Here is a 143,361-nt window from a genome sequence, read left to right on the forward strand (position 1 = left end):
CTTACTTGTAAAAGTGGTTGAAAAGTGCTCTGCCCTGAGATCATCTTGAATGTAGTAGCTCGATGAGAACATGTTAAATTAATTTGCCTGAATTTAGATGACTACCCTTTGACCATTGTACACAGACTTGTGTATTGTAAATGCATATCATCGACATGATCGATATCATACCTCGGGTCAGTAATCCAGTCTTCCCGTTGACGTTTCTAAGGGTCCAAATATCCAATCTCACGCAATTTCCCAGACACTCACCTGCCTAACTAAAGTCTAAGTGTACTTCTCCATCGCTACAAATGGTTAAAATTAACTTAAAACGTGTTGTCGCGTAAACTATCAAAATATTTTCACTCACTCGTTGCATTTGCAAATGCCAAGCACGCCCCCCCGCATGGGATTGTGGGATATACTACTATTTTTTTTTTGCACCATGGTCCGAGCACACGATTGGACAGAATCCAATTTCATGCTTGTATTTTTATGCAAAATGGGTCTCATTTTATTTTTTTTAACCAGTTAAAATTGTTTTTTGTTTTCAGATGTGAGTTTCAAAATTGGATATATAATACACGGACGGTCCCTAAATTTTAGTATTTGTTTAATTAAATTTCTTGAATGTAATCTCAATAGACTATTTTCTTCTTTGCGAAACGTTTTATTTGACTGCATTGCTTCTAGCACATGTTGATGTTTTGATGTCCAACCAGCAGCCATGTCAATTTAATGGTCACGTCAAATCACTGGTAGTGCTGGTCGAGCGATGTCAACTATATTAGGAGAGGGACTGTTTTAAAGTTCAACCGCGATGGTCCTTTGTGATGTCAGCATCGACTGTCCGCTTATTGATTGGTCTGAACAAACCACTTCAGTGCAGCAATGTTCTTGGGGTACCTAGTGTGAATCAAACTCATGCCACAGCATCTGGGTTCAAAGGGCCGCTCCAGAAAATATTATTTGTTGAAGCCATATCTCTTGTTCACTAAGGATTATTGAGAATAGCAAACATGAAAAGAACAAATAATAAGCAAAGGTGTGTCCCTGTAAGGAGTTTATTTTTGGAGCAATGATGAAACTGAATTAGAATCTTATAAATCACTAGCAATGTTTCATAAACTGATAATATGTCACCTGAACACAGAATCATTAAGAAACCCCCCCCCCCAAAAAAACCTACTGTACAGCTCAATGTTGTGAGGGTGAAAAACAACAATGACGCTTGAGTTCTGTAAAAACATTTAAAAGCATTATCAAGTATTTGTACTGTCACAAATATATTCATAAATTCATTTAAATGACATATTCAATATAATGCTTTGAAACTTTTGTGGAACAAATTTTGCGTCCCATGAAGGTGTCCAATCATATGAGAGTCCACACAAGTCCAGAAATACAGTACACACACACACACGCACGCACGCACACACACACACACACCACACGCACGCACACAGGTACTTTACATTCTAAGGTCTACACACTCAAATTGGAGACCATGTGCAAACATGCACATACAACAATTCACAAGTTCAGAAAATAGTAGAGAACATACAATAATCAATGCACGGATATGATATGGCAATGTGAGGACTTCAATGCACTCAGTACAGGTGCATCTCAATAAGAGAAAAAAAAAAAAAAAAGAGTATCATAGAAAAGCTTTTGGGTTGTTCAACGCAAAAACGGAAACGTATTGATTCACTATCACAGAGTGTATTATTCATTTATGAAATAATAATTTGCTCATTTTGATGATTATAGCTTAAAGCCACAAATTTAGCATCTCAAGGAATTTGACAATCAACATGATTGTTAATACTAGGGATGTTTGATACCACTTATTTCAGACCGATACCAAAAGCTGATACCATTTTTTTTTTTTTTGCTTTAAGTATCAATGGCTGGTCTCGGCATCCTTCATTAGTACCCAATACCTTGAAATAAGGCTAGTATCGGCACAATACCGATACATGGTATCGGTCCTCGCCCATCCCTAGTTAATAAAGAAATTAGGTAGGAATTGGCCTTCTAGAAAGTAATTTCTATCTATTTAATTACTGTAATATGATTTTCAGTTTTTCAATTGAACTACAGTACTGAAAAAAAAAATTGTCATAATTTATTGAAATGAATTTGTAGCTTCCAAGCTATGGGCATGATTCCTTCTAGACCGCGAATACAGATTTCAACCAAGCATAATTGTTTGCTTTTGTGTCAGTCCCTCTTTGGTTCTGGCCTCTAGAAGCAAATAGAAGTCATTAAATGACACGATTAACGAAATCTACAACCAATGTCTGGCATTCAGTATGTACAACAATAATTTTAAGTGCCATAATCCCAGTTTAAAACAAAAGGAGGAAAAAAGTTAAACCTGGACATTGGACATTTTTTTTTTTTTTTTTAAAGAAATGAGGCAGCAAGTGAAACCACATTGTGGACCAAATGCATTATGCACCAAAATGTGTTTTTTTTTCCATCCGATCTACAGTTAATGGAATTCAAACACCATTTAAAAAGGTCTTGAGTTGTAGCGTCTCCTCCACGGACAACCTGTCGTGGTAGAAGCTCAGTCCAGTCAGCAGTTCCACGTCACGGACACGGGCCGTGTGCAGCTGCATCCAGTCTTTGGTCCACGTCAAATCCGAGCCGGTCTGCGGATGAACGGGAAGGTGCCACATTTTAGAGGAGGAGCCAATGAGGCGTCTTAGCCACGCGTCGGCGTTACTCACGGCGCAGCTCTCGGTGTAGTCAGCTCTGTGTGGCAGGATGAAGGACTTGACGTTGAGGGGGCCTTCGCAGTTCCCAGGGCCAAAAGTGGAATTTTTACAACTGGTCAAGATCAGGAAAAAATGCGTGGGCATGGGGACCTCATTCCTGGAGAAATAGCAGATCATCATTTCTGGAAGTCATGTCGCAGTCGTCTTTTCTGGTCATCAAAACGATACAACAAATGTGTGATCAACTTACGGCGCAAGGGTCTTGAAGGCGTCAACTTTTCCATTATAATCTTCATCAAATATTGGACCGCTCATGATGTTGACTCCATTCAACTGCTCTGAATACTTTGGAAGCAGGATATCATGGAAATAGTTCCAAACCTCTGATGTAAGAGGAAAACACACAGGATGTTATGTACGCTCATTAGCATCTTTAATCTTTTATGCAACCTCATGACAGCAATTATTTTTTTCTTATATTAACATTTTCTAACATATATAGAGAGTGAGATGAAAAACATCCAAATTCAATCATTTGTGTCAAATGACACTATATAGTATTTTATCCGTAACAGCATACCGCATATCATTTTTTCCTTACACGCCACCACAATGGTTTTGAAATTCAACAGTCATGATTGATGTGGCATGCTTTGGGTCATTCCCTTCCTGAAGTCTGTACAGTACGTCAATCCCATATTATGCCCATTTCAAATCCATTGTGTTGTATCAAGGCAAAAATAAAACTCTCACTGTCCAAACCCTTCAGGAACTAGCACACACAGATATTTCATTGGTAACATTGCTCTGTTGTTTTGCTTTGTTTGAATTGAGTTGAGACAGTCGTCATTTTCTGACATGTAGGAACCCGAAGCAGCCACTTGAGTGCAGAATCTGCAAGCTAATTTCACCAGTGAGGCCCCAAACATGCAAAGCCATCCTATGGGAGTGAGTCAGTTTCCCATTGTAGCGGGTGGTCCCTTCCTGCTGTATTAATCACACAGCACACATGTTTCAAAAAAAGCATGTGGCTCACCTTGATTGCACATGAGTGCAAATAATAGGAGACATGAAGGATTCATTTAGGAAAATCCTGATATGACTTCCAGGGAGCTATTGGTTTCATGATTAGGTGTTTGGACAGTTAAGATGAAACACAGTGGATAAATGTAAACATTTAGAAGGCATTCACATAAACAAAAAAAAACACACACACAAAAAAAACGGATCTGTTTGCAGTCCCACATACCAAATAGATACCTCACCTTTAAATGTGGGGAACATTGGCACCAGGTTGCTTGTGATGAGTGAGTCGGCCGCACCTTCTTTGACATTCAAATCTTTTGGAAACAAGAAGGAATAGATGCAAAAAATCATTAGTATTATACACGACAGTCAGCACTTAAATATTAGTGGTTCGGCATCCGTGAAATGCCAAGAAAAAAATTGAAAAAAAAAAGACTTATTTTGTGCTAAGGTATTGCTTTGGTGCATCTTAATGCCAAGAAATCGTGAAATGATTTTAAGGGGCTTCATTGAGCCAAAAGTAGTCCTTTGCTGCCATCTTCTGGCAACAATTACTCACAGATTTTTGCTGTTTGCGGCAGACCTCGGTCTCGGTCTGGTTTTGCTCTTTTAACAAGTGAATTTATTTTGACCTTTTGTAACCTTTTGACTGCAAATATCCAACTGTTGAATATTTCAGTAGCCTGTCTGAATACTTTTTGTGAGTAGTGTATGCGCTATGTTACAAGAACGGCAGGTGATTGCTACTTGAGGCTAAGCATAAGTGACAGTGAATGCACATTGGATTCCATGCAGGCTTCAACAAGATTATTCTTATTTTACAACAAAAGATTGAACGCACAATTGCCACAGTAACGGCAGTGTTTCTTTTTCCAAGAAAATACAGTCCTGAAACATGTCAGCTTCAATTCAGGGGACGAGGAGCTGTGACCAGGACGCGTGCGCACACACATACTCACTAGGGGGGTACAGCAGGCCCCGGGTGTTGTCACTGGCGCACATCTGGCTGGTGGCCGCTGGTATGCGGACGTCGGTGCGAAGACACGCCTCCAGAGATGGGTCCAAGGCTTTCACTGTGGCCTGAAAGAGCGCTGAGGTCAGACGTCAGAGTTCATTTTCAGGACACGAGCCCACACTCGGTGGCTCGCCGACGACTGCGTGTCGCGCTGTTTACACTTTCAACATATTGATAAAGGTGAACTAAATATAACGTTCGGACTATGTCGGGGCGGAGAGAGGCCCGCCGCGGCCCCACCATTTGAACCCCCGATGAACCATTAAAAGTATGCAAGTCACCATGACAACGAGAGAATTTACCTTCCCCCGTTGCTAGCCAGTATACCATCGGTATGATTTCAAGCTATTATTTCCGGATCAAATGATCGCACATGTGGATTGCAAAGTGTCAGAAAGCAACTAATCACTCCCCAGACAGCGGATATAACATTACCGCCATTTAAATTGTCACTTGACCGGAATAGAAACAACTGCGAGTTGCATTTCATCGCACTGCCGATGTAAACAAGAAGCACGGAGGCCCAAAATATCACATGGAATGCTCGCCGAATGAGTAGCTCGTCGCTGTGCCATTGCTACATGGGCGCTATGTGCAAAATGTTCGAAGCTCCCTCTATAGTCTACTCCTTGACGGGGGTCCCCACTCGATGGGGTTCGAAACAACATTGCAACAACACGCAAGCAAGCTTGGAAGTGACAAGCCCAGTGGTAAACACTGTAAAGACCTTTCAAGTTTTCCTTGATATTCTAATTTACTGTAATAATGCACTTGTTTGCTCTATGTAATAAGTGAATGGAAAAAAAACACCAAACACACAATGAGGAAACGGTACTTGGGCCAACAGCATCGTGGAGATGACTAAGTGGAGCCTAGAGGAGGAATTCAAACGGGTCAAGTCCAACCCACATCCAAAGCCACATCACCACTAACCGAGGCTATGTTTAGGGATGAAAGACTCACCAGTTTCGGGATGGTATACGACACCCAGAGAGCCATGTGGCGGTCTTGGCTGTAGCCTGTCATGTAGTTGGACTGGTGAAGCAGACAAAAGGTTGCGTCCGGCAGGACCACGCCGGGCACGCCGAAAGGATGGTGGAGGCGACGCAAGCTAGATTTGACCGCTACGATGGAAAAGGCAAACATTAAGACTTCAAGATTCGCATACCAAACTTGGAGATATCCACTTGTCATCCCGCATAGGGCATCGGTTTTCTCATGCCGTTCTGCAAATGTGTGCATTTCCTCATGTTGCGGCTGGGGTGTTTATTTATTCAGAGATGACCAGGCGTCTAACGGGCTAAGGCATTTATTAAGGGGAAACCTTTATTTAAATACAATTGTATTTTTAAATAAAACATCTTTGATATTTTCCCACAATTAAATAATTCTTCTTTATTAATAAGTACAGTAATATATATATATATATATATATATATATATTGTACTTCATACGATCGGAAAATATCGTATGAAGTACAGTAATCCTCCCCCCAATGCAGATTCCAGGTCACTCTATTTCCCTGATTTTTTTTTTTTGTACAATTTATATAACTACCATATTTGTTTTAAGTGGATGATATACCCCAGTGATTAACTGAGGCCACGATTGAAAGAATAAGAGTAAGTTACCCAATGCACAAAATGTTTGAAATAAAACTGCCAACTGTATTTACACACACACACACACACATAAATTTTGGGCTGTGGATTACAAGATGCAATAACAACATTTTGACTCCCCCCCCCCAAAAAAAAAAAAATAACATAAGGGTTTGGCTCCCATTCATTTGGAAAAACACGATTATATTGACTTCCTTGAGTACAAGGGAACTTTAGCCTTCGGGAAAACAAAAAAGGGCCAAACTGTAGCCACAAAGCTGAACTACTAAAATAAAAAGTCTAAAAATACAACCCACGCTGGCACTCCGAACTATGAATACACTCCTAGCGTGCAAACCACACATACGAGTTATCCTTTATGATGTCATCAAACTTGCATTAATGTAAAAGGGAAAAATCAAAAGACACTTACTGGCATTTGGACTCATGTATGCCGCGTCCATGTTTACACCCTAAAAGGATAATACCGTTGAAATATATCGCACAGTGTAAATGACATGACGTAAATGGTGTGGTTCATTCATTGAAGATATCACAGCTTCGCATGTGGAGTGTAAGGAAACAAAGTTTACCCTTCCGCCTTCCCCGAGTGGCTTGCACGTGCAGTTGAGGTTGACCGGGTGGGAGTCAGCGGCCTCACAGGGGGTATCGTGGGAGAGCTGCGCAGGGTGGACAGGGAAGTGGATGGGATGCTTGAGGAGGTGGTTGAGACTGCCGTGTGTACCGTTGTTCGGAGCGGGTGGGATGCCGAGAAGATCTGGAGTGAGGGCGTGGAGAACATGAGGAGATATTGCAAATGACTCGACAACGCTTCATGCATTTTTTTTTTTTTTTATGATGCAGACCAAGAGAGCCTTGGAACCATCCAAATTAAGTCAACTCAAGGTTATGCAGCACATCTGGTCAAGGTAATTATCAAAAGTCATGTAGAAAAAAAAAATTTTTTTTAATTATTTTGTTTGTGTGTGTATATATATATGTATATATATTTTCCATCCATACATCATAAGATATAATACTTGACAAGAGGGTAAATAATAACAATAATTCCTGGAGTAACAAAAAATATTTAACAGATGGTTGTGGAAAAAAATTGTTTGCCTCATGAAGGTTCCATTTCGAACACTTCATTTGCTTCTTTGACCAAAAGTGTTTAAACGCTACTATATACTGGTATTGTTTTCTTGAAATATGTTTCAAATACAATTCAACACAAAACAATCCTGTTCATTCCACTTACCACACATGAGGTTATACAATTCAATATTCTCAAAAGGAGGCACAATCGTGTCACTCTTAAATCCCGGACCATAACCAATGAAGATTGCCTGGGGGAAAAAAACAAATGTGTTCACATTTGAATTGGTTAATCATTTAAAAAAACAAAAAAAAAAACACTACCGGTATAATATTACAATGGAGATCAAATGAGCAGCGGATTCCAGTTCCAGGAAAGCCTAAACATTGCTTCCTTAAATCCTATGTGACTGATGGCTTCTCATATATCAGCATCAGTATCCTTGACTTGAACCTGATACATTTCATTTGCTTCTTTTTAAACAGGATATTTATGCTTAGTGATGAACAACCTGCTTTTGTCTCACCTGCATGTTGGTGAAAAGGTTATCGGAGCCATGGAAACCGCCCGTACAGTACTTGATTTCCTTGTGGTTTCTGCGCACAAAGAAATGAAAATGTGATGAATGCGTAGATATATTCAGTATATACTATATTCAGTCATACACAAAAGAATAGGGAAGCGTGAAGCTGCCAATGTGGAGTAAACGTTTTTGGCTAGCAAATACGTTTGCATGCTAAATGCTAAAAACAAAGCTTCCCCCCCCCCCCCTATGATTCCACCTTTTTTTTTTTTTTTTTTTTTAGCATTTGGCCTACATTATACCAATATGTTCAGCCATTCATTCAAATGTTGCCTGACGTTCAAATTTCAAATGAACCTAAATTCCCCTGATGACTTACAGCGCTGCCTGCCAGCCTTCTTTCATATACAGGTGTGCTCTCTCTATCCTCACATTGTTGGCAAAGTGAAAGCGTTTGGGGAGGTTCTCTTTAAGGTACGGCCTCATTGGCTGCTCGGGAATCCTGCACTTCAAAACAGACACAGAGCGGGCGGCTTGTTTGACACGGAGCGAAGCAAGCGGATAATCTTTCATCCGCTCGGATCAATAGAAGTTCAAGTCGCGTTTGGAATTCGCCGCATACCGACAGGTTCTTCACCAGGCCTTCGTAGTCGACTGCGGGAGAGAAACAAAAGGGACGTTCGGCGTGAGGGAAAGGTCGGGGCTCCCGCTGGAAGCGTGCTAGGGACGGCAGGGCGTTGGGTGATAGGAACTCACAGGAAAAGAAGTCGTCTGGCAGGCGGCTGGGTCTGATACGAGCGGCCGCGCCTTGTATGATCGTGAAGTCGCCGGTGTTGTTCTGGTAGGAAGACGCAAACGCTGCCCTGTCGCACGTTGCTTCTTCCATGCCTGGGAAAACACATATATTGGAGTACTGCATTTAATATTAAGACGTAAGCACTGCCGGGTAAGTCGCTTTTAAAGAGGAAATCAACCCAAACATATATATTTTTTTTAAGAATGTCTTCCCAGCAGGCCCACGAGTTGAAACACGGCATTCGGATTAATATTGTGTTTGTAGAACATGAGTTAAGCAGCAAAATCCACCCCTTTTTAGCCATCTCAGGGGGCGGCCATTTTGTCACTTCTGAAAAGGACATCACAGTTGCTCGGCTAGCGGCCAATCACGGCTCAGCTTCACTAAACAGGTCGGCCGCGATTGGTCGTTACCTGAGCCCTGAGCAGTTGTGATGTCATTTTCAGCCGACAGAAGTGACAAAACGGCCGCCCCGGGGGATGGCTAAAAACGTGTGGATTAACTCTTATTCCACAAACGCAATATTTATCAGAATGCCTTGTTTCACGTAGTGAGCTTGCATAGAACATATTCTTGAAAAAAAATATAATTTAGGTTGTCTTCCCCTTTAAGTATTTGATGGATAAAATGTATACAAAGTAATCGAACATTTAAAAAAAAACTGGCATTTTACACTCAGTTTACTTATCTCTCATAATTTCAACATATGACCATACAGCTGGGAGCTTTTTCCTCAGTTCACACAGCCATTTTTTGATCCCCCTTCGGCTTGTGCCCAGTTTCTTTGTGACAAGCGCGTTGACTCAACCAAGTCAAACATTTGGAAGGCCAACGGAAGCCTCAGAGCCATCTGCGCCTACTGGCTTTCTCTCGACTGGGAAACCACAGAGACTTCAGACGAGCTGAGATGGCACCGCGCCGGCTTTGCGACATCTAACTTTCGATCACGGGTGAGCCTTTGGTGACATTTGTGTTATTTCAGAGTCATTCATTTCGGCTGCTCCAAGCAAACCTCCCGCAAGCCTTGCCAAGAGTGTTCTCCACTCACCGTGATCTGATACGATGATTAGGTTGACACACTGGTGCAAGTTCCTCTGCATCAAACCGTCCAGTAACATCCCCATAATCCGGTCCACGTTCTTTAAGGCATCGATGAGCTGGGCCACAAATTCAAAGTGTTGAAATGAATCGATTTAAATCGACAAGTAGTCTTTTGGGAAGACTTGCTACAGATAGTCGATTAGGCTATCTCCCACTAGTCTCAACCAAGCATGCCTTTGTCAACTTTTTTTTTTTCTCTGACCCGTTGAGATAAAAGCCTTACTTGGCTGCTTTCTGGTCCGTAGCGATGCCCTGATGAGTCGGGCTCGTCCAGGTACAAAGTATAAAAGTCAGGTCTAAAAATAACAAAAAAAAAAAAAAAAGGAGAAAAAATAAATAAATAACACTCAGCAGCGCAGCGTGGCAGCCGAGTGGGACTTTGCAAAGATCATGCGATAAATACCGGTCTCCTTGCGCTAAATCCAGCCACTCAAACAGCGTCGACACTCTGCTCTCGAAGGTGGTGCTTCTGTACGGAGAAACGAGCGATATTATGTCATATGACCTCATGTCGTAAAAACAAACATACATGCGTGTACGCGCATGACATATGTCTCAAAGTGCTCAGGTTTTAAGCAAGCTACTGTGGCAAAAATCAAGCAAGTCAAGTGGAGTGCCCAGTAAATTTCACGTTCCCAATAATATAAAATGCAATATAATAATATTTATGAATTAACGGTTAGGTTCAGCAGCAGGTAGATTTTTTTCCGGAAACGTCAGCTATAAATTACAACGCCTGCTAAAATCGATAGTGCGCGAGCTTTTATGGGTCAAACTTAAAAATAAAGCAGGAAAATATCTAAAAAACCTGAAAATAGAAATTAAAAAAAAAAAAATCAGCATCAAAAACACATAAGGCATCTCTGACTCAAATTGGCTGTTGAAAACTAACATGATCTGCGTCTTCTCAGTAATGAATACCACAAAGTAACAATATTTGAATTAAAAATCATTTAGTTGGACTCAAGTCAAGTCATGTGACTTGAGTCTCCTCCCTCTACCTCATAGTGTGAACAGCGCTACTTATCTTACTTATCATAGAGTTTGTAGAAATCTGGGAAGCTGCCATTGATGGCCACATCCGAGCCGGGCCAGAAGAAGGTTCCCGTTTTTAATTTGTGCCGCATGGCAGTGATCCAGACCTGGAGAGAAGCGACAAACGGACATGACGTTACGAGGAAGACATCAAAAGAAATGAAGCATCGTCACCGCTTTAACTTTAACTTGACAAGAATAAAACATCTAATCAGTCATTCCTCCACAGATGTTCTTTGCCGTGACAACGCCATTGTGCGGAGCAACGCATTCCTGCAGATGAAGTCACTCCAACGCTCGCAACCCAGGCCAAAATAAAGAAAAACGCATTCCCGCCGCCTCATTATTTAATGAAAGCTACTAAAATGCAGTGTGCAGCCCAAACATACTATCAACCTTTCTTATAATATACAGCACAGCACGTGTGGAATCGAGCATGAAGCGCGCACATTTTTACTTACCGGCTCTCCTTGGTACCATTTCGAGTTGTATTTCTCCTCAGTTTTCAAGCTATAGAATAAATTCTGGGTTATGTCGTACATCTTGTTGTCAACTATCCCGTGGGACTCTGGGTAAAGGCCCTGGAGCAAGAAAATAATCGGAGTCAATGCCTCTGCTATTCCCGTCAAACAAACAAATATCGCGTTCATTTTACAACCACCAATAATTATACAACAAATTTATTTGAACTCATTCGCTGCCATTGACGAATTTACACGTCTTTTCCCAGTGCAGCCATTCAATCCCAGGAACTTATTTATATATTTTTTTCAAACTTTAAGGCAAAAGAGAGTCTGAAAATGTCTGGCAGTGAATGAGTTCAGAAAGTGCCAGGCATTGTAGAATTAACGCCAAGACATCGGGCCATTCTGGTCCTGAACTGCTTTGGAAGTGCAAGTCGATGCGGGTGAGCATTCCATCTCCCCGTAATATAATACATGAATTACTTCCCCCTAATTTAAAACAAGTCACCCTTGACTTGCAGAACCTGTGAGTGCCAAAGTGTCTTAAGTATTCACAAGTAATAACCAAGTAATAATATACTGTACCATAATGCATTCCTTATTATGTATAAGATTCATTTTTTTTAAATGCTATAATGGCCATCTCCAGTGTAATAAAATGTCTCTCAGTCGAGTAAGGCCAAACAGACAAATTAAATAGGTGGAACCGTTATGGTTCGCTCGCATTCATACATTTAGAGAACTTAAATTATTTTAAAATGAATCCATTTTAGAAGGAGGGACCACGCCGAGTACCTGGAGAAAAACACGGGGAGAAATCATACAACTCCACATACAGTCGAGCCCAAAATCGCTCCGACCAGAATTATTCACGCCCACTCCTGTTTATCATGCATACAGTATGCTAGTGGAAGCCGAGCTGCACTGTGTTTGTTTACGGATTAGTTGTGTGGCAAGAGCGTGAAGAAGGCACACAATTCATCCGTAAACAAAACACGGTAAAAATAACAAGGTGCAGCCAATACTCACGGTGACAATTGAGTAGTGGTTTGGGAAAGTCTTTGTTGGATATACTGGCCTCAAATGTGATGCGGTTGTACCCAAGGCTCCTGCAACACAGTGGCCTCATCAGGACCTTTCCGGAACCACAAGACGCCACAGAAATGCAACTTTGGGGTCACTTACGCAACTTGCTGATGACGGGCATGTGGCTGCCGTGATCTTTCACATACGTCGCCCGGAAACCGTCCAAGGACACCAGGATGAGGGGCGACCTGGTGAAACTGAGCAGGAGGCGGCGGGACGAGTGAGACGCTTCCAAATACTCAATATGTCAGTCGCGAGGAAGCACAAAGCGGCTCCCTGAGGCGCCGAAAGGAGATGCAAAACGCAACCGTGTCAACCGTTGAGGACTCAGCTGGTTTCTTTGATCGTCAAAGAGGCGCACATTTTCCTTGTCATATTCCTTTGAAATCGTAGCTCAATGTTATGTTGTTGATCAGCAGAGTAAAGCAATAACCAGGAACCACAACTATGTGTGTCCAACGGGGTGTGACATTCATTTACGATTACATTATGCTAACATCCTCAGTTCGCCCCAAGAAAATGTCAATGATTTGCTAAGCCACGAACATTTGGTTGACATAAGCCGGGCCGTTTTTGCATAACTGCTTCACACAAATGCAGATAAAAAGCACATCATGAGGACATTTTTTTTTTTTTTTATAAAGCCTCATACAACTCGTGAGCAAGAAGGTGGCACGGCCAAAAATAATTTCATTTAGTGCTGGCGGTTCCTTTTTTCCATGTTGTAATGAGTCTGGGACAACACACAACCTACACACAAATACATGCCTGAGTCATTCGACGGGGTGTCCACATAGACAGTTATTTTTCCACACTGGCAAAAAAAATACTTCCACCACAGAAGATCACTTTTTTTTTTTTTTAAATAAGAGGCAAGAAGACGGAACTTCCAGGCAGCGACAGACAATTCTTTTTTGTTCTCCAGAGCCTCAAGCTGAGAACAGACCGCTGGGGACAATGGTGGCCACTCACTCACCATTCATGTGGGCGACACCAGTCAATGGCATTATTTACAGAAGCACAACACGGTCAACGACTTTATTTGGGAAGAAGGGGCTCAAATTGGAATAGTGGTGGAAATGGCATTTTTAAAATAAGGGAAATTATACTTTATGATAGGGCTGTGCAATTAATTGGAATTCAATGATAATTATGATTATTACACTCCACAATTACAAAATTGGCATAATCGTAAAAAAAACTATTTTGTAATATATTCATATCCAACGTTTGTTTAAACAAGGAAATCCTACTTGAATTGATATGTTTGCACCTTTTTAAAATTTTATAACTCATTTCATACATTTTGTTTGGTCCAAAAGGAACTTACCATACATAATTATAGTTTTTCAAAGAAATGGATTTGTCTTTATATTTTTTTACATTTTATTTTCATTACATTTTCTTGTTTTGTACCCCAAAAAAAATGATCGTTTGAATAATCGTGATTTCAATTATTACCAAAATAATCATAGTTAATCTTTTTCCCCCCCCCCCATAATCGAGCAGCTTTATAATATTGCACTTTATAAAAACATTGCTATAATTATGTAAATGGTTGGATATCGGTCTTGTATGCGCATATGTTAAATAACCAAAAAGTAATAGTGCTACCTTGGTGGACACTTTGTCTGTTGACTTTCCACGGAGACAACCTGCTGCAGCCAGTGCACAGCATCATCTGAGGGGGGGGGGGGGGGGGGGGGGGGGGAGAAAAAAAAAAAAAAAAACATCATTGGGAAGAAGGCTCACACTAAAGCCGAGCGGGGTCACGTTCATTTGTCGACAACATGCCATAATTCATCACTTTTGAATTCATCTGAGACCTTGTATGCACTGCTGCTGTTTTTTTTTTTTTTTTTTCAGCAACAGAGTTCAAATGGACTCAGCAGTTAACTCTCGACATGACTTAAAAGCAGTGACAAACTAGAACTGAGAGGCATCTATTTGAGGAAATGTGGTAAGTGGGTGCAATATTATCTATTCTATACTAAGGCTGTATCTTTTCAAATCTTTCTAAGCTCTGACTGATATCTCTACTTCCTGTGTTCACTTTGTATATTCAATACTGAATCAAGCAGTAAGGAAATAATGTTGAGTACATCAATTTGCTGTCGGCATGGAATTAAATCTTAGATTTGTGTAATGGGTCAATGAAGACTCTACATTGTCAATATGGTTGTTTGCCTATTATGTGCCCCGTGATTGGCTGGCTCACATTTCAGAGTATGCCCCGCCCCTTGCCTAAAGTCAGCTTGGATTGGCTCTTAATGAGCACAAGTGGTATGGAAAATGTTTTTTTTGTTTTTTTTTTTTCGTACTGAGCAGCCGGACTATTTCTTATCTCGAAGGATGTTCTATTTCCTATTTTTGGTTATCAACACACAGTCAAAAATGTTCCTCTTGTGTGATCACAAAAAAAACAAAGCCAAAGAAAAAGTCACGTATTATCTACGTTTTGGACGATGCCACTTTGGATGTTCCGCCGTTCTTAGCTATTTCTTTGAATATTATGCGACTCCAACCCTAGATTTTTCAAAAGGCTGGCAATCGCCTCTCAGCAGGTTGGCTTCTGGCTGGAAATCTTTCGTAGCGTGTCGCTGAGACCAGAAGTGCGGTTTGGCCTTAAAACGGCCTACTTGTGTCTGTGGAGTCAAGTTCCTGTGGTGGAAGCTAGGTGAGGGGAAAGCCCCACTCTCTCTCGAAAGAGAATCAATGAAAGCTCTTTTCCCCCCCCCCCCCCCTTCCAGTCATTCGTTGTGTCAATGAGCAACGGACAAGACCCAAAAAAGATGCTCTCATCCGTCTCGTGGCAAAATAAAGCGGCGGTGAAGTCGAATTTCTTCCATATGGTTTCCATGCCACGCTAAATCGGAAATATAAAGTAAATACATACGGGTGGTGCCACAAGAGAGAAGGAACCCCACCCAGGACGGGGGACAGCTGCACACAGCTGAGCTCAGATTTGGACCGGAGCCTTTTTTGACAACAGCTCTTCTCTAAGCACATTCTAAACCTGCCACCGTCTCATTTGACGCAAATGTATTCACGACACACTGCTCCGGCTTTCGACACAAAGTGACAAATGTCGGGTGTCACCACACTGTCTCGGAACTGTCTTTTGTGGTGCTTGAATTACTCACAGTGGGTTTTGTTCAATAGGGGGACTTTCTAGGAGAACAAAACCCAAAAGGGTTTGTTCCATTTGAAAGTTGCACAATCCGCCGCATGCTTCAGATTCCCGACATTGATTAGAAGCCATAAGACAAGAGGACATTTTTTTTTTTTTAAACTGCTCAAAGAGGCAAACGTAAAGTAAAGTGGAAACTATCTTGAAGACATTCAGAGTTTCGACCAATGCAGTCAAACCTACCGTCTTTGGGACGTCGGTGCGGCAATATCAGTGCAAGGAGGATTATGAGTAAGCAGATAAAGAGAACCTGCGAAAAAAAAAAATAGATTTAGTCACAAAATGGAGACCGTTTGAATTTTGTATGATCATTTTCATTTTCGCACCAGGCAAGTCTAGTTTACAATGGTTGGGAATTTGGCAGAGTGTGTTTTCCATGACACGCCCCCGCCGTACCTGACAATTTTGGTGAGACAAAAAAAACTTGACTTTAGACCGGGTGAAACCAGGTCTAAGTTGTGGTGTCATGCGATTTTTGTGGATATCATCATATTTCATTCATGAATATCGCATATCATTATTATTGAATTTACTCATAGAAGCAAACATTTATGTTAAGATGGAGTAAAAGTCTGAAAAAACAAAAACCTATCATTTATTTTCCTGCTCAACTTGGAGTTTCTAATCAGTCCCCTCTTCTCTCGCAAACGATTTTCAAATGTTCACTTTTGGCCTCCTGTAATTGGAAGGCTGCGCCTTCTTTAGATGGATGGCTGGTAGCGGGGGTGGGGCTTTATAATTACAGGGGATTTTCACCGATCAGTTTATAGAATCAGGGAGGGTCCTTAAGGTTTGTCACCGCTGCGCTCCGCACCACATCAGGCTTGTAGAGGCTCTTGTGGAAAAAAGCTCATTGTAAAGAACAAATAGAAGCATAAACAGGCCTGTAAATGCCACATCTATTTTTAGCCAAAAATATTCAATTTCATTTTCAAGTTGCGTCGATCCAATATCAATTTAGACTACTTTTGTGTATTTTTCCAATTCCCTTCATCTCAAAACAATAGCATGAAAATCTGTTGAATTACTCCTTTTGTGAGTTTGCACAAGAAAAAAAAAAATCCACATTTTTTTTGTTTTTTTAGTATTTACAAGGGTGACTCATTGTTTACAAGGCAGAGTAAGCACAGACATACAGTTTAATGTGCAATACCCAGACAGATCATGTTGTCTCGTTTTGGAATCTCCTGACTGCTGTTCTTCAAATAATCAAAAGTCACACTGAACTGCCACAAAAAATATCCACATATGTGCAAAAAAATACCGTAGTAGAGCTTTCAAATTGTATCTCCTAGTTTACTGCCTTTTTTTTCAGATGGTCTGCACACATTGGAGGGCTCTGTAAACTGTTATGTCCTCCATGTCCTTACACAAATAATTTCTTCTGATAAGTGTTCAGTTCAAAGTCTTTGGGAATAATCGGCCACTAAAGAACTATTTTAAAGCGAGCTGGGATTCCGTGACAGGTATGAAAATATGCTGTGGTCAGGGTGTCTGTCTTGGTATTTTGAGTTTTACAGCTACACAGGCGGATAATGAAGAAGTGTAAAGTGGCGCCTCGGGAATGCCCTTTAGCCCTCTTGGCGGTCTGTGAAAGTAAACAGGCTGTCTGGTGGAAAACGTACTTGATACACTATCAATCGCATTTTTTTCAGGTCTTGTGGGCATTTGGTGGGATTTAATTGTCAAAGTGGGCAGTATAGTTGGAAACACACTGATGTCATCTTAAAGAGGAAGTCAACCCAAACATATTTTTTTCCAAGAATATGTTCTATGCAGCCCCACTAGTTGAAACAAGGCAATATGATTAATATGAAATATAACATACTTATATCATTCTAATTATTATTATAGTATATAATAAGTTTTTTTGTGACTTTAAGTCACAATATTAGCTCAAAACAGGACTATTGAGACATTTGAAGCTAGCTCCAAAAACATTAACCTTGAATACACAAACAGCCATCCTGAGCTCCTCCTACTTACTACTCCTTGCTAAAAAAAACAAATAGTCAACATGCATTTAGTTAAACAGTAATGAATGTAAAGCTTGTACAAGCTTCAGTAAAATAACGTAGTGTGTGTACAATGGATGAGAGGTGTTCTGGCTGGTACTAAAAACTGCCATGACTGAAATATTTCCTAGCGGATCGGCGCAGGGCTTTTCCACGCCACGACAATGAGGCGGCCATGGCAGACCAAAGCGCCGGCTGTTAGGTCAGAAAAAAAAAAAAAAAAAAAAAAAAAAACCCAAGCGGTTGACAATGAGGCACTCTAAACTCATGGCCATGCCAGCAGACTAGCAAAAGGGAAGCTTTAATTTTGGGGTGTTGGCATAGGCAGCTAGCTAGCTAGCTGCATGTTGCAATTGGACCAGCCAGGACATGTTTTGTTAGTGGTAGAGTAGTATAAACTTTGCAGCAGATTTATTTGTTCACTCTCTAAATTGCTTTGTAAACGATGTTTGTGCATTTCCCCCCAATGTTTTGAAAAAGAATACACTTGACAGATGTAATGGGAGCACGGAAGAAAAACAGTTTTTTCCCTCATTGTGTGTTTAACATATGCTCGCCTGCTTTTGATACCAGTCTTGAAAAGTTTCAGGAATTCTTTTCGCTGAAGCTCATCTACAACAGCGCAGTTTAACACAGCCCAGTGTTACAATTACTAACAGATGCATGGTGGCTGTTAAGGAAACAGCAGATTGGAGTCTGAAGTTTGCCCACACATGTCTCCAATTAAAACGGTCCGGTGCCATTTTGCCGCATTTAGCTTGGAAACCGTCGCAAAGGTGCTCAAAGGAGGCACACGCTGACAATTTGGGCTCCAGCGTGTCCAACCATCTATTTTAAACTGAATTGGTGCATTCAACTGTGTACACAGCCAAAGCCAGCGATGTATAGTCGGTCTTGAAAATATAAACAAGACTGTATTTACAAATTACAATGCATACAGTTTATCCAAAACCTTACCCGCATCCCAGATTTAGCCTGCCTATGAATATTTTGGGTTCGTTTTCATTCCACCAAGGGTAAACAACATATGTTGCTATTTTTGACACTCTAGACTTAAAACCTCAGAGGATGAAAATCAAATGCCCAAATATAACAAGATGTTTACAAAAATCCACTCAGACAGATTACTCTGTTTCAAATGACCTTGTGTACATGGCCAACTCTGTCCTTCCAGTGACCTCAGTGTTTCTTGAAAGCCTCTCTCATTAAACAGCAGTGACTTTATGTACACCTCCTAAAAAGGTCCACAATTCTGTCTTTACAAAATATAATACTATACACTTATCTTAAGCGAAGATTTAACGGTGGGTTTTATTATTTTGTCTGTACTTTGCGCTGCAAAAAAATAAGAGAGATCTTGTGCAAAATGTGGTGTATGATGTGTTTCCTGTCTTTCACTGCAGAAGACACACAAAAAGTCATGGAAGAAAAAAAAAGGTTATCCTTTCACCTGAAACTTCACTCTTCAGTATCCTGACCTGCATTTCACCAGGAGCTGGAAAAAGACCCTCAGCACTCACCCACACTAGCTTCTTTGACCCTTCAAGCATGGTGGGAGGAAGACACTCCTGTCTACTGGGCTGTCTCTTGACATTAGTGTGAAAACATTTAGTTTCCATGTTGACACACACACATACAGTTTAAATAAACCGCGGCTGTTAAACTTGTTTCCATCACGGTTCACATCACGGACATGGTCATAACCGTGAAACTCAGATCTTCATTAATTATCATACATCAATATGTGATGAACCCTGAATTCAGTTATCAACGTTTACCAAGAAATGGATGCAGAGGTAAATTTGAAATCAGAAAGAAAAATAGTGGTCGTGGTACTTTCAAGCACTACAAACAAATGATGTTCAATTTGGAGTGCAACCGAAATGCTGAAATAGAATGGAGCAATCGCCCTCAAAAGTTGGTCGCAATGCTATGCTGTGAAAAACTTTTTTCTTTTTTTTTTTTTAGATTTATAGATCGAGGGAGACTGCAATTGAATGAGGTGGATGTGTGTATTTTGCAAAACATACCCCACAGATGATTTTACAACGCTTGCTGTTCTGCGGTGTCTGCCGCTGACTTTCCGGCTCCGACGCGACAAACGGGGATGTCACTGTATTTTCCTCTCCCTGCTTGTACGCTCCTTCCATGGCGCTCGGCTGTTCCACGCAGAGGCGCTCCAGTCCCAGTGGCAGACAGACACAGCGAGTGTGTTAAAAAAAACACACACACACACTTTTGGAGTGCGGATGTGGCCATGTGTGTGAGCGTAGCGCCGCCTTCTTCTTACGAATGCAAACTTTTTCAAAGCTGAGGGGAGCGACGCAAAGTGGGAAGTTCCACAATTTAAACGGCGGAAAAAAAAAAGTATAGTCACGCATGAAGTTTCCTTAATTTGGAGTTTTAACCATCGGATGATTCACTTTTGCCAGGGCAAGCATTCAAGTGAACTAACATCCTGTAATACAAAGGGCGTTTAAATTTGGTCGCCCTCTTGTGGTTAGACTGGAGTACTGCTATCCCTTGAATCCAGATGAAATGACTCAAAGGCAAATCTCTCAACAGTATATCAGCTTTAAGAGTTGTGGAAAACATCATCAGTTCAAAGCGAGATTTTTCTTATCTAACAGTTTACCTCTCCTAATAATTAAAACACAAAGTTACACGAGTAGATCAATTGCAACTAGTCCGCTTATGCCATTACAGTACAGCGCTTGTAATGGTATTGTCGTGTGAATCAAAGCATCCACTAGATGGCAGTGTTGCCATAGCATAATGCTAAATTCACTTTCCACCCTCCCGAGTGTTTTCACAGTGATAAAGGAAGGTCAGTGAGAAGAACACATTAACTAAATGACGTCACAAGCAGATATAAGCAGTCAGCCGGGTTTCCTTTCCACGTCTTCCCGAGTCACGTGATATCGTGTTGGAACTCCCGCTCTTTGACCTTTGACTTAGTTGACACAAACATCTGGTCATCTGCTCGCACTCAATGTTTATGTTTGCCCTTCTGTAAATGTGTTTTTCTATGTGCGTAATAATGTGCAACCAAATGCACGTCCATGTTATGATTAAAACCGCAAAAGGTTAGGTGAGGATATCCACGCATGCATTTCCACGGTGTGTGATTGTCACAATGTGGGTGGGGGACCCACCACTGTTTGGCATGTACATAAGCAGAGTGCTCCTCTCACGGTTGCCCTCTGTTCAGCCAAGCAACATATGACCTCTCATGTGGATGGTACACATGCAGCACTTCCTGTTCTCATGACGTGTGTGACTCACTTCGGTTAAACCTTTCGTTTGAAAGCAAACCATTTAAGTCCATTCGAAACGATGAGCCTCGTTACAGTAGCCTGACTCTCTAAAGTTGATTAGTCTCTTTAGATTGAGAAGTGGACCCTGACTGAGCCCCGATTTTTAAATAATGCACCTGCAAGAGCAGCCAAAAGGTGTGCTTAAAGAATTCATCAGCTGGCAGTTCCAGTCACATCGCCCCCATGAGACTCAGTGTAGTCACTTGTAAATCTGCCATGAATTATTCAGTCCACGTGTGACAAACCCCAGCACGCTATATTGAAAGTTTCTGTCAGCATTGGATTGGTAGACGAGCTGGATGTCACGGCGCTTTTGTTGTCTTTGAATAATCGTAAGATTCGCATACAAACTTTTTCCACAACTGGGAGAGGAATCTATCCTCATCTACTGAATTGCACAAGTACAGAATGTGAATTGCACACTTTTTGACATATGATGCTTGAGATGCAAAACAGTCAACATGATGTCACATACATTACCTGCACTGTTACTCGAGTAGTTGTGCATTGTGAAGAAAAATTTGCAGTTTTCTAGTTTCTCAAAGATCGTTGCTTAATGTTATTTTTCTTAAAATTAAAAGTATTAATTTAGTGACGGCAATAAGCACCCATTCAAAGTACCGATACATTGTGTCCAATGCAAATAATGATATCAGACTAGTGGCTATAGTTTAAGTAAATGTACGTTTGTACTGTACTGCAGTTTAGAAAGAAAGAGAGAGAGTTTTAAGCGGAAGTCAACGCAAACATTTTTTTTCAAGAATATTTTATATGCAAGCACACTAGGTGAAACAGGGCATGCTGGTGAATATTGCATTTGTGGAATAAGAGTTAATCCACCCGTTTTTGAGCCATCTCTGGGGCGGCCATTTTGTCACTTCTGTCGACTGAAAATGACATCACGACTGCTCACAACGACCAATCACGGCTCAGATTCAGAAAACAGGTCAGCCGTGATTGGTCGTTGTAAGCAGTCGTGATGTCATTTTCAGTGGACAGAAGACAAACTGGCCGCCCCCAGAGATGGCTAAAAAAAAAAAAAGAGTGCATTTTGCTGCTTAATTTATATTCCACAAACGTAAAATTAATCAGAATGCCGTATTTCAACTAGTGGGCCTGCTGGGAACATATTCTTGAAAAAAATGGGTTGACTTCCGCTTTAAAGAGGATATAAATGTGCCTGTGGCAGCATAAGTGACTATTCGCGACATAACCTAAGCCAGGCCTAAATACATCAACTTTATAAAAGCCGCTAGAGTCGAGATAGTGTAATGGCCTCCAGCTATAAAGAGCTGCAATAAAACGATATGACTCTTTCTAATATAGTAAACATTTTATTCACAGTATGTTCTACAGCAGCCGACAGTCGTTAAACTCGAATCTAATAATTCAAATGTTCTCTGAAGCCGAGCTGGGAAGTGACGAAGTAGAAACACATTGTTACAGTGCACCCAATATTTTTGCAGGTGTCAGTACTTTACTCCGGTATTTATTTCTCGGGTGACTTTTGACTCCGTACATTTGAAAACGTGACAGAGTGGCGTGCGGCCTGGCGCCTTCCAACATCTCGAAACAAATGTATACATGCTGTGTAAAATTGTAAATGTATCCATGTAGGAGTTATGGGCTCCGTCTGTGGATGCAAACACAGTCAGCAGAGGTATATATTGTCTCATGACGCCTGCCAGCCACGCTCACAGTCATCCACTGTTTTTTTTTTTTTTTCAACCCTTTCATGCACAGCGGTCACTACAGTGGACAGCTATTTAAAAGTTGCTTTCGCCTATATTAATTAATCAAAAAATATATTTATATTTCAAATAATTACATCAAATCATAATTAATGCTTGAAAGGGTTAAAATATTTTTTAAAAATTTTAATTAATATCGGCGAAAGCAACTTTTAAATAGCTGTCCACTGTAGTGACCACTGTGCATGAAAGGGTTCAACCGGACCACTTTCTGTTCTTTTCTGAAATGACCAGTGAACCGCGAATGAGTATTGAAATGGGGTACACACGCACAGATAATCGATGACTGTGATTATCTGCCACTTGCTTTCTTCCAGAAGACAAGCGCAGGTGTAGCATGGCTAATAATTAAGCGGAGCAGCGACGGAGTCATGAAGGCAGAGCAAAAGAGTCTTTTAATTGAATGTCAGCGGCAAGCTGCGGGCGCCGTTGAAGCTGAAGGGCACCCTTTCCCAGGATGCTTTGCAACTCGGGAGTTAAGACTCATGGACGGATGGAGTGAGGGACTTTGATGGCTCCTTGTCTCAGCGGCTTTGCCTTAAGGATGTCCTCGTACTGTATTATGTCGTTACATAATGTGCTCTCCAGCCGTATTTGAGTCGGTCCTCGAAACCTCCGGCGCCGACGACGACCGCAAAACGAAACGTGACGCGCACGTATGAACAACTCAATATGGACGTCATGTGACCAAGGCCGCAGCTTGCTGAGCATTTGCGAACAGGAAGTCTTCAGAGATAAGTGGGGTGAAGCGGAGAGAGACTGGAAGAGTCACAGAAAGGCACTGCTTCAGGAACGGCTCCTGATTTTGTCCCAGACTTGTCAACCTTGCCCCGATCCGGTCTCAAAAGTCTTCAGGAAGTTCATCGTGACATGATTTTGGCTCTGATGCTGTGTCAGCAATAAAACAGATGAGTCAAGGATGAGAGCCCTGACAATATGATGACAAATTTTCACAATGTTTGGCAGGCACAGTGGGGTGGGGGCTTTCAAAGCTTCTGTTGTCATCAAAGTGTCATGGATTAAGCAATGTATTGATTGGGCGGGTGCCTACGGAAATCCAGCATTTGATTGGAGGATTTGGGCGAGCTCAGGCACAGTTGACTTGACTGACCTGGTTGTTGGAGTCACAGCTATTTCTGGCATGGCTCATTGTGTGGAAGTTAAGATATTGAATAATAGAAAATCCTGATGTAAAGAAATTTTTTTTTTCAATGAAAATAAGACAATAGACACATTCATTACCAAAGTTCATTATAACAGCTTCATATTTGGCCTAACCTACTGGCATAATTTTTTACTGATATAGTTCACATAAAAAATAGTTTTTAGGCATTCATGTGTCATTTCCAGCTAAACCATAACCGTTGAACAAATCATTTCAAAACCCCACCTTTACGGTACTAATGCCCTCACATGCGAGCCACAGTCGCCAAAGCACTTTCAGCCTTTTATTGAAGGGGATAAACAGTCAAATGCAAAATGAGAACACTTGCAAGGAGCTGCTGTAGGCCACAGCTCACAAGCCAGACTCTCACAACGAACTACAGTGCACAGCATTGCAAGTCAACTTTTTTTTTTTTTTTATGTTTTTTTTTTTAATTGGCAGGAATGGAAAATGTGAGCACAAAACAACTGCACCTGCACTTTGGCTTCAAAGTCACCAACGTGAACTGACAGATTGGGTGAAGTGCACTGCTGCCATCTGGTGGCCGAGTGCCTGAAGCTTACTCGTATGTCCCCATTTTTGCTCGCAACTCAAAGCACAAAACAAAATTAAATTTACTTGTAAGTCAAGGTATACTGTACTCAAGTCACTTCTGCAATCAACTGCTAAATTTGTGAGAAAGAATGGTTAAAAAACAAAAACAAAAACAAACGACCGAGTCTGAGCATTTAACACAATAAAACTGACTTCACACCAGTGTTTGAAATGTGGATTATTTTCCTTTCTGGTCACATGTGCCACACGGGGTGGGGAGTAGGTGGAGGCAGGGCCGAGATGCAAGGTGGGGGGTAGTGCTGAACGGACAGCTCCCGCCTCATAAAGTATAACGCGGAGCTCGCCCCCCCGCCCCCCCTCAGAAGAGCAGCCCAGCCATGAACCAGCCCAGCTCCCCGTCGTCCAGACCCGCGCTCGCTCTCGACCCGTCCCCCTGACACGCCGCAGACATGAAGAGGCAAAACGTGCGGACCCTGGCCCTCATCATCTGCACCTTCACCTACCTGATGGTGGGCGCGGCGATTTTCGACGCGCTGGAGTCGCAGACGGAGACGAGCGAGGGGCGAGAGGTGTCCCTGCGCCGCAGCGAGCTGCTCCACACCTTCAACCTGTCCGCGGTGGACTTTGACAAGCTGGAGAAGGCGGTGCTGCAGTTCAAGCCGCACAAAGCCGGCGTGCAGTGGAAATTCGCCGGCTCCTTTTATTTCGCCATCACTGTCATCACCACCATAGGCAAGTCGACCGTCCTGTTTTGAGAGGGAAGAGGGGGGGGGGGGGGGGGGGACTTGTTGAGTTGCGTGGCACACGGGAGAACAACAAGTCGGCTGCGTGGGATATGATGAAAACACGTGCGCTTGAAAACATCGCTGCAAACTCTTGCAATCAATAGGACGCACCACAGGTGTCCACGACAGTGATTCATGACATGGGAGCAGAAAACCACTTAAGTAGTCGTCTTTAGAGGAATAATTAACCAATATACACATAATACATACTGTGAAAAGGAATGCTACTCAAAAGTGATGAAACAATCACATAAATAGAGCTTATCGTCGCTGTCATGTGAAAAACACTATCTCCATTTTTTTTTCAGTTTTCTTATGTTTACGTGAATAGTGTTTCCGCTTTACAGACATCGCACTAACATGAAAATTTTAAAAAAATGAAAAAATTAGACATAAGTGTTTTTCACAGGACGCTATGTATCATTAAACCACAAAAAAAACAAATTTAAATAAAATCGATACACAAATGACTGAATTAATAAAACTGAACATGAAATGATTAGTTAAACTTTACATTTAATTGGGGGGGGTCAAGGCAACAACAACAACACAGTAGTTCAGTACTTTATGCAATGACTCAAAATCACTTGTATTGATTCCATATTTTTGGAATTAGCAATGTGGAGTTGTAATTTTGACTTTTTTTTTTAAATATTGTTCACAAATATTTATTTTATAAGTATTTCTTGTGTAACCTTTTCATCAAAACATCACCTTTTATTTGCTCACACGAGTTACATGTTGCTCTTATAAAGATAGTCAACCCCCCCCCCCCCCCCGAAAAATGTCTTCACAAGAATATGTTCAATGCGCCTTCACTGTAGTCTAAACTTGTCATTCTGATTAATATTGCGTTTGTGGAATGTGAGTTAAGGAGCAAATTCCACCTGTTTTTAGCCATCTCAGGCTTTGCTGAAGCTAACTAGTGAAGGCGCATATCATAAAGCAACATATTCTTGTAAAGCAGTTTTTTGGGGGGGTTGACTTCCCTTTAATGAGAACTATTAATTTTCCAGTTTTTATATTCAAATGAAAAATAGCGATATACGTGTCAAGTCATCCCTGAAAATAACGAATGATATGAAATGGGGTCATAATACAAACATACTACACACATGTTGACAATGGCGCGAGATATGCTCGAACTCCAGCACAGCCATGCGAACGTGTTGTGTCTGCCCGGCCTCGCAAAAGCCAGTTGCGAGGACACCTTTAAAAATAGACATCATTGTTCCACATCACAGCTTATTGAGCTTGGAGCATTTGGAAGAATTACAGCATCGGGGGTCACCTTAAAGTCAAAAATGTGCTGCAGCTGCAGTGCCGCTTGAAATACAAATGCACCCTAATCACAAATTATGCCGCTCAGGATTAAAAAGCCACGATTAGGAGAAGATGAAAATGTTGGTGTTGATTCCCTTCTGCTTGTGTTATCCCAGCTCTAAAATGCCCTGCAGACTTTTTTATTAGAAACGATCCTTTCCTTTGGCGACTGTTTGCATTACATTAGCCTCAAAAACTGATTTTAAGGCTAGGGCCGTCTATTATCTCATTCACTGCCATTGACGTATATCTTTGTCTTTTCGCAGTCCAGCCATTCAATCCCAGGAGTTTATTTATCCTTTTTTTCAAAACGTTAGAGTAAAAGAGGGTCTGAAAATGTCTGGCAGTGAATGAGTTACAAATGAAACCAGAACGCGTATCATTAGTTTCGGCTTGGTTTCATTACTTTTTAAAGCGAGTGTAAAACCTTTAAGCGGAGAATTTGCGCTCATGTGCTTCATTTTTAATCTTCGGCACCACCTTACCAGCGAGTCTTCTTGTGTTTAGGGGCCAAGGCAAGACTGACCTGTGGCTTGTAACCCAATCAGACGCGAGCGGCTAATTGCATACAATCCCACCCCGGGTCTTCTGTAACTGTGAACCCTGCGGCTGCTGCAAACGCACGGTGATTGGTGTTCCAAGCTGCCATTGCATATTAATGACAACACCAGCGGCAGACTGTTCCATCGGCCTTGTGGCTCGCAGTTTTGACGCTGAACTCACTCAAGATCAAGCAGCAATGACCTATTGTCAAGATGGTCATATTTAAGCATTTTATACCAGTCCTCCTGAGCACGACTGAGAAGCAATATATAAAAATAGCCATAAAGCTCATTTTCCCTGGGATATTCTTTGAAGTTCTAATACAGTCGTTTTTTAAATGAGGTCTTACGCATTAGTCTCCCCAGAGGTGACAAAGTTGGTGTGAGGACTGTGTGAGTACACTGCAGGAGAATCACTCAAAATCATGCATCCATCCAACCATATCCTAAGCCTTTTTTCTATTTTTTGATATGACTTGTCCTCATTAGGGTCATGGGTGAGCTGGAGCCCATCCCAGCTTGACTGGACTTGTTGCTAGTCAATCGCAAGGCACGTATAGACTAACGCACTCACATTCACACCTATGGATAATTTAGAGCTTTATACTCATCCGAAATTCATGTTTTTGGATTGCGGCAGAAAGCCGCAGTAGCTGGGAGAAAAAAAAAAAACAATAGAAGATCAAACAGCAGCAGCAAGTCAGTTGCATGTGGTTTGGCAAAAAGAAGAAACGATACAAAGACAAGTGGCCGACGCTTGGCAAATAATATATATATATATATATATATATAATATATAAATAATATAGATAATAATATATTATATATATTAGTGCTATTAGTGCTGTCAAACGGTTAAAATTTTTAAACTAATTAATCGCAAAAGTTTCCGTAATTAATCGCGATTCATCGTATTTTTCAACTACAATTTTTTTTTTTTTTTTTAAAAGCTTGTAACCGATATTCAGTAAAATCAATATGGGGAAAAATGATCAGTATATTTTGATACCATAAGTGAGCAGAAGAGAAGAAGCTCTAATCAGTCATCACTTCCTGCTCTCCTGGGTGTCCATTGACACGCGAGGAGGAAAACAAATGAGTTATGAGAAAGCAAACGCTCTTAAGATTGCAGGAGATTGCGCTACGTGTGTTGGAGAGGCTCGTATGGCAAAAACGAAAGGCTTAGGCCGATCGTCCGTGTGGGGAAACCGGCGGCCACGTGTCCCATGTGCGACCGCACATGAAGGTCGGGCAGAGGACAAACATGAGAAGTGACTTACGGTTCACATCCTTTGGCTGTTATCTGATGTCCACAAAAGGCGTCAGATCAAAAACATGCGAGGTACTTGTGTTGTTGTATGTGTGCCTTTAGTTATTTTTTGACAGGGAGCACATGCACGCCTACGGTTTGAAGAAAAATAGCATTTTGTCATATGTCAAAATTACATATTTGTGCATAGTAACTATTTGTGTACAAACATTGCTTCACTGAATTCATTTGTTACTGCGCGGATACCATGTGGGTGCGATTTGTAAAAATCGATCCAGTCATCCACCCTGTCATCTTCCCATTTTCCAGGTTTCTGTACATGAGTATTTATTTTTCGGCCATTTTACTTTTTCAATCTGAAAACAGCCACTACTTTCGAATGTTTACTTTGTCTAAAAGGCCCAACTCAGAATGGATGCAAAGCGCGCTGAAACAGAGCGTGTGGAATGCAGCGAGCACTCGCTCGGTCACGCAATCGAATGCTGCTTTACACGAATGATGGATGAATAAAATGCGTACAATTTGTCCCTCTTCGATTGTCATACGCTGTGGTAACATTGCTAGCGGTTGCATATTTAGAGGGGCTAGCTATACATTTTTAATTGTAATAAGTACTTACATTAGCATCGTCATTATTATTCACTTAGCATCGGAGGTTAGCGCAGTAAGTGTTTGAGTGCGAGGGTATAACTTTTCCACCTCGATCAATTGCGCAGAGGGCGATGGATCTCAGAAGTTAACTGGGTAGGCAAACTCTTGCGACTGCGAGTGCTAGCGAACGTAGCAAATGTTTTTCGTCAGGGTTCGTTAAAGTTCGCAAACAGTTTCTCTTTTTGCCGTCAAATTTCGAACAGGTTCCAAATTTCCTTCCGACAAGAAAAGCAGTAAATAAAGACATTGCTGGCAGACGCAAAACATACAAAGGGATTACAAAAAAACAAACAAAAATAAGCGGTAAATATTTTCTAATGGACTAAAAATGTCAAATAAAATCCCCTTTGTGTTAGGGCTGATAAAATTGCTACTTCGCTGCACATTTTGTTAGAAGCTTTAGTGCTGCTATTACGTACAATTAAAAACAATTCCGACAGGCGATAATAGCATTAGCGGGATTGCTCGTCTCTCAGCACTCAGTAGGGCCACTTTCCGCCTAATGACATCTTGCTCTTGATGGGCGGACACAATGACGCAATATGACGTGCGGCTATTGCATTAACAAATGGATGTTTTGGAAATAATACATGTCCTATCCTTGAAATGACACAACGGACCTTGAGAACGGGATGACATACGTTGTTCTCTTGAACCGCGCAGTTAACGAATAAATGGCCTCCGTGTTTCTGAGTCATTTATGCCTCGGAGATGCCACTAAAAGGACTTAAATGATGACTAATGCTGGTTTTTTTTTTGGGTGAGCTCTAGTTCAAAAAGCAAAGACATCTTAAAATATCCACTACAATAGTTTTGATTTGGAGTACGAACAACCCGTCTGCATATTTCCTTCTTCCCAGCAGTCTAGAATGCGGCATGAGTCAAGATGGGTGGTCAGTGGGAAAAGTTTCATTGGTGTGAGCTTGAGAGTGTGTCCACAAACAGAGTGGAAAGTGGAAGCTCGGAGAGATTTATTGGATGGAATAGCACTTAGCTTGTCCGCTCAATGATTTCCAATGAAGCAGGTAACAGTTTACAAGCAGGGCCTATAAGAACAAATTCCACATTCACAGATTGGCCATACGGACTCACTAGCAAGAATGCAACGTGAGAGACGGTTACTGTCTGGCAAACAGCAGTGACAGTGCGCAATGCGAAAAGTCCATTTTGAGAACATCTACTTAAGATGGAAATCAACCCAAACATATTCATTTCAAGAATACGTTCCCAGCAGGATTAATTGAAACACGGCATTCTGATTAATATTGCGGTTGTGGAATATGAGTTAAGCAGCAAAATAGACCCGTTTTTTTGCCATCTCAGGAGGCGGCCATCTTGTCATTTCTGTCGAAAGAAGTGACAAAATGGCCGCCCCCAGAGATGGCTAAAAACGAGTGGATTAACTCTTTTTCTACAACGCAATATTTATCAGAATGCCTTGTTTCAACTGGTGGGCTTGCATAGAACATATTTTGGAAAAAAATATGTCTGGATTGACTTCATCTTTAAGTATAGTCTCATATACAAGAAATATTTGTAACTTTCCGCCACTGCCATTAACCGCTTCAAACTTTGACCTGTAATTCTTTGAAATTATATAAAGGTCATTATTGCTGGTACATCGTGAGAACATAAAGACTTTGTTGATTTAAATAAATATAAAAATATATATATTTAAGAACAAAGCTGCAAGTCTCTTTTGGTTTATGAGATTCACATTGCATTGTTATGTGTTTGCCCAGAACATAATGCTTATTCATGTGTTCAATAGGGAAAGACAATGACAGAGGTTGGCGGCTTGGAGCTTCCCATTTGTGGCGCCACCTGCGAACAATCATGTCGTGCAAATTGTCCTCGTGGTGATTTTGTAGGATTTCATACAAAATTAAATTAAAAATTAAATGCACTTTATTATCACTAGCACTATAAGTGGTAGTATTTTTATTATTGTTATCATTATGGGTAGGCGCTACATTTTGATGAGATTTAAAAAAAAACAAAAAAAACTTGAATTTGATCCGTTTTGTGCATTTGGCAGTTCGAATGTAAACATGGAAAATGCCATTTAAGATTTGTACACATGCTTATATTGCTGTATAATCTTGTAAATTGTTGTTTGCATTGGATTTCATCAATATAAGGCATTTTATTTTGATATTTTGCAAGCGGTTTGTAGCTTTCATCCCAAACTCATTTTGCATCTAACTTCTATGCACTTTTTTTTTTTTACCTTCAATGCCTTTACATGGAAAGTATGACGTCATGGAAATTCTTACGCTCGTGTTGTGAATCATAGGTAGTGTATAGCAAAGCTCCGAATGCTGACGGGAGTGACTCGGGCTTGCTGCTGCTCACTTCACGTGACTCACACGAGTGGCCTCTTGTACGTCTGCTTTATGCTCCGCGGCCTCAATGGAAAGTTGCCTGACTCTCTAAACAAAACATTTGTATTTATTAGACTCCGCGCTCCAGCCGGATCGTCGTGATTGGAGTTTAACCAAACCAAATAGCGCACGGTAGTGAGAGCTGAGTGTGTTTAACTTGAAGCTCCCTTCTGACCTTATTCCGGGTTATAAATATACACCTCATGACGGACATGAAGAATAAGCTTTACTCTAACGAACGGGCTCCTCTGAACTCTTATCTTTTTTTTTTTTTCATGTGAAAGGAAGGATACCTAGAATCTCATGCCCTGGAACATGACTTATGTGCCTACACGCAAACAAGTGATTTAAGCTTTAATGTCCTAATTCTGCCGGTGTATATTGTGTGAATAATTATTGTTATTATTATTATTAATATTAGTAGTAGTAGCAGTAGTTGTAATTTTAGAAAGAAACATTTTTGGGGCCTTTGGATATAATTCTGTTTTATCTTTTACCATTTCCCTAATCACTCCCAAAACAAGCTCATCACTCCAGGGATGTGGCATGAAGCTAAGTGCGTAGAAGCCTCCTTCTGCGTTCACGTGACTGTCCAGTCTCTCTGCTTCTCCTCTCGTGGCCCGAAAAGGAAAGGTATTGAGAACGTGAGTTGTGCGTAGACACTTTGGTTACCATTCCCAGAACAATGATTGGATTAAAGCTGCAGTTCCTGCTTGCCGTAAGAGAACGTTTACAAGAAAAGAGCAGGGTTCATAGAAACATTTTGCTCACAGTGGAATAATTACAGGGGGGATATTTTATAAAGTACACAAGATGAATCAAAGTCATAAAAGTGGAAATGATAAGAGACAGGAAGTGCGAAGGAAACTGTGTTAAGGAGCCTTAAAAGCACAGGATGTAAATGTCGGACGCTCTTGTTAAACAATAACAAAATACATTTGCTTGTAGACTGAAATCGAATGCGTTGTTAGCGTCGTAAAACAAAACACAGCTGTCGGTGAATTTAACAAATTACAGCTTTTTAAACAGGCTTTGTTTTATGCGTGTACATTCAAACCAAAAGTCAGCATTCATTTAAATAACACGCTTCCCAGTGCGGGTAAAAACAAATCATACTTAATATTTATTTTATGAACTTATACAGTAGTAGGGGTTTGCAAACTTTTTCCACCAAAGGTTGCGAACACAAAAAAAAAAAAAAGGAAAGAAACACAAAGGGAAACTTTGACGATGTGTCTTTTTTTTTTGTTTATTCATTCAGATATTTCCACCTATACAATGTTATACAACCCAAGGTGCAATTATTAAGATCAATATGCCTTCCCATCACCCCCCTCACAATATTAAATTATCATTGAACTTGTTGTGCACACAACTACATCCAGCGAGTATAGATTTCCCGAGCGGTGTGAGATGTTTCACGTGCTGCCACTTTTTTTGTCTTTTTCTTAGTAAAAGTGCAGAATCGGGTGTCGGAAAAGCATCTCATCACTTTTTGTCCTTTGATGCAATCACCATCAACGTTAGTTTGAAATGGATTAGAGTCCTCTGAGGAAATGTTTAAATGCTAATGGGAATGAATGTGTGCAGCAGGTTTGCTTCATTGGTTTTCGATTTGCTTGATGAAGCTATTCGTGCAGACAAAAGGCAGATAATCAACTGTACAAAGTGACATTTTAATTTTTGGGGTTCAAATGCATGCATACATACATACAATTGTAAAAATATGTTAAATACTCAATACTCGAAATGTAAAAACAAAAAAAAAACCTCAATCTTCCTCTTTCATTTAGAAAAAGACCAAGTCAATGAGGAAATAGCAAGTGTAAAAACACTTTACTGAATTTCAAAACAATAACAAAGTCAACAAAGCCACTAAAAACAAGGACGGAGTCTCATGCTGCGTTGATAGCCGAGGAATAAAAATGAGTTTTATGGCGGGTTTTAAAGTTGGACAGCGAGGGGTCTTGTCTAATATGCACATATGAGATCATTTCATTGTTTGGGACCAGCAATAGAAAAAAAAAAAAAGCTTTATCCCCTCTGAGCTTCTGCTTAGACTTTGGTACCTGCAGGAACAGCTGGCCTGGGGAGTGTCGGGATGGAGCGCCATTTAGAGATTTCAAAACAAATCGCCCAATCTTGAAATTTCACAGGCAGCCAGTGGAGGGAGGCCTGCATAGCAGAAAGTGTATGTGCTCCCTTTTGTGTTCCAGTTAAGAGGCAAGCAAGTCCCATTTTGAACCAACTGGAGACATTTGAGGAATTGCTGGCTGACTCCAAAGTAGAGAACATTCCAGTAATCCAGCCGCATGTAAAAAGGAATATATATATATATATATATATATATATATATATATATATATATATATATATATATATATATATATATATATACACACACCAATATAACTGGGTACGAATAAATATTGAACACAATAGCCTCCTCTAAAACCCAAATGGCATTTTGGAGCACTTTAATGTCTCCTACACAATTGAAGTCTTCAAACACAAATAAAACGAGTCTCTGCGTGACATAAAAAAGCAAATACACAGTCGCACAAGCACCGTAGAGAATTCCTCCCCGGGGAAGGCGCAGTATCATGAAATGCAGCTCTCACACACAATTTTCTCGCAGGGTAGTGGCTGGGTGGGGGGTTTCATATCAGCTGACTGCGTTTTGATATGCCGCCCGGAGCACTTAGCGCCGTCTCCAAAGCATTTCGGTGATAGCACAGTTATGCTTACAGCAGATTCTCTACCCGCACCCAAAAATCGGGCACAGGTATTTCCACATCAAACCTAGTCGGCGCCACAGTAGGATTATAGGTGAAAAAGAGGACGTGCTATTCTTTAAATGGAAGTTTTTAGATTTTATTTTTTAGCGTCTTGTCATGACCACCTTGAGTCATACGGCAAATCAAAAGGTCTTGATGACTGCTTCCCAGATTTCAATTTATTTTGTCAGTCTCCTCTGAATTCTTTAAAATTTTATCTTCATCGCTGCCGCTTATTAACCTCCATCAACACAAAGTTCTGTTCTATTCAACCACTAACTTATTTTTGCTTCATATATTTTATATGGTTTCGTATATTACAAAAAAAAACTCTTGAGTGTTTTCGAGCCCGGCAATAGTAATAGTCTAGTTTGCGCCCAAAAAAAAAAAAAAAAGTGCAAAGATGCAGGCATTTGACTATCCAAGTATCGTAGGTTGTTGAGATATTGCACAGTGTAAACAGTCAAGTGAGCGGGATTACAAAAGAAATATTGTACAGTGTTGCTGACAGATTGTGATGTCAATTGTTCATGAGTCTGATTGTGTCTGGTTAGAAGCTGCTTTTTAAAATATATCTAATACGACAAATGCTAAATAAAAAAAAAAAATTAAAAAATGAGTTGATCTTGCCATGCCATTCCATTGCATACAGACTCTATGATCTTTTACCTGAACGTGTTCCGAGCGAGTCAATAAATTCTCTTACCAGGCTAAAATAAAACTTGAGTCAATTTTGCAGGTCTGCGTAAATAAATGTCCATTTCCAAATGGATAGTAATTGGAAAAGACTTCATCATGTCTACTCCAAGTTGCTCACAGCACCGTAGTGATTTGCTCTGACAGCAGCAAGCAACTGCGGCTCGTCTGCTTATATACGATCTCCGAGGGGAATTTGTTTTCCAATTTGTCTTTAGCATCTGCCTAATATCTCAACAAGCCAACCTGAATGAAGTGGAACTGTCACACACAGGGGCCTGATGGTAATAACAATAACAGTCACAGGTGACTTGTGTTTGAGGGCCGCCATCGTAGTGCAATTTTATGAGTACACATTAAGTAGGTGTGAAAATAGAAATACAAACACTTAGATAACCTTGGGCAAAAACAACACACTGTGAGCCTTTTTCATTCTCAAGTAATGCCAATATCACAACCATCACAAGGGATGGCTCCTCGGCTTCCTGTCCACAGGCTACGGGGGTGCGAATGGTGACGAATGGCAATTACCACGAGTGGCTTTTTACAAGAATTGCTCAAAAATCAATTTCAAATGTAAATGTATTCAAAAGTGTGCAGGGACTCCAGGACTGAAAAGTCAAGATAAGCTAGCATTTTCTCAATTGGCCTAGCAGACAAACATTCCACACTTGCCTCAGTTGATTACCTCTCAAGGTACGCTAATGCAGTATGTTTCATTTTTAATTGGCAAAATTACATTGAAAAAAATTAATGCAGTGAAATTTGGAGACGGGTAATGTATGGTCTTAGAGACAAGCTTTGACATATTGGAGCAGATCCGAGGAGAAGCGCGGATTGAGGATTTTAATTTCACTTCAGTGACTCAGCATCCAATAGATGCAGCTGTGGTGAAAAAAAAGAGCGCTTGAGACTTACTATGACATTTTTTTTATCATGAAACTCTTTGCAAAAACCTCTTGTCGGCCGCAGTATAACATTAAAGCTGAAGTCAACCCAAACATATTTTTTTCAAGAATATGTTCTGTGCAAGACCACTAGTTGAAACACAGCATTCTGATAAATATTGCGCTTGTGGAATAAGAGTTAATCCACCCGTTTTTAGCCATCTCAGGGGGCGGCCATTTTGTCACTTCTGTCAACTGAAAATGACATCACAACGACCAATCACGGCTCAGCTTCAGAATACATGTCAGCCGTGATTGGTCGTTGTGATGTCATTTTCAGTCGACAGAAGTGACAAAATGGCCGTGATTGGTCGTTGTGATGTCATCTTCAGTCGACAGAAGTGACAAAATGGCCGCCCCCTGAGATGGCTGAAAACGGGTGGATTTGGCTGCCTAACTCATATTCCACAAACGCAATATTAATCAGAATGTCGCGTTTTAAACGAGTGGGCCTGCCGGGAACATATTCTAGAAAAAAAATATGTTTGTGTTGATTTCCTCGTTAATGATGTATAAGGTAAGTCCAAGATGTCATTTATATTAAGTCTTGCCACAGATGGATATTCAGTTTCCGTGCGACCCGTCCGGGTAAGGTGAAGCTGCAGACTGAGTGAAGGTGGAGCGGCTCCACGCCTGTCTGTCAGCACTCGCCATCTGGTTCGCCCAAGGCAGTGGTCGTCCCACAAAAAGGCGGCCTAACCACCTGACACACACAGTTACGAGACGCATACATTTGTGCGGATTTGAATTTTTCCTCCTACAACTATTACATTGGTGACAGTCAATAATGGAACTAGAATAATGGAAATAGATTAAAAAAAAAAAAGACAAATGCTTTCTACTTTTTAAATATCGTCAGTTGCGCCATCCAGGACTTCACAACTCTATAATGATTATTTAGATAGTAAGTGCTTTTGTAACTACGCACCGATAAAAACTCCTGAACACGTAATGCGTCCAATTCGACTTCCCGCTTAATGCACACAATGTCATTTGTTCTGCCGGGCTTTGATGTTTATCTCGGTGTCCCTTTTTAAACCAGCCTTTCTCCATATTGCATTAACGCTTTCACTCGGTAAACCGATCGGTGTGTCATGCGCCCGGTTACATTGCCAGCGCATGTCACTTGAGGACAGCATCTGCTCCCTAAAAGCCGCGGGACCAGTTTTATGCCCAACTGTTGGCACATATCGTCGGAATCAGGTGTCAGGCAGGTGAGAGCCCGAAAAACAGAAAGGCATACACGCAGGGAGGGTGATGGAGGGGGGTGGGAAATAAAAGTGAAGTGAGAAAACGCTGGAGAAATGAGACAGCTAATTTTGCGCACCAAATTTCCATCAAACAAAGCGGGAAATAACAGTATGAGATTACATTGGGCTCGACTCATAGGATTTGTTACTTTGATTATACTTAAAAGGGAAATCAACCCAAACATATTTTTTTTAAAGAATATGTTCTATGCAAGCCCACCAGTTGAAAAAAGGCATTCTGATAAATATTGTATTTGTGGAATAAGAGTTAATCCATCCATTTTTAGCCATTTCAGGGGGCGGCCATTTTGTCACTTCTGTTGACTAAAAATGACATCACAGATGCTCAGCGCTCAGATAAGGACCAATCGCGGCTCAGCTTTAGAAAACAAGTCAGCCGTGATTGGTCGTTACCTGAGTCCTGAGTAGTTGTGATGTCATTTTCTGTCGACAGACGTGACAAAATGGCCGCCCCCAGAGATGGCTAAAAAACAGGTGGAGCGACTATTATTCCACAAACACAATATTTATCAGAATGCCGTGTTTCAACTAGTGGGCTTGCACAGAACATATTCTTGAAAAAAATATGTTTGGCTTGACCTCCGCTTTAAGATGGATTTTTTTTTTTAGCCCAAGTGCTGCTTCTTTTTACTCTCTTTCTGTTTATTTATTACATGGGTCTATTTTAAATATTTTTTATTTCAGAAGCACTATTGCCATATGGTAAAACTCAAAACAATATGTATTGAAGAAAGAATGCCAGCCCCTGCATTTTCAAAACTTCTGGGTCAAAAGTAACCCATATTTGGGGGAAACCAGCGCTGGGTCTAAAAGGGACTGAGCCAATCTCGGAAGTACAGCTGTGTTTAAAAATCATTTTATCAGCAATATTTTCAAATTTTACATTGAACTTAAGTACACAACAATACTGTCAAAAAAGGTGTCCAGGTTCAACTCATCAGCTCGCCCAAATGCAATCTTCAACTCCATCTGCTGAGTCAAAATAATTAACCCAAAATAAAACAACCCAGCAATTAAAACAGAAATTAAGGATTCTAGCCTGACTCCCGAGTGATTTATTTATTGATTACGAAATGTGTTTGAATACTCCTGTCTATATAGTGCAACTGCATCCCTAAGCTTTGTCTATTTTTTTTTTCCCCTCAAGGATGATCACGTGGGCCTTGTGAGCTCGTGTATTTTCATTGCATGTATTGTGTATGTTGGCAGCGTTACAAAAGAAACTATTTGAAACCCCAGTATCTCATTATACAACATGCTCTCTTTCTCTTCACTTTTTCCTCTCGAGTCTGCCCACACGGGCGCACTTTGAAAGCCCAAATGGAGCACTTGAAAACAGATCCGCCAGTACTTTGAGATGACCTGTTAAAAGCCCATGACTCAAATATTTGCTTTTGCCGAAATGGGCCTTAAAGTTACTATTTGCTTGTTTTGCTAAATCAACCGTGTTAATTCTTACAACATGCAATCCGAACAGTATCATCCAGACCAACACGCTGAAACAATACAAAAGGTGTCCTGGCTGGTCCACAATAGACCACCGAAAGTCTGACATCGCCATGTCAACGACAGAAACCTCCCTCCTGGATTTTTTTTCCCCCCATACTTCCTAAATCTCTCCTATATGTCCTTTCATCTTTCCCGTCCTCATTGACCCTTCACTCGTCGCCTCCATCCCCCGCGTCCGATGTTGATGCGAACCGCCTTTCAGCCCAGCTGTGTTGTGACTTTTCAAACAAGTTTGCATCCAGCGTGTATCAGTTCCATAAATCCCGTGATTTATTTAATTAGTCAGCCCCTCGTCGAGATCTCACACTCCACTTGGAATAGCTCGCTTGCTGAGCTCATGGAAAACTTCACGTCTGCCAAGTTTTCTTTTCATATCCCCTAAAAAGGAACCTGAGGAGTACGCACGGAACTGGACCATGTTTTATTTTTACGGTGAGAGCGAAACAGAAGCTTAAATGGTCGCACGCACAAAGACGAATCGATGAATATTTGCGTGAATGTTTTTGTCGGACAAGATCCCTCCCAGGTCCAAACTACCGATACTTTGTTGTCAGGCTAAACCGAGTTAAACGTCAAACGTTTCCGTGGCATAACGCACTAAAAATAAAACATCGGCTCTAATTCTTGTTCTGATATTCCTCGAAATTCACTGTTTGCGCTCACATGCTCTTTTCGCCGCAGCTGCCAAGAAGGCCTCGGGTCAAAAGTCAGAAATGTAATGGAGTGAGATTCAGGGGACCAAAGCTGTGTTTGAGTGCCAAAGTAAACATACGACGGGGTCGTGTGGAGTTGGGGGTGTCTGCGGTTAAGAGACGAAGTCTGTCTGTGGGTCGAAATGTGGGAAAATCTGCTATCGTAGTCATCTTATGCACTTGTGTCGTTTGGTGGTCGGTTACAATCTGAAGGGTCGGGCACTGATGTCTTTGGCCGGCTACGGCCGGAGATGAAAGCTAGCCGTGGAAGAAAAACAAAAAAAAAAAAGCAGCCCGGGAAAGTGAGCGGGCCCCAGCGCAAAAAAAAAGGCAGCCTGTTCCAAAGTGATACGAACGCAATCCGTGTTTATTTGCAGTCGTGCGGAACATTCCATGATATGCGTGGCCTTTTAAAGGGCGCTGTAAACGTAGATAAAGAGTGACGTCACACACAAGACCACCTGTATGGTCAAAATGCAGTCCTGCAACCGACTGCATGTCACCAATAACGTTAGCGGTCTTTTGTTGTTTGATGATGGGTGAACAGAAAAACAACTACGCAACATTCAATGAATAAAATTAACTCAGGTCTCAGGTGTGCTCACATTCAGAGACTATATACATGCTATACCTTCGACACAGTATTTGTATCAAAAACGGCTACTTGAGATGGCAAAACTTCAATCTAAAAATGCCTATGCTTTTTGAAAATGTTTCTATCAACTTTTTTTTACCAGATGGACTTGTCAAAGAAATACAAAAGAAAAAAGACAAACGTAACAGTTGTGACAAGGAAATGCTTAATTTATGCTAAATGCACTGTAAACATTTTTTTTTAAAGCTCCCTTAATCGGCCCCCCTTTTCTTGTAAACACTGCGTTGAATTCAATCAGTCACCTGAGACGCTTTATCCTTTAATTACGCTGGTGCAACTATACACAGACAACAATATCCAGAGGCCTCCAGTTTCCACCTTTGCCGCCCCTGTCTCAAGTGGAGCCGTGGTGCTGAGCACACTTGCGGTTGTAGAAAATAACATGCAATCCAACCTTCATTCAATCAAGGCACATATTTTGCATTTGAAAAATTCCATGGCATACTCCAAACAAAAATGTCACAAAATGTACAGTAGAATCTTTCTCAATTGACAATGTATAATTAAAAAAAAAAAAAAAATCACTTTATGTGAAATCTTGGCCTGTTGAACACAAATCTGCTGTATAAAAGGCAGCAGGTGGTTCCACAGATTAATTGGCCCTTCAGTCATCAAGTAGAAGAGCATTTCATTGTTTTGCATGTCACTATACATATTGATGATCAAATATTACATTATCTGTAGTCAATTAAAATCATTTTGCTTAATTGAGTCGAACTGGATCATTTTCTGTGGGACACCTGAGGCTCTCTCTTGGGGCTCACTGGTCTAAAGTAGAATGGATAATTTGCGGACTGATTATTGTCAATAACGTCTTAATTTTTTGTGGTTCCAATATAATGTTGTGATATTACAAGGCACACTCTAAAAACAGGTCCGTTCAAAAGAACGCAATTTTGGGTCAAAAATGGACCAATCCACTAATTGTGTCAATTTGACCCACCTTCTTGCATTGGGCTGTTTTATACAAAACAACCCATTTTTTGCAAAAACAAACCAGAAAGTAATGGGTCGGTCCATTTTCGACCCAAAATTGTGTTATTTTTCAACAAACTGTTTTTTAGAGTGTATCTAGAGAGAGATAGATGATATCAGATTTGTTTCTCGAAAAAAAAAAAAAAAACTGATTTATTTCTTTTTACATGTATTGCATCTTTAACCTCTTCATATTTTGACTTCATTCTTGCCAAATTTAAACCTTTATTCTCACCCCAATACACCTCATCCCCCACCCCGTATGGAAAACAAATTTTCCCGAGAAGTGTTCGGCTTGATGAATATGCTCTGGACTGTGTTTTGATGTGAAGAACAATCGAGGCCCGAAGTGCTCGATGAGACTATAATTGAATGACACGTGTGCTTGAGACCAAGCCAATTGACGTGATGCCATTCTTCTGATGTCCTTTGAAAGCACACGCGTGGAGTTGCCTAATTAATGAGTGTAATCAAGACGCGGGATGCAGTGGGTGGTGTTTTGTCTTCAAGTACCCGGGGTGGCGTTTATCTATGTGACAAACAAGCACTGACAAGACCAGAAAGATTAACCCAGTGCTCGGGATTAAATAAATGTGAGAGGAACTAAATTAGAGGTTTAAAAAAAACAAAAAAAAATCTTCAAATGTATTTAATTCAATGTCCAGGATTTTTTTTTTTTAATGATTTTTTTTTTTGCCCTCTCTGTGAAGATGATGTGCAATGAGGATCTTAAATGATGATTTTAAGGCTTAAGCAGTCCAACCACTAATGAGAGGCAGCAGTGAGGAGGGTGACAGAGGTGACTCTGGTGCACCTGTGCTGCTTGTTAGTTTTGCATAATACATCTTTGAAAGGCTCTTAGCACAAATGTTACGCAATTTCCATATTGCCATTCACATGATGATTACAAAAATGAGGTTATGAGACAAGCCGCAGCCTCAGGTTGAGGCAGAGTGATTGATACTATTTTTAGGTAGCACAAATCGACACAATTAGCTCGTTTTAAGAGGAAACACGTTTTTTCTCCAGAAAATCTTTGTTTTTGTGAAAGACTGGCAAATTGTAGCCAGACCCTCATTATTGCAAATATCATGTAAAGATCTAAAGCATCCGGTGAATTAAATTAAACTTGACTGCAATGTTTCATCACGCAGTTGTTCGCTGTCAAGCTAGCCGGCTAGCAATGCTTGCTACTTCTCCATTTATTGTCTTTGGGTCTCTTGAAAGTTTAAGCTGTTATTGATATTAGTATTAATATAATTATGATTATTTTGAGAGGAGAAAACACATGCAGGATTGGGAAGAACATGTAAACCGCACACAGGTGCTGAGATCTGAACGCCGAACCTGCGAGGCAGATGCGCTAACCACTAATGCGCCATATGCAAAATGAATCTTTCCAAAAGGCCGCAGGGTTTTTATTCAATCAAATCCTCTCTTTCATCACTTCGACAAATGAAGCACTTCACTTTTCAACAGCACACATTTGGATCCTCCTAGACCGAGCAGCTCCGGTGGCTTCAATCAAGATGCCCTGGAGACGTTCCGTCCCATGAGAACTTTCTCACTGTCGCCAGAGCGGCAACATGGGGAAAAGGGGATGAGGACCTCTTCAATATTACACACAGCAATGGGACCGCCGAGGCTTGTGGCCTGCAGCTCCCGCGACTGCTGTTGAAGAGCACCGCCGTCAATCCAGTGACGCAGTGCTGTCGATATCACCTGACAGCTGAGCCACACCTGAACAATGTGCTTTTCCCTCTCTTGTAAAAGAAAAGAACAGTAATTCAGTCGGGTGCCCTTTTTTTGTGTAAAGAAAATATATATTGTATTTGAAATGTAAAAAATACTGTAGCCTATTTTATACATATAGACAAACAGGAGTTAAATAACCTTCCTTTTTTATTGACTTAAACGTGTTTTGGGTGAAATACAACTAACAGTTTAAAAAGCAGGCAGACTTTATGCAGAATGCATGAAAGTGGAGAGGACTAGGTGGTTGTACAGGGTCATTTTCTCTTTCTTTCTACAAAACAAGATCCAAGCTCTACACCCTGTGGCGGCCTTTTCATTTGAGATGCCGAAAAGAAAAAGAAAAAGCAAAGGGCTAATTAGGTGCAAAAGCACCGATTAGGTGAGGCTACTCCGCAGAGAACAATTGTCAATGAATTATTGAAGCTCTCTCTGCTGTACATGACACCAATACTTGGCCATTCCCGCCACACTGCTGTGCATCCTCATCTCCAATTTCATCCTGCCGCTGCGAAATGACATTTTTTCCCCAATTGATCCGACGACGAGTCCAAAGAATACAAATCAGCTTTCGCCAGGTTTGCCCCTCACAGCCTCGGCGCCGCGGACAGTCGATTTCATTAGTTCTGCCCCAGTAACCGTCTGTCTTTGTCCCCGTCCCGCAGGATACGGCCACGCGGCCCCCAGCACGGATGGAGGGAAGGTGTTCTGCATGATCTATGCCCTCCTTGGCATCCCTCTCACCTTGGTCATGTTCCAGAGCGTGGGCGAACGCATCAACACCTTTGTTCGCTTTCTTCTCCACCGCTTGAAGAAGTGCCTTGGCATGCGGCGGACCGAGGTCTCCATGTTCAACATGGTGACGGTGGGTTTTATATCGTGCGTGAGCACCCTGTGCGCGGGGGCCTTTGCCTTCTCCCACTTTGAGGGCTGGAGCTTCTTTCACGCCTTCTACTACTGCTTCATCACCCTCACCACCATCGGCTTCGGCGACTACGTGGCGCTGCAAAGCGACGACGCTCTGCAGAACAAGCTGGACTACGTGGCCTTCAGCTTCATCTACATCTTGACCGGCCTGGCCGTGATCGGAGCCTTCCTCAACTTAGTCGTCCTCCGCTTCATGACCATGAACGCCGAGGACGAGAAAAGGGATGCCGAGCAGCGAGCTCTACTCGCCCATAACGGCCAGGCCGGCGGACGCGGGCGCTGCTCCGCCGACCAAGCGTCTCCTTCCTCCACCGCGTCCGGGTGCGTCGGGGGGAGCGCGATGGGAGGCGGCGGGGGAGGAGCGGCCAGTCGGGGACTGCGGAACGTTTACGCCGAGGTCCTTCACTTCCAGTCCATGTGCTCTTGCCTTTGGTACAAGAGCAGAGAGAAACTGCAATACTCCATCCCGATGATCATCCCGCGTGACCTCTCCAACTCTGACAGCTACATGGAGCAAGGAGAGGCCTTCTCCAACCCTCTTCACTCCAACGGCTGCATGTGCAGTCTGCAGCCCCACTCGGGCATCAGCTCAGTGTCCACCGGTCTGCACAGCATCAGCGTGTACAGGAGACTCAATAAACGAAGATGCTCCATCTAGACGGCGGGACAAAAGGCGCCATCTCGAGCCCACTTGAAAGTACCATGTGATGAAGGGAAAATGCTAGCTCTGGACATCTGGGGATGACTCCCGCCGCTTGTTGTTCAATGGAGCAGCTCAGGCGCCATAAACTAAGCACAAGTCATTTGCGATCGTTAGCCCGTCGACCTCACGGTTCGGAGGTCGGGGGTTCAAATCTTGGCTGTAGCCATCCTGTATGGAGTTTTCCATATTCCGGCCGTGTTGAGATTACCCCGCAAAACGTTGCTCCTCAAAAGTAGGGAGTTGCTCCTCGAAGTCATTGATTGAGTGTGGCTGGTCGAGCGGTCCAGGCTCCCTCGCCAAAGTCAGCTGTGATTGGCTTCGGTTCACCCACGACCCTAATGAGGAAGGACATGGATGTACGGACCTCTCCCAAAGGCGAAACAACCCAAATTTGGATCCGCAACAAATTCTAAACCTTACCCATTTTTTTGCAATTAGAAGTCAAAAGCGGGTAATATAAAATAAAGTTTTAATTACTCCTTAACCAATGTCCTACTCAACAGAAATGGTTTGTGGACACACAATTTTTACACAATTCTGCCAACTAAAACTAAACAGTGATTTAAAAAAATGCACCGGTAATCTCGGTGTAAACTTTTTATGATAATGAGCATTCTGTTCGTTACACACCTTTGCTTGGACATTGTGATTTTCTGGTATTATTTGTAATGCATACAATTGGTCAAAAAGGGACAAAACGAGTAGGAGGTATCACATGTAAATATCACCTTAAAGTTAAAAAAAAAAAAAAAAAAAGACTGTGATTATATATGCTGTATGTATACTACACATTTGAAAAGAGAAAAAAATGAAATATGTACATATTTGACCACCTTAACTGACGCTGAGGGGATTTTTTTTTCTCTTTTTCCAGGAAACATACTCAACAGATCTGAGTGTTTTTTCCTTTGTGTCAAGTTCAAGCCAAATGTTTCAATCGGCTTTGTCTTTTGCTTCTCTGAGATACTTTATGTTAAAGTTAAGAATGATTGTTGAAAATCAAACATGGAGGTATGAGACACTAGTGACTGTGTTTCGACCACCGGGGGCCTCGCCATCCCTGCAATCAGACCTCACAGTTTTATACAAAGGAACAGATTCCATTTTTTTTCTGTTTCTCCTTCTTCATCTGCCTTTTGTGTTTACTTGTTGCCTGTCAATATGTTTTCTTATATCGCAGTTCTTGCATGTAAACTCACGTTGTACATACTAGAAAGTCATAGCTAATTCACTGCTGCACCTTAGAAGATTGTCGTATGCTTTAGGACACTGGAAGTAAGTGCACATTTGTTTCTTGTTGTATAGAAACCACTTTTTTAAACATTTCTTATAGAGGAAGTCAACGCAAAGATATTTTTTTCCAAGAATATTTTCATAGCAGGCCCACTAGTTGATACACGGCATTCTGATTAATATCGCATTTGTGGAATAAGAGTTAATCTCGTTAACCCGTTTTTAGCCATCTCTGGGGGCGGCCATTTTGTCCCTTCTGTCGACTGAGAATGACATCACAACTGCTCGGGGCTCAGGTAAAGACCAATCACGGCTCAGCTTCAGAAAACAGGTGAGCTGTGATTGGTCGTTATCTGAGCCCTGGGTAGTTTTGATGTCATTTTCAGTCGACAGAAGTGACAAAATGGCCGCCCCCGGAGATGGCTAAAACATGTGGATTTTGCTGCTTAACTCATATTGCACAAACGCAGTATTTATCAGAATGCCGCGTTTCAACTAGTGGCCTTGCATAGAACATATCCTTGAAAAAAAATATGTTTGGGTTGCCTCCCCCTTTAACACATAAGTATAATTTTGTCTTGACTGAGATTATTGGCAGCACGCCTCACCAAAAAATGGCCTCAGAGTTTGACCTTATGCACTTTGCTCATATAACACACATCCGACTATTTCAGGTCTTCATACAGTGTCCTTTTCCTCTTCAGCCCTGTGATGGTTTTTTTTATTGCTATAGCTTGGTTTTGTTTGGTTTTACAATGCTCCACTAAACAAGCTGTGTGAACGTTTCTTTCGGAGTCATATTTTTCTACGTGCAGATACTGACCAACTGCAGTTGTACCCCGATAGAAGAATTGCAGTCAACAAAGTGTGTAGCTATACATTAGCAGAATGGGTTTACTTTATTCCTAATAAAAACATATTTTCCTTTAAAACTAAGACTTCATGCGTTCGAGTTTCAAGTTCATTCGTGTCCGTCTGACTTCATTATTCACGTTGTGGTTGTATATGTAGATGGAGTTACTTTTACCCAAGTTTGGGTTTATGATTTGGAACCAAGAGGGGTTCGAATTTGGTCTGAAGAGCTAAAAATAAGAAAGGGCAGCCCGGGATTTGTTGTTGTTTCTTCTCGGCTGTTGCTTGTGCTATCATTCGTTCCCCGTTGTTGCAGAGGAGTGGCAACCAACAATCATGCAATTAAATATTGTCAGCAGGAGGTTACATGATGCAAGTTGACAGATAATGTCAGCGGTAGAGGATTGTCCTGTGACACATTTATTACGTTACGTTAGCAATGACTGTCGCTAAGGTTACAGTCTGTGATGTCCTACTGGTAATCACCACTGAAGGTTTAACTTCGCAAATGACATCCGACAGGATCAAATGACCCCCCCCCCCCCCCCCGCATGAATGGCTAAGCACTTTTTTAGATTAGTTTTGCGTGTATGAGGTATCGCTGCCATAAATCACACATGGAGTCTTCCACTGATAAAAACTTGATAATCAACACAATGCCAGTGGAAGGTAGAGAGTGATTTTCAAAAAAAAAAAAAAAAAAATTTGGATGAACACTTTTAAATGCAGCGGATGATAATTTGGTGTGTGACGGCCTTCCTCCACCTCTACATACAAAGTGGCCAGTGTTCCATTTGGTCGGCTTAGACCAACTCATTTTTTCACAGGAAACCCACGAAAAAGCCTAGCCGCTGCAGTGAATGCCATTAATGGCCCGCTGCACTCTCTTAATCACACGGAGAGGGAATGTCACCTCGTGTGCTGAAAGCTGTCTCGTGAGGATCGCAGCAGTATATCGAGTTATGAACTCGCGTCGGAATAACAAACTGCATCTTGTGCTGTAGGTTTCCAGTCATAGTTGGGTATTAGTCCTTTTAAGCGCACTGCCACTTGAATTGATAATTCAAACAAAATTTGGGGAGGGGGGGGGAAGTAAACGCACATTATACACACAACTAGGAGATCATATCACTCTGAAAACATCTTCCGCTTCATTTTCCATTACATGTCTGTCAACTGTCTTCAGAGTGAGTAATTTTCTTATAATGCGACCCTTGATATAATATGCCTCCTCAAAATCACCCAATAATAATAATAATAATAATAATACAGTTCCCGATTTGTTGGTATCCTTTATTATCAGAGTGAATATTATAAATGATTAAAGATTCAAAACACAGGTATAAAGTGTATTTTTTTTAAATCCAGGTTAAAAACTATGCTCTTGACAATATCAGGTATGAAAATAGCCATCAACATGCCCTTATGTGCACATAAGTGCAGCGATCGGATGTGGCCAATGCTAGCAGGCTAATGTGGCAGAGAACTTGTACTTACTTTTAATCATTAAGAGTAGAAGGCGATAAACGAAAGGGGAATGCCTAGCCAGCTTTGTTTAATTCCAAGAACATGGCATTCAGCAAAGAGGATACTGTAGAGGGTATCATCTTATGTGACGCTGCGACAGTCGTGCTGTTGCATAACTGTGACCTCCAGCACTGCTGCCGCTGACTCGGGTACAGTTCTCCCCCTACCCCCATCTCCCATACATCCTCTGTAATTATTCTGCTTACATGGCTTCAGACATGCGCGAAGCCAGCTTTGTTGCCAAACAAGCTGTTGGCACTTGCTTAAGATGTCCCTCCGATCAGCGAACGCTGTCAGCAGAAAAGAGAGCATGCACAATGAGGCCTGAGAGCAACTTGACTGACCTCATTAGAATCTGTACTTAATGTACTAATGATGAAACTGCACATTGTAATTTCATTTTTAGTATATTGAAATGTCTTTTTGCCTTTCATATACACTACAGTATGTACAGGAGGGACAAATTCTCAATATCGAGATGTACTGAATAAATGTTCACAAGCAATACATTTTGATATTGATACTGATTAATGGATAGAATGGACAACAATTCCCACAGACACTCTCCCAAATCAAACTCACGTTACCCTTTAACAATAAGTGTAATCCTATCATCCATTGTTGAAGCCTGTCTGTACTCAGTGTCACAATACATTAGCTTCAAAAAAAACCAAAAAAGCAACACCCTCTTGTTGTAGAGCTGCAGGCGTGGTGTGTCACATGGGACAACCTTGAGCCTTCAACTTTGTTTTGACAGACAAAAAAAAAAGTTTTCTGTGGCACAGGTCAGGCTACAGAGCAGGGGTGCCCGACCTTTTTTGATTCAAAATCTACTTTTTAACTGCCGGGATCGACCAGTACACGCACGCGCATGCAGACACTCGCGCGCGCGCACGCCGTGATGCGCAAAAGCCACAATAACAAACGAAACAGAAAACTAAACCAAGCCACAATAACAAACGAAACAGAAAACTAAACCAGATACAAGGCAGGTAGATGTCTGGGTTAGTTTAAAAAAAAAAGAAAAAAAAGAAGAAATCATCGCTTACCTTAGAGGGAGACCGGACACAGGGAGGCAGGGACGCACCTTTGTCGCGTGTAAAGTCACGTACGTGCAGAATCGTCACTCTCGTAGCTCACGTGAACCGTTTTTAAAATGCCGCCCCAGGCTCCCTTTCATTGGCAATGCCATCAGTGCATTGCAGATCATACAATAAGCTTTGTTTTATAACAAACAAAAAATAAAGCCATCTCAACGGCTCTGATCAACTGCTTACCGCTAACAGCTTCCTGTGATGCAGGTGTGCCACCGTAGGTTAAAGGTCACCTACTTGAGAAAAAAAATGTGGACGTGAGATACACAGCTTTGTTTAAAATGTGATGCTTACAAAGGAAAATCATCGAATTGTTTCAACTGAAAAAAATATTTGCTCGCTGCTATTACTTTAAGTGACCACAAACAGAAAAAGAGAATCACGTAAAGCGCTGAAATAGGTATCGCATCTCATCTTTTCCCGCAGTTTCAATTGTACCATTTCATCTTGGAGGCTGAAAAACGCTGAGAGGCTCAGAAATGTTTCTGACTTCCACTGAGATTAGCGTCATGTCTGCAGTCCTGCTTCAGTGTCACTTGTGATTAGGTGTCCTCCGAGATGATCCGCAGGAAAATGTGCCAGGCCTTGTGGAAAAGATCCTCAACAGCTCGATGATCAGCCCAGATTGGAGTTGCAATGATTACTATACGATCTATCCAAGAATGCCACAGCAAAGAATGTGAAGATGAAGCATAATTGTTCATTGTCTTACACTTGCATCATGGCAACAAAATCATCTCGATTCAGTGTTGTGCGTTGGCCACTTATACATCGAGAGCACATTTTGTCGTACATCAAACATAATATGCAACAGAACCCCTAAATGTGTGGGCCAGTGGTGTCCAAATTACAGCTATTTGCAGCCTGTTGTCCGTTTTTGGGTGACCGGCTGCATATAAACTAAAAATAATTTTTGACTTGGCCTGCAATGCTATTTAAATGGTTTCCTCCACTTACTGCTTCGTGTCAAGGCCCGATTTGCGAACATATCACATTAAAGGTTCTCGAATCTGGTTATCTTACAACAGATTGTTGTGTTGGTTATGAATGTGGAGATGGAATTTAGCCACTGGAGGGGCCACCCCAAAACCTTAAAATAAAATCTTTAAAGTGGAAGTCAACCCAAACATATTTTTTTCAAGAATATGTTCTATGCAAGCCCACTAGTTGAAACAAGGCATTCTGATAAATATTGCACTTGTGGAATAGGACTTAATCCACCTGTTTTTAGCCATCTATGGAGGCGGCCATTTTGTCACTTCTGTCGACTGAAATCACATCACAACTGCTCACTGCTCAGGTAACGACCAATCACGGCTGACCTGTTTTCTGAAGCTGAGCCATGATTGGTCGTTACCTGAGCCCTGAGTAGTTGTGATGTCATTTTCAGTCAACAAAAATGACAAAATGGCTGCCAGCTGAGGTGGGTGGATTTTGCTGCATAACTCACATTCCACAAACACAATATTAATCTGAAGGCCGTGTTTCAACTAGTGGGCATGTTGGGAATATATTCTTGAAAAAAATATGTTTGGGTTGATTTTCACTTTAACTATTTGGTTTATCACCTTTACCAGTAGCATTTTTTTTAAATAACTGCGAAACATCTTTTAAACTTCTTCGTGGGCTTTGGTTTGATGTAAGCAGAAACCTATGAAGTGGCTGTGCCTCAGGTGAATTTGATTTCGAGGAGGTCGATTGTCTTAAAAAGAACATCTTACATTTCAGTCCGCCTTTGGTACTCTCAAGGGGGTGGGAGCATTTCTAAAGCGACATGTTTTTGATGGCCTCTCGCGACCACGCGAAGACCGGTTCTGGCTATTAGCACCGCTGGAGTCCGAGTTGCGTAACCAGTGACAGCTCTCGGTGGCTCTCACGCGGTCACGACAAATGCACTGGCGTGTTGCTGATGCGGTAGATAATGATCGCAGAGCAGGAGCGGACAGAAAGGACAGCGGGCCACGGGTCAGGCGGCACCGCGTCACCGCAGGAATTAGTCATCTCCTAAAACGCAAAAAAAGGCTTACTCAGTTGTGCGAAGCATTTTTTGTTAACTTCCTGCCTCAAGTGAAGTTGATGTGTGAGGTAGTAAGTCACATTGGGATGTAGTTGGAGTGGTAAAAAAAAGCAAGAGGAGACTAATTAAATCACATTATTCAAACTGTTGATTCAATGTATGGCCAACACACGACATCGCAACAAACTAACCGATAATACGTTCTTGATTCCTGACAGTATGTATTATTCAGTATTGTTGGTGGTAGCGCTTTAATTTTTCAAAGTGGGAAGTAGGCCGCCCGTGGGGACCACCGGAGGACTTCAGGATAGCTGCAACCGCATGAGAAAAACTAAGAAAAATGACAAGATGTAATGTATACATAGCTGCTGTATAGTGAGAGAGGAGACTAGGTATAAAATCGTCTCGATAAAATTATAATATTGATAATATGATAATATTCACTCCCAAGCTTATGCATGCAATTAACTATTGATATATGAATATGAATTAACTATGAAGTAATGACATGAATAACTAGGCAAATGGTTGATGACTAGTTGTGTATTTTCATATTTTGTTTTCCAGTTTGTGATGCTAAAAAAAAACATTTATTAGATTTACACATTTTGCATAATCCAGCTAGTTTACTCCATAATAATAATAGATGATTTTTGCTACTGTCTCTCTGTACATAATAATAGCCGTAAATGGTACACTAAAGATGTCAGTGAGCAGTCACGTGTAAAAATAGAATAAAAGAAAATATTACCAAAGTCTGAATTTTGCACAGTTGCTGTGGTTATTATAAACAAATATCTACCTGAAGGTCCATTTTGTCATTGTTGGATCATTAAAAGACTATTTAGCTCATTAGGCCCAGACTCCTAAAAATAGAATTCATTTCCAGCTAAATGATGTAACTAGGAAACATTAGCTGATTGCGACCATGGTGAACATTTAGCTGACGATTGTCACACTCCGGTGATAACAATAGACCCTGAAAAGTCATTCAAAAGGTTTAAAAAATGTTTTGTTCTGGAAGTTTGTTGAGTAACAACACACTTGATTAGATTAATTCATGTCTTCATCAAAGCAGTGGGTGTGAATGAGAGTGCTAATGGTGGTTTGTTTCAAGGGGCCCTGTGATTGAGTGGCGACCAGTTCGGGGTTTCACTAAAAGTCAGCTTGAACAACATTATCAGCTCAAGTGGTATAGGAAATGGATAACTAGAAAAAAATGGCTGCTGTCTTTTTTTTTTCTCACTACATTAACACTGTACAAACTGTATTTCTGATTGCTTAAAATTCCTGAATGACTCAGCTTTTCATTGCGCCATTTCACATGTTCAGCATGCTTATGATTTGGTTTCAGAAATATATTTCTGGAAAGAATAGATGAGAACAGTACATTGTGCACATTTGTGAGCAGATGATGCTGAATTTGCATTTTAAAAATCAGCAGACAGTCACCAGTGACATATGTATAGCATGCACAAATGAGCCTCGCGTGTGCAACGTTCGTGCTTAACGGCGGTCAGGTCCGCTCGAGCCGCAGAACAGGAAGGTGAGGAGCGCTCACACGAAACTGTCATGTGACCCTTCAGAGTCCTGCCACTGATGGTTTCTTCATCCACATCAGCAGTTGATGCTAGAGTGGAACTAGAGGTTCTGCTTCTGTGAGTAGGGAACAGGATGTTGCCATTACACTTCTCTTAGTAGCTGGACACATCATCAGAAGTGAAGCCGGAAATTCACTGAAGAATCTGCATTCGTCACTGTTTTGCATAGGGAGTCAAGATACTTCAGGGATCAAAACATATAGTTTAGAGTCATAGGAGAAATAAGGAGGCTACCATGTTTTCTTCAATTATTAAAAAAAATGTTTATTTTGTTCTCATATTGAATATTATAAACACCTAGCATAGCTATCACCAACAACAGGATCGTCACCAAGCTTCTGCAGAGCTTGCTGATGAGCTGATCATTTGAATTAGGATAGCGGCCCTTGAGGACTGGAGCTGGTGACCCCTGACCTAGCATTTAAACATGGGTGTGTAGACTTTTTATACGCACTTGTAGCTGCAGGTCTGTGTCTCCCCCTAGTGTTTTCCAACAAGCCCGTCCTGATACATTCAAGGCTCTCTGTAAAAAGGAACTTCACGCTAGCCACGTCTAAATTCATATCAGTGGCGATTAAAAATAAAGATTTGAATCTCAATTCAGTATTACAATGTTGTAAAGCAGGCATAAATGTTTAAAATTAACAACCAAACAAATCTATTATTGATCCTGTGATTGAAGTGCACTTCGAACTTTTCAATAATTATGCCATTTATTTGACTCAAACATATCAACATTATGTTTTTTTCTTGTCCAACTCGATGTTGGCTTCACGTTTGAAGTACTTTATAGAGTCCCCAAAATTCCGAGGGACATGAAGGGAGCATGTTGTAGTGACTGCAGTCAGCTGACTGTGAGTTGTCATGTGGCGTTCACAGTCTGCTGAGATTCGACGGAGAGTGGAGACTTCTCTCTGGTCTCTCTTGGTTCTGCTTCATTTGTCCTGTTCACACTCACTGGCATGGCGTGGACCAAATACCAACTGTTCCTCGCGGGACTTATGCTCATAACTGGCTCCATTAACACGTTGTCGGCCAAGTAAGTCGTTGTACACTTTTGTTGTTTTTCTCCCCATTGTGCTGTGAGGCTAGGCTAAGCAGGACCAAACTGTTATAACTGTGTAGGGACAGTGTTGATCTTTCCAAGCAAAATGTGGTAATAAACCATTCAACACATCCCGATTGCATGACAAACAAAGCAGGTGTAGTTGAGCATATTTAATTACTGCTTTTTCACTCATCGCATTTACGTGTAATGACAGACTGAAACTGCGTGCAGGCGATGCTAGCTGCTAAATAACGATCGAAGAACAAAAGTGAATGTGTGCATACATGCTTGACAAATGTTGTGATAGACCTTGCTGTGTAAGATAAGCGTACTGCCACGAATGTAACAAGACTCACATGAGCAAAAACAACTGTTCAAAACATGCTTTGATGCATGCCCTTAGCCTGTTGGGTAGTCACATGTACATGCAACTGTAGGACTGGCAATCTTTGTAATTTAATTTAGAGTGTAAGATCCATTTTTCCCCCATAATCAACTAATGTGATAATACCATTTATGTATAGCGGGGAGGGGCAAACTGTTGTGCCACATTTGTTTTTAAAAATTGACTGAAAGGTCAGGTAACAAAATAAATAAGCTTAAATGTGTCTGTAAAATGTAAATGATCATGTATTCTCATGTTTGTTTTAATTCATAACCAAGTCATAACTCATTAGCCAATTATATAATTATATCAAATGTATTTGTAAAATTCAAGTTCTTCATTTATTATTTACAACTGATTCACATGCATGATTTTACTACAAAATGAAGAATTATTAAAATAATATTTGAATGAACTCATTTAATCAACAAAAAAGGCTAAATTGATGCAACCAAAGCAGAACTCCCATTAATGTATTTTGGTAAATGCTCAGTGGGCTGGATTTAAAGATGAAGCAGGCCATACTTTCCAACCCCTATTCCATATTTGGTGTATTGATTATGCCAAAGGTGACATGTGAAAGACTTCTGGTAGAATTTAAGTTGGCATTACAACTTCTAACCTTGCCTACACCTGTACTGTCTGACTCACACGTCAATGTCATTGTCATCTGAGCAGCATCCATGCCCAAGCGAGTGCAGTTTAAAGTTCAACTCACAGTGCAGACTTAGCAGGTCATATTGCAGGCTGCCAGACATAGATGGCTACTTTCTGCTAACGTTTCACTACAGTCACATGAGGCGGACACAGCAAGCGGCGTTCGTTGCACCTCGTTTGGTCTACTTTTACTGAAGCATATTAAACACAAGGAATCAGGTGACAATGTCTATTTTGTGATATATGTCGTGATGGGACGAGCTTGGTCGGACTGCTGCGTCATCACATTTGGAAACCGCATTCCCTTGTCATGCCCACTGAAACAGGCGACACATCAGTTACGCTTCCTCTAATAGTCAGACTATAAAATTTTGTGGATTTGTGCATCAGGACAGTAGAACATAACAAAAACCAAACATTGTTTTTTTTTTTCGGGATGTTTGATGTTTAAGTAAAAAAAAAAAAGTAACTTCACATGTTCTCAAAGTGTTACATAACGAGAGAAATCAGGTCAAAGCAAGCAGCGTCATACTTTTACAGCCATTGCGTCATTTTACATTTCTCATTAACGTGTTTGTATAGTTAAAGCAGAAGTCAACCCAACCCAAACATATTTTTTTCAAGAATCTGTTCCCAGCAGGCCCACTAGTTGAAACACGGCATTCTGATTAATTTTGCGTTTGTGGAATATAAATTACGCTGCAAAATGTACTCGTTTTTAGCCATCTCTGGGGGCGGCCATTTTGTCTTCTGTCGACTGAAAATGACATCACAACTGCTCACAGCGACCAATCCCGGCTCAGATTGAGAAAACAGGTCAGCCGTGATTGGTCGTTATGAACAGTTGTGAAGTCATTTTCAGTCGACAGAAGACAAAATGGCCACCTTCAGAGATGGCTAAAAACGAGTGGATTATCACTTATTCCACAAACGCAATATTTATCAGAATGCCCTGTTTCAACTAGTGGGCTTGCATAGAACATATTCTTGAAAAACAATTCTTTGCATTGACTTCATCTTTAACTATGTGATATATGACCAATAATGTCTTCTTTTGGGACAGATGGGCAGACACGTTCAGGGCACCCGGTTGCCATGGTACCCCTGAACATGCATTCTCTCATCCGTTTGTCCAGGTAACCGCTTTGCTTTGCTTTCAAAGTGACACGTGTTATGACATCAAATACCTGAGTGGGAACTGAGTTTGCCGTGCATCTGTGCGTTTGTCACGCAGGCAGTGGGGATGTTTCTGGGAGAGTTCAGCTGTCTGGCCGTCTTCTACATCCTACTTTGCCATGACCGACGCAGGCCCGAGCCTAACATGAACCCGGGCCAGAGTTTCAACCCTCTTCTTTTCTTCCCCCCCGCCATGTGTGACATGTTAGCCACCTCAACCATGTATGTTGGTAAGTCATCTCCGATTATTTATTTTATTTTTTTACTCCCACAAAATCCCTACTTGAGTTTAGAATTATATCTATGATAATTACTTGAGACAAATTTTTGAGTGAAAAAAAACAGTAAATCGACTGTAGCTGTGACCTTCAAGGTTTCAAGATGGCCTCCCAATGTCTCATTCTTGTCCGGCCGGCTTTGTAGCTCTCAACATGACCAGCGCCTCCAGTTTCCAGATGCTGCGAGGGGCCGTCATCATCTTCACGGGTCTGCTTTCGGTGGCGTTTCTCAGGCGCCGGCTGCTGATCAGCCAGTGGATCGGAATCCTCGTCACCATCCTCGGCCTGGTGATTGTGGGCCTCGCCGACTTTGTCAGCGGACACCATGATGACACCCACAAACTCAGTGACGTCATCACCGGTGAGGAATTCATTACCATTATTCACAATTATGTTAAAAGTTTGCCAGCTAAGGTGCTTGTATATTTATGAAATGCGCTATATAAATACAATTGTATTGTATTGTATTAAATGAGTAACGACCATGATAAATTGATACATATAAATGTCTCAATAAAATGACAAGTAAAATACATTTTTCTATTAAGGTTTCAACAGAATATAATGTTAGTATAAATTTGCAGACAGCCCCCCAATTTGAACCCCAACTCCCCTGTTGTGTCCTTCAGGCGACCTTCTGATCATCATGGCGCAGGTCATCGTGGCCGTGCAGATGGTCCTCGAAGAAAAATTTGTCTACAAACATGACGTTCATCCTCTGCGGGCTGTTGGAATTGAAGGTGAAGCAAACATCCACGCTGAGAATGTGTTTCACTCAATAGCTCCAACAGGAGATAACGCGCAGACGGAAGTCAATAAGGCAGGATTCAAAGGGCAAAGCATGACATACATGTCATCGACGACAACATGTGTTCAGAGACACAAATTCAAACCTGGGAATAGAATTTAGGACACCCTGTATGTAAAACACTAATGGTCATTTCCTGACTTTAAGCCGCACCAATTCTATTTGAAAAAAACCCCAAAATAAATAATGAAAAAAAAACATGCATAAGTACTGTATTGTATTGTAATTCCGGTTAGAGCGCCCCTAGTGGTGGAAGAAAAATCCACAGAATAGCTGCACCTTTGCTGTATATAGGCGGCGTGGTTCAAAATTGTATGGCTTATATATTTGTTGAATAGAAATGAAAAGTGGATGACTGGATTTTCCTCTATTTTCTGTGCCCAGGTTTCTTTGGCTTCTTCGTTCTGTCCCTGCTGCTCATCCCCATGTATTTCATCCACGTGGGCCAATTCAGCGACACCCCGCGACAAGTGCTGGAGGACGCACTGGACGCCTTCTGTCAAATCGGATTTCGCCCTCTCATCATGTTGGCCCTGCTGGGCAACACGGTCAGCATTGCTTTCTTCAACTTCGCCGGCATCAGCGTCACCAAGGAGATCAGCGCCACAACCCGCATGGTGCTGGACAGCCTGCGTACGCTGGTCATCTGGGTGGTGAGCCTGGCGCTGGGTTGGGAGCAGTTCCACGGACTGCAGGTGCTGGGCTTTTTGGTTCTCTTGGTGGGAACGGCACTCTACAATGGACTGCATCGCCCCGTGCTGGCCAGAATAGCGTGCTGCGCCGGACTGGCGGCCGTGGAGGAGGAGAGCAGCCCCGAGGAGAGGGAGAGACTCGTGGGAGACGGCCGGTTGCAGACACCTGATGAAAGCTAAAAAAAAAAAAAACGCAACCCATGGTACACTATGCACAAACGCGTCCTAAAGTCAAAACACTGTAACATTTTATGCATCCTTTATTAAGAGATGGACTTTTAGCACAGTACTTTTTATGTTTTACAAAAAAAAAAAAAACAGACGCCATTTTACAGATTAGGAGGTTTTATGGATTGTACTTGAGGGTCACTGCCTGACTGTTAATCTTTTTCAATGATTTTTTTATCGTAATTTTTTTTAAAGTGAATTTTATTTTCTATTTTTTTTAATAATGCTGACTGGGTTGGGAGATGCCAAAATGTTGATACTTCCCTCCCCAGAAAGAAAGAAAAAAAAAAAAAGAGATCACAAACTTAAGGCACTACAGGATGTTGTACGTCATCACCACTACATCAGCTGTGTTCAATATTGAATTTCAATTATTGAAAGGCCATCATACACCAAGTTCTATAAATCCTGCGTCCATTTCACTTTGCTGTAAATGGAAAAAAAAAAGGGAACTGCCATTAAACCACACTATTTCAATCATATCCTGGTGAAGAATTAACTACCAAAAAGAAGTGGCCAATTACCGGAGTCCTCACAGCAACAGCTGACACCTGCCTGGCCTGCACATCCTGACTCAGCCCAAAATCCTCCCTGAGGACCCTTGTAATGCTCTAATGGTGGCTAAAGGTTAAACCAGAGAATCCCCTGGGATTTGTACACATGGCCCTCAAACAGGATGAAGGGAAATGTGTTCATTAGCACCATAGACACAATGATTCATGTGCAATTTTCACACTAAATTGCAGCAATACAGACTCGGGATAGTCAAACAAAAACTGTCGAAACATGTATTACTTCCCCCGGTCGTCACAGTTGATTGCCACTAGAGGGCAGTACGACGTTATCAACTCTATGAAACTTGTTTGGTTTCGGGTGAAAACATTCTGCTGTTCATATTTATCCAGGTCATAAAACGGAATGACTACACAGCTTGAGGGAAGTCTGAAAATTACCATAATTCAAAGTTATTATTCATGGAGCCAGCCTGTGTCGTTTTATGTCAATGTCAGCACAAGTTCCAAATTAGGTGCTGAGAAAAATCAACAAGTCAACACTGAGAATTGGTGCAAAGCATGTGAAACGAATTGATGAGGGGATTTACTTCATGGTCTGTTGGATCGCAATATGTTGGATTAAAATACTTGAAAAAAATAAACCCAAGTGGCTCTGGGGACTTTGTGCAAACAGATTTCCAGTAGCCGTTTTCTGGACAAATTGTCCCCGTGAGACTTGTGTTCCCCCGAGACAGCCTCAGCACAAAATAAGTCTGTGAACAGCTTCAGCAGATGAGAGATAACATGATGGATGCGAGGAGAAATCGGGCAGATATTTTCTGTTCATCCAATGATTTTCTTTTCCTTGATCATGGTAAATTTTGCAGGATATTTTTTCTTTTTCCCCCAATAGTCCCCAGGTGTTGGAATAACATCTGTGATTAGCTTTTAGTCAAAATACCCCAATTATCTCACTTTACAGACCATATTCACCGTCTTGCTGAAATTAGGCTATTTCTATCTGTGACAAAAAATCTCAAATCAGACAGTTTTTGCATAAGAGCAGTGCACTTGCGAAAAGTACTCCCCCACCAACAAAAAACCTTACGATATTGTAGCTTGATATTGAGATTGTATTAATGGTTATTATGAGTCATTTAGCTTTAAAGCTCAAGTCAACCCAAACATATTTTTTTCAAGAATATGTTCCCAGCAGGCATGAAACACGGAATTCTGATTAATTTTGCATTTGTGGATAATAAGTTAAGCAGCAAAATGCACTCGTTTTTAGCTATCTCCGGGGGCAGCCATTTTGTCTTCCGTCGACTGAAAATGACATCACAACAGCTCACAACGACCAATCACGGCTCAGATTCAGTAAACAGGTCAGCCGTAGGTCGTATAAATACTCATTTTAAGACATTGGCATAGGCTACAATGGATATAAAAAGTCTACACACCCCGGTTCAAATTGCAGTTTTGAGTGATTTTCAAAACTAATTTCAATTTCATTGATTTTTTTTTTTTAATGGAGTTATTTTGAAAGGGGAAGCAAAAATAAACAACTGATAGAATATGGTTATTTCATATCCTCAGATAACGTGGATGTAGCCGAACTGACCCCATTATTACAATGACGGACTGCGGCTTGTAATAAGGACGATAGCCTCTCTGTCATCGCCATAGCAACCTTGCACCATTAAATCCGATTGATTAGTAAGGATTCAGCGAATCAAATGCAAGGCAAAGCCTACGAAAACAGTAGGCCTAATGGTTTGTTATTGTGACTTATTCCATGAGTCTCCGGTCTTACTCGGCTCACGGATTTGCGTGATTTAGCCTTGTGTACATTCGCACACGGGAGCCACCAGTGGGCCCCGAACCGCCGGCCTTTAGGGTGACTTTAAATGTGTTCCAGTATAAACAGATGGCTTTGCTCCAATGCACCCCGTCGCCATCCTTATTTAAAAGCAGCCATTATTACAGCAGCCCCTTAGCTTGTTTACAGCACAGCGCAGGTCAGCGTGAGTGTGATTAGTCTAAGCCACTCCAACGTCACGCTAATGACCACTTCGTGTCTTTTACCGAACGCAGTCAAGAGTCAAAAGAGCGCAACGTGACTTGAAATCACCTTGCAGCTCAATGACAGTCACAGAAACTCTTTGTTAGCTTACTTTTCGACTGAACCAGGTTCAAATTGTGCCAAATCATGTGCACACCTGTTTAGTTACAAAATACTGCAATATTTGATCATGCGTCACAGAATTCATCAATATTTGCCACACCAAATTATTCAAAGTAAAATGACTGCAGGATGTTTAACGTGAACTTGCAGTTGAATCCGTTCCAGCAAAAAGTAAGTAGAATTGGATTAAACATTTTTGTTCTGTTTTTTGTTTGTTTAACCATCCAAATTATTCAAATGCCTCCTACCATTAAAATCCAATTAAATGTGCTTACTAAGCCGCATTTTGTCTGCCGTGTGTGTGTGAAGTGCCTTCTGCAGCACTAATAAAAACTAAATTCATTATCATGAGTACACATTATTCAGCTAAACGGTAAAATATTAATGAAACAATTAATGATGAATTTCAATATAAGCATAGCAATATTTGATTATCATTGAATGTTTTATATTTGACACACCAAATGACTACAGGGTATAGTTTCGGTTATTACCACCTTGTCTGGGAACTTTTAGGGAGATTGCACCATGTATTAATGAACAACATTTTACTGTAAAGAGAGTTTAATCTTTGGACCGCTTTAAAAAAAAAAAAAAATCTAATCGTTTACATTACTCCCTAACCATTTAAGATAAATTAAATCATAAGGAATCTACAGCGTGTTTGTTGCATGTCAGCCTAAGTTGTTCGGCTAATTGCTGTTGACTTCAAATGTAATGTTGGACTTTTTGTAAGATTTCCTACGCTAAATTATCACGAGTATGCAGTTTAACAGTAAAAATTTGAGTCATTTTCAACTTAAAATGTGAATTTTAACTCATCATTCTGCAGGTCAAAGACACTTGCCTTCAATAAGGAGAACAGCGATCTTCAGCTTGACAATTTAGTCCAGTAATAATATCCTCAAGTAGAAAATTATATTTGTCACATTCATTCTCTTGGTATTCATTTGCAGTCGACTCATTTTGACTTTAACGTTATGGAATGGCTGCTTTTATGGGAACGTCATCCCTTGCGGGATAATTGAAGCTACAATGAAATCATGGAGCAGTGATCTTTGCAGTTTCCTGTAAGTTTTCTTGCCAAGCGCAATGCACGATCCACATAATGACGCATCTGACATTTAACCTTGCAAAAAGGCTACTCGGAGATCATTTGAGTTCACGTCGACCTGAGAGAGTTTGACGTGCTTCGTGCATTCAGGGTCATTGTCAAAAAAAAAAATGAAGACTGACTGCCTTGTTTTTGAATGGACTTTAGTACCCTTCAGCTCTTTCTTCTCTGCCTGTGTGGAGATGATGGCAGCGTGCCATACAGAAGGCCCTGCACAATGGCCCAGGTCCCATTAAATCTGCGAAAGTTCCTTCCTAAGGCAAACATTGCCAGAAATAGTAATCTTGGCTCGAGCGGCAGCCGTACAGAGGGGAGCAATAATTCTCGGTGTAATAATGGAACTCATTTGATTCTGTCCAGCCTCTGATCCTGCAAGAGCTGCGGTGCCGAGCGGCTCATTCAGTTTTTCCTCTGCCCGATATAAGACTTCCTGAAAAACACACAGCCAGCAATCAGGCCACAACAATGGGCTCCTGCATGTGAACGTCAGGTGTAGTGAGGACAGCGAGCTCACTGTGTGCCAGTGTGACGCAGTGATGTTTTGACACGTCGGTTTGGATCGGGTTGTCTTTAACGGCTCTGATTACAGGGAACAGTTGCAGACCGACCTGCAATGGGTAAAAATAGAGAGAGACTGTAGAAAAAACATTTGTAGGCAGTTTTACCCCTCCAAGATTGTCTCTACAGTACAGATATCTCAGCTCACCTCAGATCCTCGCAGAGGATAAAGAATATATGAGTGTTTGAGTTCCAATACTAGCTGCTTTTTTTTTTTAACTTATATGTGTTTCCCAATATGTTTTAGCATTAGCTGTACTAAAGACTCTTTTATGTTAGGTTAAATACCCAATGTTGAAGTGTGCCCCTGATGGTTACTTGGACACTAAACTTCAACTGGGAGTGGTATTAAACAGGGCAAAGCCATCAAATGACGAGTCTTTCGGATCTCAAGGAAGCGCTAATAACAAAAGTCGGTTAGCATAATGCTAACATAATGCCATACATAAGCATTAGTATTGATGTTAGTCATTATAAAGCTTCAAGTAACTGCTATTAGGGGCAACACATTCAACAAAAGAAAATTAAGCATTGTATTTTCAACACTAAACTTTTCAACCAAACCATACAGTACCAGTGTCATAATAATTTGGGATATTTCCGTTTTTTTATGCACTCTAATGTCTAATGATCAGTTACTAATCTACATGGCCAGCTAAAGATGCTTGCATTGATTTCCAGACAAAAGAAGAAAATGTGTCACCTGTTGTGCAACACTGATTGTTGAAGACAGACTCAAGTGCTCTTATTGAAGCAGGCAGGAGCGTTTGACTCCAACGGTAACCTGAGCTCATCTAACAGTTCCACAGAGGAAAGCCTTAGGAAAGAGGGAAATAAAGGTGAACTGTCCAGCTGGATTCCAGCATGAAAAGTAATTTTTCTTCAAGTCGACCAAAAAAAAAAAAAAAAAAAATGAGTCATTGTCCCTATACCTTTATGGATGGCTTTTTGTAATCATTCATACATATACGCTCAAAAGCTATGTTTATGTAAAAAGGTACTCACAATGACATCCAGAGAGGAATAATAATAATAATAAAAAAAAGAGTGCATGAGAAACCAGGCTGCTTGATTGTAAAAACGGACTTTATAAAAACTCCAAGAGCAATTTTCCAGATGTCGAAAAGGAAATAATCCGGATACAAAATGGCAAAGTTCAGGAATTTTATCATTCTGTAAATGTGCGATTGGATTGAAAAAAAGGTGAATGTAACTCATCAAACCTGATATCTGTTACATCGTATTTCTGAGAAAATGATCCATCATTTTAATCATGCACAAGTAAAGAAATGCTGTCGGGAATTGTATCTCAAATTTGAAAACAGTGAGCAATTTGTTATGAAACAAAACATCCTTCATTCTAATTTTGAACCACGTGATGTTTTGTTGACATAATTGTTATATAGCTGCCCAAATGGCATAATTGACATCGACAATAATGAAAGCATAAACACGTCTAATGAGGCTGGCTGTGAAGGAACACTTAAGGTTTCCTCCTTCTTGCTTCCCACTGCAAAGCTCATCAGCACCTGAAATAACTAACATCCACTTCCCTGGATTGTTTTGACTGCGCGACGGAGGGCAAACGTTACAAGTCATTTCTAAAATTAACCCGGAAAAAGTGTCACTCGAAAACATCATGATAGGAGGCAGCCAGGGTCATCTGAGCTTCCGGCACGGTGGACCAAGACTAATGAACGCGGCCTTCAGAAGCCATTGTTTCCAGAAAACATGCCACTGGGGAGTTCTTTATTATTCATCATAATGACTTCAATTGTATTTTATTACTTTATAGCCAAAGACAATTCCTAGCTGGTGCGTAATTACCGCGCAGTTAATTAATTGCGCCTATGAGCGAGCCCCATTCCCATAACTTTGTAAAGTTTGGTTGGCCAGCTCCCAGCGTGTGAATCTTGAGGGTCCTTGCGGATGAAGCGCGGCCTCTGAAGTTAATTGTGTTTTCGTTTTCGCGGGGAATAGATTTCCTCTGTTTATTATGAGCATGGGGACGGATTTGCGTCAGCGTGCAACTTGCGCCTCGAGATAAAGTTGCACAAATATTGAAAAAGGGAAGTTCTAACAGTCATTATAAAATCGCCCACAGCTCCACCCCCCCCCCCCCCTCCTTCTGCAGCTCCGGAAGAAATACGGATTTCTGTTGTATCCTAAAATACTAAAGCAGCTTCTATTTTGGAGGCTAATCTAGCGGGCGTATCCGCTCATTTAACACCAATCACAGCCCATCAAAACAGGATGACACTTCTCGTTTTATAAAGAGGTGGCAAAAAATACTCATAATTACAGATACACGTTTAAAAGAATAATTCAATTAAAAAAATTGTCCGCATTGACAGATAATAGTTATAGCCCGCAATAGCCCTATGTGTTTTGATAACACATTAAAGGGGGGGAAATCAATTGTCTTTAATAACAAAATGGGCGTGGATGGGGAATATCACCATTGTTAATGAATGCTCCATGCATGGTTCACGTTGCTATTTGCGGTTCCGCTGTTTTTACGCGTTATACAGCTTTTCCCCACCCCCAAAACGGCCCGACCCGTTGGTTAATTTTGACCTGCAATTTTGTACAAAACAAAACATTTTTTTTGTTTGAAACAACCCCCATAAAATATTCTTTTCATTCAAAAAAAGTTATGGATCAATGACCCAATGAGCGGATCTGTCCTAATTTTGACCACAATTTGTTCATTTTTGGGGTGTATATTCGTTTAAAAATAGGAGTGGAAGTAAGTTGCTATCAAAAATACAGTAAATATTCAAGTAAATAGACCTGGAAGCCAACTCAAGTACAGTAACGAAGTAGCCTTCACAATCTGTGTCACCCACTATTGTCTTATGGTTTAATTCGTTACTTGGAATGTTTTAACTATCTGTTGAATTCAAATCCACAGTTTATGCTTGAGTCAATTATTTATCTTCAGAAAAGTCCAACTAGTAGCATAGTTAATGTCAGTTTGAGTGTTTAAACTCACTTAAATATAATCAATCCATCTGAGGAAACCTCTCAGTCGCTCAACCGTGCGCGAGTGTGCGTGCGTGAATGCAAGGCACCCATTGGCTGAGCGACTAACCAATCAAAAGCGTGCAAGTAACTTCGGAGTGGAGCTGTGCAGTTTGGGATTTCAGACTCGCGAGTGCGATTCGGTTCTGACACCAACAGGTTGCAAACGCGCTTGCTTGTTTTTTGTGCATGTATGCCTTTTTGGTAAGATTTGACAAGCTCCAGTGCAAACGTGCGGGATGTACACCGCCGGACTCAACCCGTTTTACGCCTCAAATTTCAGCCTTTGGTCTGCGTACTGCGCAGGAGGCTTCGCGGTGGACACCAGCAAGAAACCGTCGTTTTGCATCGCGGAGTTGCTCCAGGCCGGCGATGCGGAGAACATGCCGGGCTCCTCGGCCCTCATGGTGCATGTGGGCCAGCACCGCGCGTCCTCCGGCGGCTCCCCGCTGCGTCCGTCCCCTCTCGGGCCCGCCGAGGCTCACGCGTCGGTGTACGGGGCGAGGGTGAGCCCCGCGTCGCCGTACCACAGGCAAGGACTACAGCTTACCTCGGTGCAGGCCAGGGGGGCTCTCAACTCCTCGCAGGCTCCTCCGCCTTCAAGCAAAGACCTCAAATTCGGAATTGATCGGATATTGTCGACGGACTTTGACGCAAAGGGGAAGGACAAGTTAAGAGGTGAGGAGATGTTTTGTCGCGTCAATACGGGAGGGAAAACAGCAGTTGAAACGAAATCACAGCGAATACTTTAATAAGAAGAAAGGGTGGACTTTTGCGTTTTGAAAAATTCTGGCCTGTTTTTTTTTTATTCCTATATAAGATGCTGTCAGCTATATTGATCATCAAAAGGCATATAGGAGCCTTTTTTTGTTTGAGTCACGTGTTCTTCATCATCCTTTTACATGTACTACAATACACAATATTTTGGGGGCCTAAAACAGTCATTTACATTGGAAAAACTTTCAAATATAAATTACTTACATTTATGGAAACAATGTGACTTACTTTTGATTTCTATCAACCGATCTGTAAACTCGTATTTCTTTGTTGTGAAATGCAGGAAAGCCAATTTTCACAACTGCAAAACGAAAAACATTTAGTTTTATTGCCCAACTTAAAATGTGATCAAAGTTTGTTGCTTTGAAATTTGGAGATCACCCATATTTTTTTTCTTTTTTTTTTTTAATACATATGCAGATTCATCGTCAGGCAGGTCGCAAAGGTTGAGGCAACTGGACTCTTTTTACATATTGAACGGGATCAAAACAACCACGTTGCTTCGGTTGAACTTCGATCAATACATGTAGTTTGACTTCCGGAGAAGAACCGCATTTGCGTTTATGTTGGGGGGAAACCCTAGTCAAAGTGTAGGGGTCAAAGGGCAAGGGCAGCGGCACAAAGCCTGTATTCCGAAAGGTGCGCTTCAGTGTCACGTAGAGCCGTCGCTTTCCTGATATCTCTCATGACTTACGTCCATTTGTCGACAAACAGATCTCACGGCCATCATTAGCTCCAACCGTCAGTCAGGCGTCCACATCCCTATTCAGCCTGCCGCCAGCCAGTACTTCACCTCCATAGAACCCGGGATGGGCGACGCCTCCGCCATGATGAGTTCACTAGGCGGCAGACAAACAGGCCAGCATCAGTTTCAGGACACCTTCCCAGGTAGTCCGAGTGCACGACCCCAAGGGAGAGAGAAACATCTGCAACGGGTTTTTCCTCCACACCTTTCAAGTCTGACGCTTCCGTTGTTGTCTTGTTGACCCGCAGGTCCGTACGCCGTCCTCACCAAGGACACGATGCCGCAGACGTACAAGAGGAAAAGGTCGTGGTCCAGGGCGGTCTTCTCCAACCTGCAGAGGAAAGGCCTGGAGAAGAGGTTCGAGATCCAGAAGTACGTCACCAAGCCGGACAGAAAACAACTGGCGGCTATGCTCGGATTGACAGACGCTCAGGTAAATGTTCGGCTCATGCGGCTGTAGAGTCATCGATTATACGCAGATAATAACCCATTACATTTGGGTGAAAATCTGGATAATTCAAAATCCCGATTTTTATTTAATACTTGTATGCCTCTCAGTGACAAAATGCAGGAAGTGGATGTCCGTAAAGGTGTTCAGTTTGACGCTGACCCCTAGCATTGTTTTATTTGGCCTTGGCAGACGTCTGCATGTGCTCTGCAGCTTTCCATGTTTTGATTTTGCCTGCACATTTACCTGCAACGCCAGGGAGGCCTCAAGCCACATTTCAACCATTTGTTTGCACTGATGATCACTCATTTCTTTCGTCTTTTATTGCTGATTAGCTGTAAGGAATGATATGGTTCCTAAAGGTTAGACAGGCAACATGCATACATTTAATGTGTATAAAAATTAACCAAAACTCCAAACCAGTGCTCCAAATCCACTTGTTGTTTTAGCATCTTATGAGATTGTGATGCTTTTGTTCATAGAAAATGATGAATTACATATGTTAAACAATTTCCACGCTCAATTAAGTGGCAAAACATCACTACATCATCATGTTGGCATTACAATGTCGGTATTTCATTGCACCCCCTTTGAAATGATGAAATACTGTTCTTCAGACTCCAAAATTTTGAACTTTGAGTTTTATGGTTCTACCCAACGTTTTAAAAGGCTGTTGTCTGCACAGCTGGCCCTAAACCTATTGTGAGCCATATAAAGGTTGTAGAACACACAATCCTATAAAAAAAAAGTAAAACACTCATTAAAGGGAAAAATAATCATCACATTTCAAGCAAAAATTCCATTTTATCTGCAATACAGAAACCTGTGTCCCATTTCTGAGCAGTAACTTAAATGGTGTATTAAATCACACACTGCACACACACAAAATTAAATACAGTTAAGTATATAGCCATAAAACACATACAGAGGCAAGAAAGGAATTTTATAGAAAAGAGATGGATGGAAGGACTGAATAATGTATAGATAGTATACGTATATGTATAATGGAAAGGAATTATTGTACTAATAAAACACAACAAAAACTGACATGCAATTAAAAACTGTGCTTTATAGATTTTTTTTCATAATCACAGAGGCTGCCAGTCTTATAGCACTGAGAAACGTGTATATAATAAAAATACACTCCACAACAGGACTAAAATAATAAAAATACAGACAGGCAAGACATTATTATATTTTTAATTTTTTTTAGCATTCTTTTTAATTGTTATTATTGGCATGTGTTGAAAGGACCCCCTCGAAAATGACATCTGAAAGGGATATCCTTTAAAGCATTAACGAATTTCATAAATGAGACTTAATATTTTCTATTGTACGATATAATAAAGAAAAAACTGCGCCCCGTTTTTGAGCAACAATTCAAAATGTATTTAATAAAACTAAAACAACCACAATAACTTTACAGGAAAATTGTTTGCAAATCTATAATGTATTTAAAAAAACGGAAAGATCTTTTAAAAATCCAATTTGTATTTGCATTTGAATGATGCATTTAATGAACCAAAGAGCGCAGAAGACCAAAGTGTAACGATGCGCATGCGTGCGTCCCACCAGGTGAAAGTGTGGTTCCAGAACCGGCGCATGAAATGGCGACACTCCAAAGAGGCCCAGGCCCAGAAGGACAAGGACAAGGAGCAGCCGGACGGGGACGGCACGCCCGACTCCGGCAGGGACCCCAAAGAAACGGCCGAGTCCGAGTGCGAGAGCGACGTTGAGCGCAGCGAGTGCGACTCCGACGACGCTCCGGAGGAGGACAAGAGCGACGCCGCGCAACATTTGGACCTTTGTGAGCACAACAAAACCAGCGTGATCATCAACGCCGGCGTGGAGTCGGCCCACTCGGACTCGGTTTCGTCTTCGTCTTCACCCCAGCTTCTAATATGAAGCGTTTGTGCTTCGTGGACTCCTTGCATTGATCCACTCACTTCCGGGAGCGAAATGATTGCATCATGACGGACACAATAACGCAAGCTTGCCCCGAAAGACGTTTTGAGTTCATTCGATTTCAGCTTGCATGGTTCTTTCAAACTAATAAAATAAGATGTAAATGTTATAGCAGTCTTTCACGTTGTGTAAATGAAATCTCGGAACACACACACACACACACACACACACACACACACACACACACACACTGTACATGTCATTTTGTGTGTCGTGCTATTTTGCTAATATAATTTGCACTGAAAATATTGTAAATAAAAGTTTCTTTTTTCTTCAATGTTGGTGGCGGGGTTGATTGATCTGATTCCTATTCCCTATTTAATTATTTATTTCCATACTTTTTTAAACCCTTCTTTTCGTCAGGCTTAACGCCACACGCGTCTCCAAACAAGCAGATAATCATTTTTACATCCGATTATGACTGAAAAAAAATATTCAAACAAGCATTCTTGTATAAACATAAATTCATGCGTATAATTACTGTGTATAATGAAACGAGGGTGGAAAAATATAAGAACATTTTAAAGGTGTCTAACGTTAGTATGCAAAAAAAAGTGACCTGAGGTTCACTGCCTTTTTGTTCGTTTAAGCAAAACGTGAGTGCAAACTTTACCTCGCTCCATAACGAGCGAGCGAGAGAGAGAGAATCTGCGAATTTATAGTTTGTATACGTTAAAGGGCTCCAGATAGCAGCAGTGACCTCAATGAATATATTTTATTTATCCAGACCCATGCAGTTACAAGCCTCCATTCCAGCTCGTCCATTTATAGTGCTGCTCTCACGCCATGCAGCCTCTCACAATAATATAGCTAAAGTGGTGAATTATAAATTCCCTGCAATCACAGCTTTTCTATTTAGAATTTCAACAAATAAAACACTTTGCTGTAGCAATAAGATAAGTGAACTTGTTGGATACGGTTAAACATCCCTTTTTTTCCATGTCAGTTTCACCTGTGAGACTCATTTCCATTTCAAAGCTTTCATAAATCTGCGAAACTGCAGCGCCCCCACCCACACAGCCCCCCAACCAACTTCAATGTAGAAGTTCATTATAGTTTATCTCTTCTCAAAGACAACCATTTCTTTGGTTATTTTTGAATTTGTGTGAGTAATGAGTAATAAGGACTTGTGCAAATCTGAACACACACACCCAAAAAAAAAAAAAAATCAATATTGTGCAAGTGAGAGACACTAAACCTTAGTCTCTTATCCACAATTTACAGATTGTGAATATGAAATGAAACTACACATTTGTTGCCGTGGTTTTTTAAAAATGACATCAAGCAAGATGGGTCCTAAATGCAATGTGGCTGAAAATTTAATAGTGGTCAAAATGTTCTTTCAAAGTATAAAACAGACTTTATCGCAACAATACAAATACATTGTATTTACTAATTTAATAAATAATTTATTATTCATTTTGTATTATTATTATTAATAATTTATCTAAAATTACAATGTAAGTTTTCACTTTTTTTTAATTAATTATTTTTATTTCTATCACACACACACACACAGATACATATATACATATATATACATACACACATATACATGTATATACATATATATATATATATATATATATATATATATACTGTATACACACACAGACATTCTAAAATGCAGCATATAGAGTTTCTCACAGACCTTATTTTCTGTCATCACCTCTGTTCAAGCTATGCTATGGAAAAAAACATGATAGTGTGTAGCGTGACGATGCTGGCTAAAAACAGCAGCATCAACAGTGAGTGACCCCCAAACCCGGACCACCACAAACTTTCACTACCACAGGGTCCACTTTCCGCTCCTCTTGGAAAAAAAAAAAAAATCGGACACAGACCCCCAGGAAAGAGGCCGTTTTTCCTTTCGCATCTTGAATTTCACTTTTCCTCTCCTAGCTATATCAGCTTTTTTGTTTAGCCGTCCACTCAGTGCTGGTCTATACTAGACGCTATCAGCAATGTGTCATGCGATGCTTGTGAAGTTTGGTCATAATCTTTGCACTTCAATTGCGCTGCATGAAAAATGCTTTAATATAAGCCGGAATAGGTCCGAAGACATCTATATGTTCGACGTCCGGGTGGGTTTGAGGCTTTACTTATCCGCAAAAAGCTATAAATTACAGGAGTATTTGCAAATGTACTATAACAATAACAACCCAAACGCTTAACATAATAGTGTGAGGCCTTGATTTGTGAACTGTCTTAAGAACCTTTATGAGCAGGATAGGAGAAAGTCCATCTGGTGAGTATTTAATGTCAGTCTTTCAGCCGCCATTAAAAGCTGTCCCATACGTTCCTCTTGGCAAGCGGGACGGGGCAAGCCGTAAAGCAAACCAGCTTTGCAGATTCACCAATATTTGACACTCGGGGCTCAAAGGAGAAAAAATGAAGCAAAGTGTAAAAACAAATGACCTCTGGCGGAGTAAAAATGGGGGAGGTTTCTGTCTCGGCGAGGGGATTAGCGTGACTAAATGCTGAAGCGTCTCCAGCACGTCGAGGTTTTATCTGCATGAGAACTTGTTTGATAGACTGATGGAGACGTCGCTGTTGCCGCGAAGTGTCCAAGGAGGACTTCAAGTGTCGAGGAGGGTATTTAAAAAAAAAAAAAAAAAAGACCACAGCGTAAGTGAGCAGTTGCAGGTTGGAAGCAAAAATGTCAAAAGTCTCTACCCACCCTGTAAGGTGAATTTGGAGATTTGTTTCGAAATAAATCATACGTTTGAAGGTTATGGCAAAAAATGTGTGCAAACGGTTTCAGTTTTGGGCGGGGCCCAGTGATGCCCCTCCCCCACTATGAAAGAACTTGAGTGCTTACTTACATTCATATAATGAACATGTATAAAACTCTTAGATTTGATACTTTCACATTTTTGTTGCATTCTATTCTGTCAACCAAACATTCAAATAAAGTTCAAAGCATTTTGCAATATTTTAACATTTCAGACAAGTAAAGGACTCGGCAGCGAAGCGGATGTGTCACTTTCGGGATCATGTGCACTATATTTTATGGCCGAATGTCTTCGTCATCGATGGAGCATTTTATTTATTCGCGGCAGCCAGGTTGAGTGAGCGTGGACGCTCTGGAAAGCAGCTTCTCTTCCTTCCGAGGTATGTTTGTTCCATCAAACGTTGATTTATGACTTCAACTGTCTAAAAGGAGCTCTCAATCATCCGCACGAGGGATGACTTCCTCCAGAGAGCCACAAAATATCATTACATGGTCAGAACCTTTAATTTGCTATCAGGCCAAGAGGTTTCCAGTCACCCAGTCACATTTATATCCATTTCACCGGAGGAACCCCGCTCCCTCTTTTCTCGACTTCCACTCATCATTCACTAAAATACAGTACTCCTTACACTTAAGCCTGGTTAAATCTCAGTTTGACTAACTACCATGTGTTTGTGAGCAAGTAAGCATCCACTGACGCTGAAAGACGAACCCCTCGTACAGAAACTGTCACCGCATTTGCAAAAAAGCCACATTATTGAGTGCTTTTTTAACATGGCCGCAGTTGCCAAGCATCTTGGCGATGCTTTCCAAAAAAAAAAAAAAAAAAAAAAAGTTGGGAGTGGAACAAAAAAAAAATGCATCTCAAGTTAAATTTAAAGATGTGTTGCTCTTGGAAGGCCGTCTGCACTGCCATAAACCAAGGGAGACATTTTCATGCTCCACATTTTTCATGGTTTCTCTCCGAGTTTCCTCCCTTCCTCTCGCTCCGCTCCACCTTGGCTCGGGACTCACCTAACTGCTGCTGCACCGGCTGCGGAGGCCCCGGCCAGCGACGCGCACTGAGGCGCTGCGGGGTGGCCGGCTCCAGATGCTTCTGGTTTTCCTTGGATGGCTCTCACAGGGGGAGAATCCCTCGGAGAAGCCGCCACCTGGACGGCACTACTTAAGCGCTCTTTCAGCACACTTCTCAAATATTGCGTGGCCTACACACACACACACACACACACACACACGTGCGCAACTCAGAGGATGGCCGGCAGCAATCAGTTATACGCTACAAGTCGTCTGACCTTCCGCCCTGTGTTTTAATGTGGCGTACATGAAGGAACCGTTTTATTGCTGCCTGCAGACTATTGATTTACGCCAACTCTGTGGTAAAGGTTGTAATTTGTGGATTGGTTTGGTATTAATTAGGGCTGCCCGCCCTTTTCCATTGAGGCCAAAATTTACTGAGTGATGAACATAGAGAGAGGGGGATTATGGCCGCCCTCTGGCTGCCCACAGAGAAGCAAACACAAAGGAGAGAATGTAAAAAAAAAAAAAAAAAGCTCTTTAATTTTCACGTGACCTGTCATCAACAGCACATTTTCACTCTCGTTGTGAACTGGTGGACTGCCTGCAGCGTGATGTGCAGTCCACATGTTCAAAGTATTACAAAAACAAAAAAAAACAAAAAAAAGATTTTCCAACTCAATTACTTTTTAAAGACAGCTCTGTCCACATGAAAACACATTTGCAGGCTGCAGAGGACATGCCAAAGCAACAGGGGGTGCTATAACCCTCAAATCATAAGGCAATTATTGTGAAGAAAGTCATTTCTGGAAAAGGCACAAAAACATTGGCGAATTCGAGGAGATAAGTGGAGTTACTCTTACAATGAATACGTAAAGGAAAAAAATATATTTTGGTACCATCACTAGGGATTGTGGCAGCATGGCAGCATAGAGGCTAAAATGTCATTCGACAAAAAAAAAATAATAATAATCTAACGTTTTGAAATGAAGAGGATAGACCCTGGTAAACAAATTAAAACAATTTTGTGGGACAGGTATTAGAATTTAAGTTGTAAATGTAAGTCAGTGCCTTGTAAGCCCTGATAACTCACCACTGGCCTTAACAAAACCAATCAAAAACAATCTTTGGGTTTTAATTTAGAAAAAAATGCTAAATGACTCTAAATTCAAAGTTTTTATTGGCCTAATGTGTTGCAGTCTTTCACAACCTGATGTGTGATACAACTGCAGTCACCTGCATGAAGACAAAGGTCAAGACCGATGGGCTTCATCTGAGGTTTCCATATTTCCCCTTTTTGGTGCTTATCAAGGCTCACAGATGCTTGCTAAAACTGAACACCAAATAAAGCGCTGAGATAAAACGTGCTGCTTGGCAGACAGAGTTTATTTGCGTCTATTTCTTAAATGATATTGTTTCACTGAGGTAAGCAATTCTGGCTCAAGCATTTTAACCACGGTTAACATATACGCCACTCATTGGTGAGACTTTCATCTGAACTGCCATTTGAGATTGTGCAGTTGATAATAATTTCCGGGCATTTTTATTTAGCGCATCATTACTCAAGTCAACGATTGTTTTCACGTTTTACAGCGGAATGTTGTGAGTGTTTTGTTCTCTTAAAGAAGTCCATCCCCAAATATTCAACAATTTTTCTCTTTGCTGATATTAATATTGTGTTTGTGGAATATGAGTTAAGCAGCAAAATCCACCAATTTTTATCCCTCTCAGGGGGCGGCCATTTTGTCACTTTGTCATAATTCAGGGCTCAGGTAACCAATTGCGGCTCACCTGTTTTATGACGCTAACTTAGACTTAGAGTGATGCATTATTTTCATTGTTTTATATTTTACAAGCCGTTACTAAAGTTACGGTTGTTTCCTTGACCTGCTGTATTTGGACCACCCTGAGGACCACTCATACAATCAAGCATGTCACTTGGCTCACCGCTCATGAACCCCCCAACCCCCCCTCCCATCAACCCCTGCCCCGTTATCTGATGGTGCCCACAACTACCCCACTCCCCCCCCCCTTTTTTCTTTTTATCAGCCTTTGTGTTATTGTATTCAACCTGGCCACTCTCCATTATATAGCATGTGCATGGTGTCAACACCCTAAGGAACACCCACTACAGACTGATACTGACAGATTATCAGGGAATTCTTCTTCACGGCTCTGCTTGTTAGGGGAGGAGAGGGCAAGAGCTGGAAAATAAATAAGACGTCACTTGGGTTTGTCTTGTTCTTGTTCCAAAATAAACAGAGCCAGGCGCAGGGAACTCCGACAGGCCTTTGCAAACGCGACCGCCCCCGAAAACAATGGGGAGAGCGCCCGCGCGGCCGTCGCCACAGCAACCGAGCGAGAGTGAACAGGTGATTTAGAAAAAAGAAACCAAAAAAAAAAAAAAAAACGCTTCTCACTTTCACATCCTTAAATTCAACTTCCTTTGAACTGATTTAGCCGACAGTTTCGGACGCGGACGGGAGATCATAATTACCGCCCTTATTTGCATCGGTGTGGTTACACCGAGACCATAATGGCAGCGCTTGGGATTTGCCGTGTCTGTAAAAAAAAAAAAGGCCTGCTTGTGCAGAATGTCTGAGAGCTCTGTAACCGACATGTGCAAGGGGTGAGAGTTCAGGTCTCGCTGGGGTTTGTTTAGGAATACATGACACTGCGCAGCTGGACTCTCATCCATGCATATTTGACTATTAAACTTTACAGAGCGTCCACGCAGGCAGCTGCTTTATCCGAGGAAATGAAGCTATTCCCACTAGTGTTGGGAACCCGGTCCACTTGTTCTACTGTAAGGAATATTTAGTCCGTTTGCGCTTTAATGCGTACAGGCTGTTGCACTTTATGACAGTGTTTAAAAGCCCAGGTCATCCTCAGCATGCTCAGCTGTTTATGGTAGCGTTTTTAAATAAGGCGTTAATCCACTGTACTGTAAACACCTGTAAAAATCACCTGCAACAACACAGAGGCCTGAAAAAAATAATACGCATAAAACAAAGATGTCTGTGTAGATTCGCAGTCGTCCAGGCCATAGTAGCACATACATTCTTGCTTGTTGAAGTCATTTATTTCAACGTTAATCCAAACACCAACCAGCAGGGGCATGGTTAGGCATTAAGGGGTCCTGCAAAGAGTATCAACTAAAAACTGTGACTTTATGCAAATTATTCTATTTCCTGAGCTAAATGAAGTCTTGGAAATCCTTCTTGAGGATTATTATCGCTCAAGTCAACATTTGATGTCGTTGGCCATTTTGACACACGTTCATAATGAAAAGCATCGCTCGTGTCGCCGTCTACTTTATTTTCTACTGCATCCTCCTCGTCTGACACCGGCAGCAGTGTTACAGCAACAGCTTAAGAGCCTGGCTCTTAAGAACCTTCGGTGTCACCATGTAAAAGGTTGTAAACTTTGGTTGTTTTGATAAAAAAAACAACAACACAATTTTCTCTCCTTCGCTTCGTTTTACTCACAACGCGCCAACATTCACGTTCGTCAAACAACCATTCACATTCCTATCCGTGGAAAATGTCCATTTTCAGCTTCAGAAAACAGGTGAGCCGTGATTGGTCGTTATCTGAGCCCTGAGGATCAGAAGTGACAAAATGGCCGCCCCCTGAGATGGCTAAAAACGGGTGGATTTTGCTGCTTAACTCATATTTCATGTTAATCATATTGCCTTCGAACATATTCTTGAAAAAAAATGTTTGGGTTGACTTCCTCTTTAAGCTTTTTAGGAGTAGAAGGATATTGAAACAACCCAAACAGGCAGCATGCAAACTTCACACAGAAAGGCCCCAAAGTGAGACCCGTGCTCGAATCGAATCGGGGAACAATTCTTCTACTCTGACACCCAGTTGACCTCACAGCTCACAACGTTCATCACCAGCTGGAGGTGAAAACCCGCAATCTCCAATCCCCGCACCTCTCCCTGCATTAAACCCGCAACCAAACACATTCATCCGCTCAACACTCAAAAATGTTTCCCCTGATACATGCTATGGAATTGAGATGTTAAGGCTACCCTGTCAAACTGCAGGAAACAGCTACAGCAAATGAAATCGCATTTATTTATTTGCATCTTTTTTTTTTTTTTTCCCTTTTCTTCATCCATCACTCCTTGAACCCCGAGAAGCAAACATGCCTGCTGCGTCATTTAGCTTGTTGAGGCTGCGAGGAGCGACCGACCCCCTTCCCCGGCACACCTCCTCCAACAAGCCACGTGGGACATCAAATTAGCTCATCTGACTCTTGACACACTTTGCATTGTTTGTGACACAGACACGCCACTCCCTCGCAGATTTTCTCCTAACAAGCCGTCTGAGAGAGAGGAAGAGAAACTCGCGAGCGAGGCTATTGATTATGGGCCTTAAACAGACAGCGAGACATCTGGCTTCCATTACGGCCTTTTGACGGGAAGCAGCGCTCGTCAGCAGCCGGCAGCGCCGGAGCCACGATGCGCGCACACGTTACGCGGCCTGTAATCTGGCCGAGAGGATGCTCGGGAGGGAGGGGAAGAGGGTTGTCGCCGCCCTTGAAAACGGAAACGGGTCGACTGCGGGTTTTCCATTTTCAAAAGCCGACGGTCCGACAATTCATCTTCCAACCGTCCGCCCGGCTGAACGGCTTCATTAGGACACACGAGACCCCCTGACGAGATGCCGTGCCTTTTGCTTACAGGCGACGTCAAAGATGATAGGTCTTGTGTCAACGGAAAGCATTTGTGAAAAGTTGAGGACATTTTTTTACGATTTCACGGTAGACTCGAATTGGAGAGTGACGGACAGAATGCAGCAGGGAAGCACGTTCACCATTAGACTCCCTCAGCCGCCCGTAAACAAAAACAGCTGCAAGTCCAGCAGAGACACCAAATAACTTCCAGATTGAAGCCTTCACACTAAAATATAAAACATGTCTTATTTTTTTATACCCTTGTAAAATGTGAAGAAGGGAAAAAAAAAGGAGAGCACATTTGATAGGGAGGCATTCGGTTTGAGGGGCTGATACATAAAACAAGGACTTCTGGTTAAATGCAGCAGAAATGAGCTCTGATCATGATAATAATGCGTTTCTATTGAGTGGGATTAGTGAGAAAAGGTGGGAGGGATTAGGTGGATCAAAGCATTTTGGACGCAAAAAGTGGGGTACTATACTTTTGTGGATGAAAGATATTTCTACCAAGTATCGTGTGGTTTTAATGCTTCTCCAGCTTGTTAAAGAAGGACAAGCAGTAAATGAAATCTTACGACCTCTCAAATTTTGGGGTGTTTGGATTTACTTTAGGGGTGCTTCGGCACCCCCAAAAATGGGCTGGTCACGCGTATATATAGGCGCAGTATATACACACCATTATGTTTTTCAATTTTAGCTTTGTTAACGATAATAATCTTGATTTGGGCCACAACTTTACATGTATGACCATACTTTCTGCATTTGTATATATGTTTCATTTTACTTAAAAAAAAAAAAAAGTATGTCAAGGAAAGAATGTAAAATTTTCTCCACTTTCATTTTGGCATGCGAGAATCTTAGCAGAAATGCTCTCTGCGACACAACGGAAAAATTAAGTGGCTTAATATTTTTCTCAAGTGAGCTTCCTGTTACTGTGGAGTTGTTCTAACAAAGGCTCTCTATACAACATCGCTTATCATCGTGGTACAAATGGGACTAGTGACTTAACTGGTCCAAACATCAACACGGCGTGATTTAAGGCTCCTATCAGCCGCCGATGTGTGCTTATTTAACTTAACCCGGTGCGTTACCAGACGACACCTTATTCATCCTCACAAAGATGCGAGACAACGGGACGAAAGCGTGTCGTGACTTGAGTGTGATTGTTTGTGCTAGTGTGTCATGCTTGTGAGTAACACTAACAGCTCTAAATCACCCCCCGGGAGTTGAACTAATCAGACCTATGCCTGCGTGAGCGCATAACACAATACCTTCTGTCGCCAAGTTGTGCATCGTGAAGTTTTGTGCGGAAAAGTTCACCAAAGTGAATATGTTGCCTCCATAAAGGTCACGAAACTAAAGCGCGCAAGGCAATCATTCGCGTACGCTCCCTGAGCCTGTCTCCGGGTCCTGATGGATGCTGACGGATCTTAAAATGCGCCGCGGCAGAAAGGGAGTGACCAGAGAGGAGCCTGATTAAAAGTCGTGGAGCGCGGCGGCGGGTGATAACCCCGATCCGGTGGTGATGAATCCACTCTGGAACGGGCCGCCGTCTCATTAGACGCTCGCCTCAGCCAGGCACCGCGTGTCCAAATAAACGCTGCAACAATCCGCCTTTTATCAGCAGGATTAGACTTGTTTTCCTTTCGCCGGCTTCACTTGTGTGGGCTCCTATGAAGCATCCTCCCCCTTGGTGGGTCTCTATAAACCCGAGGTGTGATTCACCACTGTGTTTACACTAATCTGGGTCTATCTCTGCTGGAATTAATGAGAGCCACAGCACCATTAGGCGGGGAGTCTTGTGGAGCTTGTGTGAAGCAGTGAGAAAAGGCTGAAATAATCCGCCCTTTATTTGTCATAACATAAACACTGGAGTTGTTTAAAAGGCTGATAACATTAAATATTGGCCCGAGGGAGGTGGTAGTTTACATTCTCACTGGAGTAGTCTTGATAACAGGCCAGAGGCAATATGAACCCCTTTAAATATGCGCATTAGTGTAATTTATTGGGCTCTTGCAGCTCTCTGCTCTCCCGGCAACAACAAAAAAAAAAAAAACATGCCTAGGTTCAGCAAAGGAGAGGAAGATCAACCACTTCTGATAATCTCATAAAACTACGAAGGAGTATTGGGGAGTAATAGTCAATTGTTGAAGTAAAAAAAAAAAAAAAAAAAAATGTTAATAAAGGAAGGTCTAACTTCCCACGCAAACCTGAATACAAATTTCAGCCCATTCAAGGCGACAAACGGTCAAACACAAATTGAAAATGAGGACACTCGCATGGAGCTGCTGTAGGCCACAACTCACGCCCAGCTGCTCACACTAACAGTCACCGGCCAACCCAACTCCAGCTCACTAGGCCACACCTCTTGATGGCACACATTCAATACGTGAATACTACATTATGTACAAGAATCACATTCCAGGAAACATTTTCTAGGCGCAAACAAAGGCTTCCACAATCACATGAAACTGTTGATGCCGTAATGCATCACGTTCTTGTTTGTGAAATTTGACTAAAGTGTACGTTAAAGGATCCTCAACAATCCCCATAGAAATTAATTCAATACAATTACTTTCACCAGAAACAAACACAATCACGATAAATTGTTAATTGCCTCTACATTCCAATTCATTCAATAGCATTCCTTTAAAATTAACATTTTTACACATCATAAAATGATCATTGATGAAATGATTTTTTTTTTTTTTCCCCAGTGTGGTACATTTGCTGCCTAATAACCACAAAATGTTTCGCCGGCCTCGTCCCCTCTGATCAGGAGTTAGTAACTCCTCCGTGCAGAGGCGAGTGATTTACTCCGTGGCGCTTAGGAAATCAGCAAAGTGTTGCTATGAGGAGTGTCGGAAAGGGTGGGGCCAGCCATTTCATAACTCCGTGTGTATGTCTGGAAGTCGCCCACGCAGTGCCATTTTCAACCAATTTATGTCCAAACGCAATGACCCTGGGAATTAATGAGCCTCCGGCTGTGAGTTCCAGCACCGGCAAGGTCAAGTAAATCATAGTTTAGGGCTCCAGTCCTCCCCACTCGGCTGCCTCTCTCTAGTCACTCGTCTCGAGTGATAAGGCGGGGAGACAAGGGGTCTGCGAAATCCCAACTCATCGACACTTGTGTCCATCCAGTCGGACATATTTCAAAAGGCGAGCGCCAAGCTGCTGGAACGATTGCTTTTAGAGCAGACTCCAAGCTGATGGATGGAAGTGGGGCAAAAGCAACGGGACAAGAGGTCACTTTCTTCATTTTACAATTCGCAGACAGCACTGTTGATGTTCTACAAAAACACATTTCTCTCGCCCCAAAATTACCCTCCCCGACCGGGCCTTTGCTTTATTGGGACATCATAAAGCGCTTATATTTGATTTAGCAGTGCCATTTCCCTTTGAAAGAATAAATGTCGGAGCGCTTGCGCACGTGGGAAAGGATGACATCATTAGACATAAACGGAGTGTAACCGTAGAGACTAACACCCAAGTAATGAGCACAGCAAATCAGTCAACTCTTTTTATGAGGAAATATAATTTGTCTTTTCATTTGATAGCTGTTAAATCACCGCGGGTTTTATGCACGTGTTTAGTGTTTCATATGCTTGCAAGTTAAAAAGAGTGACAACAGTTTTAAACGACCGTGAAATTGGAGTGCAGTCGACCGCTCGTGGAACAGGGTGGAGACGGTCAAGGGGTTGTTGTGTCTATAGTACGAAAACACAGCTATGGAGATTTTTTTGTTGATTCGCAATATCATTCCAGGAATGATCTGTGAATGTTGTGGAAAGTGAATTTTACTTCTTGTATATTGTACACGTTATGAAGACCTAAGAGAGGGTAAGATTGTTTTTGACACGAGTTTTTGTTGTCCTTTGGTCCTGGTGCTAGGTCATTTTGTTCGGTGTCTTATAAGCACATGTTTACATACGATAAAATGTCATTCATTTATTCATTCGTATCAGCTTGAGTATCAAAAATACAAAAGTGATTCTCCTTCTTTGCTTTAGTTTTTGTAAAGTACTCACATGGATGTGATTTTCAGGGTTTACAAAGAAACAATAGGAGCGCCTCAAAAACGCACATTTTTTGGGGGGAAGAAACTCCCCTAAAATGTTTTGAATTTAAAATAGTGTTGTGTCAACTTGAATCAAATAAGTGCTTTAATCAAATACATGGCTGCCTTTTTCTCATCAGGAAAAAATTTTTTAAAAAAATGGTGGGAACTAATTACCTTGGGTCATTGTTCACTTGGGGCTCTAGGAGGGGGTGGCTGCGCCGCTGCGGGAGTGGTCAACGCCAAATTTAATCATGGCCAATCAAAAAGGACTCCTTTCATTCCCTCTAAATGCGGAGCGTTGTGGCTCACTGGAGTCCCACCCATAACTGACGAACTGATTTCTGCAGTGAAATAACCTAACCTAATCTCTAACCCTCTTATCAGAATAAATAAATGCCCGAGCTACAATGTGGAAATACAATCGTAACTTGTTCTGTATTTTGCCCGTTTGCATGACTTTGAATGGTTTTTGGAGCCTGGAACGCATGAAGTCACCAAAGAAGCAGACTCGTGCTGCTCCTCAATAAAGATAACATCCACTATATCACCGATATGATTGAAGAGAAATCGAAAAGAACAACTCATCGTGTGTTCAAGTCCACATTCCTTCCATCCAATGTTACCTTGTTTATAGGATAACCCTCCCAGTAAGAGTTAACTTCATGTATGAATTAGGCCAGTGGATGACAGCTCCAAATAAATCTGCTTTGTCTGTGATTCGGGCCGTTACATACTTCAGGCTTTGTCCAAACAAGCAGGGTTGTGATGTCACAAGTCCATGTCAGACGGGCTGAGGAGAAGCAGTCTCCTCTCTCCGACGAGCACCTCGATGGCCGTAATTACTGTCATGTTCCGAAGGAGATGACAGATACCAGAGGTCCAAATAAAACCTAAAACGGTTTTGATATGATGGATTTCAAGTTTGTTTACAGATCCCTTAAGTTGTCCATTGAGGGAAATGGAGATCGGAGCACTAAAGTCGGGGCCTCTTAACCCTTCAGCTTTGTAATCTTTTTATCATCCTGGACGGACACATTTTAGAACTTGTTCTTCCGCAAGTTCGTTTAACCGTGCTGCTTTTGGTCAGTGTCTGCTTTGCCCGCACGTGTTTACGTTCTGCTTAATGCACTCGCAGGGTTCCGAATCTAAACACGTTCGCGCAGGCGCTCCCTTCTGCTCCACTTTACTGGCAGATTCCAAGCAGGACCATCAACGAGTGCGCAGCTGGATTTAAAAGTCAACTTTCTCTCGGCTAGGCAACGCAGCCCACAAAGGCTTGACTTATGTTGTTTGAAACAAAAGGAATTTTTATTGTCTGCGTGGTTTGTGCAGTCATGCAACTCAGACCGAGGAAAACGCATACCGCGTACAAAAAAATACAAGCGATGCTATTTTATGGAAATGTAAAGAAAAAACTGATTTGATGATCAGTGTTGACAGATCACTCCAAAAACATAAGACATCCTGGGGCCACACTGAAAAATGTCGTTTTGTTTTCGGTCAGCAAATTGACAACCATTTGATATTTGATTAATCATTTAGAGTCATGTTTGCCATATAATTCTCAAAATCCTCTGATTTTAGCCTTATAAAAGTACAAGTAAATATTCTCAGATTTCTGTAGTCCACCATGAAAACCGACTGAAAAATTATAGTCAGTTTAATCCATTACAAAAAAATCATTGTTGGCAGTCATAATATGAATAACTTTTAAATAAGTAATTTAGATTTAATTGATGTTAAACAATAGAAAATAAGCAACAATCAACAGTTACTCGACAATTTTTTAAAAACTTTTTAATGCTAGATACATTTTTAACTGATTATTCGATTAATTGATAGAATAATCAATTCCAAAAATATTTGACAGTGACAGCCCTCGCTTCCAGTTTAATACACACTTCTGAAATAACAAATTTTGCTCAAACTCCCTTTGCATTTTCAAATGGTAATCACTTATACAGCATTCCTAGAAAATCACTGTGTCCCATCACTGGTGAGCTATTTTTGGAGCAAGCCCCCTGGCTACTTATGTGGTCCTGGGGAACCTAAGCCATAAACCTCATAAATACACATCAATAAAGCAATATAGCAAAACCATCACATCTTAGATTGTTCTCTCCGTGTCTTTGAGATTCTGATAGAAAGTTCATCTCATTGGCTCCATGGAATGAAAAACAGAAAAATGTAATATAGATGAACGGGCAAAACAGTTAAGTGAGTTACATCCACGTGCAGAACACAGCAAGATTCTCTCAGCTTCTGCTGCAGGATTCATCACCCAAGTGAGATAAAAATCGCATTTTTGAAAATGGGATCAAGGCACATGCAATAATAAGTAGAGGAATGAATGGGCTTACTGTGTTAAACAAAAAAATATGTACCAGATAGTCCCTGTGTGGTTTTTGCTCGACATATTCCTATAAATGGTGGTCGGCCTGGAGACGCCGCGAAAAATGGAGGATATAAAAAAATATTTAGTACTGAAGGGGGGATTAGTTATTTGAGCCAAGCTACCGTTTTAAGGTCGGTTGTCAAAATAAAAATCTCTATTGTGAGACAACTGCCCATGGCCAGAATCTCTACAGGCCCAAATGAGAGTGCATTGCATGTCACGGGTGATAAAACGGGAAATCTTGGAGAAGTTGGAGGCAAGAGGCAGAAATCATCATATATGAGACTGATCGTCGCTTCTCAAAACCACGCTAGTGATTTAGTGTGCAGGGACGCCCACTGAGTAAAATCAAAATAGGAAAAAATGGAGGTAGTTTCATCCAACATAACCTGGGTGGCCTGAGCAGGGTGTCCTCTGGTTTCTGATGTTAATGTCCTTGCTTTGAAGGCTTGACATGACTTCACCACAAGCATGCTTTGGGTCAGACAGAGCGTGATAGCAGGATATGGCTCGATATTTCAAAACACAAGGGCTGCACTTTAACACTCCAGTTGTATTCAAATGTTGCACTTTTCCAGAAATTAGAAACCACACAATGAATAAAGGTTAGTGGACGTTCATAGTTCCTTCTTATGGAGCCCACAGACCTGTTTCAAAGTGGTTAGAAACCGTCGCTCAGTTAAGTGGGTTGTTTACTTTATTTGAGTGATACGCTAAATACCAGAGCTGGGCATTTTACTCAATTTTGCTGGTCCGTCATTTGTCATCCATCAGTGGCCGGGGTACCCGGTCATTATTCGTCAGTCCGTCAGAAGTCCGTCGGTCCGACAGTCCGTAACGCCACACCCCCAAAAAATGAAAGTCAGCAAAACCGTCAATGCCGGATGCGGTTACTGACGATTACACTGACGGATGAAAAGCTACTTCCGTCATTTGTCAGTCCGTCATTTTTAAAAAGTGTCCCGCCACTCGTTTTTGGCTGACTAGTTCTGTTCAAGATTCTGTCGATCCTTACAATATGTCCGGTACGTACTGTATATAGCAACAGGGTACGCTAGCACATATTAGCACGTATATATATTGTTGTCATTTCTAGCCAGTGGAAAAACATAATTATTGTTGCGTGAACCATATTGTTCAGAGCTTTCACGACGGAGACTCATACTGATATTTGTGAACTTTAGTGCATGCAACTTCCATTGTATAACATTTCAGAAATACGCTTCATGCACAATCACCTGCAGCTTGGATTGCGTCTAATTTTGCCGTGGACAAGTGCCAGATCAGACAAACAAATCCAGACTGTTAAAGTAAGTGTGAACAGAATGGGTGGTTTTGGCTATTCCACGTGCTAAGGCTGACAGCATGGATCCTCCATTATTTGTTTTCTCTAATAACATAAGATTCAAGGTCCATTGCTCTAAATACGGAGTGTTGTGGCGGGGGCCGTGCAGGCGAGCGGAGTCTTTTGTAAATCTCGTGTCACTAAAACCGCGGCAAGCAGGATGAATGTGTTTCAGTGGCCAACAGGATATCCCCTCAGACTTCGCTCATTGCGTCGCTGATGAGAATAACAGAGGGCACATTATTTTTGCTCAACAGCTCAGGAAGGTGATAAAGGACTCCCAGAACCTCTCACAGGGCTGTACTGTAGCACACGTACATTTATTCAAGTTTATTTTCATGACTACATGGAGAGTCTCTCATGTGAATTAAATAAAGATAAGGGTGTGGCAAAAAAAAAAACGCGCATCTTAAAGGCAATTTAAAATATCAAATTGTTTTACATTATAAAAGCATAACACTAATCATTTTTGCGTAGAGGATTTTTGTTTAAACTGGAAAAGCAAAATAAAGCTAATATCGGCCGATTAATCGGTCTGCCCTATAGTGGATACACAGATGGCTCTTTCAACACGGGAAAAAAATGTGTAGATTTCACATACTGGTAGCTTTGCACATTCATACACAAAGTGAAAACATTTTAGAAATAAAACTGATTTTACCTATAATTATTTTTTTAGTCTAAATAATTGCATTGATGTTTCAATCGAGGGATTCAGCCCTGCATTACTTAGAAATGGGGAGGGGGAAAAAAACCACATTTTGATACAGTACATGGACAGTAAACAATGTGAGGGTTCACAAGGACAGGAGACGTGTCAGTATGACCTCTGGAAGTTTTCAAAATTGGAAACAATTTACACAAGGAAAACTCTATTGTTTCTTCTGCTTGGTGATCATAAGGAATGATTATTGTTGTGACTGCAGGTTTAGTTTGACTTCTCCTCCAAACAATAACAAATGTAAATACTTGTGTCTGCTGGATTCCAAAATTGTCACTTTTCTACAATTTTTTTTTTTTTTTTACATACCGGTACTATTGAAGCTGATGTGAATATGTTCACATCCATACATGCTTGGGTAATAAATTTCCTGGCTACTTCGCAGCTCGTTTCTCAAGCCAGGCTCCAGAAGAAGTGACTTTACAGATTTACCGAGCTGACAAGATCAGGTGAAACTACTATATAAAGGAGCTGCAAGAAAAATAGTAGGTGGGTGGGGGGGAAATCCATCCAGAATCCAATTCATCATTCAAGGCTGAGCTGGAGCTTTCTCCCCTGTTAACTTTGGGGCAAGAGATGCGGTTCACCGTAGACCGATCGCTAATCAATCACTGGACGATGAACTCAAAATTTAAATCACGAAGCCTCACAGTGAGCAAACCAAACAAAATCCCCAGGTCTAAAAACAGAAAATCATTCATCATGGCTATAATTTGTACAACTTGTTGAAGAGAGCTATACTTAATTACAGTGCAGGTGAAAACAACATACAAGGTTTCACTTATATAGTATATCTCAAATCATTTAACAAGTTCTGGTTGCAGGGGCATAATTTTAAGCTTCAGAGTGAGGTTGCCTATTAAAACACAAACATACATTTTTGGAGTGGGGCGTGATATTGTATTACTATCCTGGCAGACAAGTGTATGAAATATGTGGTTTTGCGTTAGCCAGCTGGACTTTTGCAATCTCACATGCTTGACTGCAACTGTTGGACAAGTGAGGGGAGAGAACCCACTCAGCATGTTCTTTGTGGAATTAAATTCCGTTGACGTGCTTATTGTGAATTTACAAACAAAATAAATAAGAAAAAATGAGCATACAGCAGTAGAAACCAAAAATAAAAACAGAATACTAATTTGGTTGGTGAATGTGGTGAATATCACGACTATATGTTTAGGTTATGCCTACTTGTATAGGTAATATCGTACTATTGCGTAAGAATAATAACACATATACTGTATATAGTACTGTAACCGATACTAAATTTACAAAACCACCAAGCCCACTGAAATGTCATCTTGCAACGTGCGAGGCGCTCAGAGGTGACGAAGCAGCTTGAGCAAAATAAATGGAAATCATTTTTTTTTTTTTTAGAGCTGCACATCTAACCTCACTTATATTCAAGCCCAAATGCCCTCGCAGTGTCAGGTTCCCTGAAAGGAGGCTCGCCGTTCCCCGCTTCGAAAACCCCTGCTCGGGACTAAACCATCAAATTGTTGCACTATAAATAAACCTTTAATCATCACCATTTTCCCTCTTAAGATTTGAACAGCTCAGGAGTTGTGGTCAATAATGGTTATTTCTGTCAGTTGAAGTTGCAGTCAATCCATCAAAGCTTTATTTCGGTTGGCCAGAGCACACTGCATCATGGTCTGCCTTAAGGCAATGTGGGCAATGTATCATAACACAGCCGCTTGGAAATGTGATGCTTTCAACACTGCAATACCATTTTTCTTTTTTATTCAGTCTGAAAATCATGTTCATTTTAAAGGTTCTGTGAGGCACAGACTGACGTTTAACCTACACGGGGTCAAATGTATGGCAACCTAGTAAGGTTGTCAGTGGGACCCTGACAGCCAGAAAGAATAACATTGGCTGCTTGCTTGCACATAGACCTGATGTGGAACTGAAGTGACGTGCACCAAAGAGGTTTCACGACAATTCAATATATTGTGAGAAGCAAGATATTCGCGATTGATTTATCGAAGAGAATAGTTGGATGTTGTCGGCGACAAGATTGATTTGTAACAAATGTGTTGTGCCTCGTGCTAGCCTAAAAACCACCAGCTCCTGGCGTTCAGATATTCTCCGTCTAATCTGAAACAACTCATGCAGTTAAGGCGTATTTTCATCGTTCGCTAACTTAGCAATTTTGTGAGTTTGTTCACTACATTAGCAAAGCTGTGCTAATGTGTTGTTTTGATAGCATAAAAGCCTGCGCCTATGCTAGCTAGTTAGCTCTCAGTTTAAAACAAGTATAAACGATAGGCTCGTTTGTTTTACTTTTTAAAGTACAGCTCAGAATCTTTGCTTATTTACTTTTAAGTAAAGCAGTTCACTTCTACTTTTATCTTGTCTTCTTTCGCAAATATCTCTATTTCTAAAGATGCCACGGCAACGACACATTTACATCCTTATATGATCATGTGTTGTGCGCAAAATATGACATTTGAATTCGTTTTTAAGGTCAATTTGTGATTTTACGCATTTTTACATCTCTGAAACGTATTGTACAGACTGTTCTACCGTAGTAAAAAACAAGTCTTAGGTGGGCTATTCCTCTGGTAATAGGCTTATTAAAACAGGAAATGGTCACATGTGTCATTGACAGAATGGGGAAGTAAAGATGCTGCGGTATCATTATAGCTTTCTGATGAAATTATGAGCGGCCAACCACTAGTTAAATGATCTAAACCAGCAAAGTTGTTCATTGCTTTTCTTCTTACCTGCCTGCGAGCCTTTGATGACACCACCATCCTATACTACTGCAACACACATGTGTTTGTATTTAGTGGGAGAAGACTTACAAACACTGTACAGTATAAAAAGGGGGAAGTACCATTTTTATTTCCCTGTTACATGAACCTTGGAACCTGGGCCCTCCAGATGCTCCTGGAGCCAAAATGGTTTCACTTCTCTAAGGCTCCGCATTTTCGTTTAAGTTGCAAAATACCTGGTGAGTTCTGTACATTTACTCCCACTGCCTCACCGTGTGTGTGTGTGTGTGTGTGTGTGTGTTCTTGTCTTGCTATCTCTGTGCAGCAACGCTTTGTTTGATCTTGACTTTATAAGCTAGCATGAACTCAAAAAAACTGCGCCGTACACCCCCAATTGAGTATTTATTAGAAGCCTGGCTGTGATTGTACCATCAAGCCCTTCACTAGGACATTTGTGACTTTTTGAGTGTAAATGAATCACAAATGGAGTTTCTCATTAGTTGTATTCAGGAGTTGAGCAACAATATCTACACTAAAATGATTATTGCATTGCACACTTCTCTAAAACGATGACTCACGTTGGTGTTTTAACGGCCACAAACACTTTTGCCCTCAAACAGTTGCAAAACTCAAGCACCCAGCAACCTTAGATCATCAATTATGATAATGAGAAAAAGAGGAATATGCAATAACGCGTTTTTATATTCCCTATTTCACTAACCCACCGTCAATTCGTTAGAGATATACGTAATAAGAGATATAATTATTTTCCATGTAAGTTACGAGTAAATATCGTACTGTAAAATTTTATTATCTGTGAATTTCACATAATTAGGACATATACTAAAACAATGGCCAAAAAATTGAGCAACACATTGCACAATCATGCGCTTCTAAACCTAAATGGAAAAGTATGTTGAAAGTAGTTGCACTGAGTCTATTAAAATGTTGCCTGATGATTGTTCCGTGAATTCAGGACAAATCCACATTTTTTATGAAATATGTAAAAAAATAAATAAAAAAATAAATAAAAAAATAGATAATACTTGCAAAATGTCATATCTAGATTTCTAAATGACATGGCGATCTCTTAACTGAAACACTGTACAAACAGTTTCAGGGTAAGTTTTCATCACACTTACAAATCTAGCATTTTGAACTTACTCAACAATCAGTACTTTGGCAGCAGAAAGTAGGATGACAGGACAGATGATTAAGTGGAGCGAACCCACACGGAACGTCCACTCGTCTGACAAGTGCATCATTTGAAGAAGTGTGTGTGTGTGTGCGTGGATGTAAGTGCGAGCATGGTGGTTTGGAGCGAGCGTTGGAAAGCGCATGAGCTTCGAACTGCGTCAACGCAGCACATTAGTCAATGTCACAGACGACACACTAATTTGTAGCACAGCTGTTTCCTTATATGATGTGTTGAAACACTCAATCAGAAAAATTGGGCTGGACCAGCTCGTGTCTCCGGCTCATAAGAATGCCCCATTGAGAAGGTATCCAGCCTGAGAAAGCCCCGAGCCCCCCTGCATGAAGTAGCAGTAAACCTCAGCTGCTCTAATTTGTAAACTGGCCAAGAATTAAGTGTGTGTGGCAGCACATATGGCAAGGAGGAGGGCCGTAGAGGGCCACATGTTCCCAACTGATGATGACTGAATCAAATGCAGTAGCAGAAAGTGTGTGTGTGCGTGGGTGTGTATGTGTGCGCACGCACTGAAGCGTTTGACAGTGACAAGGAAAACCTCACTGGATCGCCGACAGGCAGCACGTATCAATTAGAGATGACCCGTTACACCAAGGAGCACATTCTCGACTGCTTCTCTTGGAAAATGGAACTCGCTTGGAAATCCGTTTAAAATGAACACGCATGACTATCTCCCTGAGTGTTGTTTGTACTTGTGGTTTGCGAAAAATACAGCTTACTTTGGCTAACTTTGAACTGTCAGAAAAGATTGGATCCTCCCATGAATGGAAAGATTTGAAATGGAACGTTTCAAAAGAAGTGTTCCTCACTACAGCGCGGTTCACCATTTGTGCTGCTGTTATAATGGTGGACTATAAAGACATTTTTTTTTGTATGTAAAATTACAAGAAGAAGCTCATTGCATCATACCGAGCCGTACCGTTTTGAATCGAATCATAATCCCACTGAGTCGAACCGTATCGAGTCGTTCCACCTAAAAATAAATCGTCCCTGAATCGTATCATACATAATGCATCGACATATAGACATAGCTGGGCATTTTTTTTACAAAAAAATCCCAATGCGTTAATCGCCTTCCGCCTGCAACGTGGGTACCCTTCCGCCGTGCGTTTATCACCTTTTAGTCTGGCTGGACCAAATAGTAACTACCAACTTCAACCAACTTCCACTCGCTCTCTATCCATACATACATATATCTATATATAAATATACACATATATACATACATATACACATATATATACATACATACATACATACATATATATATCCACATATATACATACATATATGTATACATATACATACATATATGTATACATATACATACATATATGTATACATATACATACATATATGTATACATATATATACATACATATATGTATATATATACACACATATGTATATATATATATACACATATATGTATATATACATACATACATATATATATATATATATATATATGTATATACACATGTATATATATTTATATATACACACATATATATATATATATATATATATATATATTTATATATACACATATATATATACACACATATACCCACACACACATTTACACACACACACACATACATATATATGGTCTCTCTGTATGGCTGTTTTGCCTATTGCGGATGGATCTGGAAAGTAGCCCCCCCAAAAAGAGGATTCCCTATAGTAATAATAAAAGAGAGGTAGTGGCACGATGACCTCCAATGGTGCATCAGCAATTGACACTGGCAGTTCAATGATTTCCTCATAGGCGTGCGCGGTCCTGGTCCAGCTGGCTTTGACATTAACACCAGGTTGTGAGTGACAGGGGCCCTGGCCCTGAGCTGGGCTCCCGGGGCCTCCGCACTACATTCAGCCCTCCTTTTAGCCTGTTGATTTACTGTCCCCGGTGGCCACTCGCTGATCCATTTCCCCTCTCAGTTTGCTCACAGGGCACCCCGAAACCGTCCTCCAGCAATATATTTGCTTTATGATTTCCTGAGGAGCCGATGAAGCAAAGCAAGCCCGCGCTCGCTGCACCTGCTCCAGTTAATGTGCGGCCTCCTCTGGTCTTGGCGACTGGGGGAAACGCAAAGGGCCGCTGTGTCACACGCTCCATGTGGATCTTCCATTTTCCCCCGGAAAACCAAAGGGGATAGAAGGCGTGTCGTGCGTGTGTGTGTTTAACACACGCAGGTCAAATGGGGCCCACATCAAGTCGCCGCTGCGTGTGTCTAATGAACATGTGTGTTGGGTGTTTATGTAGCTCAGCGTCCAACACAAAGCTGACATTAATAAGGCAAAGTGATGGGAACTTATGTCATTTTAGATGACATACAGATGTGCAAGAATATGAACGCAAGGCCTAAGCCATATTTTATTCGCTTGATGATGACTTTGCTGTTTGTCTTTGCCAAAATAAGGGGAACAAACTCCAGATTTATTTGTTGGTAGACTGTAAATGTATTTTGGAATCGCTGGTGCTGTGTGACTCAGGAAAGACCGCGACAACATAACTAATACATCAACGCTTACTTGACATCGAGTTCACTTTTTGTTTTTAGTCATTCACCGAGTGGGATGGTCTCTTTTAATCCCCTTTCAACAGAGCCGTCAGTTATTGGAAAATGTGTTCTCGGTCACCTTCAACCAAAATGTTAAGGAATGTAATACTACAGATATGTAGCTGTAGTGTAATGTACGTATGCTTCTGTTTTACCTTAGCGTTACAATTAATTGGTTAAAAAAAAAAAAGGTGAAACTACAGTATTATTGAATAAGTACTCATTTCATGTACCATGTGCTCTAGTGACGACAACATTTTAATAATTAATTCACATTAACCAGCATGGACACAATTATCTTTAAAAAAAAAAAAAAAAAAAAAGCGCTCTATTAAATGACTGCTTGTTGGAAGTGAGAGGCAATACAATCATCAACAAATGGAAATAAATTCCAAAGGACACTATCATTTATGTCATGTGGTCATGTCACTGTTGTAATTAGCTGGTTTCAGGACAATTATGAGGCTAAGAGCGGGAGCAGGCCTCACTTCCTCCGTGTACATGGCAGATATCAGCAATAGTCCATCTGAAAGCTGTCAACTGCCTCGCCGGCCCAGTTCTTCCTGTTTCCTTGGAAGCGGCTCGGTGCTAAAGTGGCCCAGTGGCTTTTGGGTCAAGAAGAAGGTGAACAGAATTATGAGGGGAAGCATGCATGTGGCAGTGTCTGCTTTTCTCACTCATGTGTGTTTAAGCGTTAACCTGACAGAGCAAACGTATCCCAGAGCGCCTTTTTTTTTTTTTTTTTCCATCTTAACTCAAGTTGTCTTCCTGATGGCAGATGCATTGGAGCTCAGCCTTGCGTGTAGTTGCTGAGTGTGTGTGAGTCCTTGTGCTTTTCCTTATGTTGTGCCCCCCCCCCCCCCTCCCTACCCCTAAGCTTAAACAGTGTGTTAACCACCAGATCCCATTGCTATCAATCTTAATGGAGGTGGGTCAACGTAAAAAACGCACACATGTGCATGCTCTTTCTGCAAGCTGAAGTTGAAGAATAATTCCCCTCCTGGAGAAAAAAAAAAAAGTGTGTTGAGGGGGTGTAATTCTGGCCCCATTAACAAAATAGGTGCTTAGAAAACACCCCAGCCGGCCGCAGCAATCGCTACTTCCTCAGCTTTTCCACTTCATTGATAGTTATGGGAGTTAAAACAACGCGCTTAATGGAGACTCCGGGTCCTCGAGGGACTAATCATAGCCACGTGACTTCCTCCGGGGCTTCCATGAAAATAACTCCATTACAATGGCCTGTGATATTAATATCGGCTTTGGGAAAGTCAGGCCCGGGATCCGCAGGGAGGAGCGTGCATGAGCAAACAAAGAGGAATGCGAGGCATCTGATGGAGAGAGACAGCGAGCGAGCGAGAAGCAAATCGGGTCCATTTGTGATGAGTGATCGCATATTGCACGGTCAATCACTTGAACTTTTCCTAAATGTCTGTGCTGTACTTTTCCAAGCTTGAATTGATTGATAGAAACGTGTAGTTCCACTCTCGCGGGTCACACGTGTCGACGGATAATGTCTTCCATGCAACTACATTCATCGCTACTTGGCAGCAAACGTATAACGCGCGTCAATACGAATACGTACGGTAAGCAAAGGTCGGCAAACATACGAAACGTCAAAATGACTTTGTCAGTCATGCTCTGTAATGCTCAAACATGCTTTTGCTCGGTGATGAAGAATGACTTTGTTTGACGAGAAGATAGTTGAAATAAGAACCGTTCACGGGAATACGCGTTGCCATTGACGATTTCGTCTGCAGTGATTACGTCCACCAAGGAAGCAAGGGAGGTTTCGTTTCCAGGAAAGTTTGGTCGGTAATGAAAAAAAAAACGCTATTCATTTTAGCATAACAGTACCTTAAAAATTGGTGCGTGATTTGGATAAAATGTTCATTAATTAACATTTTGATGCCATTTTCAACAAAAGACCCGCTAAAATGAATTTGTTTTACTGTACATGTTTCAAGATAAAAGGAAAATTTTCCAAATATAAATTACTTATTAAGTATTACCACAATGTCTTTACAGTCTTTTCTGACACTTCCTCATTTTCAGATTTAAGGGTATGAATTTCTCACAAAATTGTCAGTATATCTGGTGCTGTATAATAGTTTGCTGTTGATCAAATTCTGCCTTCTGTGCTCTACTTGTGCATTTGCATCACTTAATCAACACTTGGACAACTGTTGATTTGCATCATAACCTTGCAACAAAAAAAAAAAATCCTTTTCACAGTATCTTTAAAAGAGTTGTGATTCTTGTTTGGTTTAGTTTCAAATTCAATTAATACCACTAGTTTGATTCACAATACAAAAGGGCGTATGTCAGTATTTTTGAGCATCATATTTTCCGTCTGTGAAAGTGCAGGTCTGCATAAAAAAATGGATGGTCAGTTGTCTTGTCCTTTTTTTTTTTTTTTTTTGGTTAAATCCCATGTGAAGAGCATACGTGCTGTAAAAACAGACACACAGGACACATTTTTAAGACATTTCGGACCATCCCCGCCAATGATTTCATTTTTTTCCCCATTTTGGACAAGCATATATATTTTTACTATCATTTCCTCCTCCCTATAAACCTGCCATGCTGTCATTCTGCCGTCTGTGGATGCAGTAAGTCATCACCAGCTGCATTCACGACAATTCCATCTCAATGGAGAGGTCACCCACCTCGGAGCGCAATACTCGCGGCGGACCCCCACTTCCCCTACAAGTGGACCCGTGGGTGAGGGACATCTCGCAGAGCAGCTGAACTTTCTTATAAACCGGCACTTGTAAAGAAATACTTGGGGTTCACGGGATTATGAGACATGCACGTTTCCCTGCAGGTCTTCCTCTTGTGGGAGATTTATTGAATGAAATAACACGGGCTTGACTCTTAGCCTGGCTTTTAGGAAGAGGTGTATATTGTTTTAACAGCACTTTTCAGTTTCCTCCTACGCTCATGTCGGGTCACTGCTCGGCCCTCACTTTGCTGACGACCCAATACTGCGTGATAAAAGTTCACACTCACGGTGCAATCTATTTGTCCTGGACAGACCTTTGCTTTTATGTCAATGTAGGGCTCAATAAGTACTAAGGTACGGTGAGGTGAAGTATTTTGCTGATACTATAACAAATTTGCTACCTTACAAAAAAAGAAAGAATTAAGAAATGTATACTGTGAATAAACCTTAATAAAAAAAAAATACAATAATCACTAAAAACTCAGAGCATAACTCTATATTAAAATTTCTGTTACATTTATATTGTTCAGTGCACCAAAATGTTCATTGGTCAATGAACTCACACTCCCGAAACAAAAGTTTTGTGTGTGTGAATATTGGATAATATAGATCAAATAATGAGTGTCAAATATTTGGAAACATTAGACATTTCCAGCTCCCTTTGAGCCCCTTGAGTTCTAATATCGTGTGTCAAATATATTTTGTGATGTGAATAAAAAAAAAATGCTTATAAAAGGATAAACAAGAGAATATCGCCAGTGAAAGGATAATTGTGCCTCGAGTGTTAAAATAACAGGAGGGGTTAAATCATTTGTATTTACAATTATATGTGAGGATATTAATTGCATTCTAAATTGCAATTCACACATTGAGATAAAATTATTTATTTGATTTGAGATATTTATTCCTGATTAAAAAATAAAGCAAAATGTAAGTTATCCATGTTCCCCATATAAGTTGAAAATAAAAGATTCCTTTTGAATAATTGAGACTTTATAAGTTTAGCCACAAACACAGGGCGGCCTTTCACATCTTCCAAGTAAAATATTAGATAGCAGTAGCCAAGCCAAAGAAAAGTTCCTCCTCCAGGGTCTAAATAATTACTTGAGTGCCATAACAGATCAAACATTATTTCTTTGACCTTGTCTCGAGCTTGAGGAAGAGCTCAGACTTTTTTGGCCCACAAAAAAAAAGCTCTCACTTCCCAGGTTTGATGTTTAAACTGAACCATTTTCTTTAGTAGAGCATTTAGGCCTTCAAGGCCACTTCTTGTGCTATTTTCCAATACTGTAGTACACAGAAAGTGAAACCTTACCATTATCAAACTTAACATTTCAAAAAATTTATAATATCTACATACATATTGTTTGTTTGTTTACTTATTTTAGATGACTGTTTTCTTAGTTTAATCACACCTGTCAACTACATTGTAGTACCTACACAAGAGCATAATTTACACAAAAAATTGTGTTATTTTTAATCCAACTGTTTTTAGAGTGCAGGTAAAAGGAAGCCGTATCGATGCAAGCATGCCACCGCGCTTGATAGAAAAGTAGCCAATGTTGCAGTCATGGTCTCAAGCAAGAAAATGGAGGGACTACAAAAGGTGGAAGAAGGTGATGTCACTTGCAGTTTATGAGACTTTGAAGCTCCCTCTGAGACACTGAAAGCTGCCACGTAAGAAGTGGCGTAGCCCCAGACGCGGAGCGTTAAACGACGTCAATGCGTAAAAAAGATGAGGTCCACTTGAACTTATTTTACACCACAATATTTTTCCATGTGTCGGACAGAACTTTTGTTACCTCAGGTTTTCCTGTCATGTGTGACCTCATCGGTTCTACTTGATTTAATGATTTAATTTCAGGAAATACAGTCAGTTAAGTAGGCAAAGCTCATAATTATTGAGCCTTCTTGGAATGCTTGTAGTGTGGGAAGAGAAAATTACTCTCCGGTCCCATAATTCACACTGGTGAACCCTATTTGGAGCCGAACTTTCCCCATTTGGCCTGCAGGCAGTCACACCTTAGGACACTTAACCTAATGTCCTCTCAGACTATAGAGGGGAGGATAAAAATGTAACACCGCCAACTGCTTACAGATGGAAGAAACACACCTGCTTGCAAGAATATGATTTATCAAAATATGACCTTTTTTCCCTTGAGCATCATTAACTACATTTAGATTCATTGTTTTGAAAGCGGCAAACACACAACCACCAGAACACATTTGACTGTTTATTTGTCCACAATATTACCAATTTATAAGGGTCATATTAATAAAGAAACACTCAAAACTGAAGACTGCGGGGGAAAACGTATGACCAAAAGCTACATGACAGCAACCGTTATGAGCTGACACAGACTGAAAGAAAGCAGGGAACTAAATACAAGCAAGCTGACGAGACAACGAGGCACACTTGGGCAAGACACGAGTGGCGGATTAGTTGCCACAAGGCACGGGGTTGATGAGAACAGGTGGAGACCAAAACTTAACGAGTAGTCGACATGAACAAGGGAAAGACTAAACGGGACTTTTTCAAAACAAAGTCAACAAAACACGAATTATGACAATAGAGGCACGCACACAAAGAAGTATGTTCAGTTTGACTGTGAACTACAACTTGGAGTGGCATTAAACATCTTAAAGCCTGTTTTTTTGATGAATTGATAACTATCCTCTAAACTGTTACTTGTTGTATATTATGCGATATTAGTTCGTTTGGAAAAAAAAAACTGATTTCTGTTTACTGTGAAAAGAGGGATCAGTATACTGTTAAACTACACTTTTGTGTTATCCGTTGCTCTTGCTGTACCTCAATTTATTATATGCGTTTGAAATGCGGATGCTATTATTTTAAATGTTTAAATTTTAAATGCTATAAAATCACGCCTATTGAGTATTTAAATTTCCCCTATTGTGGGGGTGGTCTTGGACATAACCCCTGTGATAAAGGGGGGATTACTGTACCGGTACATACTTTTTCTGACATTGCTTGGTGGTGTGCCTTGAAATGTTTCTAATGTACAATAAAATATGTGGCTTGGCTCAATAAAGATAGGTAAACACTCCCTTAAGTAACAGCATATTAAGAGGAAAGTCATGAGGTCCAGTTTTTGTTAGCTTTGGGGTTTCCACACCTCTAGCATCACTTCCGCCACCTGTCAGCTGAACCGCATCACTAAACTGACTCACAAAGGATCTTCTCATTCACCAGGGATGACAGATGCATGCCTTATTGTTGATGCCGTTGTCTCATACAGACGGGTCCATTCTGAGAACAGGCTGAGGATTCAGAGACAATTTGTTGCTCGCGCAATTTCAATTTGATGGACTTAAAAGGGAAAACAAAAAAAACACACTAAGCACAATAATCGATAATTTATTCCTGAAATACGATTATATAATCATGCTATTTAATTTGACATAATCGCTTATAAAATCAGCCTAATAATCCAATGTTTTAACTGTGTAGACATAAATGAGATCTTATTGAGTGACTCACACGCTCCTTCCTTTCATTGCTCGTTTCAGAGTTTGTACATGATTTACACCATTTCCAGGCAATTACAGCAAAAAGAGAACAGCGGGCTTGACTGATGAGCCATATGAAAGTAAATTACAGTAGTTTTGCCAACGTTTTTTTGGAACATCTTCTCTCTTCCCTGTGAATTGATATTCCTCCCTGACCCCGCGAGTTGACTCTGGGCATGATGAGAAAGCCTCTGCAGGGAGCCGTAAAGGCCTTTAAACGCTCAATTTGACGGCTTGACGCTTCAGCGGGAGAGTTCGAGAGAGATGAAGAGAAGAAAATGGCACATCCTGAAGAAAAGCAGGAACATTTCCTTCCTTGTGTCAGAATGTAAAAAGGAAAAGAAAAGGGGAAAAAAAAAAACTTAAGTACATGTTAATTCATCGCTGGCCTTAACGGCTCCTAAATGATCCATAACTCACTCTGACCAGAACTCCCTTGTCCTCTTCCATGTTGGATCTGCAATGCTGTTCCATGTTTTAATGACTTCATTATAGGCAACTCCACGCTGTCCAGTAAAAAGGAGTTTCACTCTGAATTGCGATCCATAGTGTGACTCACAGATTTTATAATATTTGGGTTGAAAAGAGTAATGGAATCAAGGTGAAACGGTAAGACGAAAGTTGCGCAAATGAAGAAAATCGGGAAATGGCCGATGATCAGAGCGACGTAATTAAATGGCTTAGAAGATCGGCTCATGTGTTTTCCAATGCCTTCGAGTTTTATATACGTTTTAATTGCTAGCAGACGAGATACAAAAATGTGTTGATGCTGTCATGTGTCCTGGGGCAACAAGCGCTGAAAACATATGGAAACTCCATTTTGGAGACACTTTGCTTCAGTGGATTCCTGAAAGTTATCTGTTTCTGTCATTGCTCATCCCTCTCTTATATTCCATGTGGGCAGCGTGGTGTGTACAGTATATATGTTGTGTGCACAAGCAGGCAGACAGCCGGTAAATACATATAAGCGCCCATCTAGGCCTTTATACTCCGCTCTGAACTCATTTCTACGTTCAAACAGCGGCCAAAGTTTGAACTATCACCCAAAATGTGAGACAATGGTAGCATTTACAACCACTTTCATAAAGATGAACTTCACTGGCAATATCCTTTGGAAACTAGAACCATAAATTTTATCACTATTAAAATGTTTCTAAAGGGAGTTGACGAATAGTTGAATGGAATTGATTTCCCCCCCTCCCGCTCTTGGCACGGACGTGCAAAGGAAAATTCCCTTTCTTCACCAAGAAAAAAAAAAAAAAGTGTACTCACATTAGCGCTGCCAATAAATTCATCTTGATGCTGTCGGAATGTAATTCAAGCCTTTTTAAAGCGACTAAAAATACAATGTGCTTGAGGGCAGTTGCGATTATTTTATGAGCACAATAAAGTTGTCAGAGCATATGGATTAGATGAATGTTGATATATGGTTTAGCGTTTTTCATGGGTGTTTACAGCACAAGTGTTATGTCTGCTGCTGAAGGACCAACTGTCCACTGGAAAAAAAAAAAAAAAAAAAAATACTACATAGCTGGAAATATTAACAGGAATATTGCTAAAACCCAGATACGCATCTGCAAGACTAACTGTGGGAATGAAGTTTGAAGACAATAACCATTTGTTGAAAGCCTCCACAAACTGAGGAGCCTGTCGTGTCTTTTCAACAATAACCAGGCACGTCAGCATTTGGCCTCTCAAATAAGAATGACGGCTCAGCTTTTGGGAGTTACACAAATTGTCTAATTCCGGCGTGACAGTAAGATTGAGGTCAAAGTGACAATTGTTAACTATAAATCAGGTAAAACTAATAGTTGCACACGTATAAGATTTAAGACTTAAGTGGCAGAAGTCAGTCCATTCACTGACAAGAGTATGTAGGCTACTGTATATGATTTAAGACACGCTGTCATGTGAAGCTGCTTTTGTTGTTGTGCAATAATGACAATCAGAAGAAAGAATGGCGGTGAACATCCTCGGACAGATTCTCAGCCAAACGTTAGGATATTTGATCAAAGGGAACTGGAAATGCGGATTATCTGTTCGTTCCCTTGTGTTTATTTCATCTGTATTCCTGTACAGCTGTGCTGCTGACGATCAAACGTAAAAAGATTCAAATATAATTACCGTAGCGTCCCAAGAGACGCTCTGAGACACATCTGTCCAGAAGGTTTATTCGGAAAGCACAACAGGTTCCTCTCGGTGGCAAATACAACCCAACAACAAAAACAGGCTCACTTTTGTCCCATGGGTGGGGCTGCAAGCTAGCTTTGTCAGTTCCTGGTTCTCCACCAATCGCCAGCCACTACCTTGTCATCTTTCTATTCTTAAAATTGGTCCAACCTGGATGAGCCGTGCGAGTGGGTGTTCCACGATATGCCAACTCGTGAACCTGTTTTGTTTGTTTTTCAAATAACTTACTTGCAAGACCTCTAAAAAAGTTCCCATCACTTATTGGGAGCAAAAGAACAATCTGGGAATAATCTTAATGTCCTCCGTTGGCCATGTAGTCATCCAGCCACAAGATGATTCTGTGGAGGGGTTGGGGGGGGAATTTCCCTGCCATCACCGAGGGTGATTTACCGACATGTTTACAGATGTCTTTCAGATGACCCCTTTCACTGTCTTTCACTATTAGTTCCCAAATGAATTACCAGTGGACAAATAGAAGGATGTCTCTCTGGATCAGGGCTATTTTATTGAGGTTGTGCATCACTGCAAAACTCTTCTATACTCCCAAAGCAAAGCAAGGAAGGGATAACAGATGGCCATGGCGTGTTTCGGCGTTGAACAATTGGAACATCGTTTTTCTAAATCCTTTTTTAAGCACTTTTGTTGAAGATCTTGTTTAGTCATTTGCCGTCGTATTTGTTTTCTTTCAGTTCTGATAAAATGGCTGGCATCTGCAAAAATGACTTGTATAGGCCACAACATACACCCAAGAGAAAATCATCTCCATTTTCCTGCTTTGAACTGAAGTTTTTGAGATTCCTCATCCTGAAGCAATCGGCTATATGAGTTTATGCTGCGCTTTCTTTTATTTTTCCATTCTGTTAGCCAGCTGCTAACACTCAAGTGTGTTTATTTTAATAAAGTTAAAATAAATGAACTGCTCAGATTAAAGCAGATGTGTAAATATTGTGAAACACGTGTTCAGAGACCCGGTGATTTCCTTTAACTACCAAATAATGATGCGACGGCTATTGAGGTTTTCCCATTTTTGTTTGCCTGACACTGCAGGGAAACAATGTTGATTTGAAAACTTTTACACCCATTTTGCAACTAACCTTTGCAATTGGCTCCATGAAGCACTCGGCGGTGTTTTGGAAACCATCAACACTTGATGACACTCATATTCATCTTGCCATGACAAGCGCTCGGAGTGCAGCAGATGGTGGATGTTTTATCCCCTTGAACAGACACACCCCGACAGTGATTAGCCTACTAAGCTACAGCATGGCAGTCACACGGGGCTATGTAGGGAAAGCCCTCGAGGCACATCATTTTTGCCTGTCAGGGTGCAAGCATTCGCTTTATTTCCAAATCTTTTTTTAATGCCGTGTCCTGTGAACGCATGTTCCCCGGGAGCCACAGGAGCACTTGCATTGGGAGAGTTGAAGGTCGAACCCAACGAGCGTACGAGTCCTCCGCTCTAAAACGGTAATACTTGAGTTCCGTTGAAATCATAAAACCATATGGGCGCCCTTGTAAAGGCCGTCTCATTGTTTACTTTTGAATGTCCAAACTCCTTCCTTCAAATAAAACCTTACAAGCGCACGCATCGGCTTAGTCCATTTACAGTCAACTAAGTGAAGACTTCCTAATCCACCTCAAGAGAACCCCCCCCCCTGGTTTTGAATGTTACACATGCGCTGTTTAAGGTTGCAAATTGGCCCAAAAGCCAAGTCTTAAAAACCAGCCGGCAGCTTATAATAACCTACAAGAGTGCAAGATGTTTCATCGGGAGGATCTCTGTTTTCTAAAGCGAGCGAGTGTTATTTCATCATTATAGCTTCCTGCCTGGCTAAATTTAAACTCAACGCCTGTGCCTTTACATTGTGTGGCTGGATGATTACCCTCTGGAGACAAAAGGCAAGGGGCCTGGACATACTTATCTTTAAGTTTTTCACCTGTCCTAAGATACTGTTTCCGTTTTAAGTCTTGCAGCAGGGATTTACTGGGCTGCTTCCTTCCGGGACCCGGTGGAATACAACATTTAACTGCAGGGAGGAGAGAAAAGCTGTAGTGTGCGTTAAAAAAAAAAAAAAAAGTTATGTGAAAACCATTCTCCCCTTCCTGTAGTTTTTCCCCAAGTAATCCTCTAAGGGACTGAGAACATTACAAGACAGTTTATATGAATGGGCACTAACAGACTTTTTCACCATTTTGATATTTCTACATTTTGCAGGCATATCCTGTGGTCTGTCGGGTACAGCCTTAGATTCAATTTAGTGCCTCCCAGTGGAGCCCTGTCTTCCTATTTCAGATAGATTTTTATCTCTATGCACTAACTGCTTCAAAGCAGGGGATATTTTGCTTTCTACTAGGGGAAACAGTAAGTACAAGGTAACATTTTGATTTCTGGATCCAGAAGCAAGCCGTCCTTCCAACAGGAACTTCAGTAAAATCAGTCAGAGAGATAAATAATACAAACATCAGCATTATCAGAAATTAATTTGATTTAAAGAGACTTTCTTTGAAAGAGAAAGATCAGCACTTGTATTTCCATTAGAGTAGCCTTATACACACACACTGTAAAGTTTGCACTGAATTGTCTCTCCTGGTCTGAGGAACAGCCGTGCGAATCACGTCGTAATATCTGGCCATGAATTTTGGTATGTGGAAAAAAAAAAAAAAATCAAAACTAAATCAATGAAAAAGCCAAGTGGGAAAAGCTTTTTCACAGCAAGAGTCTGCTAAGATCGTTTATTAGAAATATCCCCAGGAGGGCTTTTGGATAACCATAACAATTGCTTTAGCCAGTTAAGATAAAACATTCAGTCGCACCATAACCTCATCTCACAGAAGGATATTAGGTAGCTATAAACTCGGGATGCATTAATACTTGGCGGTGGAAACATACTGGAAGTGCAAATCAGTTTGTAGCTGACTGGTAAAGACCGAACGTTTTGCATTTGTGTTCTGTGATAAAGTACGAGGGATTTGTGTCAGCTCAATAATTATAAAACACGTAACGTCTCTCATGACAATCCTCACTAGAACAAGCACAAAGGGCGGCAAGGAAACAAAAGGAGTGCAACCAGGAGAGTGAGGAGAGTGAAACACACACAAAGGCAAATCACAAAACAAGAAACAGCTGAGCAGCCCACATGGGGAGGTAACGAGCTGATTGGCAGCTGGCAAACCAAACCATGTATATGCGCTTTGTACAATAACTTAATGAATCTCAAATGCATGATAATCTTTCCCAGGTGAACTTCATTTGACCTTTGAACTTTTGAATGCTCATGTCCAGTTGTTCAAGATTTTAAGTACTTTTTGCACAACTGCATCTCTGACAGGGAGCTGAACGGCAAAAATCAAGGACGTCCATTTCTCTTATGACTCTTATGTGCCGTACACAGAAACGAATAAAGCTCTATTCACTCTGGGGACCAGTTATAAAAGTGACCGTTTTCAGGCTCTTAAACGCCTCCTACGTGTGGACGGAATGCCCAAACGGTAAATAAGTTGGTCGGATACAGTGAAACGCGTTTTCGTCTGAACGGGGCCTTACATACTCTCAAATGCAAATTAGGCCGGATCGAAAGATCGGATTTAGCAAAAAAAAAATCTTAATCGGAACGTAGCCTTGGATTACAGGTAGATTTATTCATTTAGTGAATGTTCACACTGCGATGGAACATTGGGCGTCTTACTTATACTGTTGATGTGCATTAAAAGAAATGAAATAAAAGAAAGAATATCAAAGCGGTCATGCTCACGGCCGGGTTAAGCTCGTTGTCAATGACTACATTTACATGCAGTCAATAACCCTTTCAAAACCTGAATATTAGCAATTTTCCGGTTGTGCAAGGCCATATAAACACCCGCAAAACCCCGAAATAGGACCATATTCGGGAAAAACACAAATAAGACCCGTGTACTGTATACGGGAGTAACTCTGCCTGCTCACACTTAAACGGGTTATTCCCAATGTTTCAAAAACCGGCAATGAATGGCTATGCTATTAGACTACAAAATCATGCCCCCCTTTTTTTTCAACACCCCGTTAATATTATCGCGTGTTGTTTTTTGTTATGCGCTACAAATTCTAAAGCATTTGCAACTATCGGCCCGTGTCCAGTTCGTGGCCAGTTTTAGTAATCATATCTGCCACAGCTGCCGCTTCATCAGAGATCCTGGGATGACTGTATTCCTGGAAGTAAACACGCCACTGTGACAGCTTTTGCTGAGTGACAATTCTGTCCCCGGTTGCATATTAGAAATACACTGAATGAATATAAGGAAAGCCTGGTCCCAACAAAAAAGTATGTTATTGGTCAATGCTGGGTAAAAATGTTTCTGACCTTGCTTATCTGTTAGTGTCTTAACAGCAAGGTTCTACCAAAGACCCACAGAATAGCCCAACAAGCGGTGGCGGTGACCTCACATGATCACACTACATACCGCTTGTGTTTCCCTGCACATCCATGTCAGATCCCTTTTCAGCAATTAGCCTTGAACTAGGAAAGACGATCCGCTCCGATTTCCCATCGCTGCGTCCCTCGTCATGCAAGAGTACTCTGAATGGTTCCCCCCCTGCGTCCTAATTAAGACGTTAATGCTACCTCCCTCGAGGACACGGATTCCCCGCTGCTACCCGTCACATTCCATCTGTGGCGATCAAAACTGTTATGATCATTGTCAGCTTTGCACAGGTGCAAAGTGTTTATGTTTGGTCTTTTCTCAGTTTGCAACTGAGCATCAAAGCTTCATGATTAGTGGCCATGAGCATCATATTCACTTGTCTTAAATGACTCTTTGTGAATAAAACCTGTCTATCCTTAGCAATACAATGAATTTAATCCTTCCCGAAATTTCTACCACCCTATACATATAGTACCTTTCTGTGCCAAGTAACAACAAGCCTCCTCCTTTGTATTCTATGTATCCACTGTGCTGGCAGTTAAAGCACTCAACATTTTCTATCCGTTCATTTGCCCACAGTCGTGATAGAGCAGGAAGTTACCGGAAACTAATCGCTGAGATCGGAAGTACTGATCATCACCGACCTAGAGCACAAATTCCACTCACAATCCAAAATGTAAAAATATAAGGAAAATTGCTGTATTTTTCATATTCAAATTTTAGGCTCAGATCAAATATCAGCCACAAGACTGAATTTGACGTTAATGGGTTATTTTTTGTTCGCGTATATGTGACCCGTAGGTTTGGTGACGAGTATTAATAAGCAGAGCATTTTACTGGGTACCCTTCCGCCATCTGTCTATCCGTCTATTTGTCAAGCCGGACCAAATAGTAATCACCTATCCGTCAGTCCGTCTATTATATTAAACTCGGTCCTGTCTACCTTCTTACCCTCCACAGCCACCCTTCGATCGTTTCTATCGTTAGACATCATTTATCGCCTACAAATAAGGTATCCGGCATAGACAGATAGACGGACCGGTCCGTCGGTTAGACGGAATGCCCAGCTCTGTTAATAAAAATAAGTTAGCTTGTTCACAGTCCTTGTTAGCTGCACAAACAGCGATCGAGTAATCAGTTCCATGCTTAGTTTGACCTGGAAGATATCCTTTTAATATGGTTCGTCTGTTCGGTTATGTTGTTTTTGGCTCATTCATGTCCACACGGAACACAATTATTAGTTCTTTTCAATCATCTTTCAACCATTTTACAGCGTCTTTGCTCACTGATTGTGGCAGTTAACAAGTTAGCGTACCTTTTACTGTAGGTTGTTACCAAAGTTCCAGATCATGTAAACACAACCAATTAAACATTCAAATTCAACCCAGTACTGTATCCCATGTAAATTTCGTATTTTTGATATGGGACTAAAATCTAACTCTGAAAAAAATTATTTTATTTTGTGTTGGCTAAAAAAAACAACAACAAATAAACATTTCCACTTCAACTTTTTCATTTTTGTATTTACGATTGCCAGTTGCAAATTCTTGACCTTCCATAGACTTGGACTAATTCGGCATAATGTGCATAAGCTGCCCAAAGCATTTTACAACAATCTGACAGTGAAAGAGAGCTGTCATTAGGATGGGCTTTAACATGCCAGCCTGCACAAGTTGGCCACAAGCCCGGCCGGCAAATGGTACCAGCTCACGAGAAGAGTTGCGAGGGCCAAACACGGGGGCCATGGGGGATAATTAGACAGTTTTATTCCGGCTTGTTGATATAAATGTGGCCGGCTGAGCCCCCTACGCCCCTTGCACCGTGGTAATGATCATGTCTAACAGGTGGCAGCTAAACAGACGGGGCCATGAAATGGATATCTTGCTTCCTGACTGAGTCTCCTCTTTTTTTGTTTTGTTTGGTTTTCCGGCCCAATCGGAGTCCTCCTCTTCTCCGTTGCGGTTTGCTTACCGGATCATCAATGTGAGGGAGTGTTGGATATTTGTCACCATCTCATCACATTCTAGTTAATCTCAAACTCCCCGGGGGACTCATGGGGGGGCCATGGCGAACCAGCCCTGCAGAGGATAGCGCAAAACTCAACAAAACATTCTCAAGTCAGTATGTGGTAAAAAGTTGGTGGGCTTACATGTAGATAGATAGGCTGAAAAAAATTATTGTACTAGACAGAGTTATAATAACTTGGGATTTTTCATTACACAGCTTTGTACAGGGTCAGGCAAAATGATATGGCACGTGTAGGTTAAATAAAAGGCAAATGAAGTAAAGAAACAAAAGTGTTTTTTATTTTCGAAAAGTACATATAATGCAATTTTTTCATATAATGCCATTTTGCTTTGTTTCTTTATAATGCCATTGTTTTTCATTTCTTTTTCAGTTGAATCTGCAACTGCAACACAACGAGCGTTCCGTTTGCACTTCAATCTTGGTAGACATGATCCCGTACCAGCTCGAAACACGATCTTGTTACTGGAGAGCTACTGGATCTGCAATGAAACGAAAATCAACCGGCCGACCTCGCACTGCCAGAACTCCAGAAAATGTTTTTACATTTTTAAAACAATGAAACAGAATGGCATGATATGTACTTTTCGAAAATAAAAACACTTTTTTGTTTCTTTACTTTATTTGCCTTGTATTTAACCCACAAATGTGTCAGATCATTTTGCCTGACCCTATATTTTAAATTCAGTTAGTTTTAATGTGTTTTAGAGCTGGTTTGTTAGTTTGTATGTTTTTTTAAATACTTCATTTTAGTTAACTTTTTTTTTTAATCAGTTTTAGTATTTGTTTAACTTTTTTAATGTATAGCGTATTTGTTGGGTATAAGATAAAAAAAAATCATCAGGTATTGCGTAAAAAAGTCAAGTAAACGACAATTCTCAAATGACTGTTTGACGCGTTCTAAACTGAAATGACTACATTTAAAATTAACCATGACAGTTTATGTATGATATTAATTGAAAAGGACATTTTCGCAATAATCATAGTTAGTTTTCTACATTCAGTTACTTTTTATTTTCTAAAAGCATTTTCTGTTTCACTTTAGCCCATTCACAAAACTGTTGGGTTTTTTTTCAATTTTAGTTTGAGTTATTTTGCTACTTTTCATTAACTATAATAACCTTTGTACAAGATGGGTTTTGGGGGCTTCTTTATTAAGTCATCTCCAACACTGAGTCTGAGTATAACTCCAAACCTCCAGTATTCTGGCCAGATGGGGGCATGCTGTTGAGGCATGTGCATGATGGGACATTGGAGACCGCTCAACTCTAGCTTCCAGATCCACTGTCATATAATGGATCATTGAGGGCAGAAAGAACCAGAAACATATGTATTGACATTCACTTCCTTCCCAGAAATGTGTAGAACAGATCTTGGCCCGTGGGCATTGCTCAATTTTCCCTCCTAATGCTTTTTAATTTGGACAACCTTGTAAAGAAAGAAATGTGTCATTATTTCGATTTAAGTCAGTTGAGTGGATTTGTCAAAGGTTTGTTCTGTAAGTGAGGAGGGAAAGCAGTAAATCATCGGAGGGCCTGAGCTTCCTGGCTCGGTTTGTGGTCTATTGTCTCCAGCAGTGTCGGGGCAACTGCAGTTTTAAGAGGTCGATACTCAATGAACAGGCACATGGATTTTGTTATGTTCACCTCGCAAGTGGTTTTCAAATCCAACTCTACCCTTCATTTCTTGTCTTACTGTTATGTCAGGCCTAAAACCAGAATGTTGCTTTTAGTCAAGGACTAGTCCTTGGACCAGTTTTACATTCATTACATCACTGCCTCTTGTGAGCAAAAATATACATTTACATTTACATTTTTGTTCTGGTAAGTGTTTGGGCAAAGAAGAGTATTAATGCAGCCATAAGAAATAATCCGTTTATGGTATTTTTTTGTTTTGAAGAAATGAGTGTAAGTGCTGCAAACAGCCCCTTGATGCTTATCGAGGCTTTTTAGGCTGCCAAGAAAGAAGTTGAAGAAAAAAAAAAAGCACTGGTCTTTTTTTTTAATTAAACAACAGAATCTTTCTAATATTACTTTTACCAAAAGGTGTTAGCGGATTGCATTGATTATATGGCATTTGAAAAAAAAAAACATATCAAGATCAAAAGTGGAGTTGTAATACAGTTTTTATTTATTTATTTCATTTATTATTTATATATTTTATTATTTATATACATTTATATTTTTTTATTAAGTATTTTGTAGAGGAAAATTGCCAGAAATGACAAGTAAGTCATATACATATGAAAATTAAGCTGTGATATTCCAAGAAAATATGTTCTGGAGAGAAAAAGAATGACAAGAAGGAATAAAGTCAAGCATATAATGTTATACCGCGAGAGAACATTTGCCAAAAATTACACACACAAAGTTGTCAAGTTACATAAATGAAAAAAAAAAAATGTAGAAAAATAAATGCACAATCATACCCAAAAATATACGATATCTATACTTCTCCAGGTCAGAGACACGGAGCAAAATGCTGACTACACCCTGGATTGGCATTGAAGTCATAATTCCGATGAGTGAATGTCAAAATTCCCAACGGAAACCTAAGCTTGCGACCAGTTAGGTCTTTTTTTTTCGAGGAAAAAGTACTTTTATTTTTTTTCACTGTGGTCCTTGGTATAAAAAATGGTTGGCTTTACAAGAAAAACACATTGTGTTTGAACGCCACTAAAACGCAATGCGAAACTGTACTTGTTAATACAGCTGTTGAAGACGCGTCAAACCTCAAATGTCCCATTGGTTTCCGAAGTAGTCATGTGTACATTTATTGGCTGAAAACTCATCAATTCAATTCTGTGTCCAATGAAATGTCTCTGACCCAAAGATGACCGAGATTTAAGGATGTCAAACTGGCACCTGCCCAAAAGCTCTGACGTCTCTCAACTGCAAAGAATATTGTCATTGTCTGAGGCCGCTGGCAAGACGTTTATTTTTAGGCAGACTCCTTCCCGCACACACACCCACACAAAAACACGTACACACAACTACAAGGTAAATTGGGAACACACTTTGTTTGCTTTTTGGAAAAAAAACAACAACAACAACTAACATTTGACTTTCAGGCAATAGACTTGTCAATTTATGCATAATGCAAAGTTCCACTGACTGCCATGTAAAATATTTTCCTCTTGTGGCCTCAACCAAAATATGACTGACTCAACCAAAATACCTTTTTTGCTTTTGAGCTATAAACAATGGGGTGAAACCTTGCAAAATCATTAGAATTCCTTCGGGGTACATTAATATAAGGCACTAACCAGAAGACAATCAGGGAAAAGTATGGGGATGAAGAAAAATGATATGATATGTTGCATTAACCTAACCAAGACGGAAAAATGTAATCACAAGCTCAACACACAAAGACGCCTTTTTTCCATAGATGTTTTTTCTTGGCCCCTTGAAGAAAATTGCAATGCTTATTAGAGGTTGTTTTAAAAAAAGGGACTTGTGGTTTTATGAATGAATTGCAAAAATATATGTCTGAACCGCCCAACTGCATTAAAACGTTGTTAAAAGATCGCATTTTAGGGAAGTTGTGTTGAGTCCAGTGATTTTCTACTTTTCGACTTCTGAGCCCACTGACTTTGTTTATCATTTCTTGGTTTTATTATATTTTTATTCCCGTCTCTGACCCTGTCTCGACTGTTCATTGTCTCATTAGTTTCACCTGATCTCCACTGACTTTCCCTTGTGTCTTTTCCAGCTGTCTTTCGAAATGGAAGAAGGCTAGGCTAGCTGTTAGCTTATCTAGTGACTACATTTCAGTTGCAATCTATTCTCCTTATCTTTTTTTATTGTGGCGAATGAATTGGGAGACACATTAGAACAGCCAGCACTAGTGACTTTGAAGGCCCTGGGCTGATTAGATTTACATGGCAGCACGTGGACGCTGAAATATGATTCGACACATCAACACACAGTACTGCAATTGGCGCAACCAATGAGCAACGCACCGGAATGAAGAGAATACACTGTTTGGAATAAGTTATTACAATTTCACGAAGCAAATATCGGAATTTATATTGTAAATATTGATCGGCGCTTCTGATGTTTAAGCCGTCAGAGAAGACTCTGACATCCCTCCACTGTACAATATACTGCAGTGTTTTCGCACCTGTTCACCATTGTTTGCAGTGTGTGTTGCAGTTGAACTCGCTTTTTGGAGCAAAGTCACACTTGTGTTATCTTGAGCTCATGATTGCAACATTTTAATCTCTCATGAGAGTACACTGCAAAAAAAGCAGAACTACGGGGGACTCGCTTACACTTCCTGCGACCCTGTCCGGGTCTTCATTGTAGCAGCTTTCCAAGTGACGCTGCACCCCATATGTGTTAATTTAAAATCAGTGTTGTCCAGGTGATCCACGCGCACATAAAATACAAACACCATTTCCAGTAGTGAGAAGGGAGAGCTTCTATTTTATTTAATGGCTATTATTATACTTCATCAGAATCTAAAGGTCAAACTGGAGATGTTGTTTCATCCACTCACAGCGAGAGAATCGCTGCGTCTGCTGCCAAAAGGAGGTTAACAAAGACAGGAAGATTAAATAATACATTCATCACATTGTGAGGGGCGGAGGGCCAAGTTCATGTCAAATCCATAACAAGCAAAGTATCCTCGGCCAGGCTCATTTCCCCACACGCACGTCACACACCGCTGGAAATCTACGAAGAGGATGTATTGATCTTGCCGGAGCTTCCTTTCTCACAAAGTCACAAACAGAGCCGCCGTATCACAAAACAAGCCCCACTCCCACCTCCCAGCCCCATAAAACGAAATAATAAACTCAACGTTTGCCAAAATAATCCGGGGACCTTTGTGTGTGAGTGTGTGTGTGCATGCTTCTGTGTGCGTGCAGCCTGTGCTTATGCTCCGATATTGCCTTCCCTTTGATTCAATAGATTAAAATAGCCTGTAGTTGTGTCGGGAAAGGCGTCTCGTTTTCTCACATGGCTTTTTACTGCCACAGAATGAACAATAACACAACAGGGCTAGATGGTTGAGGGGGGTTGTGATCATATAAAAAGTGGAATAACGTTGAATAGCACGGTTAAAATTGCATGACGGACGTACTGACAGACGATCAGAGTTTGGTTCGGCTTGAAAAAAAAGACGGATTGACGGATGACGGACGGGTACCCAGGACGCTGACTGATTATGAATGGCGGACCGATAAAAACTTTAGTAAAATGCTCACCTCTGCGAGTATCATTGTTAAAAAAAACAACAATTTTAAATCACAACAACGGGTTACCCGATACCCGAAATCGGCTTTTGTTTGCATCATTGGTTTTGAAGCAACAGTCGAATGGACTACATCTGTGGGACCTTCATCAGACACAATATGTTTGGCTCAAGCTTCAACATTGTAGAGTTGAGTTATTGGGGCTTTGTCTTTTATAGCCAGTCATCAAACTTCACCGTCATGCACCGCCCACACTCAAAATGATGAAACGTCTCAAATACTGGCAATTGACTTTCACCCATCTGTCTAGTTTGTGGTTTACATTTTGTAATTGGAAAAGAACTGTAGGACAAGTTCATTTTTTTTTTTTTAAAGCATGTGGAAGCATGTGAGATCAGATGTAATTTTACATCATCGTTTAACACTTGTACCCCAGTTGGGACATGGGTCGCCAATCAAGTTTTTCATGTTGCTCTGTCGCTGTGTTTAGATCCAGGAAAGACACAGTTGCCTGGCTTTTTGTTGGGTTGGCCTCCTCCAAGTTGTTTTCCTCTAACTCGCTTTCCTTTTTTCATTTTATTGTAAGACATGCTACGTTTGTTGTTGGTTTCCTAAATATTTTTCCACAGGCACTTGCTCTATTTCCCTACAAAGTTAATCATCGGTAACTTCATCAACATCAAAGCATTTGACATGGATTGTCTCAGGAATGTTAATAAATGTCTTTTGGTCGATATTTTAGTGGTGCGTAATTTCTCATACACATACAAAAGGACTGTTTTTGTGTGTTTAACAATGCAGTGTGAGAGTTCCAAAGTGTTCACAAGGTTCTAAAATCTGATGCACTGGTCTTTTCTTCCTGTTTTGCTTACTACATTTCACATGGACAAACAAATTGGTGATGCAAATTTTGGTGAAAGTTTGAGAATTGGAGAGCCGTCAAAAGGGGATTCAGGTGGTCTTAAAAAAATGTTTTTAACTGAAGCAATTCCAAATGGGCCTTAAAAAGACTGAATTGGGAGTTAAACTTCATATCAAAAGGTGTTTTTCCTTATGCTTTAAAAGCCATGATCTCTGCATCCAGCTTTCCGTCTTTTACATCTCTAGGCCATCCAGATGTATTGGCAGCCATCGCAAAGCATGTATTCATGAGTCCCTGCCTCTGCAGAAGGTCAAGGCAGACATGTGTGTGGTCCTCCATTCTTGCTGGGCCTAGACCAACTGGTTAATTAGCATGCAGCATGGGGCCAGTGCAAGCAACATGGGGAGTTACAAATACTGTCTTTCTGTTGTTTTTCTTTAGATATTAACTGGAATAATATTTTTAATAGTGTATACTGTTAAACAAAAGTGGGTTGCACTCACACACATTTAGAACTGGGCAGATTATAACCAAGATTTAAATGTAGAGTATGTTAAATTTCACATTTAGGCTTAGGATAGGTTATCCAGAGTCACAACTGTACACAAACAAAAACAACATTTTCCATACTATGTCATTCTTAAAAGTTATGTCTGGGTAGGGAATCGGCATCGCACATTAAAACCCCATAAACACTTTTGATATTCTCTCCTGTCTTCATTATTATCAATATGTTCCTAATGTTCCTGCCAGTAGGCGTTGCCTATTTGGAACAAAAACGTTTAAAGCTGTAACTGTTGATTAACAGCAAGGAACTTCGAGCAGTTGCATTAGTTGCCAGCCTCCAGCGCCTCTTTGCCGAAGTGATAATGGAGTACTGAGTTATGTGCTGCCCTAATGAGCACAAATTAAAAAAAAAGAAAGAGGCAGGGGACATTCAGCGGTGATCACATCTTCCACCACTGAGCTGCATCTGCTGCAGCAGAATCCCTTTGGCTATCCAATTACGGGGCTGCTTGGCTACGTTGGAGCCCTGTGAACAGGGAGTATCGCATGCTGTAATATGGAAATTCTTTGGTAACGCGGATGCCGAGGGATTTTTCGATTACTCAATTCATTTAGTAAATGTGACAGTTTTGCCAAAATTCTACAAGGGGAAGAGGAGGAGGAGGTGTAGGTGTGTGGATGCATGTGTGTGAATGTTTCTGTATTTCTGCATGTGTGAGTGTGGATATGTATGTACAGTATGTGTATGTATGTGCTGTATACAAGTGTATATATTCATATGTATATATATATATATATATATACATATATATATATATATATATACACACACACACGTGTAAATAAATGTGTATATACAGTACATGTGAATGTGTACACGTGTATATGTGTGCATTCGTGTTATGTATATGTGGGTAAATTTTTTTAACTTGAAAAAAAATTCTTTAATAAGTGGAGCTGTACTGCCGATAAAGTACAAGCTACTTTTAAATGTAACGTTGTGAGACAAGTTGCGATGACTCGATTTTAGTCATTTTATTGAAAATGGAAAAAGTAAGGCTGATTACCTCACGTCGAGAGTTTCTCTATTATACATTTTGAGTGGGAATTGTTTGCTTTTATAATTATTTTCAAGTTAATTATGCTTGCATTTTTTTCATATTCATTGAGACATGACATGGGGAAAAAACAAATTGTGGCCGCAATAAAGATATAAAATGAGATCACAATGCTAATCTGTTGCCACAAAATACTCAGTTGTGGCCACAAATAAGTATTGTATAGCGTACACAAGCAAAACTAATCTGCGGTCAGGAAATAGGTATAACATGTGCACGGAATCCTAATTTGTGGGTTGGCTGGAAGATGGCTGTCATAGAAGGATGTGTGGCGGCGCGTTGTGAGCCAGTGATGGCTTCCATGTTGAAGTAAACGGAAGTATAAACTGGGCCTCAGTAGCACCGGGTCAGTTTAAAGGCTCCAGTTTCATGCGTCCATTGAACAAACCATTAAGAAAGGACACACAACCCTCAAGGCCCTACAGTCATCTCCGCTGATTTGTGGGCCCTGACACTTTAATTCAGTGGAAAACACCAGTCAAGGCCCAGGACTTAAGTAAGTCCATTAACACCATGAAGAAGTAATGCTTTCCAGTGGCGTGCCAAAGCCCTGCCACCCAGTGTGATCATGCGGGGGAGCCCCTGTTAGTCTGGAGGGTGGTTCAACGTTTTCTCAACACTTGACACTTACAAGAGCATCTGTTAATGAAATAGCGATCATTATTATTCAGCTTGGTTTTATAATGGCAACATTGTCACTTAAGAGGTCAAAAGACACTCTCTATTTGCCAATCATTTTTTTCCACTGGCAAATACAGATCATATACGTTGGTCAGGTCAGCCAGGGTTCCATTTGGCTGCTGCTCGTTCATTATCATAAATCTGCAGTTTCCACTTACAGTATGTGTCTCTTAACCGTGGCCAACAGCCACATGCTAAGACAATGAATACAGGAAACTCTTCCTCCTCTAGTTTTGTTGCTTGTTTTTTAGCAGCAGGTTACGCATTCAATGGGGTGTGGTTTTCAAAAAAACAAAAAACAAAAAAGAATGATGGTTGAATTTACTCAATTATATTTTGTGAAGCGGTTGCACAAAATATCTGTATCCCGATCCATTTTTAAAGTAGATGTATAGCCTGGATTTAGATGATTTTATTTCGTGCAACCACTTGCTGAAATAAAATTGAGTAAATGATGCACAGCATGTTTTTCAGTGGACTTGTTTGTGTATTTTCATACTTGATGGGAAAGCAGGCACTCCAGAGAGCAACTACCGGTATTTCATTACAAGCCATTTAAAAAGTCAATTTTCCTTAGTTAGTACGCCCCCTTTAATCATGTTGTATTGTATACACCGCAGTAATATAAATGGGGGAACAATACACGCATTGCATCCAATAAGCACAAATCATCAGTGATGATAAATCACTCAAGCTACCTCCCAAACTGTTTTTGTAATTCATCTCAGATGCGATGATGTCATCTTCCCTGCCACTCACAAAATCTGTCTGTATTTTCAACGAGGCATGCCAGCCAAGATGCATTTTATCAAATGTCATATTCATTGGATACATCATTGTCCCCAAAGGTTTCTCTTTCTTATTCAAAAAAAAAAAGTCAGAAAGAAAGAAAGAAACATTTCATTGTCCTCTCATCCATTATATTGGGCATGATGTCAGTTCAGCATCAAATGAGCAAAGGGCTGAGGAATGGAACGAGGTGGATCCAACGTTCAAGCACAATGGAAAAAGGTTGAGTTGAAAAGCAGTTAAAACGATACGTCAGATTTGATGCACTCGCAATGTGGAACAGAATTGTGAATTTGGCAAGCAGGCCGGTTGAATCCATCATTCTGTTCTCCTAACAGCAGGACGGAGGACATTAGCGACCTTCACTTTTGCAGCCAGTGAAGCTGTTCTCTTGTTTTAACAGCTCAAAAAAAAAAAAAAAAAAAAAAAAAGGCACTTCATTGTTGGAAACTTTGCAGTGCCACCCAATGGACAATCCACACATAACCATTATGCGTGGTGATTGACCTAACCCTAAATGTACTTTACAAGTTCACCAGAACAAACTCTTATTCCCCTGAAAATAATCATCATGCACTTCAAGTATATACGTACCGTACTCATCCAGGAAACTGTGAGTCTGTAATCATAGATGGACAAGAGTTGACTTGGAAGCAACTGCGTTGCGGAAGCACGGTGCTGTGTTTACATTGCAGAGTTCCTATTGGCCACAAGAGGGCGTGTGTGTGCCTTTCACTGTGCTGCACAATCTGGTGATGTCTAAATACAAGAGTTGTACTGTTCCAATAATGCAAACATGCACTGATAGATATAAATTTAATGTGTATTATTGTGGTTGCAGTTAGAGATGCTCCAGAACTGAACTGAGATTTGTTCTATTATTTGGTTCTCACGGTTAGCAAACAAGAGGCAAAGATAGTGAACTGTGAGAAGCTCAACATAGTCACAAAAAGTGGACCTGTAGCAAATAAAGACAATCTTTGATAAGTATATCATGCAATACATGCAGCCCGAATGTATGCATTACCTGGCCAAAATGTTGAGTTAAAATGAATGTTTATTTGTAAGATGAGTGTCTTTCAGCTAAAAATGATCAAAAGCGGTAAAGTTGTGTTTACACATAGTAGGAATCATCATGATCATTTTGGAAAAATATTTGTATTATTTTTGTAGTTCAGTGACCAAAATTGGCCATACTCTTGTCTGTACACACACACACACACACACACTATATATATATATATATATACAAACAAAACTGCAATTTGGCAATGTCTTTGACTCATCCCCTTATAAATGTCAGTGAATAGCAGAAAAAGGCCCTAAAGTATGTCATCCGAGTCACAATATTTCCCCCCCCAACTTCCTGCAGCCTTTCACCCCCACTCCAATCAGGACATGTGACTGCTGGCTGAACCGTGGGCTCCGAAGATGAACGCTCATTTGGTGAAGATGCACACTCGGAAGGGTGAATCAAAAGTCACACAGAGGAGTAAGGAGTTCAGCAGCCTCTCTTTGCGCAGCAATCAAGACAGGCATACGGCTGTCTTGTCCTCCCACCTAAGCCCCCGCGGAGAAATGGTGTTTGTCAAAGTAATAAAGCTGTCCCATAACCCCATAACCTCTGTAATATTCATGATCCAACGTTCCCGGGCCCGAACCCAACGTTTGTGCCTCGCAAGGCAGCTTGATAAGTGTCCGAGCGTCGTCTGTTCCCAGGCTCAACCATAACAAGCGCGTTGTCTACCTGGGTTACGAAGGGCCGAGCTAGTCCAGACTCCAGACAAGGCGCTCCTCATTGGTTCGGCTGTCGCTCATGTAGAGCTCGCCTGCTCTGTTTACTGATGTCACCGGCTGGATGGAGCCCATAATAGGCAATGGCTCATCTCAACGTTACGAGCTGTTTATAGAGGAGGTGAAAAATGACACTTTTATTGCACATTGCAGCGTCCCTCTGTCCTGCTGTGCCCCCCTGGCCTGTCATAGCTCTTCCCGTCATATCAATTGAGCTCTGCCGGGACAAGATGATGCGTCAAGTGGAGCAAATGGCAAGAACTATGATGCGCGGCTTTACTTGTTTAGCATACAAATCAAGTCGGAGTGGAAGAGACGGGTGATTTGCACTTTGTGTGTATTCGAGACCTTCAAGACTGCCGAGACAATTTATGTCGCACTTTTACCACGATAACAAGAAAGGCATGGCTGGAGACAACCATAATGTGTCCAGTTGACAGCTTCAAGATTTTCACTCTTGACACATTTCCACTGGCAAAGACAGGTTACACCAGGTACTTTATTTCGTATCTTCTCAGTTGGGGTTGCAACCATTACAGGTCATTTTTTGTTTGAAGCCCACAAATGACAAAATGTAACACTTGCTAACATTAGCATAGCCTGTTGTTGTCCTTTAGCCTTTAGACACTGCACTATTATACACCACAGTTTCCACTTTGTGTTTTATGTCGACTTAGGATGGCAAATGCTGGCAATTAAAGCTACAATGTGTATTTGATGACACATTACCATTCCAGCAAAAACTACCATGAGAAGCAATTAGTACTTTATACTGGTCCATCTGGCCAGTACATCACTATATCGTCCACAAGAGTGCAGCAGATTCCAACACTTTTGCACGGTTGTGATGCGGCCTGCAGGAAGCTTCAGCTGCACTGTTGTGCCTTCACACCCAGTTTGAGTTATTTATAAAAAGCCCTGAATCAGCTCCACTTGTGTCTCCTCTCTGGTAATAATTAAAAAAAAAACAAAAAAAACATGGCACCAAAAACAAATGAAAGGATCATAAGTCCTCTCAGAGAAAGCCCCACATGTTAAACTTGTCTCGTGGGATGTCAGTCAGCTATGTTCTGTTCTTTAATGCATTCTTTATAAGGCCTTCTTCATCTGTCGTTTTCTTTTACGCAAAATGTGGCTCACACAATAGGGTTAAAAGACTATAAAAAAAAATACACTGATAAAACATTTCGTTGTTTTGGATTGAATTGTGTGTGCGTGATTTTTTTTTGCTTGTATCCACATTATATATAATTCAAAAGACTTTCCAAGGAATAAAACTTACCTTGGAACACAGCGGAGACAGTCATCATCAAGTGAAGAAAATATGGCACAACAGTGACATCACTAAGAACTGGACGTCGCTTCCAAAATTGCTGAAAAAACAAGATGAAATTGCTTCAGTCTGCAGTGTACACTCTGACAAGACCGTGGCAGTAGATGAATGCAACGAATTGCTTTCAACATAGAGCCACACACAAACATAATAGACACTTAGTGATCTTGGTGCAACATTAAATCATGTCATTACAATCAAAATAATTACACAAACAAAAACACAAATCACTGCATTTTTTCCAGATGATAACATAACATGACAGAGCCGTATATTTTTTGTGAGCAAGGTTCCAAAGTAACCAGAATTATGATGTAAGACTATAAAAAATACACAGACAGGCAGATATGTTGTAATCTGTTGTTGGGATCAAATGTGATGCAAAAAGGGGTAACTAAACTTCTGTCTGCATTTCTATCTTTTAAGTTTCTTGTTTTGTTTTGTTTTTGCATATCGGAGCTGTCCTGTGAAAAACACTTATCTCCGATTTTGGAAACTTTTTTATTTTTCACTTTACTGTGATGTGCGGAAACATGATTCATGTAAAAATAAGAAAAAATGGAGGTAAGTGTTTTTCACATGACAGCGACGATATGCAAACATGCTGCAAAGTTTCAGTCGGAAGGTTTTCCTGCTAATAAACCAACAAACAATACCTTTCGCCCTTGGCAGAGGTAAGACTTTTGTTCATGAGGGAGCCTCATGGGGAAGCCTTTATGGACCTTGCTTTGTTCAAGATGGAACAGAAAATGGTATTATATGAGCTGTGTTGAAAGTGGTTGAAAAAGTACAGAAATACCAGCGACGACAATTATTTTCTTCGTACGAACCGTTGACATTTCGTTTAAAGTGCATGAAGTGTATTCATTTGCCCATCACTGGTCTAGATTACTACTAGGCCATAAATATTTATACTAGCCAATGAATAATAGTAAATACAGCAGTAACTGAAAGTGCTTTCTTGTGACATCATCCTCTTCGAAACGCCGTATGTCGGTACCGCTTAATAGGCCCGTGACCCACTTTTGGGTTACGACCCACCAGTTGAGAATCACGGCTTTCGTCAACTTTAAGAATCATTGTCTCTCACGCAAGTGTATCAGGTGATACAAGCAGGGCAGCCCGGGATGGTAAGAGTGAGACATAGACAGCGAGGGAGCAAGACAGGCCGTCTTGGCCTATTTCACGCTGGGTAAAAAGATTACAGATGGCATGACACCATGGCAGTGTCTCTGTAAATATGCAGATATGACATCTACAACGGTGCTGAGGACTGGGAAGCGGCAAACCACTGCAGGATCAGAATGAGTTGGAACTGCAGGCTACACACAAGATCAAATCCGCAACGGCTGAGCAGAGTGAAGGCTCGCTGTTGCACATTTGTGGTGCATCAAGGGGTTTGTTTTGAATATGAGTCACGACTGCGCGACTCCCAGAACACAGCTCAGTGTGGTGACGCCTGACCATATGTCACGTAGACTATTGCTGAGCTGCCGTGTTTAGGATTAGGTGGCGTGAGGTGAAGCTACTCCTGCTTCTTTCAGTGACTTTATCAAAATGGAACACAACGTCTCGTACACGCGTGCTCGCATACATACACGGCGCTGCAGCTACTACCTCTAATTTGCTTCGTGAATTATGAGGGGAATGTTTTCATGGAATGTTGAAACCTAAATGTGGCTGCGTACCAGTGTTCAGGCTGTCAGACTAACATTTAACTATGTCGTCAATCAATTTGACCATGACTGATGATTGAGTGTAGTTTTTAAATATACCCGTATTTTCCGGACTACAAACTACACCTTTATATTAGCACCTATATTATATTAGCACCTATCTATGTTGACAAATTAGATATTTACTCCATTTACAGAACGATTTTGAACTGTACATATATGTACCTGAACAGATTCTTTGCTAACAGCGCCTTTAACACAGCAGCAACTTTGCTGATTAAAACGGAACAAAACCAAGAGAAAATAAAGTACTTATCTTCATTTCACGCCTGCTGCCACTCCAATTAACGTTCAACTTTAATTGCTGTATTTCCCCATACCACCTAGTTCATAACCTAGCGCCCTCGCCTGTTGAATTCTACCACCTGCAGTCACTTACTGTTAATGGCAATTGAATTGTATTGTAATTCCGATTAGAGCGCCCCTAGCGGTGGAAAGAAAATCCACAGGCTAGTCGCAGTTTATAAGCCTTTAATATAAGCAGCATGGTTCAAAACCTAGGAAAAAAGCTTATAAAAAAGCTTATAGTCCGGAAAATACGGTAACTACCGCCTGACATCTGCGATGATCATGCGTGTTATTCTTAGAGTAATTATCTTTAGTTAGTCTCTTTTTGGGCAGTGGGGCACAGTAATTTGACTGGCAAAAAATATATACATGGTACCAAGAATGGAACAGACTTCCGCCACGGTAGGAGCAATCCCAATTTAGATCAGCACCAAATTGTACACTATCACAGATTAGCATGTTCTTAAAAAAATGACATTTCCCCAATTAGTAACTCCATGCCAATCATCAACTTAAGACCAAGAACCACTTCCCTTTTCACATCAGAAAATATGAGGAAAATCACAACAGAATGGTTGGAAAATTTTTAATTGTTGCTATAATCATAAAACTGCTCAACTTAAAAAAAAACACACCCTCAGCCACATAGTCTGTGAATAATGATACAGCACAATATTGTGTTCTTCTACTTCTTCTTCTGCTCCAGATACATTATTTTAACTACTGGCCTCATTTTGCTTTAACGCCTCAACTCACAAATGCGTGCACACACACAACCAGTGTTGGTTCAGCCTCAAACCTGAGGGGAATCACCAGGGGTACTTGTGTTGCATCATTTTACCAAATAACATACTACATATAAGAAGATGTTTTATTCATATGAAGACATTTGCTGAACTCAGTTCCATAATCCCATATACACTCATTTCTATATTGTTCCACAGCAGGGTTCCACAGACTTTTTTTTACTAGTAGCACAGTGGCCTTGATCTGAAATTTTTATAGATGCAAGTAGAAAATTTAAGGACACACACTGTTAACCGAGGAACAGAGGTTTGTCAGCAATAAAACATTTTCAACTTGTAAATGGGAAGTCAACCCCAAAATATTGTTTACAATAATATGTTCTATGCAACCCTATTTGTCTAAACACAACATTCTGATTGATATTGTGTTTTTTGAATATGAGTTAAGTACTAAAATCCACCTATTTATTGTCCATCTCAGAGGGCGGCCATTTTGTCACTCGGCTCACCTCTTTTCAGAAGCTGAGCCGTGATTGGCTGCGATCTGATCCCCGAGCAACTGTGACATCATTTTCAGTGACAGCTTTTGACAAAATGGCCGCCCCCTGAAATGGACAAAATTGGGTGAATTTTACTACCTAACTCATATTTCACAATACTATAATACACAATTCACGCAATACTAATCAGAATGCCATGTTTAGACTAGTGGAGGCATATAGAACATACTGTTGTAAAGACATTTTGGGGATTAAACAACTTTAACTATGACGAAGTTTAAATGTGTTTAAAGCATGTGGGAGGGGTAAAACTATTTTAAAAAGAAAATTGTAACCAATTGCAGGTGCATCTGGAACATCTCATCTTATACCCTTCACTCTGTAACCATCCCAAAACACATACACTATGTCTATATTTTCCTTTATAGCTGTAGTGGGACAAATGTGCTTGGGGTTGCTCCTGTGAGTATTAACAGATTCTGACCTTTTAGCGCACGGTGCATGTATACACATGCAATCGACATGCAATAACTCATTACGCCTCATGTGTCGCAGTGTATAGACAGTGAGCTGGAGTGCAAAGTTGAGCCTATATTAGAGTGACTGACTTCCCCAGACGCGGAGGTTTCATATGTAACGTCATGTAACTCAATAGGGCCATTAATTACCTGTGTTTCCTTGGTGACCTCACAAACAACAGCTGCACAGTTAGCGGTCATTTAGCGAGACTCCCCTCCAAACGTGTTGGAGCAGCGTGGCCAATTCCGTTATTTTTCTTAAAGTTTCCCCTTTTTTATTCACCCATCAACAGCTCTCTGGTTTTAATCTTGGTTACACCTCTACCTGTAAAACCAAATCTGAAACTGAGCTTTATAATATATCCATCTAGTTGTTATTTTGATAACATTTTGCTGGTACATTATGGTGCCATGTAATGATACTTTTTCCATGGTAACTGGTACCTCATTCAAGACTCCGTCCTTGAACACATCGGATGATGTCTCTCTTCTTTCAGAGTCGATTTGAGTCTCTGGTCTGCATCCACACACGTGCCCGCTCAGCTCTTTATTTAGATGCATGGGCGCATAGGAAATGAAATATGGAGATCAAAACAAAAAGCACAACAGAGATGACACAGAAAAAAGAACCCAGGTGGGCTATCACACTTCTTGCCTAAATATTTTTAAAGGTAAGCACAAATCACAATCAATATGATTTATTTTACAAGCTATGTGTCGCGGCGTGGAAAAGCCCACCGTGTTCCATCCACCGCCAGACTATAAGCGGATGCTTGATGATGTAGCTTCCATTTTTCCAGGTTGTAGAAATGGTATTTGATTGACAGTTAAGAGTTGAACGGGGCGTGGTTTCACTCTCAGCGGACACGCCCACACCATCAGCATAAAAAAAAGATAATTTGTATGACTCATTTTATATAATTGGCAATTCTTGTAATCATTCATATTTGTCATGGTTGTTAACAACACTCTTCTTTGTGATGTGTCGAATTTAGAAGGCGTTTATTTTTCACTTTACAGGAACTTTAGGTGTTAAATGTGTTTGTCCACATGAGCCCTGCGATTGGCTGGAAACCTCCCGGATGTACCGCGCCTCGCCTGAGGTCAGCTGGGGTCGGTTCCAGCCTGTGACCCTAATGAGGATAAGCGCTATGGAAAATGGATGAATGGATGGCTGAATCTCATTAGGATGTGATGCTCTGCGTGTATTTTCTCAATAACGGAAAACATTGCTTTGATTTGCCATTTTACTTGCTATAGAGGGAGGCAGTGGCTGCGTTTGGAATCATTCCTTACTCCCTATTCCGTAGGGATTTTTAAATAGGGGACTACATAGTTCACTCAGTAGTCAAATGAAAACATTGTCGAATTCTATTCCAGGGCTCTGTGAATTACGTCATTGCTGTCGCTTCATCGGTTCAACATCAGCTGGTCGACATTGTGTAATAAAAATTCAAAAAAAAAAAATACACTACAGTTTATATATTAGATAAGGAGTGTTTCTGAACAAAGCCATTGTGTAAAAGTGCAAAGTGAGGCTGCAGCTGCATTTAGTGTGCAATGTCGTGCGAGTGCGTCTTCCTGTGACAAAGGGGGCCGCTTTGATGATAACCAGCGCGGCCGTCCTCGGGCTCACGCAGCTCCTCTGTTTCATTTCACCGCCTCCTCTGTTGTTGTGAGGTCATGCACGCGCTTGTGTGTCTGCATATGCACTTGTGTATGTGTGTGTGTTTCGGAAAAGGTAGGCCCTCCTCTCGGGCCCGTTTTGCCTAATACGTCCATGTGGGGCTCGCTGGAAAGATCAGTTCTATTCTGGTGCTGCCAGCCTGCCCGGTGCTGATAGGGAAGGATTAATGAGGCAGGGCTCTCATCAACTCGTAATTAGAAACAACGCTAACCACTATTTTGGTGCCTGTTCCTATGCTGGGATCTTGACCCCCGCGACACTTCCCTACTGCCTGAATAAATATAGGCCCGGCAGCTACGTGACACATGTTCCAAAAAGAGGCGAGCGCAGATAATTCTCAAGTCTTGCAGTTAGACGCTCACATTTCACGAGGATGATATCGCTTTCTCTCAAAATACAGGCTGTCACATTTGTTTTGTTGTTATTGAGGCTTACAACGTTCGGGAATGTTCCGCATCTTGGAAGCGGCACCTACACTCTGGCAGTTGGCCCAAAATAAAAAGAATAGATTCCTGTCACTTAAGTAAAAAGGAGGGGGGAAATGAAAATGTTCGAGCTACATAACTATGTGTGCACTTACTAACCAGTCTTTGGCAATAAATTACAATGGAACGGCTAAAAATTAAAATCCACTGAAGTTGAATTATCCACAACCGTCTTAGAAATATGATTCTTGACAGGTATATCTTAATAGATTTTAATGATAAAACTAAATCACAAAATTCATGATGTTGGAAAAATAGATTACATAAGAAATAAGAGTATAAATAAAATTAGTTAAGAATTGGCCTTCCGGAAAGTATTTTCCTGTGTTGAATGAATTATAAAATAATGTAGCTTCATTTTTTAAATTGAAATAATAAAATAAATGAACTTTTCTCTGCTGTTATATATTATTGAGATACACCTGTAGTTGCAACTACTGTCTGGCAGGAAATCACAAAAGACCTCACAGAACCTCAGTTGGATGAAAATGAAAGGATCTAAGATAAGAATGTCAGATGTAAGGAATATACACTGCAAGATAAATGACAAAGCACACGTGCAAACCACCACTACACCACACAACTGCCCCGTTTTCCAACTCCTATAAATCAAAATCCAAACAATGTCTAGACATTTTGATTATTTGACTACCTTACGTTTCAATAAGCCACATCAAGACTGCAGAGTTTGGTCCGATTTTCGTAACTTGACAATTTGGAAAAAATAAACCTTTAAAAAACCCGTAAAGAAACCAAACTCGAAGCCTCCCTGTTTATTTTCAAAGCTCACAAGTAGAGATTACAAAATTACAGTGCTTCAATGGTAACCGTTCAAGGAGTAGCAGTAGTAGAAGTAGAGGGATGACAGACAAATTGAAGAATTGAGAGCAAGACATGCAAAAAGGTGAGGGAGAAGGCCTCCGTTATAATAGCACCCTTTGTGGAGAAAAATAAATCCATCTGTCCATAGGTCAGTGCAAAAATAGTCATAATGTACGCATACAAAGAAAATAGATATATATATATATATTCACATATTGTACGGTATATTCTTGACAGTTTATAAGAGACACAAAGAAAAATATAGAATTATAAATCATTCTAATGGAGCCTCTGAGCCCAAAGCAGAGCCTCTATATGATACTGTTGTGATGCAGGAAAAGAAAGATCAAGCTATGGGCACTACGATAATTTAAAAAAGAAAAAGCATCGTGGGGAAAAGACAGCACCAGGTGGACTGCAAGAGTCCCTCACACACCGGGAGCGAATGGCATGCTTCGTTGCCTCAAGCAGAGAGCAATGCACACGACACTGTTTACATTTTTCTTCTAGATCAGTGCATACAAAAAAAACCCCAAAAAAAAGCCATGTGTCGCAAAACAAAAGCATACATTATTCGTAAGTAACATTGGCTCAGGTGGCAAGCTCCCGTTTTTGTTTTCGCTGAAGATAAATGCAGAAGCTACAAACGTGCTAAATGGTTACAAGTTACACAGCACCAGTTGACAGACACAATACATGTGAGGACATGTCAGCACACTTGAATTCAAACAAACAAACAAAAAGTAAACATCTTCCACACTGCTTGCAAACTCTCATTCATGCGCCCAAGAGTTGCACCAACTTCCCTTAAAAACAATGACTAGTTTGTACAACGTTTTCATTTGCATAGCATGAATTTTCACCAGGAAAATGTGGAACTTACTCACTCTTTACATTAGATTTCTGACATTTACAAGCGAGCCTTTTTTTTTAGCAAGGGTATGCAAAACAGAGTGCTTACCAAATGTAGTAGACAACCACCCTAAATTAACACTCTTCTTTTTATGCTTCTAATAGTTGAATATTCTGCTTAACTTCAAATCAAATCTGTTAGAAATTCCACATCCCTGTTCGAAACGGTTAACCCGAATGGAAAGAGTGTGCTTCTGATGTTGTTACCTATTTTTAGTGACAGCTGGTCTAATACATTTTTTAAGCACTGTACATCCCAGCGCTTTATTTATGCATCAATTTTCATGCAAAAAAATTAAACAAGAGTGGAGAAGCATGTGAACAGAATAAAAACATTTGTGTCAGTGTGTTCAGTATCTTACCTTAAAGTCAACCCAAACATATTTTTATTCAAGAATATGTTCTATGCAGGCCCACTGGTTGAAACAAGGCAATATGATTAATATGAAATATGAGTTAGGCAGCAAAATCCACCCATTTTTAGCCATCTCAGGGGGCGGCCATTTTGTCATTTCTGTTGACTGAAAATATATCACAGTTGCTCAGGTCTCAGGTAACGACCAAACACGGCTCACCTGTTTTCTGAAGATGAGCCATGATTGGTCGTTATCTGAGCCCTGAGGGTGTGTGATGTCATTTTCAGTCGATAGCAAGTAGCAAAATGGCCGCCCCCTGAGATGGCTAAAAACGGGTGGCTTTTGCTGCTTAACTCATATCCCACAAACGCAATATTAATCAGGATGTCTTGTTTCAACTAGTGGGCCTGCATAGAACATATTCCTGAAAAAAAATTTGGGGGTTGATTTCCCCCTTTTAAAGTCTATTTCATCATCATCTCCAATAATTACCTAAACAAGGAACTAAGTAAACCCTGATGCACAATGAGTCACTGAATGTGAAAATTTAAATGCAGTGGGCTGAGGGGAAACTTTGTGTGTGGGCACGCAGATTATTTTTAAACTATTTAGCATACAGTTGAATTTATAGTTTATCTTTTTTAATCTCCCATGACTCACATTTACATACAGTTAAGCGCAAAATGATTCATTTCCCGGCCACATTTTGCGGTAGTGAAGTTGTCATTTTTCGTCTGGTTGGAAATGGCAAAGACTGTAAAGAAGTGTTATGACAGACACATCCATCGTTTCTTTTTACATCTTACAATATTCATGTGTGTGAGCGTGAATACAGTAGCTCTCATTATTTTAAGTCTTCTCTTATCATTTCCAGCTAAAAAATAAAAAAGTCGCTAATTTAAAATTTGACCGGGTAATGAATAACTGGGGGGTAAATGCAACATATTTTGTGTCAGTTCTCTCTACCAATAGAATACTAAATAATTTGATCTGAAATGACAACACTGACTGCACTTGCAAAAGCTCTGAGTGAAAAGCTCTGCGGCAGCACATCCCCAAACAATGGCAGAAAGCTGCCAAAAATGTCTTCCCATAATCTGTGGCGGACGCGTTTTCATAACTTCAAAATAAACGTTGTTCAAGTAACCATCAAAATATCCCTTTTCTACTAATTACAGTGCACTAGTTTTTCTATGAAATAGATTCTCACCAGGCTCCATTTGAATGCAGTTTTTTTCAACCCGCATAAACGATTTAAGCTTGTACATATTCTTTTTTTCATGTCAAAAGACAGCAAACCAGCAGGCTGCTTTTAATTGAAGCCCTGGTCCAACTTCACTGTGGTCTGCATTCGTCTGCAAGCAATGATTCCGCGCGCAGGCCCGGCGGTGACGCGAGAGTTAAGGCATTGATCGAGGCACTAGAAACAGCGCGTGAAAGCGACACTTTGCCTACGCGAGGCAGAAACGCTCACTGGGCTGTAGCTTAGTGTCAAGGGTTGAAAGGTCACGCCGCACTTGGCGGGGGGGGAGGGTGCGGTCATTGGAGGTGGGCACCTCACCTCTGCTACCGTGTATTACCATAGCTCATCATGACAGGGGTGAAAAGACATATCAGGCAGAATAGCCACACACTCAGTAAGGACATATTGCAATAGAGCTAGCACAGAGATGAAGAGGAGCAAAAAAAAAACAAAAAACAAAACAAAAAAAAAGACAAAAGCAGGCAGTGAAATTAATCCATTCTGTTATATTAAAATATCACCAGTAGCCCTGTTTTATGTTCAGTTTACGTCCTTTCAGTGTGTGTGTGTGTTTTGTTTTTTTTCGTAACTACAGTTTGCATGTGGTTCTGTTGATTTTTGGCAAAGGATGCAAAAGTGATTCTCAACTGGTGGGCCGGGAACCAAACGTGGTCACAGACGATTTTGGGTGTGTAGCAGACAGCTAGTAAGAAATCATACAAACCGAGGTACCTTGACTTGTGAGTATTTTCTAAATTATGTCTCGCAACCAAGCAAAAATGAAAACATCAAGCAGGATTCGGGAAAGTCCCTCTTTTAAGTCAAGTTACTGCTGTGTTGGTATTTTTCTGTACAGCACAGATATGAAGTTCAGAAATGAAGTGTGCCTTACACGCTTACTCTACTACACTTTACGTCGTAAACAACTCCAGACCGGCTCATCTTCTGGCTAGCCGACTCATGGCCAACGATACGTGTTTGGCTGTAGGCCAAACTCCTTTGAGACAGCGGTTAAAAATATACTATACATATCAGAGGCTATTTTCAAAGAATAAATTGTTTTTATCGTAATCTCTCTAAAAATTGAGTCGCAACTTTGTTAATGCAGGCCCCAGGGTGACAACAGTTGAGAACCACTGCTCAAAAACATGTTCCTGTAACTATTAGGGATGGGCATAATAATGGATTCACAGAATAATTCCACGAATTTGATGGCATTCTTAATCTTGCATTGAATCAATTCATAATAAATGTAGAACACAACTGGCTGAAACCAGCAGTTGATTTTGCCGTCTAAAGAACACATCAGCTGCATCATTCTGGTATTCAAGATGGACAAATTAAATTCTTTCCCGCAAGGAAAGTCTATCAAGGAAATGCAGTGCCCATCCCTAATAAGTATTGTACCCAAAACATAAATGTACTGTACCAAACAGTCTTAATTACATAACACCAATATTCAGCAAAGAGTTGGATATGTTTCCAATATATACACAGAAGATCATGGTTGCATTCCATTCAGAAATTATTGCACAGTAAGCCATTAGTGGGCTTATAATGGTCACCCCGGTATAAAAATAGAACATTAACACACCAGACATGTCTTCAACTGTTTATTTTTTTCTTTTTTCTTTTTTTTTTTTTTTTATGACCGGCAATACCATTGGCCAGCCCCGCCAACATGTGTGCCACAGTGTCAAGTGTGAACTTCTCCTGTCTCACACTCGCTCCTCTGCAGTCCCACATGGAACGCTTCCAAGCGAGCACATTCTCTCTCGCTCTGTCTCAACATCTCAACACGTGCTCTCCTCCGGGATGTCGGCCAGGTCCGAACAGTGGGGATGTTTTGGCATTTCTCATCAGTTCTGACCCACAGCTTCGCAGACCCACAGCTTTGGCACTCCGCAGAGTCCGAGATGAGCACAGGCGGGGAGATTCAAGGAAAAAAAAAAAAAAAAATAGCGGCTTACTCACATTCCACACTCAAAACCCAGTGAGTGATATGAGCGGTTCAGACAATGGTCTCCACACCCATGAGCTTTGGCGTGAGGATCCGTGGCGTGATTCCGTTGTTGAGGTCTTCCTCGAACTCAAGCAGCTGGCCCATGAAGTTGAGGTTTGGGGAGATGACGGGCCTCCGGGTTTTAACAAACTTGTAGGCGTCCGTCATGGTCATCCAGGTGTGCTTCATCAAGTAGGCGATGACGATGGTGGCGGAGCGAGACACGCCGGCCTGGCAGTGGATCAGAAGGCCCAGACCAGCTTGGTGTGCTTCCTCTGAAACACAGAATAATGAAAGTCAGTGTCTGCATATTTGGGCCTGCCTTTCATTTTCTTTCTTATGATAACATAACATTCAAGTTTTGATTTTACTCTGATTTTTAACCTGAGGTTCCACTGTATTGATACGGATTTTTCAAGGCTGTTGCCTATTCCGATATTTGGCAGAATAACAGTTAAATAACAGAGTAATTAACTCTTTGAGGGCCAAAGTAGCAAAATTGCATCAAACCAATGTTTACAGTCTGCCTTTATCTCCAACCATTTTCAAGCTACAAACCTTTGACATAGAGATATCAAAAATAAACATTTTATTGAAAAAACTCTGCCGCCTAAAGGGTGAATTGGGTGATTAATTAAAAAAAAAAAAAAAAAAACATAAAATAACTACTTTGCTCCCAATTCTTGGTCAATTTTTTTTGTCTCATGTTGTAATGCGTTTATAAGTAAAAAAAACAAACGAAAACAATCAGCAAAAAAGCAGCCAATTTTTACAAATTACAAAAGAGTTAACATCGCTGATTGAATTGGCTGGCCGATTAATCGGTCTGGCCCAAGTATTAACTGTTTTCAGTAAACTTGCAGATGAATTAGTAAGAAAATCCATCCATTCACTATGGGGTCATGGGTGAGTTGGAGTTTATCGCAGTTCATGTGAGAGTTGGGATATTATGTTCTGCACTTATCCAAATTTACACAAAAAAATGTGATGAGCTGTTATTCGGTTTTGCGGCAAAGTTTCACGGAATATGGGCTTGTAGTACTTGCGCAGCCCTGCTAAATGTACTTGACCTATTTACTGTTTCATTGAAAGCTCAACATTGTCCATAGGTGTGAATGTGAATTTGAATGTGACTTATTTGTAGCACAATATAAATATGCGTGTATGTTTTGCTTACCAATAAATTCAAATGCCTCCTCGAAGTACTGGCGGAGGTTCTGCTTGTTGCTGTCGGTGGCGGGCAGGCGCTTGTAGATGAACAGGCCCGTGTCATAGTGAAAAAGCGGCAGGTGGGTGGTCACATTGAGGATGTAGCCGACGTTCAAGTGTTGCAGCAAGTTGATGTCCTGAGCGTCGCGCTCGTTGCCCAGGTAGAGGAAGGGCAGCACGGGCGTCACGTCTGCGTTCTCGATGTCCGGAGTGGAGGGCAGGATGTGAGGTAGCGCCCCCGAGAGGCCGGCAGCCGCGCCCGAGTCCAGGCCTTCATGAAGGTGCAGCGAGTGTTCGCACAGGTTCTCGTGGCTCTGCCTGAAGCAGCTAAGGCCTCCTGCAAACGGAAGCATTCGAATGGAAATACATGTGTGAATACAGGAATTTATTTTCAAATTAGGTATTATTAGTAGTACATCATTACAAATCAATATTTGTCACTATGGCCTGAATGGAAGTGTCCACCGCCCAAAATTACAATGGCCTGCCGACTAACTATCTAATAGTCATACACCAATACAGTCAAACCTTGACTTATCCGCGCTTGTAACTCAAATCACCCTTTCCCCATATCCATTACAGCGACCCAAAAGAAAACAAAACATTTCTATCATAGAGCACTCAACAGTAGTGCGCTTAAAAAAAAACAGTAAAAGCTGAATAAAATCTAACTGTTTGTGCATTCAAATTTCATGCTTTAAATCAATAGATTGTGCACCTTTGCCACCAGGGGGCAGTATAATGCATACAAACTACATGTAGGTGTGAAAATATGCGTTTCTTCACAGAAGATAAAGAATATGCCTGTGAGTGTATACATTCCTTCTGTATGTATTGCTTCCGCTTGTGTTCGAATATAATCCGTTGACAGCTTTTATAAGTATCGCAACGTCAATGCTAGTTTCATCAGTCCATCTATGTTTTTTTTTTGCACTGTCGTTAGCATCAAACTAATAGCCTTTTGAAAGACAAAGTGATGTGGTTGGGTTAAACACAAAGTGCAATTCTTTAGTTTTGTTTTGTTTTTACAGTAAACTTTAAGGCAAATAGTTAGTGCTATCTGTTAAATTACCGCTTGCTGTAAATTGTGACTTCATACAGCATTTTCCCTGACTTTGTTTTAGTGTTGAGTGACTTCCGAGTGAGAGGTTGGATACATCCAGATATCCCAATTTGATGAAGTTCGTCACACTGGGCGATAAGCTCAGAGTGAGGAATCGACCACTATCATCATCATTTAACACAATAACCATCTTTAGAGCCCTTGTTTACTCAAAACGTATTTTAAGAGAAGAGGGGAAACTTTACCACAATAGCTGTGAGACAATAGCCAATACAGCCTCCATTTTTATTGTTCCTCTCCCTGAACTTTTGCCCCCTATATAGCTGGTTTGCACCTGTCACCCGTATTACCGTTGAGTAGTATGGAAATAGACACACACACTTACACACATGGTCAGTGCACATATTGTTCACAGAGCAATAGTTGATGCATGATTTAATGTGAGGTCATGGCACAGCTCTGCAGCTTCCCCTTTTGGTGCCTGGGCAGGTGGGGAGTTACTTTATGTTTGTCATACCTCTCTCTCACTCTCTTCCACACGCACACGTCACTTGATAATTGGGGTAGAACAACACACGATACTATCGCAATATTTTCCCCTGATTATGAATAACAGTTTTGGCAGTTCTGAACACTCTCTGTCCGATATGTAATCAATTTTTGCTGTATTATGTATTATGTACATTTAACTCTTTTTAATGTTAATGCTGTCTTACTGCATAAAGTGCTGCACAAAAACGAATGTAATAAAAATAAAATACTTCCTTGGTTGTTTTGGATATGCAGTGATAATCATATGTGGAGGATACTGTGATTTATTCATTCTAGTAAAACTAGATTGTGCCCTAAGTGTCTATTCAGCCCTTGCACATCGAACCTCAATAAAATTTCAAACTTGCATAGAAGAAAGTGATACTATACATTGCGATATTGATTTTTGCACCCCGCCAATCTGTACTGAATAATTCAGTGCAGTTCTACACTATTAAAAACAAAAAACAAAAATGCTTATTGTTCAATGAATTTCAATCCGACAGTTAAGAAGAAACAATTTGAAAGTGTTGATTATTGGCAATGCCCAGAACAAAAAAAATGCACATATAAAAGGTTAACGCTTTAATTGAAACTATGCCTTAGTTATGTTAACTGTGCAAATATTGATTTTATAACATGGTTTAAGTACACTGCCAAGGTTGTGAGTCGACTGTTGTGTGCTTTCTGTAGACTGCAGATTAGCATTAAATTGGAGGTCAAAACTGAATCCGCTTTTATCCCTGGATGGGCAAAATACACAGGCCTGATGCATTTCATTTTTGAAGGGCGGGCAATGCATCAATCCACAGCAAATATTTTAAGCGCGCATTTCATAAAACCCAGCGTTCCGGTTTAATTTTAGCCTCATGTGAATCTCATCACTGTGATTTGGACAGTAAATGATGAACGGCGCTCTTTGGCCTCAGAGAAAAGTCTAAAACCAAGGCAGCTGAGTGTCCTGTGTCTCATGTCTGGTTTTTGATAGAGAATAGTTGATTGGTTGAAGGCGAGGTGAAAAATCGGTCAACCATGATATAATATGGTTGCCTCCAGTGTAGCCCATGAAAGCTGTGCCAGTGGAGACATACAGGACATTTGCATGCCTGTGAAAAAATAATGAGATTGGAGGCATGTGCGAATAGTCCATGAGATGAAAACATGAAAGGGAAGTCACTTTTTTCAATGTGCCTCCATTAGTCTGAACACAGCATTCTGATTAATATTGTGTTTGTGGAATATGAGTTAGGCAGCAAAATCCACTAGTTTGTATCCTTCTCAGGGGGCGGCCATTTTGTCAATTTCTGTCAACTGAAAATGATATCACAGTTGCTCAGGGCTCAAGTAATGATCAATCATGGCTCGCCTGTTTTCTGGAGTTTGGTCATGTGACATTCGCAAGATGAGCCGTGATTGGTCGTCACCTGAGCCCTTACGCACTGTGACGTCATTTTCACTTGACAGCAAGTGGCAAAATGGCCGCCCCCTGAGATGGATAAAAACGGGTGGATTTTGCTGCCTAATTCATATCCAACAAACACAATATTCATCAGAAATGCCGTGTTTAGACTATTGGGGCTACGTAAGATACATAGAACATAATATTGTAAAGACAATTTGGGGGTTGACTCCCCATTTAACAGCCTCACAGTAGAAATTCTGAACATTCACATGGTGACAAGTCGGCATGCAAAGAACACTCACAGCCTAGCTCACACAACATTGCTGCTCCGGCCACTCTCACACACAAGACACACACACACACGGCAGTGGTGGAAAACATGGCAGCCACTCAGCGCACTGCCTTAACAGCTGCTTCTCCCGCTCCTCTGTATTTATGTCAACAGGAATGTAAAAGGTAGTATCACACAGAGCGCTGGTGAAGAGTGTGAACGCGAGGCTGGACGCTCAAGAAGTCATTTTATGTCGCACTGTTTCACGCGATTAAACAAGCCATTTGCCTACAGGCCGGGGTCAGCTGATCAGAACAATAAAGGTCGAAGTTTAACAGGCTTTCCACAAACACTGCAGACTATTACGCAACCTCTCACGGCTTCATCTGAGTTTATATTGGCGCTAAAGCTCCCGGCGCGGCTAAACCGCTCATTGCTCTCAGACGTCGAGAATGATTTAGTGGCTCCAGAGTCAAACTAAGGCCCATGAAATTGCACTTTCTATCCCTTAATATGCTGGAAAGTCCCCTTTCCATTTCCAGCCCATGCTGTTTGGATTTGCCACGCCTTGGCGAATTCACTCACCTTTGAGAACGATGGGGTCTTTGCCCTCCCTCCTCAGCGACTCCAGGACCACGTGGAGAGGCTGCGAGGGCGCCAGCCTGTTGGGGTCGGCGGTGCTGTCGTCGTAGACCACGATTTCTTTGGAGAAGATGCCCTTAAATGAGTCCTTGCCCTCCCGGCAGGAGATGAGGTCCAGCACAGTGATCTTTCCCTGCTGCAGCCTCCGCCGGCTGATCTTGTCAGAGCAGTTGATGTGCACCGCCCCCCGGATGTGGCTCTTGTTGTACTCCGTGAAGGCCCGGCAGTCGATGATGACCGGCACGGGCCCGACGGGGTGACCCATGGGGCAGCAGGTCATCCGCTTGGCCAGCTCATTGGGGTGGATGACCCTCACAGTGGTGGACGGGTGCGCCTTGGGTGCGCCCGGGGCGAGGCTGGAGGCGCTTAATGCTTCGTGGTTGCTGAGCATAGGGGGCGCGGCATAGCTGAGGTTGGGGCTGCTGGCGCTCACCTGACTGTGGTTCAGGCTGGGGCTGTCCTTCTCATAGGTGGTCACCGAGCAGCAGCTGGCACTGCTGCATCCACACGACAAGGAGCGCGTGGAACCCTTGGATGAGGGCATATACGTCACAAGATTGGCCGTCGCCCGAATCTTCACCACGGTGGCGCTGATGACCGTATTGTCGCTGCTGGTGGAGGCGATGGAGTCCAGGTAGCTGGTGTCCAGTCGCAGTTGGAGTTCCTGAGGTCGGATCGGCCTTGGCAGCGCCACCACAATTCTGTCGTCGAGGGGAGATGGAGGCATGGGGAGGCCGAGGGCTGGACGTCTACGGAGAACTCAACACGCCGCTCTGAAACGAGAAGGAACACCGTTTTCAAGGCCCACGCTCGCTTCGATTCTCAGAGCGAGATCAAGACAGTGAATCAGCACACGAGTCTGTTTGATCAACAGTAGCTCCTGAAGCCAAATATTACAAGTGGCAACACCCACACTAATCACAATAACAAACAGCCGAGTCTTTCAAGTGCATCACTTCAAGGTAATTCAATTTGAATTAACCTCTTGTTAGTGTAATGTTTTTTTAATGTGGCCAACGCTGTTATGTCCTATCCCAAGCTTGTACTTGGAGAGATAACACCAGAAAATACTGCAACACTGCAGTTTGATCTCTCCCGCAAGTGAAGAGACATCAAGATGGACGGTGAATTCCTTCCAAATGCAAGCGTTTTAAGAGCATGTCATCCGGGGTTGTTATGTAAGGACCACCGGCATGCATGCATGCAGCCATGCATGCAGCCATGCATGCACTCTGCCTGCCGTGGTCATCCTCCAGCACAGCAAAGAGAAATCATTCATGGGCAGGACATATTCATTGAAGAAACTCGGCATGAGGACGTGCTGTGAATATAACGTGAGATTCACAGAGAGATGAGCACATAAGCATCGTCCACTACACTGTGAAATAATATTAATAATAAATGAAGCATCCGCAATGCTTTAATTACAAACTTAAAACTCTAAAAAGCAACATGTGAACATCACTAAATATCACCAAAAAGGCTGCACGAGGGTGGCTTCATTAATTAGATTCGGACGTGAAATCCCCGCGTTCATTCCATCAACTTGTAATTGGCAAACTTGCGTTGAATTTCTGCTTACCGGTGTGTGTGTTGCTGTCTTGGGCCCAGTAATTCACAATCTCCGCTCGATGACAGGGCTGCCTCCATTCAGCAAGTCCCCGCGCAGTGGATCGGCAACATTTTTTGGGCTACTTTTACCCCGTTACCCAGAAATAATGTGGTAGGAAGTCCGCCAGCCTCCAGTAGTCGCGCAGCAGGACTGACGCGAGTTGGAGCCAATTCGCCACTTCATTAATATTAAATGCGTCTTTTGGGTACAGTGAGGTCCCGCCCTGCAGTGGGAGGTGTCTTAGCCGGGACGTCTGGTTCTGAGCCAGGGGTGGAGGAGGGGGGGGGGAGAGCGGATGGGAGGGTCTGCCGCTTTAAAACCGCGGCTTCAAACCGCCTTCAGCCGCATGCACGCGCAGCGATGATGTCACGGGGAGCCAATCAGCAATCACGTTGAGAAACCAGGAAGAAGGCGCGGTGCTTTCACTTACTGCTCGTCAATGTGGAAACGCAAGTGGCGGTGCATTCATATGTCGCTCGTCAGAAAGGAAGTTAGTTTAAAAATGTGAAGTTTCCATAAGGCGTTTTAAAGATATAAGTCAAATTTATTTATAGTCTTAGTGTTGTATTGAAAACTAAATCAAAATATGCGGCATACACCTATGAGTGTTTAACTATATAAAATCTATGATTGTAGTCCTTCCTCTTTAGAGAGGTATTTTGTTTGTTTCGAGAATAATATATTGTTTAAAGTGATAGTCATTGATTTGATTGAAATGGATTTAAAATTGATTAGCAAAATACTAGGAAAGGTCAAATTACTTCAGTTATCTTCGGTAACATACAGGTGCATCTCAATACCATAAACTTGAATATCCTGCAATTTTTTTCCACTAGTTCAATTCAAAAAGTGACCCATCTTACCAATATATATTTAATACTTAGGAAAAAACTAATGTAGGCCAATTCCTACATAATTTGTATTAAAATATTTTTGGACAGTTTCTTATGTAATGTAATATCTTTACATGGTGAATTTGGTTAATCTTTTTGTCACAACCCCCCAACTACCATACACATTTTAGAAAAAAAACAAACACTTACTATATGTCTGTCATTGTTGTGAATCTATAAAATACACAAGTTTTACTTTTTGAATTAACTATTAAAACAAATGTCATTTTCCACCGTATTCTAATTTATTGAGGTGCACCTACACTGAAACAAAATCTCCATATTTAATTAACAAATACATCAGTTGCACATGATTAAATTGTGTTCAACTAACATACATCATTTGATTATTTTTGAGAAAAAGATTGTCAGTTTACCACATGTTTATCATGTGCCAACCAAAAATGAGTACTTTTTATTCAGCTAAATATAATAATAATAATAATAATAATATAACAATAAACTACATTCATTAAGTTATTCATTAAGAGTGACTGTAAACCTCATTTAAGTGACTGTAAACCTCATTTAAGTGACTGTCAACTAATGCCATTAGCAGTTGCTCTCAGTAATTGTTTTGATTCAAATCCACCATTATACAGTTTTGCTGCAGGCATCATTTAACCGCACACATGCAAACTACACACAGTATAATGTTTCATACAGCTGCTTGGTCACGGGGCTTTGTTCATGCTAATGTGCTAATATCATTTCATTTGTACTACAATAGAGGTGTGTTCTCTAACAAAATAATTGTGTTTTTAACTACACCCTATCTCACCTTACTTTTGTCACACAGCTCTCTTTTGCACATTTTCTCGCACAAGAAGTTACAACGGAGACAATTCAAGGATGTGTGTCAATACCATAAAAACTGTTTATGGGTACAAGGCATCCACATTATGTGACTGAAAGAACCAAATAATACAACTTAAGAGACCTTTCAGTGATTGTAAAGCAACATTAAGGAAGCAATGTGACTAATTTGATGTTATTGGCAGACGTGTCATTAAGCCAAAGCCCATTTGGCTGACGACATTGTCAAATACGAAAGGCCACATGCTGGGACTTTCGGGCTTTAAACCCTAAATATAGTCTGGGCTCTCTTTTTATGATCAGCTGCAACCCGAAACAATGCAGGGCATTTATTACTGCCGCTATTATTAGTGCACTGTGCACTTATTTAGAAATTGACAAGCCTATTTGGATTGGATTGCCAGCTCTTCTTGCTTCACTTTGTGTTGGACCCTCACTTAGGCAACAGATGTTTTGCTTTTTTTTTTTTTTTTTTTTTAAATACAGGGCTGTGTCAAATAAGTTCCACGACTGTTGTCACAAGACTCACAACAGATATATTTCAAACCCAAACTACCAGTTTTCCTCTTCAAAGTAACCAGCCTGGAATATATGAGTAGAAATATGACCACAGCACTCTGCAGCCATTTAACTTTTGTCCACATGATATATATTCATCTCCTGTGTCAGGTCAAGCAAATACCAAAAAAGAAAAAAAAAAAGCTTTATTTGATAGAGAAGTTTTCATCTAATTTACTTGAGGATGCTTTCTAGTCTTTTGATTCATGGATACATTACAATTAGGTTTCGTATTAGTTGTCTGGAATAACTCCAAATGCATGATTGAACATCTGCGTTGTGTGACGAGGCTTCTCTTGAGAGCTTTGGTTTCCAACCGACCACTTCAATTATGGAAGGCAACCTTTCCCCAAAAGTAAAATGCTTTTCGCAGTGGTACTTATTGATCACTAAACGGGCATAGCATTGCTGTGGATATAGTTAGTGGTTGTGGTGATTAATTGTTCGAGTCATAGTACTGCATTCTATATTTTTTGAAAGTTTGGACGAAAATAATACAGCACGGTATATACATTTTATATAGACAAATTGTTCTTTATTACAAACCACCTAATTAAAGCTCTTGTAATAAATGTAGCTGCTTTTAATGATCCTATAGTAGTACTCGTAGTGATAGAACGTTTTTAAAAACAAGGTGCTGAGATGATGGCCGAGCAGTTATGTAAATTCACCCAGTTCTGCCTGTACAACTGGTTTCGTTAGGCTTACGTTAAACAGAAAACCTAATACTGTATTGTTCTGTTCTGATGTGTACATTCAGCATTCACAAAGGAACGTGGATGGGAGTGCTGGGTCACAAGTATAGTTAGCTAAACTCAATATTAAAACAATATATGTGATTTTCTAGGAAGGTCAAATCACTTGATTTGATCACCTGGAAGCATTCGGTCATGAATCCACGTGGGAAAAATGGTTGCATTTTGAGTGTCGATTGGTGACAGGCAGTGAAACAATTATTTTCAGGAAATGCAAATTGTTTTCTGCTTGAATGATTTCAAGTGAAGTCCTTTTAATATAGTTAAGATATTCTAAAATCTTGTTAATATTGTGTAGTTGCCTCACCATGTTCACTCAAATGATCTGTTCATTTAAATGAAAGATGACTGTACTTAGTTAAATGGAACTACAATTATGTAATGGATAGGAAAACAGTGAGATGTTGCAAGTTATTCATGATTCATTTTCAGTGAGATTTTGCCTTCTTTTTTTTTTTTTTACTTTTGCAAACGTTCAAACCACATTGAGCTAACAGAAATGTCAGCCAGTGGAAAATATGAGTGAATGTGGCTTTCTGTATCAGTTTTGAGATCACACCATTATGAGATCATGACAAATGAAGTAAAATACAGTCAAGTGGTTAGCTTTTTGTTGTTTGTTTTTTTTTTTAAGCGTGGAAAATGTGACTGATGCCGACGTGTTATTTGCTAAGCCCAGAAGACACAAACCACTTCCTGACTTTGACAAGGTACAGACTTAATGTCACATCCGAAGCATGAGGGAATATTGAATAAGTTCGAGAATGGCTGAATTGCCTATGAATTTGTTTACTAATTTAGGTTTTGAGTCTTTCATTTGCATCTTATCTAATTGAGTGCAGGCCTCTTACTTGCGGTACTCCATCCTATCTAGTGAACCACTCACTCCATCGATGCTTGAGAGGGACATATGAGGCACAGATGGGACCTACTGAAATCCCAACAGCCTGAAAACCAACATGTTCGTCAAACGCAAGGCGGGACACTGCCAAGCATTCAACAGCCTGTCACTGTACGCCGTCTTCGATTCTCGCCATTTGGCGTCACGGCTGGCTTGAGCCTGTGAAACTCGTCGAAGGCCTTGAAAGTCGTAAATGTCATTTGAAACCGATTAGTCAGCTTTCACGACAACATTTTAGCTGTAAAAGGTGGGACCAATGCGACAAACATGTTTGTTTTGTTATTTCAGTTGGCAGAAAACAATAACTAGAGACCGAAGATCTGCCAGGTTGAATGAGTCACTGTTTGTACAATTATTAATTCAACCTACATCTTTCTAATCCAGGCCCACTGTCATGCATCTCCACACGCGAGATATCGGCATCTGAGATGAAGAAAAGGGTAATGAGCATGTAACTAGAACACTTTTCTCAGTTCAGTGGATAAAGAAAGGGTTACCTCCTCTAGTGTCCCCCCCCCCCCACCTTTTTTTTATGTGTTCCAAATGCCACCACGCATGGAAATCAATAGAAGCAAGCTAAAGAGAAAAATGTGACAGTGACCAGAGAACCTGGAAATGGAATTTAAGACATGGCAAAGATGCATGATTTTGCATCATGGCTGTTCAGTACAATATGGCTAAGTTGACAATAATAATAAGGAAAGAGGAAAATGACACGTGATGGTGACTCACCTCCGTCTCCACTACGCCATACGTTGTTTACAGTCCATATCAAACTTAAGGCTGACTACACATTGTTAGGGTTTAACTTTTAACAGTGGTTAACTTCTTTTTACACTTACAGAAAACATTACTTTGTCAAATTTCACGGCGGCACGATCAAGCGCCATTAATAATAAAAAGAAAGAATAGCATCGCTTTGTCAAAATGAACAAATTTCACTCGTTCCCAAGGTGACCTCAGACCTTATACAGCCATTACAGTATATTATTTATGACAGTTGATTCAAATGGTTAAAGAAATGATTCACATGTTTCTGGCCTCATTATTCACTGGTTTTCACTGGTTACGTAACAACTGAGATTGGATTTATCTGTTTTTCAACTTCAAACCTCCCCTGTCTCAAAACTGTCGCTTTGGCACACTCCCCTTGACGATAGTTATAAAACGTGATGGCAGACGAGCGTTCTGGAGGAGAAGAACGCAGTATGTTCAGTTTTCAGAAAAAGTTCGGTGTCGCGTGTGCGAGAAGAGTGACGCATCAAGAAAACAAAAGTCGTCTTACCATAATATCTCCATCTCTGAACTAATGACAAACCAATTTACCCTGAGCTGAGCTGGCCTTTTTGGTATTATTCAATCACGTTGGCATGTTCCTTTCCCCTAAGGGGAGGACTGAATCATCCATGTGGTTACCTAGCAACTAGTAAATATTGTATAGCTAATGATCGCAGCATTTAAACGCGCACGTATACAATTGTTGTGCATCAGGGCAGCCTCTATCATTGATGTTGGCCATCGGCGCACTCGATATCTTCATTCGACGCTTCATCTTCAGTGAAACGTGAGATGATGAGCTCCAGAATAGCAAATATTGTCAC

The 143,361-nt window shown here is 40.9% G+C and overlaps 5 protein-coding genes and 4 long non-coding RNA genes across 11 annotated transcripts in view; 4 read left to right on the top strand and 5 right to left on the bottom strand.

The window, feature by feature from the left end:
• Window positions 1–373, bottom strand: part of LOC147128072 (uncharacterized) — a 1,466-nt gene extending 1,093 nt beyond the window's left edge. Inside the window, exon 1 of the long non-coding RNA XR_015083802.1 lies at window positions 172–373. This is a non-coding gene — a long non-coding RNA (uncharacterized LOC147128072). The remainder of the gene's footprint in view (window positions 1–171) is intronic.
• A 657-nt stretch (window positions 374–1,030) lies between these two features.
• On the bottom strand, window positions 1,031–20,031 carry enpp1 (ectonucleotide pyrophosphatase/phosphodiesterase 1). Its single transcript, XM_086018783.1, has 23 exons — window positions 19,694–20,031; window positions 15,832–15,898; window positions 14,073–14,139; window positions 12,558–12,655; window positions 12,402–12,481; window positions 11,370–11,489; window positions 10,906–11,015; window positions 10,277–10,342; window positions 10,097–10,169; window positions 9,821–9,929; window positions 8,733–8,864; window positions 8,599–8,630; window positions 8,356–8,483; window positions 7,980–8,049; window positions 7,616–7,703; window positions 6,948–7,132; window positions 6,788–6,827; window positions 5,716–5,876; window positions 4,697–4,817; window positions 3,977–4,051; window positions 2,962–3,094; window positions 2,724–2,868; window positions 1,031–2,645 (listed from the first exon to the last, which is right to left on the bottom strand). The coding sequence occupies exons 1-23, from the start codon at window positions 19,811–19,813 to the stop codon at window positions 2,493–2,495; spliced, it is 2,373 nt and encodes a 790-aa protein (XP_085874909.1). The 5' UTR covers window positions 19,814–20,031; the 3' UTR covers window positions 1,031–2,492.
• On the top strand, window positions 6,748–12,953 carry LOC147128074 (uncharacterized). Of its 2 annotated transcripts, XR_015083858.1 has the most exons (4): window positions 6,748–6,928; window positions 7,219–7,283; window positions 9,552–9,722; window positions 11,138–12,953. It is a non-coding gene; the product is annotated as an uncharacterized LOC147128074 (long non-coding RNA). The 2 variants fall into 2 exon arrangements; XR_015083857.1 differs by having other exon boundaries at window positions 6,748–7,283.
• Window positions 20,032–22,875: 2,844 nt separating the features above from the next.
• Window positions 22,876–49,220, bottom strand: LOC147128075 (uncharacterized). Its single transcript, XR_015083856.1, has 3 exons — window positions 48,972–49,220; window positions 24,955–25,197; window positions 22,876–23,619 (listed from the first exon to the last, which is right to left on the bottom strand). It is a non-coding gene; the product is annotated as an uncharacterized LOC147128075 (long non-coding RNA).
• kcnk3a (potassium channel, subfamily K, member 3a) lies at window positions 24,824–45,755 on the top strand. The gene is made up of 2 exons (XM_086018785.1): window positions 24,824–25,183; window positions 43,346–45,755. The coding sequence occupies exons 1-2, from the start codon at window positions 24,901–24,903 to the stop codon at window positions 44,263–44,265; spliced, it is 1,203 nt and encodes a 400-aa protein (XP_085874911.1). The 5' UTR covers window positions 24,824–24,900; the 3' UTR covers window positions 44,266–45,755.
• A 4,302-nt stretch (window positions 49,221–53,522) lies between the features above and the next one.
• On the top strand, window positions 53,523–59,124 carry slc35f6 (solute carrier family 35 member F6). The gene is made up of 6 exons (XM_086019523.1): window positions 53,523–53,673; window positions 55,788–55,860; window positions 55,959–56,130; window positions 56,324–56,539; window positions 56,808–56,918; window positions 57,371–59,124. The coding sequence occupies exons 1-6, from the start codon at window positions 53,597–53,599 to the stop codon at window positions 57,856–57,858; spliced, it is 1,137 nt and encodes a 378-aa protein (XP_085875649.1). The 5' UTR covers window positions 53,523–53,596; the 3' UTR covers window positions 57,859–59,124.
• Window positions 59,125–64,986: 5,862 nt separating this feature from the next.
• Window positions 64,987–121,692, bottom strand: LOC147128078 (uncharacterized). 2 transcript variants are annotated; one of them, XR_015084011.1, is made up of 5 exons: window positions 120,469–121,692; window positions 119,762–119,852; window positions 72,965–73,155; window positions 67,009–67,149; window positions 64,987–66,897 (listed from the first exon to the last, which is right to left on the bottom strand). It is a non-coding gene; the product is annotated as an uncharacterized LOC147128078 (long non-coding RNA). The 2 variants fall into 2 exon arrangements; XR_015084010.1 differs by lacking the exon at window positions 72,965–73,155 and having other exon boundaries at window positions 64,988–66,897; window positions 120,469–121,679.
• hlx1 (H2.0-like homeo box 1 (Drosophila)) lies at window positions 65,396–69,435 on the top strand. Its single transcript, XM_086019524.1, has 4 exons — window positions 65,396–65,959; window positions 66,773–66,946; window positions 67,052–67,236; window positions 68,827–69,435. Exons 1-4 carry the CDS (start codon window positions 65,521–65,523, stop codon window positions 69,154–69,156), a joined length of 1,128 nt encoding a protein of 375 aa, XP_085875650.1. The 5' UTR covers window positions 65,396–65,520; the 3' UTR covers window positions 69,157–69,435.
• A 6,434-nt stretch (window positions 121,693–128,126) lies between the features above and the next one.
• dusp10 (dual specificity phosphatase 10) lies at window positions 128,127–138,098 on the bottom strand. The gene is made up of 4 exons (XM_086019632.1): window positions 137,808–138,098; window positions 136,169–136,998; window positions 132,285–132,653; window positions 128,127–131,382 (listed from the first exon to the last, which is right to left on the bottom strand). The coding sequence occupies exons 2-4, from the start codon at window positions 136,950–136,952 to the stop codon at window positions 131,117–131,119; spliced, it is 1,419 nt and encodes a 472-aa protein (XP_085875758.1). The 5' UTR covers window positions 136,953–136,998; window positions 137,808–138,098; the 3' UTR covers window positions 128,127–131,116.
• Window positions 138,099–143,361: the final 5,263 nt, after the last annotated feature.

Source organism: Filicampus tigris, chromosome 20, assembly GCF_054856515.1.
Source record: "Filicampus tigris isolate MCC_2025a chromosome 20, RoL_Ftig_1.0, whole genome shotgun sequence".
Lineage (NCBI taxonomy): Eukaryota > Metazoa > Chordata > Actinopteri > Syngnathiformes > Syngnathidae > Filicampus > Filicampus tigris.

Coding starts and splice junctions, on each gene's coding strand:
- slc35f6 (XM_086019523.1), top strand. CDS start 53,597: ATGGCGTGGACCAAATACCAACTGTTCCTCGCGGGACTTATGCTCATA. Junction 56,540..56,807: donor ACTCAGTGACGTCATCACCG/GTGAGGAATTCA, acceptor TGTGTCCTTCAG/GCGACCTTCTGATCATCATG. Junction 56,919..57,370: donor GCGGGCTGTTGGAATTGAAG/GTGAAGCAAACA, acceptor TTCTGTGCCCAG/GTTTCTTTGGCTTCTTCGTT.
- kcnk3a (XM_086018785.1), top strand. CDS start 24,901: ATGAAGAGGCAAAACGTGCGGACCCTGGCCCTCATCATCTGCACCTTC. Junction 25,184..43,345: donor CACTGTCATCACCACCATAG/GCAAGTCGACCG, acceptor CCCGTCCCGCAG/GATACGGCCACGCGGCCCCC.
- enpp1 (XM_086018783.1), bottom strand. CDS start 19,813: ATGGAAGGAGCGTACAAGCAGGGAGAGGAAAATACAGTGACATCCCCG. Junction 12,482..12,557: donor GCCCGTCATCAGCAAGTTGC/GTAAGTGACCCC, acceptor ACTGTGTTGCAG/GAGCCTTGGGTACAACCGCA. Junction 3,095..3,976: donor AATGTTCCCCACATTTAAAG/GTGAGGTATCTA, acceptor CTCTTACATCAG/AGGTTTGGAACTATTTCCAT.
- dusp10 (XM_086019632.1), bottom strand. CDS start 136,952: ATGCCTCCATCTCCCCTCGACGACAGAATTGTGGTGGCGCTGCCAAGG. Junction 132,654..136,168: donor AGACCCCATCGTTCTCAAAG/GTGAGTGAATTC, acceptor TTCCGTTTGCAG/GAGGCCTTAGCTGCTTCAGG. Junction 131,383..132,284: donor GGAGGCATTTGAATTTATTG/GTAAGCAAAACA, acceptor TCTGTGTTTCAG/AGGAAGCACACCAAGCTGGT.
- hlx1 (XM_086019524.1), top strand. CDS start 65,521: ATGTACACCGCCGGACTCAACCCGTTTTACGCCTCAAATTTCAGCCTT. Junction 65,960..66,772: donor GGGGAAGGACAAGTTAAGAG/GTGAGGAGATGT, acceptor GTCGACAAACAG/ATCTCACGGCCATCATTAGC. Junction 66,947..67,051: donor GTTTCAGGACACCTTCCCAG/GTAGTCCGAGTG, acceptor GTTGACCCGCAG/GTCCGTACGCCGTCCTCACC.